General features: G+C 53.3%; 3 protein-coding genes across 4 annotated transcripts; 2 read left to right on the top strand and 1 right to left on the bottom strand.

Moving 5' to 3' along the window:
- Positions 1-37,505: 37,505 nt before the first annotated feature.
- On the top strand, positions 37,506-60,172 carry TMEM41B (transmembrane protein 41B). Its single transcript, XM_069740382.1, has 7 exons — positions 37,506-37,827; positions 55,270-55,387; positions 55,474-55,602; positions 56,728-56,821; positions 57,204-57,308; positions 57,504-57,642; positions 59,292-60,172. The coding sequence occupies exons 1-7, from the start codon at positions 37,746-37,748 to the stop codon at positions 59,459-59,461; spliced, it is 837 nt and encodes a 278-aa protein (XP_069596483.1). The 5' UTR covers positions 37,506-37,745; the 3' UTR covers positions 59,462-60,172.
- A 778-nt stretch (positions 60,173-60,950) lies between these two features.
- Positions 60,951-63,291, bottom strand: LOC138649502 (basic proline-rich protein-like). The gene is made up of 2 exons (XM_069739976.1): positions 63,175-63,291; positions 60,951-63,020 (listed from the first exon to the last, which is right to left on the bottom strand). Exons 1-2 carry the CDS (start codon positions 63,289-63,291, stop codon positions 60,951-60,953), a joined length of 2,187 nt encoding a protein of 728 aa, XP_069596077.1.
- On the top strand, positions 63,239-117,736 carry DENND5A (DENN domain containing 5A). Of its 2 annotated transcripts, XM_069739715.1 has the most exons (23): positions 63,239-63,441; positions 73,016-73,087; positions 81,947-82,056; positions 82,894-83,545; positions 85,774-85,961; positions 91,869-92,186; positions 92,352-92,567; positions 92,852-93,086; positions 94,399-94,549; positions 95,142-95,235; positions 97,620-97,751; positions 97,936-98,088; positions 98,163-98,244; positions 98,500-98,584; positions 98,978-99,106; positions 105,027-105,148; positions 107,574-107,719; positions 112,723-112,841; positions 113,204-113,385; positions 113,485-113,567; positions 113,661-113,784; positions 113,861-114,029; positions 117,107-117,736. In XM_069739715.1, the coding sequence occupies exons 1-23, from the start codon at positions 63,336-63,338 to the stop codon at positions 117,288-117,290; spliced, it is 3,852 nt and encodes a 1,283-aa protein (XP_069595816.1). In that variant the 5' UTR covers positions 63,239-63,335; the 3' UTR covers positions 117,291-117,736. The 2 variants fall into 2 exon arrangements, with proteins under 2 accessions (XP_069595816.1, XP_069595817.1); XM_069739716.1 differs by lacking the exon at positions 73,016-73,087 and having other exon boundaries at positions 63,254-63,441.
- Positions 117,737-130,068: the final 12,332 nt, after the last annotated feature.

Raw genomic sequence — 130,068 nt, 5'->3', positions numbered from 1 at the left:
TCTCCACACTCCTGCCCCTTATTCTCCACACTCCTGCCCCTTATTCTCCGCACTCCTGCCCCTTATTCTCCGCACTCCTGCCCCTTATTCTCCGCACTCCTGCCCCTTATTCTCCGCACTCCTGCCCCTTATTCTCCGCACTCCTGCCCCTTATCATCCGCACTCCTGCCCCTTATTCTCCGCACTCCTGCCCCTTATTCTCCACACTCCTGCCCCTTATTCTCCGCACTCCTGCCCCTTATTCTCCGCACTCCTGCCCCTTATTCTCCGCACTCCTGCCCCTTATTCTCCGCACTCCTGCCCCTTATTCTCCGCACTCCTGCCCCTTATTCTCCGCACTCCTGCCCCTTATTCCCCAGACTCCTGCCCCTTATTCTCCGCACTCCTGCCCCTTATTCTCCGCACTCCTGCCCCTTATTCCCCACACTCCTGCCCCTTATTCTCCACACTCCTGCCCCTTATTCTCCGCACTCCTGCCCCTTATTCTCCAGACTCCTGCCCCTTATTCCCCGCACTCCTGCCCCTTATTCTCCGCACTCCTGCCCCTTATTCTCCGCACTCCTGCCCCTTATTCTCCGCACTCCTGCCCCTTATTCTCCGCACTCCTGCCCCTTATTCTCCGCACTCCTGCCCCTTATTCTCCACACTCCTGCCCCTTATTCTCCACACTCCTGCCCCTTATTCTCCGCACTCCTGCCCCTTATTCTCCACACTCCTGCCCCTTATTCTCCAGACTCCTGCCCCTTATTCTCCACACTCCTGCCCCTTATTCTCCGCACTCCTGCCCCTTATTCTCCGCACTCCTGCCCCTTATTCTCCGCACTCCTGCCCCTTATTCTCCGCACTCCTGCCCCTTATCATCCGCACTCCTGCCCCTTATTCTCCGCACTCCTGCCCCTTATTCTCCACACTCCTGCCCCTTATCATCCGCACTCCTGCCCCTTATTCTCCACACTCCTGCCCCTTATTCTCCACACTCCTGCCCCTTATTCTCCGCACTCCTGCCCCTTATTCTCCGCACTCCTGCCCCTTATTCTCCGCACTCCTGCCCCTTATTCTCCGCACTCCTGCCCCTTATTCTCCGCACTCCTGCCCCTTATCATCCGCACTCCTGCCCCTTATTCTCCGCACTCCTGCCCCTTATTCTCCACACTCCTGCCCCTTATTCTCCGCACTCCTGCCCCTTATTCTCCGCACTCCTGCCCCTTATTCTCCGCACTCCTGCCCCTTATTCTCCGCACTCCTGCCCCTTATTCTCCGCACTCCTGCCCCTTATTCTCCGCACTCCTGCCCCTTATTCCCCAGACTCCTGCCCCTTATTCTCCGCACTCCTGCCCCTTATTCTCCGCACTCCTGCCCCTTATTCCCCACACTCCTGCCCCTTATTCTCCACACTCCTGCCCCTTATTCTCCGCACTCCTGCCCCTTATTCTCCAGACTCCTGCCCCTTATTCCCCGCACTCCTGCCCCTTATTCTCCGCACTCCTGCCCCTTATTCTCCGCACTCCTGCCCCTTATTCTCCGCACTCCTGCCCCTTATTCTCCGCACTCCTGCCCCTTATTCTCCGCACTCCTGCCCCTTATTCTCCACACTCCTGCCCCTTATTCTCCACACTCCTGCCCCTTATTCTCCGCACTCCTGCCCCTTATTCTCCACACTCCTGCCCCTTATTCTCCAGACTCCTGCCCCTTATTCTCCACACTCCTGCCCCTTATTCTCCGCACTCCTGCCCCTTATTCTCCGCACTCCTGCCCCTTATTCTCCGCACTCCTGCCCCTTATTCTCCGCACTCCTGCCCCTTATCATCCGCACTCCTGCCCCTTATTCTCCGCACTCCTGCCCCTTATTCTCCACACTCCTGCCCCTTATTCTCCGCACTCCTGCCCCTTATTCTCCGCACTCCTGCCCCTTATTCTCCGCACTCCTGCCCCTTATTCTCCGCACTCCTGCCCCTTATTCTCCGCACTCCTGCCCCTTATTCTCCGCACTCCTGCCCCTTATTCCCCAGACTCCTGCCCCTTATTCTCCGCACTCCTGCCCCTTATTCTCCGCACTCCTGCCCCTTATTCCCCACACTCCTGCCCCTTATTCTCCACACTCCTGCCCCTTATTCTCCGCACTCCTGCCCCTTATTCTCCAGACTCCTGCCCCTTATTCCCCGCACTCCTGCCCCTTATTCTCCGCACTCCTGCCCCTTATTCTCCGCACTCCTGCCCCTTATTCTCCGCACTCCTGCCCCTTATTCTCCGCACTCCTGCCCCTTATTCTCCGCACTCCTGCCCCTTATTCTCCACACTCCTGCCCCTTATTCTCCACACTCCTGCCCCTTATTCTCCGCACTCCTGCCCCTTATTCTCCACACTCCTGCCCCTTATTCTCCACACTCCTGCCCCTTATTCTCCACACTCCTGCCCCTTATTCTCCGCACTCCTGCCCCTTATTCTCCGCACTCCTGCCCCTTATTCCCCACACTCCTGCCCCTTATTCTCCACACTCCTGCCCCTTATTCTCCGCACTCCTGCCCCTTATTCTCCAGACTCCTGCCCCTTATTCCCCGCACTCCTGCCCCTTATTCTCCGCACTCCTGCCCCTTATTCTCCGCACTCCTACCCCTTATTCTCCGCACTCCTGCCCCTTATTCTCCGCACTCCTGCCCCTTATTCTCCACACTCCTGCCCCTTATTCTCCGCACTCCTGCCCCTTATTCTCCGCACTCCTGCCCCTTATTCTCCGCACTCCTGCCCCTTATTCTCCGCACTCCTGCCCCTTATTCTCCGCACTCCTGCCCCTTATTCTCCGCACTCCTGCCCCTTATTCTCCAGACTCCTGCCCCTTATTCTCCACACTCCTGCCCCTTATTCTCCGCACTCCTGCCCCTTATTCTCCGCACTCCTGCCCCTTATTCTCCGCACTCCTGCCCCTTATTCTCCGCACTCCTGCCCCTTATCATCCGCACTCCTGCCCCTTATTCTCCGCACTCCTGCCCCTTATTCTCCACACTCCTGCCCCTTATTCTCCGCACTCCTGCCCCTTATTCTCCGCACTCCTGCCCCTTATTCTCCGCACTCCTGCCCCTTATTCTCCGCACTCCTGCCCCTTATTCTCCGCACTCCTGCCCCTTATTCTCCGCACTCCTGCCCCTTATTCCCCAGACTCCTGCCCCTTATTCTCCGCACTCCTGCCCCTTATTCTCCGCACTCCTGCCCCTTATTCCCCACACTCCTGCCCCTTATTCTCCACACTCCTGCCCCTTATTCTCCGCACTCCTGCCCCTTATTCTCCAGACTCCTGCCCCTTATTCCCCGCACTCCTGCCCCTTATTCTCCGCACTCCTGCCCCTTATTCTCCGCACTCCTGCCCCTTATTCTCCGCACTCCTGCCCCTTATTCTCCGCACTCCTGCCCCTTATTCTCCACACTCCTGCCCCTTATTCTCCACACTCCTGCCCCTTATTCTCCGCACTCCTGCCCCTTATTCTCCACACTCCTGCCCCTTATTCTCCACACTCCTGCCCCTTATTCTCCACACTCCTGCCCCTTATTCTCCGCACTCCTGCCCCTTATTCTCCGCACTCCTGCCCCTTATTCCCCACACTCCTGCCCCTTATTCTCCACACTCCTGCCCCTTATTCTCCGCACTCCTGCCCCTTATTCTCCAGACTCCTGCCCCTTATTCCCCGCACTCCTGCCCCTTATTCTCCACACTCCTGCCCCTTATTCTCCGCACTCCTGCCCCTTATTCTCCGCACTCCTGCCCCTTATTCTCCGCACTCCTGCCCCTTATTCTCCACACTCCTGCCCCTTATTCTCCACACTCCTGCCCCTTATTCTCCGCACTCCTGCCCCTTATTCTCCCCACTCCTGCCCCTTATTCTCCGCACTCCTGCCCCTTATTCTCCACACTCCTGCCCCTTATTCTCCGCACTCCTGCCCCTTATTCTCCGCACTCCTGCCCCTTATTCTCCGCACTCCTGCCCCTTATTCTCCGCACTCCTGCCCCTTATTCTCCGCACTCCTGCCCCTTATTCTCCGCACTCCTGCCCCTTATTCTCCGCACTCCTGCCCCTTATTCTCCGCACTCCTGCCCCTTATCATCCGCACTCCTGCCCCTTATTCTCCGCACTCCTGCCCCTTATTCTCCACACTCCTGCCCCTTATTCTCCGCACTCCTGCCCCTTATTCTCCGCACTCCTGCCCCTTATTCTCCAGACTCCTGCCCCTTATTCCCCGCACTCCTGCCCCTTATTCTCCGCACTCCTGCCCCTTATTCTCCGCACTCCTGCCCCTTATTCTCCGCACTCCTGCCCCTTATTCTCCGCACTCCTGCCCCTTATTCTCCGCACTCCTGCCCCTTATCATCCGCACTCCTGCCCCTTATTCTCCGCACTCCTGCCCCTTATTCTCCACACTCCTGCCCCTTATTCTCCGCACTCCTGCCCCTTATTCTCCGCACTCCTGCCCCTTATTCTCCACACTCCTGCCCCTTATTCTCCGCACTCCTGCCCCTTATTCTCCACACTCCTGCCCCTTATTCTCCGCACTCCTGCCCCTTATTCTCCGCACTCCTGCCCCTTATTCTCCGCACTCCTGCCCCTTATTCTCCGCACTCCTGCCCCTTATTCTCCGCACTCCTGCCCCTTATTCTCTGCACTCCTGCCCCTTATTCTCCGCACTCCTGCCCCTTATTCTCCGCACTCCTGCCCCTTATCATCCGCACTCCTGCCCCTTATTCTCCGCACTCCTGCCCCTTATTCTCCACACTCCTGCCCCTTATTCTCCGCACTCCTGCCCCTTATTCTCCGCACTCCTGCCCCTTATTCTCCAGACTCCTGCCCCTTATTCCCCGCACTCCTGCCCCTTATTCTCCGCACTCCTGCCCCTTATTCTCCGCACTCCTGCCCCTTATTCTCCGCACTCCTGCCCCTTATTCTCCGCACTCCTGCCCCTTATTCTCCGCACTCCTGCCCCTTATCATCCGCACTCCTGCCCCTTATTCTCCGCACTCCTGCCCCTTATTCTCCACACTCCTGCCCCTTATTCTCCGCACTCCTGCCCCTTATTCTCCGCACTCCTGCCCCTTATTCTCCACACTCCTGCCCCTTATTCCCCGCACTCCTGCCCCTTATTCTCCGCACTCCTGCCCCTTATTCTCCGCACTCCTGCCCCTTATTCTCCGCACTCCTGCCCCTTATTCTCCGCACTCCTGCCCCTTATTCTCCGCACTCCTGCCCCTTATCATCCGCACTCCTGCCCCTTATTCTCCGCACTCCGGCCCCTTATTCTCCACACTCCTGCCCCTTATTCTCCACACTCCGGCCCCTTATTCTCCACACTCCTGCCCCTTATTCTCCGCACTCCTGCCCCTTATTCTCCGCACTCCTGCCCCTTATTCTCCACACTCCTGCCCCTTATTCTCCACACTCCTGCCCCTTATTCTCCGCACTCCTGCCCCTTATTCTCCGCACTCCTGCCCCTTATTCTCCGCACTCCTGCCCCTTATTCTCCGCACTCCTGCCCCTTATTCTCCGCACTCCGGCCCCTTATTCTCCACACTCCTGCCCCTTATTCTCCACACTCCTGCCCCTTATTCTCCGCACTCCTGCCCCTTATTCTCCACACTCCTGCCCCTTATTCTCCGCACTCCGGCCCCTTATTCTCCACACTCCTGCCCCTTATTCTCCGCACTCCTGCCCCTTATTCTCCGCACTCCTGCCCCTTATTCTCCGCACTCCTGCCCCTTATTCTCCGCACTCCTGCCCCTTATTCTCCGCACTCCTGCCCCTTATTCTCCGCACTCCTGCCCCTTATTCTCCGCACTCCGGCCCCTTATTCTCCGCACTCCTGCCCCTTATTCTCCACACTCCTGCCCCTTATTCTCCGCACTCCTGCCCCTTATTCTCCACACTCCTGCCCCTTATTCTCCGCACTCCTGCCCCTTATTCTCCACACTCCTGCCCCTTATTCTCCGCACTCCTGCCCCTTATTCTCCGCACTCCGGCCCCTTATTCTCCGCACTCCTGCCCCTTATTCTCCGCACTCCTGCCCCTTATTCTCCAGACTCCTGCCCCTTATTCTCCGCACTCCTGCCCCTTATTCTCCAGACTCCTGCCCCTTATTCTCCGCACTCCTGCCCCTTATTCTCCGCACTCCTGCCCCTTATTCTCCGCACTCCTGCCCCTTATTCTCCGCACTCCTGCCCCTTATTCTCCAGACTCCTGCCCTTTATTCTCCACACTCCTGCCCCTTATTCTCCGCACTCCTGCCCCTTATTCTCCAGACTCCTGCCCCTTATTCTCCGCACTCCTGCCCCTTATTCTCCGCACTCCTGCCCCTTATTCTCCGCACTCCTGCCCCTTATTCTCCGCACTCCTGCCCCTTATTCTCCGCACTCCTGCCCCTTATTCTCCAGACTCCTGCCCCTTATTCTCCGCACTCCTGCCCCTTATTCTCCGCACTCCTGCCCCTTATTCTCCACACTCCTGCCCCTTATTCTCCACACTCCTGCCCCTTATTCTCCGCACTCCTGCCCCTTATTCTCCACACTCCTGCCCCTTATTCTCCGCACTCCGGCCCCTTATTCTCCGCACTCCTGCCCCTTATTCTCCACACTCCTGCCCCTTATTCTCCGCACTCCTGCCCCTTATTCTCCACACTCCTGCCCCTTATTCTCCGCACTCCGGCCCCTTATTCTCCACACTCCTGCCCCTTATTCTCCGCACTCCTGCCCCTTATTCTCCACACTCCTGCCCCTTATTCTCCGCACTCCGGCCCCTTATTCTCCGCACTCCTGCCCCTTATTCTCCACAATCCTGCCCCTTATTCTCCGCACTCCTGCCCCTTATTCTCTACACTCCTGCCCCTTATTCTCCACACTCCTGCCCCTTATTCTCCGCACTCCTGCCCCTTATTCTCTACACTCCTGCCCCTTATTCTCCGCACTCCTGCCCCTTATTCTCCGCACTCCTGCCCCTTATTCTCCACACTCCTGCCCCTTATTCTCCACACTCCTGCCCCTTATTCTCCGCACTCCTGCCCCTTATTCTCCGCACTCCTGCCCCTTATTCTCTACACTGCTGCCCCTTATTCTCCGCACTCCTGCCCCTTATTCTCCGCACTCCTGCCCCTTATTCTCTACACTCCTGCCCCTTATTCTCCACACTCCTGCCCCTTATTCTCCAGACTCCTGCCCCTTATTCTCCACACTCCTGCCCCTTATTCTCCGCACTCCTGCCCCTTATTCTCTACACTCCTGCCCCTTATTCTCCACACTCCTGCCCCTTATTCTCCACACTCCAGCCCCTTATTCTCCAGACTCCTGCCCCTTATTCTCCACGCTCCTGCCCCTTATTCTCCGCACTCCTGCCCCTTATTCTCCGCACTCCTGCCCCTTATTCTCCGCACTCCTGCCCCTTATTCCCCGCACTCCTGCCCCTTATTCTCCACACTTCTGCCCCTTATTCTCCAGACTCCTGCCCCTTATTCTCCACACTCCTGCCCCTTATTTTCCGCACTCCTGCCCCTTATTCTCCTCACTCCTGCCTCTTATTCTCCACACTCCTGCCCCTTATTCTCCAGACTCCTACCCCTTATTCTCCACACTCCTGCCCCTTATTCTCTACACTCCCGCCCCTTATTCTCTACACTCCTGCCCCTTATTCTCCACACTCCTGCCTCTTATTCTCCACACTCCTGCCTCTTATTCTCTACACTCCCGCCCCTTATTCTCTACACTCCTGCCCCTTATTCTCCACACTCCTGCCTCTTATCTTCCACACTCCTGCCTCTTATTCTCCACACTCCTGCCCCTTATTCCCCACACTCCTGCCCCATATTCTCCGCACTCCTGCCCCTTATTCTCTACACTCCTGCCCCTTATTCTCCGCACTCCTGCCCCTTATTCTCCACACTCCTGCCCCTTATTCTCCGCACTCCTGCCCCTTATTCTCCACACTCCTGCCCCTTATTCTCCACACTCCTGCCCCTTATTCTCCGCACTCCTGCCCCTTATTCTCCAGACTCCCGCCCCTTATTCTCCACACTCCTGCCCCTTATTCTCCGCACTCCCGCCCCTTATTCTCTACACTCCTGCCCCTTATTCTCCGCACTCCTGCCCCTTATTCTCCACACTCCTGCCCCTTATTCTCCGCACTCCTGCCCCTTATTCTCCAGACTCCGGCCCCTTATTCTCCACACTCCTGCCTCTTATTCTCCACACTCCCGCCCCTTATTCTCTACACTCCTGCCCCTTATTCTCCGCACTCCTGCCCCTTATTCTCCACACTCCTGCCCCTTATTCTCCGCACTCCTGCCCCTTATTCTCCAGACTCCTGCCCCTTATTCTCCGCACTCCTGCCCCTTATTCTCCGCACTCCTGCCCCTTATTCTCCACACTCCTGCCCCTTATTCTCCACACTCCTGCCTCTTATTCTCCACACTCCTGCCCCTTATCATCCGCACTCCTGCCCCTTATTCTCCGCACTCCTGCCCCTTATTCTCCACACTCCTGCCTCTTATTCTCCACACTCCTGCCCCTTATCATCCGCACTCCTGCCCCTTATTCTCCACACTCCTGCCCCTTATTCCCCACACTCCTGCCCCTTATTCTCCACACTCCTGCCCCTTATTCTCCGCACTCCTGCCCCTTATTCTCCGCACTCCTGCCCCTTATTCTCCACACTCCTGCCCCTTATTCACCACACTCCTGCCCCTTATTCTCCACACTCCTGCCCCTTATTCTCCGCACTCCTGCCCCTTATTCTCCGCACTCCTGCCCCTTATTCTCCACACTCCTGCCCCTTATTCTCCACACTCCTGCCCCTTATTCTCCGCACTCCTGCCCCTTATTCCCCGCACTCCTGTCCCTTATTCTCCACACTCCTGCCCCTTATTCCCCGCACTCCTGTCCCTTATTCTCCGCACTCCTGCCCCTTATTCTCCACACTCCTGCCCCTTATTCTCCACACTCCTGCCCCTTATTCTCCGCACTCCTGCCCCTTATTCCCCGCACTCCTGTCCCTTATTCTCCACACTCCTGCCCCTTATTCCCCGCACTCCTGCCCCTTATTCTCCGCACTCCTGCCCCTTATTCTCCACACTCCTGCCCCTTATTCTCCACACTCCTGCCCCTTATTCTCCGCACTCCTGCCCCTTATTCCCCGCACTCCTGTCCCTTATTCTCCACACTCCTGCCCCTTATTCCCCGCACTCCTGCCCCTTATTCCCCGCACTCCTGCCCCTTATTCTCCAGACTCCTGCCCCTTATTCTCCAGACTCCTGCCCCTTATTCTCCGCACTCCTGCCCCTTATTCTCCACACTCCTGTCCCTTATTCTCCACACTCCTGCCCCTTATTCCCCACACTCCTGCCCCTTATTCTCCGCACTCCTGCCCCTTATTCTCCACACTCCTGCCCCTTATTCCCCGCACTCCGGCCCCTTATTCTCCAGACTCCTACCCCTTATTCTCCACACTCCTGCCCCTTATTCTCCGCACTCCTGCCCCTTATTCTCCGCACTCCTGCCCTTATTCTCCGCACTCCTGCCCCTTATTCCCCGCACTCCTGCCCCTTATTCTCCACACTCCTGCCCCTTATCATCCGCACTCCTGCCCCTTATTCTCCACACTCCTGCCCCTTATTCTCCACACTCCTGCCCCTTATTCTCTACACTCCTGACCCTTATTCTCCACACTCCTGCCTCTTATTCTCCACACTCCTGCCCCTTATCATCCGCACTCCTGCCCCTTATTCTCCGCACTCCTGCCCCTTATTCTCCGCACTCCTGCCCCTTATTCTCCACACTCCTGCCCCTTATTCCCCACACTCCTGCCCCTTATTCTCCACACTCCTGCCCCTTATTCTCCACACTCCTGCCCCTTATTCTCCGCACTCCTGCCCCTTATTCTCCACACTCCTGCCCCTTATTCTCCACACTCCTGCCCCTTATTCTCCGCACTCCTGCCCCTTATCATCCGCACTCCTGCCCCTTATTCTCCGCACTCCTGCCCCTTATTCTCCACACTCCTGCCCCTTATTCTCCGCACTCCTGCCCCTTATTCTCCGCACTCCTGCCCCTTATTCTCCAGACTCCTGCCCCTTATTCCCCGCACTCCTGCCCCTTATTCTCCGCACTCCTGCCCCTTATTCTCCGCACTCCTGCCCCTTATTCTCCGCACTCCTGCCCCTTATTCTCCGCACTCCTGCCCCTTATTCTCCGCACTCCTGCCCCTTATCATCCGCACTCCTGCCCCTTATTCTCCGCACTCCTGCCCCTTATTCTCCACACTCCTGCCCCTTATTCTCCGCACTCCTGCCCCTTATTCTCCGCACTCCTGCCCCTTATTCTCCACACTCCTGCCCCTTATTCTCCGCACTCCTGCCCCTTATTCTCCGCACTCCTGCCCCTTATTCTCCGCACTCCTGCCCCTTATTCTCCGCACTCCTGCCCCTTATTCTCCGCACTCCTGCCCCTTATTCTCCGCACTCCTGCCCCTTATTCTCCGCACTCCTGCCCCTTATTCTCCGCACTCCTGCCCCTTATTCTCCGCACTCCTGCCCCTTATTCTCCGCACTCCTGCCCCTTATCATCCGCACTCCTGCCCCTTATTCTCCGCACTCCTGCCCCTTATTCTCCACACTCCTGCCCCTTATTCTCCGCACTCCTGCCCCTTATTCTCCGCACTCCTGCCCCTTATTCTCCAGACTCCTGCCCCTTATTCCCCGCACTCCTGCCCCTTATTCTCCGCACTCCCGCCCCTTATTCTCTACACTCCTGCCCCTTATTCTCCGCACTCCTGCCCCTTATTCTCCGCACTCCTGCCCCTTATTCTCCAGACTCCCGCCCCTTATTCTCCACACTCCTGCCCCTTATTCTCCGCACTCCCGCCCCTTATTCTCTACACTCCTGCCCCTTATTCTCCGCACTCCTGCCCCTTATTCTCCACACTCCTGCCCCTTATTCTCCGCACTCCTGCCCCTTATTCTCCAGACTCCGGCCCCTTATTCTCCACACTCCTGCCTCTTATTCTCCACACTCCCGCCCCTTATTCTCTACACTCCTGCCCCTTATTCTCCGCACTCCTGCCCCTTATTCCCCGCACTCCTGCCCCTTATTCTCCGCACTCCTGCCCCTTATTCTCCACACTCCTGCCCCTTATTCTCCACACTCCTGCCCCTTATTCTCCGCACTCCTGCCCCTTATTCCCCGCACTCCTGTCCCTTATTCTCCACACTCCTGCCCCTTATTCCCCGCACTCCTGCCCCTTATTCCCCGCACTCCTGCCCCTTATTCTCCAGACTCCTGCCCCTTATTCTCCAGACTCCTGCCCCTTATTCTCCGCACTCCTGCCCCTTATTCTCCACACTCCTGTCCCTTATTCTCCACACTCCTGCCCCTTATTCCCCACACTCCTGCCCCTTATTCTCCGCACTCCTGCCCCTTATTCTCCACACTCCTGCCCCTTATTCCCCGCACTCCGGCCCCTTATTCTCCAGACTCCTACCCCTTATTCTCCACACTCCTGCCCCTTATTCTCCGCACTCCTGCCCCTTATTCTCCGCACTCCTGCCCTTATTCTCCGCACTCCTGCCCCTTATTCCCCGCACTCCTGCCCCTTATTCTCCACACTCCTGCCCCTTATCATCCGCACTCCTGCCCCTTATTCTCCACACTCCTGCCCCTTATTCTCCACACTCCTGCCCCTTATTCTCTACACTCCTGACCCTTATTCTCCACACTCCTGCCTCTTATTCTCCACACTCCTGCCCCTTATCATCCGCACTCCTGCCCCTTATTCTCCGCACTCCTGCCCCTTATTCTCCGCACTCCTGCCCCTTATTCTCCACACTCCTGCCCCTTATTCCCCACACTCCTGCCCCTTATTCTCCACACTCCTGCCCCTTATTCTCCACACTCCTGCCCCTTATTCTCCGCACTCCTGCCCCTTATTCTCCACACTCCTGCCCCTTATTCTCCACACTCCTGCCCCTTATTCTCCGCACTCCTGCCCCTTATCATCCGCACTCCTGCCCCTTATTCTCCGCACTCCTGCCCCTTATTCTCCACACTCCTGCCCCTTATTCTCCGCACTCCTGCCCCTTATTCTCCGCACTCCTGCCCCTTATTCTCCAGACTCCTGCCCCTTATTCCCCGCACTCCTGCCCCTTATTCTCCGCACTCCTGCCCCTTATTCTCCGCACTCCTGCCCCTTATTCTCCGCACTCCTGCCCCTTATTCTCCGCACTCCTGCCCCTTATTCTCCGCACTCCTGCCCCTTATCATCCGCACTCCTGCCCCTTATTCTCCGCACTCCTGCCCCTTATTCTCCACACTCCTGCCCCTTATCATCCGCACTCCTGCCCCTTATTCTCCGCACTCCTGCCCCTTATCATCCGCACTCCTGCCCCTTATTCTCCGCACTCCTGCCCCTTATTCTCCACACTCCTGCCCCTTATCATCCGCACTCCTGCCCCTTATTCTCCACACTCCTGCCCCTTATTCTCCACACTCCTGCCTCTTATTCTCCACACTCCTGCCCCTTATCATCCGCACTCCTGCCCCTTATTCTCCGCACTCCTGCCCCTTATTCTCCACACTCCTGCCTCTTATTCTCCACACTCCTGCCCCTTATCATCCGCACTCCTGCCCCTTATTCTCCACACTCCTGCCCCTTATTCCCCACACTCCTGCCCCTTATTCTCCACACTCCTGCCCCTTATTCTCCGCACTCCTGCCCCTTATTCTCCGCACTCCTGCCCCTTATTCTCCACACTCCTGCCCCTTATTCACCACACTCCTGCCCCTTATTCTCCACACTCCTGCCCCTTATTCTCCGCACTCCTGCCCCTTATTCTCCGCACTCCTGCCCCTTATTCTCCACACTCCTGCCCCTTATTCTCCACACTCCTGCCCCTTATTCTCCGCACTCCTGCCCCTTATTCCCCGCACTCCTGCCCCTTATTCCCCGCACTCCTGTCCCTTATTCTCCACACTCCTGCCCCTTATTCCCCGCACTCCTGCCCCTTATTCCCCGCACTCCTGCCCCTTATTCTCCAGACTCCTGCCCCTTATTCTCCAGACTCCTGCCCCTTATTCTCCGCACTCCTGCCCCTTATTCTCCACACTCCTGTCCCTTATTCTCCACACTCCTGCCCCTTATTCCCCACACTCCTGCCCCTTATTCTCCGCACTCCTGCCCCTTATTCTCCGCACTCCTGCCCCTTATTCTCCACACTCCTGCCTCTTATTCTCCACACTCCTGCCCCTTATCATCCGCACTCCTGCCCCTTATTCTCCACACTCCTGCCCCTTATTCCCCACACTCCTGCCCCTTATTCTCCACACTCCTGCCCCTTATTCTCCGCACTCCTGCCCCTTATTCTCCGCACTCCTGCCCCTTATTCTCCACACTCCTGCCCCTTATTCACCACACTCCTGCCCCTTATTCTCCACACTCCTGCCCCTTATTCTCCGCACTCCTGCCCCTTATTCTCCGCACTCCTGCCCCTTATTCTCCACACTCCTGCCCCTTATTCTCCACACTCCTGCCCCTTATTCTCCGCACTCCTGCCCCTTATTCCCCGCACTCCTGCCCCTTATTCCCCGCACTCCTGTCCCTTATTCTCCACACTCCTGCCCCTTATTCCCCGCACTCCTGCCCCTTATTCCCCGCACTCCTGCCCCTTATTCTCCAGACTCCTGCCCCTTATTCTCCAGACTCCTGCCCCTTATTCTCCGCACTCCTGCCCCTTATTCTCCACACTCCTGTCCCTTATTCTCCACACTCCTGCCCCTTATTCCCCACACTCCTGCCCCTTATTCTCCGCACTCCTGCCCCTTATTCTCCACACTCCTGCCCCTTATTCCCCGCACTCCGGCCCCTTATTCTCCAGACTCCTACCCCTTATTCTCCACACTCCTGCCCCTTATTCTCCGCACTCCTGCCCCTTATTCTCCGCACTCCTGCCCTTATTCTCCGCACTCCTGCCCCTTATTCCCCGCACTCCTGCCCCTTATTCTCCACACTCCTGCCCCTTATCATCCGCACTCCTGCCCCTTATTCTCCACACTCCTGCCCCTTATTCTCCACACTCCTGCCCCTTATTCTCCACACTCCTGCCCCTTATTCTCCACACTCCTGCCCCTTATTCTCCACACTCCTGCCCCTTATTCTCCGCACTCCTGCCCCTTATTCTCCACACTCCTGCCCCTTATTCTCCACACTCCTGCCCCTTATTCTCCGCACTCCTGCCCCTTATCATCCGCACTCCTGCCCCTTATTCTCCGCACTCCTGCCCCTTATTCTCCACACTCCTGCCCCTTATTCTCCGCACTCCTGCCCCTTATTCTCCGCACTCCTGCCCCTTATTCTCCAGACTCCTGCCCCTTATTCCCCGCACTCCTGCCCCTTATTCTCCGCACTCCTGCCCCTTATTCTCCGCACTCCTGCCCCTTATTCTCCGCACTCCTGCCCCTTATTCTCCGCACTCCTGCCCCTTATTCTCCGCACTCCTGCCCCTTATCATCCGCACTCCTGCCCCTTATTCTCCGCACTCCTGCCCCTTATTCTCCACACTCCTGCCCCTTATTCTCCGCACTCCTGCCCCTTATTCTCCGCACTCCTGCCCCTTATTCTCCACACTCCTGCCCCTTATTCTCCGCACTCCTGCCCCTTATTCTCCGCACTCCTGCCCCTTATTCTCCGCACTCCTGCCCCTTATTCTCCGCACTCCTGCCCCTTATTCTCCGCACTCCTGCCCCTTATTCTCCGCACTCCTGCCCCTTATTCTCCGCACTCCTGCCCCTTATTCTCCGCACTCCTGCCCCTTATTCTCCGCACTCCTGCCCCTTATTCTCCGCACTCCTGCCCCTTATCATCCGCACTCCTGCCCCTTATTCTCCGCACTCCTGCCCCTTATTCTCCACACTCCTGCCCCTTATTCTCCGCACTCCTGCCCCTTATTCTCCGCACTCCTGCCCCTTATTCTCCAGACTCCTGCCCCTTATTCCCCGCACTCCTGCCCCTTATTCTCCGCACTCCCGCCCCTTATTCTCTACACTCCTGCCCCTTATTCTCCGCACTCCTGCCCCTTATTCTCCGCACTCCTGCCCCTTATTCTCCAGACTCCCGCCCCTTATTCTCCACACTCCTGCCCCTTATTCTCCGCACTCCCGCCCCTTATTCTCTACACTCCTGCCCCTTATTCTCCGCACTCCTGCCCCTTATTCTCCACACTCCTGCCCCTTATTCTCCGCACTCCTGCCCCTTATTCTCCAGACTCCGGCCCCTTATTCTCCACACTCCTGCCTCTTATTCTCCACACTCCCGCCCCTTATTCTCTACACTCCTGCCCCTTATTCTCCGCACTCCTGCCCCTTATTCCCCGCACTCCTGCCCCTTATTCTCCGCACTCCTGCCCCTTATTCTCCACACTCCTGCCCCTTATTCTCCACACTCCTGCCCCTTATTCTCCGCACTCCTGCCCCTTATTCCCCGCACTCCTGCCCCTTATTCCCCACACTCCTGCCCCTTATTCTCCACACTCCTGCCCCTTATTCTCCACACTCCTGCCCCTTATTCTCCGCACTCCTGCCCCTTATTCTCCACACTCCTGCCCCTTATTCTCCACACTCCTGCCCCTTATTCTCCGCACTCCTGCCCCTTATCATCCGCACTCCTGCCCCTTATTCTCCGCACTCCTGCCCCTTATTCTCCACACTCCTGCCCCTTATTCTCCGCACTCCTGCCCCTTATTCTCCGCACTCCTGCCCCTTATTCTCCAGACTCCTGCCCCTTATTCCCCGCACTCCTGCCCCTTATTCTCCGCACTCCTGCCCCTTATTCTCCGCACTCCTGCCCCTTATTCTCCGCACTCCTGCCCCTTATTCTCCGCACTCCTGCCCCTTATCATCCGCACTCCTGCCCCTTATTCTCCGCACTCCTGCCCCTTATTCTCCACACTCCTGCCCCTTATTCTCCGCACTCCTGCCCCTTATTCTCCGCACTCCTGCCCCTTATTCTCCACACTCCTGCCCCTTATTCTCCGCACTCCTGCCCCTTATTCTCCGCACTCCTGCCCCTTATTCTCCGCACTCCTGCCCCTTATTCTCCGCACTCCTGCCCCTTATTCTCCGCACTCCTGCCCCTTATTCTCCGCACTCCTGCCCCTTATTCTCCGCACTCCTGCCCCTTATTCTCCGCACTCCTGCCCCTTATTCTCCGCACTCCTGCCCCTTATTCTCCGCACTCCTGCCCCTTATCATCCGCACTCCTGCCCCTTATTCTCCGCACTCCTGCCCCTTATTCTCCACACTCCTGCCCCTTATTCTCCGCACTCCTGCCCCTTATTCTCCGCACTCCTGCCCCTTATTCTCCAGACTCCTGCCCCTTATTCCCCGCACTCCTGCCCCTTATTCTCCGCACTCCTGCCCCTTATTCTCCGCACTCCTGCCCCTTATTCTCCGCACTCCTGCCCCTTATTCTCCGCACTCCTGCCCCTTATCATCCGCACTCCTGCCCCTTATTCTCCGCACTCCTGCCCCTTATTCTCCACACTCCTGCCCCTTATTCTCCGCACTCCTGCCCCTTATTCTCCGCACTCCTGCCCCTTATTCTCCAGACTCCTGCCCCTTATTCCCCGCACTCCTGCCCCTTATTCTCCGCACTCCTGCCCCTTATTCTCCGCACTCCTGCCCCTTATTCTCCGCACTCCTGCCCCTTATTCTCCGCACTCCTGCCCCTTATCATCCGCACTCCTGCCCCTTATTCTCCGCACTCCTGCCCCTTATTCTCCACACTCCTGCCCCTTATTCTCCGCACTCCTGCCCCTTATTCTCCGCACTCCTGCCCCTTATTCTCCACACTCCTGCCCCTTATTCCCCGCACTCCTGCCCCTTATTCTCCGCACTCCTGCCCCTTATTCTCCGCACTCCTGCCCCTTATTCTCCGCACTCCTGCCCCTTATTCTCCGCACTCCTGCCCCTTATTCTCCGCACTCCTGCCCCTTATCATCCGCACTCCTGCCCCTTATTCTCCGCACTCCGGCCCCTTATTCTCCACACTCCTGCCCCTTATTCTCCACACTCCGGCCCCTTATTCTCCACACTCCTGCCCCTTATTCTCCGCACTCCTGCCCCTTATTCTCCGCACTCCTGCCCCTTATTCTCCACACTCCTGCCCCTTATTCTCCACACTCCTGCCCCTTATTCTCCGCACTCCTGCCCCTTATTCTCCGCACTCCTGCCCCTTATTCTCCGCACTCCTGCCCCTTATTCTCCGCACTCCTGCCCCTTATTCTCCGCACTCCGGCCCCTTATTCTCCACACTCCTGCCCCTTATTCTCCACACTCCTGCCCCTTATTCTCCGCACTCCTGCCCCTTATTCTCCACACTCCTGCCCCTTATTCTCCGCACTCCGGCCCCTTATTCTCCACACTCCTGCCCCTTATTCTCCGCACTCCTGCCCCTTATTCTCCGCACTCCTGCCCCTTATTCTCCGCACTCCTGCCCCTTATTCTCCGCACTCCTGCCCCTTATTCTCCGCACTCCTGCCCCTTATTCTCCGCACTCCTGCCCCTTATTCTCCGCACTCCGGCCCCTTATTCTCCGCACTCCTGCCCCTTATTCTCCACACTCCTGCCCCTTATTCTCCGCACTCCTGCCCCTTATTCTCCACACTCCTGCCCCTTATTCTCCGCACTCCTGCCCCTTATTCTCCACACTCCTGCCCCTTATTCTCCGCACTCCTGCCCCTTATTCTCCGCACTCCGGCCCCTTATTCTCCGCACTCCTGCCCCTTATTCTCCGCACTCCTGCCCCTTATTCTCCAGACTCCTGCCCCTTATTCTCCGCACTCCTGCCCCTTATTCTCCAGACTCCTGCCCCTTATTCTCCGCACTCCTGCCCCTTATTCTCCGCACTCCTGCCCCTTATTCTCCGCACTCCTGCCCCTTATTCTCCGCACTCCTGCCCCTTATTCTCCAGACTCCTGCCCTTTATTCTCCACACTCCTGCCCCTTATTCTCCGGACTCCTGCCCCTTATTCTCCAGACTCCTGCCCCTTATTCTCCGCACTCCTGCCCCTTATTCTCCGCACTCCTGCCCCTTATTCTCCGCACTCCTGCCCCTTATTCTCCGCACTCCTGCCCCTTATTCTCCGCACTCCTGCCCCTTATTCTCCAGACTCCTGCCCCTTATTCTCCGCACTCCTGCCCCTTATTCTCCGCACTCCTGCCCCTTATTCTCCACACTCCTGGCCCTTATTCTCCACACTCCTGCCCCTTATTCTCCGCACTCCTGCCCCTTATTCTCCACACTCCTGCCCCTTATTCTCCGCACTCCGGCCCCTTATTCTCCGCACTCCTGCCCCTTATTCTCCGCACTCCTGCCCCTTATTCTCCACACTCCTGCCCCTTATTCTCCGCACTCCGGCCCCTTATTCTCCGCACTCCTGCCCCTTATTCTCCACACTCCTGCCCCTTATTCTCCGCACTCCTGCCCCTTATTCTCTACACTCCTGCCCCTTATTCTCCACACTCCTGCCCCTTATTCTCCGCACTCCTGCCCCTTATTCTCCACACTCCTGCCCCTTATTCTCCGCACTCCTGCCCCTTATTCTCCGCACTCCTGCCCCTTATTCTCCACACTCCTGCCCCTTATTCTCCACACTCCTGCCCCTTATTCTCCGCACTCCTGCCCCTTATTCTCCGCACTCCTGCCCCTTATTCTCTACACTGCTGCCCCTTATTCTCCGCACTCCTGCCCCTTATTCTCCGCACTCCTGCCCCTTATTCTCTACACTCCTGCCCCTTATTCTCCACACTCCTGCCCCTTATTCTCCAGACTCCTGCCCCTTATTCTCCACACTCCTGCCCCTTATTCTCCGCACTCCTGCCCCTTATTCTCTACACTCCTGCCCCTTATTCTCCACACTCCTGCCCCTTATTCTCCACACTCCAGCCCCTTATTCTCCAGACTCCTGCCCCTTATTCTCCACGCTCCTGCCCCTTATTCTCCGCACTCCTGCCCCTTATTCTCCGCACTCCTGCCCCTTATTCTCCGCACTCCTGCCCCTTATTCCCCGCACTCCTGCCCCTTATTCTCCACACTTCTGCCCCTTATTCTCCAGACTCCTGCCCCTTATTCTCCACACTCCTGCCCCTTATTTTCCGCACTCCTGCCCCTTATTCTCCTCACTCCTGCCTCTTATTCTCCACACTCCTGCCCCTTATTCTCCAGACTCCTACCCCTTATTCTCCACACTCCTGCCCCTTATTCTCTACACTCCCGCCCCTTATTCTCTACACTCCTGCCCCTTATTCTCCACACTCCTGCCTCTTATTCTCCACACTCCTGCCTCTTATTCTCTACACTCCCGCCCCTTATTCTCTACACTCCTGCCCCTTATTCTCCACACTCCTGCCTCTTATCTTCCACACTCCTGCCTCTTATTCTCCACACTCCTGCCCCTTATTCCCCACACTCCTGCCCCATATTCTCCGCACTCCTGCCCCTTATTCTCTACACTCCTGCCCCTTATTCTCCGCACTCCTGCCCCTTATTCTCCACACTCCTGCCCCTTATTCTCCGCACTCCTGCCCCTTAATCTCCACACTCCTGCCCCTTATTCTCCACACTCCTGCCCCTTATTCTCCGCACTCCTGCCCCTTATTCTCCAGACTCCCGCCCCTTATTCTCCACACTCCTGCCCCTTATTCTCCGCACTCCCGCCCCTTATTCTCTACACTCCTGCCCCTTATTCTCCGCACTCCTGCCCCTTATTCTCCACACTCCTGCCTCTTATTCTCCGCACTCCTGCCCCTTATTCTCCAGACTCCGGCCCCTTATTCTCCACACTCCTGCCTCTTATTCTCCACACTCCCGCCCCTTATTCTCTACACTCCTGCCCCTTATTCTCCGCACTCCTGCCCCTTATTCTCCACACTCCTGCCCCTTATTCTCCGCACTCCTGCCCCTTATTCTCCAGACTCCTGCCCCTTATTCTCCGCACTCCTGCCCCTTATTCTCCGCACTCCTGCCCCTTATTCTCCACACTCCTGCCCCTTATTCTCCACACTCCTGCCTCTTATTCTCCACACTCCTGCCCCTTATCATCCGCACTCCTGCCCCTTATTCTCCGCACTCCTGCCCCTTATTCTCCACACTCCTGCCTCTTATTCTCCACACTCCTGCCCCTTATCATCCGCACTCCTGCCCCTTATTCTCCACACTCCTGCCCCTTATTCCCCACACTCCTGCCCCTTATTCTCCACACTCCTGCCCCTTATTCTCCGCACTCCTGCCCCTTATTCTCCGCACTCCTGCCCCTTATTCTCCACACTCCTGCCCCTTATTCACCACACTCCTGCCCCTTATTCTCCACACTCCTGCCCCTTATTCTCCGCACTCCTGCCCCTTATTCTCCGCACTCCTGCCCCTTATTCTCCACACTCCTGCCCCTTATTCTCCACACTCCTGCCCCTTATTCTCCGCACTCCTGCCCCTTATTCCCCGCACTCCTGCCCCTTATTCCCCGCACTCCTGTCCCTTATTCTCCACACTCCTGCCCCTTATTCCCCGCACTCCTGCCCCTTATTCCCCGCACTCCTGCCCCTTATTCTCCAGACTCCTGCCCCTTATTCTCCAGACTCCTGCCCCTTATTCTCCGCACTCCTGCCCCTTATTCTCCACACTCCTGTCCCTTATTCTCCACACTCCTGCCCCTTATTCCCCACACTCCTGCCCCTTATTCTCCGCACTCCTGCCCCTTATTCTCCACACTCCTGCCCCTTATTCCCCGCACTCCGGCCCCTTATTCTCCAGACTCCTACCCCTTATTCTCCACACTCCTGCCCCTTATTCTCCGCACTCCTGCCCCTTATTCTCCGCACTCCTGCCCTTATTCTCCGCACTCCTGCCCCTTATTCCCCGCACTCCTGCCCCTTATTCTCCACACTCCTGCCCCTTATCATCCGCACTCCTGCCCCTTATTCTCCACACTCCTGCCCCTTATTCTCCACACTCCTGCCCCTTATTCTCTACACTCCTGACCCTTATTCTCCACACTCCTGCCTCTTATTCTCCACACTCCTGCCCCTTATCATCCGCACTCCTGCCCCTTATTCTCCGCACTCCTGCCCCTTATTCTCCGCACTCCTGCCCCTTATTCTCCACACTCCTGCCCCTTATTCCCCACACTCCTGCCCCTTATTCTCCACACTCCTGCCCCTTATTCTCCACACTCCTGCCCCTTATTCTCCGCACTCCTGCCCCTTATTCTCCACACTCCTGCCCCTTATTCTCCACACTCCTGCCCCTTATTCTCCGCACTCCTGCCCCTTTTTCCCCGCACTCCTGCCCCTTATTCCCCGCACTCCTGTCCCTTATTCTCCACACTCCTGCCCCTTATTCCCCGCACTCCTGCCCCTTATTCTCCAGACTCCTGCCCCTTATTCTCCAGACTCCTGCCCCTTATTCTCCGCACTCCTGCCCCTTATTCTCCACACTCCTGTCCCTTTTTCTCCACACTCCTGCCCCTTATTCCCCACACTCCTGCCCCTTATTCCCCACACTCCTGCCCCTTATTCTCCGCACTCCTGCCCCTTATTCTCCAGACTCCTGCCCCTTATTCTCCGCACTCCTGCCCCTTATTCTCCACACTCCTGTCTCTTATTCTCCACACTCCTGCCCCTTATTCCCCACACTCCTGCCCCTTATTCCCCACACTCCTGCCCCTTATTCTCCGCACTCCTGCCCCTTATTCCCCACACTCCTGCCCCTTATTCTCCAGACTCCTGCCCCTTATTCTCCACACTCCTGCCGCTTATTCTCCGCACTCCTGCCCCTTATTCCCCGCACTCCGGCCCCTTATTCTCCGCACTCCTGCCCCTTATTCTCCACACTCCTGCCCCTTATTCTCCGCACTCCTGCCCCTTATTCTCTACACTCCTGCCCCTTATTCTCCGCACTCCTGCCCCTTATTCTCTACACTCCTGCCCCTTATTCTCCGCACTCCTGCCCCTTATTCTCCACACTCCTGCCCCTTATTCTCCACACTCCTGCCCCTTATTCTCCGCACTCCTGCCCCTTATTCTCCGCACTCCTGCCCCTTATTCTCTACACTCCTGCCCCTTATTCTCCGCACTCCTGCCCCTTATTCTCCGCACTCCTGCCCCTTATTCTCTACACTCCTGCCCCTTATTCTCCACACTCCTGCCCCTTATTCTCCACACTCCTGCCCCTTATTCTCCGCACTCCTGCCCCTTATTCTCCAGACTCCCGCCCCTTATTCTCCACACTCCTGCCCCTTATTCTCCGCACTCCCGCCCCTTATTCTCTACACTCCTGCCCCTTATTCTCCGCACTCCTGCCCCTTATTCTCCACACTCCTGCCCCTTATTCTCCGCACTCCTGCCCCTTATTCTCCAGACTCCGGCCCCTTATTCTCCACACTCCTGCCTCTTATTCTCCACACTCCCGCCCCTTATTCTCCACACTCCCGCCCCTTATTCTCTACACTCCTGCCCCTTATTCTCCGCACTCCTGCCCCTTATTCTCCACACTCCTGCCCCTTATTCTCCGCACTCCTGCCCCTTATTCTCCAGACTCCTGCCCCTTATTCTCCACACTCCTGCCCCTTATTCTCCGTACTCCTGCCCCTTATTCTCCACACTCCTGCCCCTTATTCTCCACACTCCTGCCTCTTATTCTCCACACTCCTGCCCCTTATCATCCGCACTCCTGCCCCTTATTCTCCGCACTCCTGCCCCTTATTCTCCACACTCCTGCCTCTTATTCTCCACACTCCTGCCCCTTATCATCCGCACTCCTGCCCCTTATTCTCCACACTCCTGCCCCTTATTCCCCACACTCCTGCCCCTTATTCTCCACACTCCTGCCCCTTATTCTCCGCACTCCTGCCCCTTATTCTCCGCACTCCTGCCCCTTATTCTCCACACTCCTGCCCCTTATTCTCCACACTCCTGCCCCTTATTCTCCACACTCCTGCCCCTTATTCTCCGCACTCCTGCCCCTTATTCTCCACACTCCTGCCCCTTATTCTCCACACTCCTGCCCCTTATTCTCCACACTCCTGCCCCTTATTCTCCGCACTCCTGCCCCTTATTCCCCGCACTCCTGCCCCTTATTCCCCGCACTCCTGTCCCTTATTCTCCACACTCCTGCCCCTTATTCCCCGCACTCCTGCCCCTTATTCCCCGCACTCCTGCCCCTTATTCTCCAGACTCCTGCCCCTTATTCTCCAGACTCCTGCCCCTTATTCTCCGCACTCCTGCCCCTTATTCTCCACACTCCTGTCCCTTATTCTCCACACTCCTGCCCCTTATTCCCCACACTCCTGCCCCTTATTCTCCACACTCCTGCCCCTTATTCTCCACACTCCTGCCCCTTATTCCCCGCACTCCGGCCCCTTATTCTCCAGACTCCTACCCCTTATTCTCCACACTCCTGCCCCTTATTCTCCGCACTCCTGCCCCTTATTCTCCGCACTCCTGCCCTTATTCTCCGCACTCCTGCCCCTTATTCCCCGCACTCCTGCCCCTTATTCTCCACACTCCTGCCCCTTATCATCCGCACTCCTGCCCCTTATTCTCCACACTCCTGCCCCTTATTCTCCACACTCCTGCCCCTTATTCTCTACACTCCTGACCCTTATTCTCCACACTCCTGCCTCTTATTCTCCACACTCCTGCCCCTTATCATCCGCACTCCTGCCCCTTATTCTCCGCACTCCTGCCCCTTATTCTCCGCACTCCTGCCCCTTATTCTCCACACTCCTGCCCCTTATTCCCCACACTCCTGCCCCTTATTCTCCACACTCCTGCCCCTTATTCTCCACACTCCTGCCCCTTATTCTCCGCACTCCTGCCCCTTATTCTTCACACTCCTGCCCCTTATTCTCCACACTCCTGCCCCTTATTCTCCGCACTCCTGCCCCTTATTCCCCGCACTCCTGCCCCTTATTCCCCGCACTCCTGTCCCTTATTCTCCACACTCCTGCCCCTTATTCCCCGCACTCCTGCCCCTTATTCCCCGCACTCCTGCCCCTTATTCTCCAGACTCCTGCCCCTTATTCTCCAGACTCCTGCCCCTTATTCTCCGCACTCCCGCCCCTTATTCCCCGCACTCCCGCCCCTTATTCCCCGCACTCCCGCCCCTTATTCTCCGCACTCCTGTCCCTTATTCTCCACACTCCCGCCCCTTATTCTCCTCACTCCTGCCCCTTATTCTCCAGACTCCTGCCCTTTATTCTCCACACTCCTGCCCTTTATTCTCCGCACTCCTGCCCTTTATTCTCCGCACTCCTGCCCCTTATTCTTCGCACTCCTGCCCCTTATTCTCCAGACTCCTGCCCCTTATTCTCCAGACTCCTGCCCTTTATTCTCCACACTCCTGTCCCTTATTCTCCACACTCCTGCCCCTTATTCTCCTCACTCCTGCCCCTTATTCTCCAGACTCCTGCCCCTTATTCTCCAGACTCCTGCCCCTTATTCTCCAGACTCCTGCCCCTTATTCCCCACACTCCTGCCCCTTATTCTCCACACTCCTGCCCCTTATTCTCCGCACTCCTGCTCCTTATTCTCCAGACTCCTGCCCCTTATTCTCCGCACTCCTGCCTTTTATTCTCCAGACTCCTGCCCCTTATTCTCCGCACTCCTGCCTCTTATTCTCCACACTCCTGCCCCTTATTCTCCGCACTCCTGCCCCTTATTCTCCGCACTCCTGCCCCTTATTCTCCGCACTCCTGCCCCTTATTCTCCGCACTCCTGCCCCTTATCCTCCGCACTCCTGCCCCTTATTCTCCACACTCGTGCCCCTTATTCCCCACACTCCTGCCCCTTATTCTCCACACTCCTGCCCCTTATTCTCCGCACTCCTGCCCCTTATTCTCCGCACTCCTGCCCCTTATCCTCCGCACTCCTGCCCCTTATTCTCCACACTCGTGCCCCTTATTCCCCACACTCCTGCCCCTTATTCCCCGCACTCCTGCCCCTTATCCTCCGCACTCCTGCCCCTTATTCTCCGCGCTCCTGCCCCTTATTCTCCACGCTCCTGCCCTTTATTCTCCGCCCTCCTGCCCCTTATCCTCCGCACTCGTGCCCCTTATTCTCCACACTCCTGCCCCTTATTCTCCACACTCCTGCCCCTTATTCTCCACACTCCTGCCCCTTATTCTCCAGACTCCTGCCCCTTATCCTCCGCACTCCTGACCCTTATCCTCCGCACTCCTGCCCCTTATTCTCCACACTCGTGCCCCTTATTCTCCACACTCCTGCCCCTTATTCTCCACACTCCTGCCCCTTATTCTCCAGACTCCTGCCCCTTATCATCCGCACTCCTGCCCCTTATTCTCCGCACTCCTGCCCCTTATTCCCCACACTCCTGCCCCTTATCCTCCAGATTCCTGCCCCTTCTTCTCCATACTCCTGCCCCTTATCCTCCGCACTCCTGCCCCTTATTCTCCACACTCGTGCCCCTTATTCTCCACACTCGTGCCCCTTATTCTCTCCACTCGTGCCCCTTATTCTCCGCACTCCTGCCCCTTATTCTCCACACTCCTGCCCCTTATTCTCCGCACTCCTGCCCCTTATTCTCCACACTCCTGCCCCTTATCCTCCGCACTCCTGCCCCTTATTCTCCGCACTCCTGCCCCTTATTCTCCACACTCCTGCCCCTTATCCTCCGCACTCCTGCCCCTTATCCTCTGCACTCCTGCCCCTTATTCTCCACACTCGTGCCCCTTATTCTCCACACTCCTGCCCCTTATTCTCCACACTCCTGCCCCTTATTCTCAAGACTCCTGCCCCTTATCATCCGCACTCCTGCCCCTTATTCTCCGCACTCCTGCCCCTTATTCCCCACACTCCTGCCCCTTATCCTCCAGATTCCTGCCCCTTCTTCTCCACACTCCTGCCCCTTATCCTCCGCACTCCTGCCCCTTAGCCTCCGCACTCCTGCCCCTTAGCCTCCGCACTCCTGCCCCTTAGCCTCCGCACTCCTGCCCCTTAGCCTCCGCACTCCTGCCCCTTATTCTCCGCACTCCTGCCCCTTATTCTCCACACTCCTGCCCCTTATTCTCCACACTCGTGCCCCTTATTCTCCACACTCCTGCCCCTTATTCTCCACACTCCTGCCCCTTATCCTCCACACTCCTGCCCCTTATTCTCCACACCCCTGCCCCTTATTCTCCACACCCCTGCCCCTTATCCTCCACACTCGTGCCCCTTATTCTCCACACTCCTGCCCCTTATTCTCCACACTCCTGCCCCTTATTCTCCACGCTCCTGCCCCTTATTCTCCACGCTCCTGCCCCTTATTCTCCACACTCCTGCCCCTTATTCACCAAGCACTCCTGCCCCTTATTCTCCACACTCCTGCCCCTTATTCTCCGCACTCCTGCCCCTTATTCTCCAGACTCCTGCCCCTTATCATCCGCACTCCTGCCCCTTATTCTCCACACTCCTGCCCCTTATTCTCCGCACTCCTGCCCCTTATTCTCCACACTCCGGCCCCTTATTCTCCAGACTCCGGACCCTTATTCTCCACACTTCTGCCTCTTATTCTCCACACTCCTGCCCCTTATTCTCCACACTTCTGCCTCTTATTCTCCACACTCCTGCCCCTTATTCTCCAGACTCCTGCCCCTTATTCTCCAGACTCCTGCCCCTTATTCTCCGCACTCCCGCCCCTTATTCTCCGCACTCCCGCCCCTTATTCTCCAGACTCCTGCCCCTTATTCTCCACACTCCTGCCCCTTATTCTCTGCACTCTGTTGTGAATTCTGTTGTCGAACTCCCTCCTGTGGTCGTGAATGGTACTTCGGCGCGTTCTGTCCATGGGCTCCCTCTGGTGGCTGTGAGTGGAGCTGCTGCTTCTGAGGTTCCTTACACAGGTGATGTGGTTTGTCCTTTGGTTGGCTGCTCTATTTAAGTCCACTCAGATCGTTACTCCATGCCAGCTGTCAATGTTCCTGCATTAGTTCAGTTCGCTCTTGGATCTTTCTGGTGACCTGTCTTCTCCAGCAGAAGCTAAGTTCCTGATAGTTATTATTTTTTCATTGTTTCTTTGTCCAGCTGGTTATCATGATTTTGCCTTGCTAGCTGGAAGCTCTGGGATGCAGAGTGGCATCTCCGCACCGTTAGTTGGTGCGGAGGTCTTTTTGCACACTCTGCGTGGTCTTTTGTAGTTTTTTGTGCTGACCACAAAGATTCCTTTCCTATCCTCTGTCTGTTTAGTAAGTCTGGCCTCCCTTTGCTGAAACCTGTTTCATTTCTATGTTTGTGACTTCATCTTAACTCACAGTCAATATATGTGGGGGGCTGCCTTTTGTCTCCGCACTCCTGCCCCTTATTCTCCACACTCCGGCCCCATCCAGATAGATAACCACAAATCTGCCAACCAGGTGACTAAAGATGTAATTTACAAAGTGCTTAAAGATGGCTGGCATGTTCATCAACCCAAATGGCATCACAGGGTTCTCATGGTGACCCTCAGGTGTATTGAAAGCTGTTTTCCACTCATCCCCCTCTTTAATGCAAATGAGATTATATGTTTCCCCCTGAGGTCCAGTTTTGAAAACCATTTTGCTCCTACAATCTAATTAAAGAGCAGAGCATAAACATCCATAACAACATAGTTATGTATAAAAAGGTATAACGTTTATTATATAATTCCATCGAAATAACACCAATATTAACACTGCAATAAGTGCTGTAGACACTCTGCACACACAAAGAGGTCATAAGAAGGAGACATGGTGATAGCCAAACACAAAGAGGGATGAACACAGTATATTATATCTTTATCACATCCTTTTAACTAGCGTTTGTAAACCACTGATCAGTAAATATAAGGTCCTACCGGTATCCCCTTAGCATAGGTGACAAAAGTATGGTGCCTATAATGCACCGTATACTGGATCAGGCTTACCCATAGTAGTTGCTAGAAAAGGTGCCCCCTCCTGGTCTGGCTCCCCTGGACGCGCGTTTTGTGTATTCGTTTTCTCAGCAGGGTTCATATGTGGCCAGTCTCATGCAGTTTAAAGGGAACCTGTCACCCCGTTTTTTGAGATTGAGCTATAAATACTGTTAAATAGGGCCTGCGCTGTGTGTTCCTATAGTGTATGTAGTGTACCCCGATTCCCTATGTATGCTGAGAAATAACTTACCAAAGTCGCCGTTTTCGCCTGTCAATCAGGCTGGTCAGGTCGGGAGGGCGTGGTGACATCGGTGGTTCTTCCTCAGCTTTACGTTGGTGGCGTAGTGGTGTAGTGGTGAAGACACAGCGCGCGATCTGCGCTGTAATCCCTTGCATCGGTGGGGGCGGCCATCTTCCTGGGGCCGCGCGTGCGCAGATCGAGTGCTCTGCTGCACGGGGCTTCAGGAAAATGGCCGCGGGATGCCGCGCGTGCGCATTAGAGATCGCGGCGGCCATTTTCCCAAAGCCGAGATGCAAACTCGGCTTTGGGAAAATGGCCGCCGCGATCTCTAATGCGCACGCGCGGCATCCCGCGGCCATTTTCCTGAAGCCCCGTGCAGCAGAGCACTCGATCTGCGCACGCGCGGCCCCAGGAAGATGGCCGCCCCCACCGATGCAAGGGATTACAGCGCAGATCGCGCGCTGTGTCTTCACCACTACACCACCAACGTAAAGCTGAGGAAGAACCACCGATGTCACCACGCCCTTCCGACCTGACCAGCCTGATTGACAGGCGAAAACGGCGACTTTGGTAAGTTATTTCTCAGCATACATAGGGAATCGGGGTACACTACATACACTATAGGAACACACAGCGCAGGCCCTATTTAACAGTATTTATAGCTCAATCTCAAAAAACGGGGTGACAGGTTCCCTTTAAATACACATAAAAGCGGAAGTGGTACCGGGACGGCGGCGCATGCGCAGTGGTGTCCGAGGCGCGTCATCGCCTAAGCCGTCACAGCAGGGCAGACTTAAGGCGGAAGTCCGCCGAAAGACGTCATGTGACGCGCGCCCTGCTGAAACAGACGGCCGCAGACGGACGCTCCGGGCGACAGCGGGCATGCGCACACCCGGCAGCCATTTTTAAGAAGACCACGGCGGTGGCCATATTTAGGAAGATCGTGGAGCTGCATACTCCAACCCACCATATAAGTGAGAACACCGGTGAATAGACGGCACTAATGTAGTGTGATAAATGTGGTGCACGGGGGAAAATCTCACACTACGTCCACAATACTGACACTGTGGTAATAGCATTCAACTAGATCATATAGAGGTACAGGTCATACACCGGTACGCACATAAAGTGACGTGCTGACAATATTATTAATAATAAAATATATATATAGTGCATGTAAACAAACAGACATAAAAACGAAAAAAAAAAAAAATAATAATAATAATAATAATAATTGGGACTTCATTCTTCTTTTTTTCTTTTTGTCCATTTTTCCTTCATGTTTCATTGTGATATTCGTGCATGGGGGAAAGGAATACAATACAGCCCAAATATCGTCTAAAGCCATGGTCATATTTAAAGGATAGACTACAATAAAAACATACACAAGACAAATTAGTACAAAAATATTTAAAACCGAATGGTGAATTGACACAAAATAGAGAGAGAAGATATACCCAATATCTTAAGTATTCACTGTCACACAGGCGTAACAAGATAAAAAGTAATACCTCACAATGGCTCTAATGTGGGTCAATGGGACCAAGACATTCAGAGGAACGGGGCGAAACTTAGTTTCTCATTCAATCCCCTCTGAGGTAGGGTATCAAGGGTGACAATCCACCTGCATTCACGTTGTGCAAGTGTTTTAACCATGTTGCCACCCCTGATCCCTCCCTGTATCCTCTCAATGCCTCTTACTTTCAGGCCTCTGGGGTCCGATCCATGACACATCCGAAAATGTCTTGGTAAGGTCTTCAAACCTGACACATCCACCGCCTCTTTCGCGGCTAGAATGTCGCGTACATGCTCGCGCGTCCGAATTTTTAATTCCCTAGATGTGAGACCGACATAGATTAGGGAGCAGGGACAGGTGGCATAATAGATGACAAAAGTCGTACTACACGAAATAAAGTCTCTTATTTTAAATTCTCTGCTCCCATCTGAAGTTTTGAAGGTCCCACATCTAAGGATATTCGGACACGCGACGCATGAGCCAGGATAGCATCCCTGCCTTGGACTGCCCACATCCAGGAAATTTGTATTCTTGTTTTTAACTACATAATGGCTCCTCACCAAATTATCTTTTAAGTTCTTACCCCTACGTTGAGTCATTACGGGAAATTTTGTCAAATGTGAGGCCAGTATGGCATCAGTCTGCAATACAGACCAGTGCCTATTAAGTATTACCCGGATGCGGTTCCACTGACAGTTGGAGATCGAAATGAATCTGACCTCAGACCCATCATCTGATTTGGACCTTTTCCCCTATAATAACAAGTCCTCCCTTCGTGTGGATTTTGCCCTTCCATACCCTGCCCTGATGCTCCGGCGACTGTACCCTTGTGCCCGGAAACGTTCTGATAGAATGGCGGACTGCCTCTCGAAGCGGGCCTCTGTGGAGCATACCCATCTGTTCCTCAAAAAGCTATACTCCTCCGCCGGCCGGTTTCCCTGCTGGATTTGACGCAGTGTGGACTCAGCCAGGGAGACGCGGTCGGAATCATCTACTATATAAAGCTGAATGTGTGTGTGTGTGTGTGTGTATGTCCAGGATTGGCATCTGCACCGTCGCAGCTACAGCCACAAAATTTTGCACAGTCACACGTCTGGACCCCGAGAGCGTCATAGGCTATGTTGTGAGGTGAAATTTTAACTCCGCGCTTTCCAATTCACCAAACTAATTTTCCCCTATCGGAAAAAGTGAAAGTGAAAGTGTTGGACACAAATTGACAGCTGCCAGATGTGAACAAGGGGGACTTAAAGAATGAGAGCGATGGCGCCAAAGAGTATATACCGTACAGTTGCTAAGGTGGGACCCCGACATGGGATACTCACCACACACGGGGATATGAACACACACACAAAATGCGCCACACACTACCACGTGCTTGAACACATATACCACCCTCAGCACACATTTCACCACACATACACCAACCTCGCCACATAAAAGTCAAAACACAAAAGTCGCCGCTCAAAACTCGCCACGCGCAAAACTCGCCACATGCAAAAACTAGGCTCACGCAAAACTCGCCACAAGTGCAAAACTCACCTCATGGAAAACTCGCAACACGCAAAACTTGCACACGCGGAAAAATTGCCACATGCACAAAAGTTGCAACACACGCAAAAGTTGCCTCACACAAAACTTGCACATACTCAAAAGGCACCAGACATAAAACTCGCCACGCGCAAAACTCGCCATGCGCAAAACTTGCTGCACACAACTTGCTACACTAACCTGTTACATGCAACTTGACACACAAAAAATTGCTACACGCATGTTGCCACACAAAACTCATCTCACAAAAGTCGCTACATGCATGTCGCCACACAAAACTCAACACACACAACTTGACAAACGAAACTCGCCCTAAAACACACACAAGTCTCGTATTAGCCTTCAAAAATAAAAATCTGATTAATAAGCAGACAAACTACAAGAGCAACAAATGTACCATATAGGAAATACGGCAGCTGTCAGTCACATGACCTGTCTATTATGTGTATGTGCGCTAATATATACTGCCAGGGGGAGGGCTTCCTGTTGGCTGGGGATTTATCAGGCTGCCAATTTAGCTTACAAATACTGAGGTAAAAATACTGAGCAAATAACGTGTTAACGAGGTCTAATACAGGAGGAGATGACACACAGGTATATACTATATACAGGGGAGATGACACACAGATATATACTATATACAGGAGAGATGACACACAGGTATATACTATATAGAGGAGGAGATGACATATAGGTACATATATATACAGGAGGAGATGACATACAGGTATATACTATATACAGGAGGAGATGACATACAGGTATATGCTATATATAGAAGATGACATACAGGTATATACTATATACAGGAGGAGATGACACACAGATATATACTATATACAGGGGAGATGACACACAGGTATATACTATATACAGGAGGAGATGACATACAGGTATATACTATATATAGGAGGAGATGACATACAGGTATATACTATATATAGGAGGAGATGACATACAGGTATATACTAAATACTGGAGGAGATGACACACAGGTATATACTATATACAGGAGCAGATTACCTACAGGTATATACTATATACAGGAGGAGATGACATACAGGTATATGCTATATATAGAAGATGACATACAGGTATATACTATATACAGGAGGAGATGACACACAGATATATACTATATACAGGGGAGATGACACACAGGTATATACTATATACAGGAGGAGATGACATACAGGTATATACTATATATAGAAGGAGATAACATACAGGTATATACTATATATAGGAGGAGATGACATACAGGTATATACTATATATAGGAGGAGATGACATACAGGTATATACTATATATAGGAGATGACATACAGGTATATACTATATACAGGGGAGATGAGACACAGAAGGTATATACTATATACAGGGGAGATGACATACAGGTATATACTATATACAGGAGATGACATACAGGTGTATACTATATATAAGGGAGATGACAAACATGTATATACTGAGGTGAAAATGAGAGGTGTGAGGTGAAAATGAAAAGGTGTGAGTGCAAAATGAGAGGAGTGAGGGAAAATAGTGGAGTGATCGGAAAATGACAGATGTGAGGTCGAAATGACAAGTGTTAGGGGGGAATGAGAGGAGTGAGGGAGAAAATGAGAGGAGTGAGGGAGAAAATGAGAGATGTGAGGGGGAAAATGAGAGGCATGATGGGAAAATAAGAGAAGTGAGGTGCTATAACTAACCACAGATATTTACTATGCCCAGGCAACACCGGGCTCTTCACCTAGTTGTATATAAGACTTAGCGCCAGAAAAAATTCCAGAATTATTTTTCACCACGGAAAAAAATGAAAAACGTCAGGAGTCCAATCCAGTGAATCTCATCATCGGGTCATTTATCACCACACAATGAGCGCTGTGGAAAAAGAACAAACAACCAACGCCGGGGACGGAGTATTCACCATTTTTCATTACAGTTGACAGTAAAGTGAATGGTGTTATTCACCGTATTTTCTGGACTATAAGATGCACTTGTCCCCAAAAATGTCAGAGAAAAATGGGGGAGCGCCTAGTCTGAATATAGCTTACCGGGGAAGGTGTTGTGCGTGTTTGTGGGGGGGGTCACAGAAGGCAGGGACAACGCTGCAGGAAGCCGGCAGTGAAAGGAGTGGGCAGGGTACAAGGGGTGTTCTGGCAGTGCGAGGCAGGAGTCATTAGTTTACCAGTGGTGAGATTCAGGAAAATGAAGCCGGCGCATGCGCAGATTTAGATCTCAACTTAATGATATGACTTTTTGTCAATCTGCGTATGCGCAACCCCCCACGGTGCCATTTTCCTGCAGCCACCACCAGATCAATGTGCACAGCTGGGAAGCCGCTCCTGCCTCGCACCGCCAACATTTTCCTGAAACCCACCACTGGGAAATCAATGGCACCTGCCTCACAGGGCCGGGACACCCCGTCCTCGCAGCCCAGGGCCCACAGTATCACTTCAATCCTGCTGCCGCCGGCTTCCTGCAATGTTGACCCTGCTTCATCCCCTGTAAGCTAAATTCGAACTATAAGATGGACCCCCATTTTCACATTAAAAAAAAATTCCTGCTCAAAATTTGGGTTGCGTCTTATGGTCCAAAAAAGGGGTAAAACTGCAAAATACAAGTCCTCACACAGCGACGGGACGGGAGGAAGAAGAAAGTTATGGATCTGGGAACAAACTGAAAAAAATAGCAAAAACAAAAATTAACCATGGTAGGAAGGGGTTAAAGCAGCGTCTGCTCATGGATGTTGCTGAACTACAACTGAAAGTATTTTTTGGGATTTATAAAAAAATTTTTTTTTTCTGTTGCCACAAATCTTGCTCAGAGGTCACAGGTACCACCCCTGACCAGAGCTGAGGTCACAGGTACCACCCCTGACCAGAGCTGAGGTCACAGGTACCGCCCCTGCCCAGAGCTGAGGCTGCAGGTACCGCCCCTGCCCAGAGCTGAGGTCACAGGTACCATCCCTGACCAGAGCTGAGGTCACAGGTACCGCCCCAGAGCAGAGCTGAGGTCACAGGTACCGCCCCTGACCAGAGCTGAGGTCACAGGTACCGCCCTGCCCAGAGCTGAGGCCGCAGGTACCGCCCCTGCCCAGAGCTGAGGCCGCAGGTACCGCCCCAGAGCAGAGCTGAGGTCGCAGGTACCGCCCCTGCCCAGAGCTGAGGCCGCAGGTACCGCCCCAGAGCAGAGCTGAGGTCGCAGGTACCACCCCTGCCCAGAGCTGAGGTCACAGGTACCGCCCCGGAGCAGAGCTGAGGTCACAGGTACCGCCCCTGCCCAGAGCTGAGGTCACAGGTACCGCCCCTGCCCAGAGCTGAGGTCACAGGTCCCGCCCCGGAGCAGAGCTGAGGTCACAGTTACCGCCCCTGCCCAGAGCTGAGGCCTCAGGTACCGCCCCTGCCCAAAGCTGAGGCCACAGGTACCGCCCTTGCCCAGAGCTGAGGTCACAGGTACCGCCCCTGCGCAGAGCTGAGGCCTCAGGTACCGCCCCTGCGCAGAGCTGAGGCCTCAGGTACCGCCCTTGACCAGAGCTGAGGTCACAGGTACCGCCCCTGCCCAGAGCTGAGGTCACAGGTACCGCCCCTGCCCAGAGCTGAGGTCACAGGTACCGCCCCTGCCCAGAGCTGAGGCCGCAGGTACCGCCCCTGCCCAGAGCTGAGGCCGCAGGTTCTGCCTCTGCCCAGAGCTGAGGTCACAGGTACCGCCCCTGAGCAGAGCTGAGGCCGCAGGTACCGCCCCTGCCCAGAGCTGAGGCCGCAGGTACCGCCCCTGCCCAGAGCTGAGGTCACAGGTACCGCCCCTGAGCAGAGCTGAGGTCACAGGTACCGCCCCTGCCCAGAGCTGAGGCCGCAGGTACCGCCCCTGCCCAGAGCTGAGGTCACAGGTACCGCCCCTGAGCAGAGCTGAGGTCACAGGTACCGCCCCTGAGCAGAGCTGAGGTCACAGGTACCGCCCCTGCCCAGAGCTGAGGTCACAGGTACCGCCCCTGCCCAGAGCTGAGGTCGCAGGTACCGCCCCAGAGCAGAGCTGAGGTCGCAGGTACCGCCCCTGCCCAGAGCTGAGGCCGCAGGTACCGCCCCAGAGCAGAGCTGAGGTCGCAGGAACCACCCCTGCCCAGAGCTGAGGTCACAGGTACCGCCCCGGAGCAGAGCTGAGGTCACAGGTACCGCCCCTGCCCAGAGCTGAGGTCACAGGTACCGCCCCTGCCCAGAGCTGAGGTCACAGGTCCCGCCCCGGAGCAGAGCTGAGGTCACAGTTACCGCCCCTGCCCAGAGCTGAGGCCTCAGGTACCGCCCCTGCCCAAAGCTGAGGCCACAGGTACCGCCCTTGCCCAGAGCTGAGGTCACAGGTACCGCCCCTGCGCAGAGCTGAGGCCTCAGGTACCGCCCTTGACCAGAGCTGAGGTCACAGGTACCGCCCCTGCCCAGAGCTGAGGCCTCAGGTACCGCCCCGGAGCAGAGCTGAAGTGACAGGTACCACCCCTGACCAGAGCTGAGGCCTCAGGTACCGCCCCTGAGCAGAGCTGAGGCCTCAGGTACCGCCCCGGAGCAGAGCTGAGGTCACAGGTACCACCCCTGACCAGAGCTGAGGCCTCAGGTACCACCCCTGACCAGAGCTGAGGTCACAGGTCTCGCCCCTGAGCAGAGCTGAGGTCACAGGTACCGCCCCTGCCCAGAGCTGAGGTCACAGGTACCGCCCCTGCCCAGAGCTGAGGTCACAGGTACCGCCCCTGAGCAGAGCTGAGGCCGCAGGTACCGCCCCTGCCCAGAGCTGAGGCCGCAGGTACCGCCCCTGCCCAGAGCTGAGGTCACAGGTACCGCCCCTGAGCAGAGCTGAGGTCACAGGTACCGCCCCTGCCCAGAGCTGAGGCCGCAGGTACCGCCCCTGCCCAGAGCTGAGGTCACAGGTACCGCCCCTGAGCAGAGCTGAGGTCACAGGTACCGCCCCTGAGCAGAGCTGAGGTCACAGGTACCGCCCCTGCCCAGAGCTGAGGTCACAGGTACCGCCCCTGCCCAGAGCTGAGGTCGCAGGTACCGCCCCTGCCCAGAGCTGAGGCCGCAGGTACCGCCCCTGCCCAGAGCTGAGGCCGCAGGTACCGCCCCTGCCCAGAGCTGAGGCCGCAGGTACCGCCCCTGCCCAGAGCTGAGGCCGCAGGTACCGCCCCTGCCCAGAGCTGAGGCCGCAGGTACCGCCCCTGCCCAGAGCTGAGGCCGCAGGTTCTGCCCCTGCCCAGAGCTGAGATCACAGGTACCGCCCCTGACCAGAGCTGAGGTCACAGGTACCGCCCCTGAGCAGAGCTGAGGCCGCAGGTACCGCCCCTGCCCAGAGCTGAGGTCACAGGTACCGCCCCTGAGCAGAGCTGAGGCCGCAGGTACCGCCCCTGACCAGAGCTGAGGTCACAGGTACCACCCCTGCCCAGAGCTGAGGTCACAGGTACCGCCCCTGAGCAGAGCTGAGGTCACAGGTACCGCCCCTGCCCAGAGCTGAGGTCACAGGTACCGCCCCTGCCCAGAGCTGAGGTCACAGGTACCGCCCCTGCCCAGAGCTGAGGCCGCAGGTACCGCCCCTGCCCAGAGCTGAGGCCGCAGGTACCGCCCCTGCCCAGAGCTGAGGCCGCAGGTACCGCCCCTGCCCAGAGCTGAGGCCGCAGGTACCGCCCCTGCCCAGAGCTGAGGCCGCAGGTTCTGCCCCTGCCCAGAGCTGAGGTCACAGGTACCGCCCCTGAGCAGAGCTGAGGCCGCAGGTACCGCCCCTGCCCAGAGCTGAGGTCACAGGTACCGCCCCTGAGCAGAGCTGAGGCCGCAGGTACCGCCCCTGACCAGAGCTGAGGCCGCAGGTACCGCCCCTGACCAGAGCTGAGGTCACAGGTACCACCCCTGAGCAGAGCTGAGGCCGCAGGTACCGCCCCTGCCCAGAGCTGAGGTCACAGGTACCGCCCCTGAGCAGAGCTGAGGTCACAGGTACCGCCCCTGCCCAGAGCTGAGGCCGCTGGTTCTGCCCTTGCCCAGAGCTGAGGTCACAGGTACCGCCCCTGACCAGAGCTGAGGCCGCTGGTTCTGCCCTTGCCCAGAGCTGAGGTCACAGGTACCGCTCCTGAGCAGAGCTGAGGCCGCAGGTACCGCCCCTGCCCAGAGCTGAGGTCACAGGTACCGCCCCTGAGCAGAGCTGAGGCCGCAGGTACCGCCCCTGACCAGAGCTGAGGTCACAGGTACCGCCCCTGAGCAGAGCTGACGTCACAGGTCTCGCCCACGTCCCGCTGCTCCACGAGATACTTGGTGACTCACTGCACCATAGAGGAGCTTCAGCACACAGAGCGGCGCCCTCATAACCATAGAGAAGGGGTGTGGTCACAGAGTGGCTTCAGGACGTCCGGGTTGTTCCCTGTTGCTATGGTGATGGCCGCGCATGCCTTGTTCCGCCGCCCGGCGCTGTGAGTTGTTCTGGCGGAGGCGGAAGTGGCGGTTGTCAGTGTGTGGACGCCTCTCCGGGAGCCTCGTCTGTTGTCATGGCCAGAGCCCGGAGCGCGGGAGCCGCCACCGCGGCGGAGCAGAGAGCGGACAGCGGCCGCCAGGAGAAGCTGATCCAGGGTGAGAGGAGCGCGCCGTGCTCGGTGTGACGTCACAGGGAGAACGTGACGTCACAGGTGTGGTGTAATAATGCGGCTGCAGTGAGTGATTGTGGGGGCTCCGCCACTATGGGCGTGTGAGTGACAGCTGGTGACCAGCCCCCACTGTGCGGACTACAAATCCCAGGAGGTGACGAGCTCCGACCTCACTGTTCCTGCTGAACTGGAAATAATATGTGGATTATAGGAGGCGGGGATTATAGGAGGCGGAGCCAGTGAGTGTGGATTATAGGAGGCGGAGCCAGTGAGCGGGGATTATAGGAGGCGGAGCCAGTGAGCGGGGATTATAGGAGGCGGAGCCAGTGAGCGGGGATTATAGGAGGCGGAGCCAGTGAGCGGGGATTATAGGAGGCGGAGCCAGTGAGCGTGGATTATAGGAGGCGGAGCCAGTGAGCGTGGATTATAGGAGGCGGAGCCAGTGAGCGGGGATTATAGGAGGCGGAGCCAGTGAGCGGGGATTATAGGAGGCGGAGCCAGTGAGCGGGGATTATAGGAGGCGGAGCCAGTGACCGTGGATTATAGGAGGCGGAGCCAGTGACCGGGGATTATAGGAGGCGGAGCCAGTGAGCGGGGATTATAGGAGGCGGAGCCAGTGAGCGGGGGTTATAGGAGGCGGAGCCAGTGAGCAGGGATTAAAGGAGGCGGAGCCAGTGAGTGTGGATTATAGGAGGCGGAGCCAGTGAGCAGGGATTATAGGAGGCGGAGCCAGTGAGTGTGGATTATAGGAGGCGGAGCCAGTGAGTGTGGATTATAGGAGGCGGAGCCAGTGAGCGGGGATTATAGGAGGCGGAGCCAGTGAGCGTGGATTATAGGAGGCGGAGCCAGTGAGCGGGGATTATAGGAGGCGGAGCCAGTGAGCGGGGATTATAGGAGGCGGAGCCAGTGAGCGGGGATTATAGGAGGCGGAGCCAGTGAGCGGGGATTATAGGAGGCGGAGCCAGTGAGCGGGGATTATAGGAGGCGGAGCCAGTGAGCGGGGATTATAGGAGGCGGAGCCAGTGAGCGGGGATTATAGGAGGCGGAGCCAGTGAGCGGGGATTATAGGAGGCGGAGCCAGTGAGCGGGGATTATAGGAGGCGGAGCCAGTGACCGGGAATTATAGGAGGCGGAGCCAGTGACCGGGGATTATAGGAAGCGGAGCCAGTGAGCGTGGATTATAGGAGGCGGAGCCAGTGAGCGTGGATTATAGGAGGCGGAGCCAGTGAGCGGGGGTTATAGGAGGCGGAGCCAGTGAGCGGGGGTTATAGGAGGCTGAGCCAGTGAGCGGGGGTTATAGGAGGCGGAGCCAGTGAGCGTGGATTATAGGAGGCGGAGCCAGTGAGCGTGGATTATAGGAGGCGGAGCCAGTGAGCGGGGATTATAGGAGGCGGAGCCAGTGAGCGGGGATTATAGGAAGCGGAGCCAGTGAGCGTGGATTATAGGAGGCGGAGCCAGTGAGCGTGGATTATAGGAGGCGGAGCCAGTGAGCGGGGGTTATAGGAGGCGGAGCCAGTGAGCGGGGGTTATAGGAGGCGGAGCCAGTGAGCGGGGATTATAGGAGGCGGAGCCAGTGAGCGTGGATTATAGGAGGCGGAGCCAGTGAGCGTGGATTATAGGAGGCGGAGCCAGTGAGCGTGGATTATAGGAGGCGGAGCCAGTGAGCGTGGATTATAGGAGGCGGAGCCAGTGAGCGGGGATTATAGAAGGCGGAGCCAGTGAGCGGGGATTATAGGAGGCGGAGCCAGTGAGCGGGGGTTATAGGAGGCGGAGCCAGTGAGCGGGGGTTATAGGAGGCGGAGCCAGTGAGCGGGGATTATAGGAGGCGGAGCCAGTGAGCGTGGATTATAGGAGGCGGAGCCAGTGAGCGTGGATTATAGGAGGCGGAGCCAGTGAGCGTGGATTATAGGAGGCGGAGCCAGTGAGCGGGGATTATAGGAGGCGGAGCCAGTGAGCGGGGATTATAGGAGGCGGAGCCAGTGAGCGGGGATTATAGGAGGCGGAGCCAGTGACCGTGGATTATAGGAGGCGGAGCCAGTGACCGGGGATTATAGGAGGCGGAGCCAGTGAGCGGGGGTTATAGGAGGCGGAGCCAGTGAGCGGGGGTTATAGGAGGCGGAGCCAGTGAGCGGGGATTATAGGAGGCGGAGCCAGTGAGCGGGGATTATATGAGGCGGAGCCAGTGAGCGGGGGTTATAGGAGGCGGAGCCAGTGACCGTGGATTATAGGAGGCGGAGCCAGTGAGCGGGGGTTATAGGAGGCGGAGCCAGTGAGCGGGGATTATAGGAGGCGGAGCCAGTGAGCGGGGATTATAGGAGGCGGAGCCAGTGAGCGGGGATTATAGGAGGCGGAGCCAGTGAGCGGGGATTATAGGAGGCGGAGCCAGTGACCGGGGATTATAGGAGGCGGAGCCAGTGAGCGGGGGTTATAGGAGGCGGAGCCAGTGAGCGGGGATTATAGGAGACGGGGCCAGTGAGCGTGGATTATAGGAGGCGGAGCCAGTGAGCGTGGATTATAGAAGGCGGAGCCAGTGAGCGGGGGTTATAGGAGGCGGAGCCAGTGAGCGGGGGTTATAGGAGGCGGAGCCAGTGAGCGGGGATTATAGGAGGCGGGGCCAGTGAGCGGGGATTATAGGAGGCGGGGCCAGTGAGTGGGGATTATAGGAGGCGGGGCCAGTGAGTGGGGATTATAGGAGGCGGAGCCAGTGAGTGGGGATTATAGGAGGCGGAGCCAGTGATCGGGGAGCTCCGCAGGGGACGTCACCGGGTTCGGTCACAGGAGCGCCCCAGTACCACAGCGAGGGGGCCGGGGTGAGGGGACACTGTAAACCTGTGCGTGTGTATATATATATATATATATATATGTATATTATACCTGTGTGTGTGTGTATATATATATATATAGGCGCACACACACAGGTATAATATATATATATAGGCACACACACACAGGTATAATATATATATATATAGGCACACACACAGGTATAATATATATATATATATATATATATATATATATATATATATATATATAGGCACACACACAGGTATAATATATATATATAGGCACACACACAGGTATAATATATATATATAGGCACACACAGGTATAATATATATATATATATATAGGCACACACACAGGTATAATATATATATATAGGCACACACAGGTATAATATATATATATATAGGCACACACACAGGTATAATATATATATATATATATATATATATATAAATATATATATATATATATATAGGCACACACACAGGTATAATATATATATATATATATATATATATATATATATATATATATATATATATATATAGGCACACACACAGGTATAATATATATATATAGGCACACACAGGTATAATATATATATATATATATATATATATATATATATATATATATATAGGCACACACACAGGTATAATATATATATATAGGCACACACAGGTATAATATATATATATATATATAGGCACACACACAGGTATAATATATATATATATATATATATATATATATATATATATATATAGGCACACACACACAGGTATAATATATATATATATAGGCACACACACAGGTATAATATATATATATATAGGCACACACAGGTATAATATATATATATATATATATATATATATATATATAGGCACACACACAGGTATAATATATATATATATAGGCACACACACAGGTATAATATATATATATATATAGGCACACACACAGGTATAATATATATATATAGGCACACACACAGGTATAATATATATATATATATATATATATATATATATATATATATATATATATAGGCACACACACAGGTATAATATATATATATATATATAGGCACACACACAGGTATAATATATATATATATAGGCACACACACAGGTATAATATATATATATATATATATATATATAGGCACACACACAGGTATAATATATATATATATAGGCACACACACAGGTATAATATATATATATATATAGGCACACACACAGGTATAATATATATATATATAGGCACACACACAGGTATAATGTATATATATATATAGGCACACACACAGGTATAATATATATATATATAGGCACACACACAGGTATAATATATATAAATATAGGCACACACACAGGTATAATATATATATATATAGGCACACACACAGGTATAATATATATATATATAGGCACACACACAGGTATAATATATATATATATATAGGCACACACACAGGTATAATATATATATATATATATAGGCACACACACAGGTATAATATATATATATATAGGCACACACACAGGTATAATATATATATATATATATATATATATATATATATATATATAGGCACACACAGGTATAATATATATATATATAGGCACACACACAGGTATAATATATATATATATAGGCACACACACAGGTATAATATATATATATATATAGGCACACACACAGGTATAATATATATATATATAGGCACACACACAGGTATAATATATATATATATAGGCACACACACAGGTATAATATATATATATATATATAGGCACACACACAGGTATAATATATATATATATATAGGCACACACACAGGTATAATATATATATATATAGGCACACACACAGGTATAATATATATATATATATAGGCACACACACAGGTATAATATATATATATATAGGCACACACACAGGTATAATATATATATATATAGGCACACACACAGGTATAATATATATATATATATATATATATATATATATATATAGGCACACACACAGGTATAATATATATATATATAGGCACACACACAGGTATAATATATATATATATATATATATATATATATATATATATATAGGCACACACACAGGTATAATATATATATATATAGGCACACACACAGGTATAATATATATATATATAGGCACACACACAGGTATAATATATATATATATATAGGCACACACACAGGTATAATATATATATATATAGGCACACACACAGGTATAATATATATAAATATAGGCACACACACAGGTATAATATATATATATATATAGGCACACACACAGGTATAATATATATATATATAGGCACACACACAGGTATAATATATATATATAGGCACACACACAGGTATAATATATATATATATAGGCACACACACAGGTATAATATATATATATAGGCACACACACAGGTATAATATATATATATATAGGCACACACACAGGTATAATATATATATATAGGCACACACACAGGTATAATATATATATATAGGCACACACACAGGTATAATATATATATATATAGGCACACACACAGGTATAATATATATATATATAGGCACACACACAGGTATAATATATATATATATATATATAGGCACACACACAGGTATAATATATATATATATATAGGCACACACACAGGTATAATATATATATATATAGGCACACACACAGGTATAATATATATATATATATAGGCACACACACAGGTATAATATATATATATATAGGCACACACACAGGTATAATATATATATATATAGGCACACACACAGGTATAATATATATATATATATAGGCACACACACAGGTATAATATATATATATATATAGGCACACACACAGGTATAATATATATATATATATATATATATATATATATATATATATATATATATATATATATATAGGCACACACACAGGTATAATATATATATATATAGGCACACACACAGGTATAATATATATATATATATATATAGGCACACACACAGGTATAATATATATATATATATATAGGCACACACACAGGTATAATATATATATATATAGGCACACACACAGGTATAATATATATATATATATATATATATATATATATAGGCACACACACAGGTATAATATATATATATATAGGCACACACACAGGTATAATATATATATATATAGGCACACACACAGGTATAATATATATATATATATATATATAGGCACACACACAGGTATAATATATATATATATATATATATATATATATATATATATATATATATATATATATATATATATATATATATATATATATATATATATATAGGCACACACACGGGTATAATATATATATATATGGGTCCTACTCTACCGTACATGTCCCTCTGGGCTAAACCTACAGTTTCTGGGCAGGGAGAGCTGATTACGCCCCTCCTCCCAGTGACCTTGCCGGTGGTGTAATCCCCCCTCCCTGCCCATATATTGTAGGTTTAGTTCACAGTGACCTGTTTTCTCCAGAGTTGTTGGCTGGTGGCCCAGGGTGGCATGTACAGTAGGGTAGGACCCATCAGAGGGAGGTCACCTTGCCGTGGTTGATGGGTACACATGAATTGGCCAATTCCTGCGCTAATAATCTTCATTTCATCTATTGCTGTAAGTTTAATGAAGAATCTTTCTGATTAGTATAATTCCTATTGAATATTTGTCTGTCTCCATGGCCCGGACTCATGCCTTGTGCTGCTGGGCTCGTTTTTATCTCTATGATGCAGTGTTCCCATTAGGAGCTGATAATATTAATATTGCACAAGACGAGGTTTTATTGTTTCCGTGTTTCACAAGATTTCGTCACGATCTGCACCGACGGCTTCTAGAAGATTCCTCTGCGGACAGTTCTGCGCTCTCTGAATTTCCGTGCTCCCCATCTGTCAGATCTTTACTTGCTGTCAGTGAATTGATGTTTCTTGTTTGTATCCAGAGGCCGTGCACCTGTCTCCCCAGTGCTGAGGGTTTGTTACATTTGTATCCAGTGTGTGATACATTCACAACCCAAGATCAAATCCTCATAACCAAATCCCCTGCAGTAGATGGTGCATGACAATGACAGGGGGGCTCAGATAACAAAAGCCGTCCCACCGCGCCAAGGGGAGAAGGAGCGGGAGCCGGCTATGGACGCCGAGCCACGGGGAACTACGTAAGTGTAACTTCCCTGAAAGGAGGCAAACTGGAGAAAAGCAGCTCGTCCGCAAACAGAACGACGGCTCCAGAGCAGGAAATGTGCAGAACTTTATTACAAAACCAATTTATGTAAATAAAATCTTGAAAATGGCGGCAAATGAAGAGTTTCTAAACTGCCGTAGGAAGGGTGGCGACACCAGGTGCCAGGACGGAGCGCGCTGCTAATATAGTTCTATAGACGCCGCGAGTGAGCGACGCAAAGGTCAAAGTATCTCATCTGTAATAAAGCAGTGAAATGGCAGCAGCCGTATATATAATGCATCAGTCAGGGAGAACCCCCCATAGGAGAAGGAGATGAGATACAGCTCCCCCCGAAGAGGCACATCACCAGCTGCGCATTGGGGTCTGCTCTCCCGCGGCCATTGCTGGTTCTCCTGTGTAGCCGTAGTATTGGGGTAAGTTTCCACGTTCAGGAAACGCTGCGTGTTTGACGCTCCGTAGAGCCGCAGCGTCCCGATGTTACGGCATAGTGGAGGGGATTTCATGAAAACATGCAGGCGGCAGACCCGCGGAAACGGACATGCGGCGCGTCTTTTCAGAACACAGCATGTCTGTTTACAAAGTGGCGACGCTCCGTCGCCTCGCCATAAATTTACCATAGACTATCATTAGATGCGATAAAATCGCATCTAACGATTAGTCACATGCGTAGAAAGTGCGTACACGCAGCTTACCACGCATGTCTGCCGGCTCACCTGTCCCGCCGACAGAAGCCCCTCGTCCACTGCACTTCTCACGAAAACTTATGTTACCGCGAAAACTGCCGTGCACGTGACCGGGACTTATCTCCGGTCACCAGTCTGGTTCTCACAAACAGCTGATTGTGAGAACGCTGCAGTGTAGGTGAGTTATCTCTGGTGATCATCTACCGGCTCTGCTACATCTAGATGTCAGGCATCCAGATGTAGCAGAGCTGGACTCATCTACACTGTGTGCACATGCACCATACAACACACGACAACATGCGGCAACATACAACATGCACCATACAACACATACATACAGTACATACATATAGACATACAGTACATATAACATAGATTACATACTCACCATCACTTGTCACTTTGTTCCCCGAAGCCAGTGTCATCTGTAAAAAATATTAAAATAATAAACAAACACTATACTCCCTGATCCACTGAAATCCAATTGAAACGAGTGTCCCACGACGTTCTCCCCTGGAAAGCAGCAGCATCAGCTGATACGACTTCTCTCCAGGGGCTCCAGGAATACAATGATGGATGGTATCCTTCCGCATTGTATTCCTCCGTCACTGTAAAAAATAGTCCCTAGTCTCACTTTTGGCATTGCTGTGTGAGAAAGTTCCCACGCAGCAATGCCATAAAGTTAGACCCTGAACTCAGGTAACCTCAGTGATGCACTGCAGCAGTCATTGTCTCCGGTCAGTGTGTCACTGGAGGTCCTATAGAGCAGTGACATCGCCCGATGTCACTGTTCTATAGGGGAGATCGTCGTGGGACACTCGTTATTAATTGGACTACGGCGGACAGGTAGTATACGGTTTATTTTACGTTTTTTGCAGGCGCTGAAGTATGGTTAAATGAAGAATATTAAAATACTTTTTTCTGGCTGTGTCTTTATTTATTTTTTAACTCTTTCACTACTCTAGGATTAATAATGGATAGGCGTCTTATTGACACCTCTCCATTATTAACCCGGCTTAATGTCACCTTACAATAGCAAGGTGACATTAACCCCTTATTACCCCATATCCCACCGCTACACGGAAGAGAGGGGTTAAGTGCCGGAATTGGCACATCTTACAGATGCGCCATTTCTGGGATGGCTGGGGGCTGGTATTTGTAAAATATAGGGGACCCCACGTCTTTTTTTTTTTTTTTTGGATCCCCCTATCTTTATAGCCAGTAAAGGCTATGCAGACAGCTGCGCGCTGATATTCATAGCCTGGGAGGGGCCATGGGTATTACCCCCTTCCCAGGCTACAAATATTGGCCCCTGGCCGTCGGCTTTCCCCCTCTGGCACGGAAAATTGCGTGGGAGCCCTCGCCATTGTTTTTCCCTTTTTTTTTTTTTTTTAAATTAAAGGTTCATTCATAAACATCGGCCTTGCTATTACATATCTACTAGATGGTGGCCCGATTCTAACGCATCGGGTATTCTAGAATATGAATGTAGTTTATTTACAAAGTGGTGTTGAAATCCCGCTGCAATATCGCTGATTGGTCGCGAAGCGTGGTTTAAATCCCGCGCCATTTCACGGCCGGACTGCACCTGTCGCTGACTGGGTGCGCTAGCCGCCCGTGACCAATGAGCGACGCGGGATTTCCGTTACAAACAGATCCTTAGACGATTATATATATATATATATACACTAGATGGTGGCTTGATTCTAACGCATTGGGTATTCTAGAATATGGTTGTATGTATGTACGTCGCGCTGTGAGTGGGGGTATATAGCACAGCCCACGTAGTATTAGTATATAGCACAGCCTACGTAGTATATAGCACAACCAACACAGTGGTATGTAGCACAGCCACATGGTATATAGCACAGCCAACACGGAATATAGCACAGCCAACACAGTATATAGCACAGCCACGAAGTATATAGCACAGCCAACACAGTATAAACCACAGCCCACGTAGTAAATAACACAGCCCACAAAAAGAATTAAAATAAAAAATAGTTATATACTCACCTTCCGTCGCCTCCGCAGCTTTCCCGCTCCTCGCGATGCAGCCGCCATCTTCCGTTCCCAGAGATGCATTGCGAAATTACCCAGATGACTTATCGGTCTCGGCTAGAGACCGCTGTGTAATTTCACAATGCATCTCTGGGAACGGAAGCTGCGAGAGCATCGGGAGGAGCGGGAAAGCTGCGGAGGCGACAGAAGGTCAGAATAGCATGATTTTTTATTACTTTTACCACTATATCTTTTTACTATTGATGCTGCATGGCCAGCATTAATGGTAAAAAAGTTGGTCCGGGACGGGGAGTAGGGAGGGGCCAATTCGCGGCAGGTTCGGGATTTCCGTTACAGACAGACAGACAAAGAGACATAAATGACCCTTAGATGATTATATAGATAGATGGATAATCTATCTATAGATATATTTATAGAGAGATATATCTATAGATACATAGATCTACTAAACATCGGGCTTGGTATTATCTATCTATGTGTCGTATCTTTCTATTTATCTATCATCTATCTATTATCTATCTATCGATACATCTATCTAGCTATCTATAGATATTTCTATTGATAGATATATTTATAGATAGATAATAGATACGATAGATAAATCTATCATATCTATTATCTGTCTGTCTGTGTAAACATTACACAGGTCTGCAAAAAAATTGCTTTCAAGAGCTGTTTTGGGTATTCCACGTAATCTTTATGTTTTTAAGTGCGCTGAATCCAAAAATGACCTCCGTTTTGTCATAGGACATCACGTTTTCTGACAATTTAAGTAACTATGTTAAATAAGACAATACCTCAAAATAAATGAGAATAGACTCATAAAATACATTTTTTATTCCGAATGTTTCATGAAAATCATTTTTTACCTGCAATGATCTCCCTAACACGCAGTAACATTGCTGCTTCTTCCCTGTGAGGCTTCCCCTGGTCCATTTCCGCTTGTGAGGAGCATCTGGATGTCTCTCTGAAGCCTCCAGCAGTCGTCCGCCATCATTGTGATGCTCCATCTTCCCTGGTATCTTCTGTCCATCATTGTGATGCTCCATCTTCCCTGGTATCTTCTTGCCATCATTGTGATGCTCCATCTTCCCTGGTATCTTCTTTCCATCATTGTGATGCTCCATCTTCCCTGGTATCTTCTTTCCATCATTGTGATGCTCCATCTTCCCTGGTATCTTCTTGCCATCATTGTAATGCTCCATCTTCCCTGGTATCTTCTTTCCATCATTGTGATGCTCCATCTTCCCTGGTATTTTCTTGCCATCATTGTGATGCTCCATCTTCCCTGGTATCTTCTTGCCATCATTGTGATGCTCCATCTTCCCTGGTACCTTCTGGCCATCATTGTGATGCTCCATCTTCCCTGGTATCTTCTTTCCATCATTGTAATGCTCCATCTTCCCTGGTATCTTCTGGCCATCATTGTGATGCTCCATCTTCCCTGGTATCTTCTTTCCATCATTGTAATGCTCCATCTTCCCTGGTAGCTTCTGTCCATCATTGTGATGCTCCATCTTCCCTGGTATCTTCTGGCCATCATTGTGATGCTCCATCTTCCCTGTTATCTTCTGGCCATCATTGTGATGCTCCATCTTCCCTGGTAGCTTCTTGCTATCATTGTAATGCTCCATCTTCCCTGGTATCTTCTTTCCATCATTGTAATGCTCCATCTTCCCTGGTAGCTTCTGTCCATCATTGTGATGCTCCATCTTCCCTGGTATCTTCTGGCCATCATTGTGATGCTCCATCTTCCCTGTTATCTTCTGGCCATCATTGTGATGCTCCATCTTCCCTGGTAGCTTCTTGCCATCATTGTGATGCTCCATCTTCCCTGGTAGCTTCTGTCCATCATTGTAATGCTCCATCTTCCCTGGTATCTTCTGTCCATCATTGTAATGCTCCATCTTCCCTGGTATCTTCTTTCCATCATTGTGATGCTCCATCTTCCCTGGTATCTTCTGGCCATCATTGTGATGCTCCATCTTCCCTGGTATCTTCTGGCCATCATTGTGATGCTCCATCTTCCCTGGTATCTTCTGTCCATCATTGTGATGCTCCATCTTCCCTGGTAGCTTCTGGCCATCATTGTAATGCTCCATCTTCCCTGGCAGCTTCTGTCCATCATTGTGATGCTCCATCTTCCCTGGTATCTTCTGGCCATCATTGTAATGCTCCATCTTCCCTGGTAGCTTCTTGCTATCATTGTAATGCTCCATCTTCCCTGGTATCTTCTTGCCATCATTGTGATGCTCCATCTTCCCTGGTATCTTCTTGCCATCATTGTGATGCTCCATCTTCCCTGGTAGCTTCTGTCCATCATTGTGATGCTCCATCTTCCCTGGTAGCTTCTGTCCATCATTGTGATGCTCCATCTTCCCTGGTATCTTCTGGCCATCATTGTGATGCTCCATCTTCCCTGGTATCTTCTGGCCATCATTGTGATGCTCCATCTTCCCTGGTATCTTCTGGCCATCATTGTAATGCTCCATCTTCCCTGGTATCTTCTGGCCATCATTGTAATGCTCCATCTTCCCTGGTATCTTCTGGCCATCATTGTAATGCTCCATCTTCCCTGGTATCTTCTTTCCATCATTGTAATGCTCCATCTTCCCTGGTAGCTTCTGTCCATCATTGTGATGCTCCATCTTCCCTGGTATCTTCTGTCCATCATTGTGATGCTCCATCTTCCCTGGTATCTTCTGGCCATCATTGTGATGCTCCATCTTCCCTGGTATCTTCTGGCCATCATTGTGATGCTCCATCTTCCCTGGTATCTTCTGGCCATCATTGTGATGCTCCATCTTCCCTGGTATCTTCTGGCCATCATTGTGATGCTCCATCTTCCCTGGTATCTTCTGGCCATCATTGTGATGCTCCATCTTCCCTGGTATCTTCTGGCCATCATTGTGATGCTCCATCTTCCCTGGTATCTTCTGGCCATCATTGTGATGCTCCATCTTCCCTGGTATCTTCTGGCCATCATTGTGATGCTCCATCTTCCCTGGTATCTTCTGGCCATCATTGTGATGCTCCATCTTCCCTGGTATCTTCTGGCCATCATTGTGATGCTCCATCTTCCCTGGTATCTTCTGGCCATCATTGTGATGCTCCATCTTCCCTGGTATCTTCTGGCCATCATTGTGATGCTCCATCTTCCCTGGTATCTTCTGGCCATCATTGTGATGCTCCATCTTCCCTGGTATCTTCTTTCCATCTCTTTAATGTCCTGGTGGAATCGTTCATCTTGCTCTTCACTCACAGCTCCCACATTCTCAGGAAAGTTGTCACAGTGGGAATGGAGGAACGTTCAGACTCATCAGGCGACATAAAGCTTGAAATGCTTTTAGCATATTGTAGTCGGGGTCTTTATTGCCTAAACATTTCTCTATCACCTCTAAATGCAAACCACCCTTCTTTTTTGGGATGCGTCATGGTATTGATAAGCTCTTGATCAGCTATACGCCTTCTAATGTCTGGGCCGACGAACACACCTTCCTTCAGTTTTGCCTCCGAGAGGCTGGAAACTTGGTGACCGAGTATTTGAAGCATTCTCCATCTTTTGGAAGTGATTTTACGAATTACTTCATCAATGCTAATTTTATGCGGAGAGGTGGTAGAAGAACTTTATGGGGAGGAACCAAAGTTTCTCGGAGGACATTTTTGTCACCAACTGTGAGCCCCCTCGGATGCCAGTTCTTGGTCCAGTGATTTTGTCGGTCTCGACTGTCCCAGCGTGTGGCCCGAGCAGCATGCACAAGACTTTCCAATCCCCGCACACTTACCAACCGTGGTCTTCATATTTAAGTTTCCGAAGAACCAATTCCAAGTTCTCGTAGGTTTCCTTGAGGTACAGAATGACCTGCAGGGATGGAAGATTAAAAACCGCCGTTGTGGAGTGAAACTGCTTTGAGACTTCTTTTTATAGATTCTTCAAAAAGACGCCATTGCGCTGAATCATATTGGATTTTGAATTGACCCATCAAACCTTCAACATCGATGCAATAAACCAACTTATCTTCCTGGGCAAAGTAAGGCTCCTTTCACACTAGCGTCGGAATCTCCCCGTCGCAATGCGTCGGGAAGAGATTCCGACGCTAGCGTTTGCTTCATAGCACAATGGAGGCAGCGGATGCATTTTTCCGGCGCATCCGCTGCCCCATTGTAAGGTGCGGGGAGGTGGGGGCGGAGTTCCGGCCGTGCATGCGCGGTCAGAAAAAGCAGTCCGTCGGGAGAAAAAAACGTTACATGTAGGGTTTTTTTCTCCCGACGGTCCGCCAAAGCACGACGCATCCGTCGCAAGACGGATGCGAAGTGTGCCAATCCGTCGCAAATGCGTCGTCAATAGAAGTCTATGGGGAAAAAAACGCATCCTGCAAGCACTTTTGCAGGATGCGTTTTTTCTGCAAAACGACGCATTGTGACGGATTTAAAAAAACGCTAGTGTGAAAGTAGCCTAAGGAACAAACTCGTCTTCACGATATCTGAACCATGAAAAAGACTCCTGGCAACAATCTATTCTTACTTTTGAGCCTTGATCCGAGTAACTCAGCGGCATCTTTGGGAAGATTCTCTTACAAATCCTTCATCTCCTCCTGGGAAAACAATGTCGGTCTTGTGTCATCTCCAAAGTCAGAACTTGATTCATCATCTGGTTCAGGTATGACCCCACCTTCATGCATGAAAAAATGCGTCAAAAAACGCATGAAAAGCGCAGGTGACCTGCCAGTGACCTCAGGTGCAGATTTTACCCTTAGTGGTCTCCTGTACACCGGGGTCAGTCATTACCTTTGCGTCGCTCACTCTAGGCGTCTATAGACCTATATGACCAACGTGCTCTGACGAGGCTCCTAGGTGTCGCCAGCATTTTATAAACGATTTGTCTATTTTTGGTTGATTTTTTTTTTGTAATAAAGTTCTATCCATTTTTCTGGGTTCTGCTCTGGGTCCATCTCTTCTTGGTTGCTTGCATAAATGTAATGTCCAGCTTAGGGAAAGGGAGGCCACGCCTGAGCAAATAAACAAGAATTCTACCGATTACCGTCACCTTGGCGCGGTTAGGCGGCTTTTACATCACCCCATGTTATTTTCATGCACTATTGCTCTTTATTTACTGCAGGGTTTTAGCTTATGCTTTTATCTTGGGTTTTGTCTGTTTAGTGGCCAGTGTGAACATGCGCAACAACTTATGTTCCAGTTTATTTGTTTTTTAGAGCCGGATATATTGTAACAAACTGTCAGCTGAGCAGAGGATTGCTCCATACTATGGAAGTGTGATGAGCACGTGGTCAGGAGCGGTTATCACAGATCTAATGATTGACATCAGCCGCTGCTCCAGACCAGAGAGGGCTCGTGTATTGTGGAGCGCTGCCACTGGTGGAGGGGGGGCGCTGCACTTACTGGGGTAGAGGGGGGGGGGGGGCACTGCACTTACTGGGGTAGAGGGGGGGGGGGCGCTGCACTTACTGGGGTAGAGGAGGGGGGGGCGCTGCACTTGTCGGGGTAGAGGAGGGGGGCGCTGCACTTACTGGGGTAGAGGGGGGAGGGGGGCGCTGCACTTACTGGGGTAGAGGGGGGGGGGGCGCTGCACTTACTGGGGTAGAGGGGGGGGGCACTGCACTTACTGGGGTAGAGGAGGGGGCGCTGCACTTGTCGGGGTAGAGGAGGGGGGCGCTGCACTTACTGGGGTAGAGGGGGGGGGCACTGCACTTACTGGGGTAGAGGGGGGGGGCACTGCACTTACTGGGGTAGAGGGGGGGGCACTGCACTTACTGGGGTAGAGGAGGGGGGGGGCGCTGCACTTGTCGGGGTAGAGGAGGGGGGCGCTGCACTTACTGGGGTAGAGGAGGGGGGCGCTGCACTTACTGGGGTAGAGGGGGGGGCACTGCACTTACTGGGGTAGAGGGGGGGGGCACTGCACTTACTGGGGTAGAGGAGGGGGGGGCGCTGCACTTGTCGGGGTAGAGGAGGGGGGCGCTGCACTTACTGGGGTAGAGGAGGGGGGGCGCTGCACTTACTGGGGTAGAGGAGGGGGGGGCGCTGCACTTGTCGGGGTAGAGGAGGGGGGCGCTGCACTTACTGGGGTAGAGGGGGGGGGCACTGCACTTACTGGGGTAGAGGAGGGGGGGGCGCTGCACTTACTGGGGTAGGGGGGGGGCGCTGCACTTACTGGGGTAGAGGAGGGGGGCGCTGCACTTACTGGGGTAGAGGAGGGGGGCACTGCACTTACTGGGGTAGAGGGGGGGCTGCACTTACTGGGGTAGAGGAGGGGGGCGCTGCACTTACTGGGGTAGAGGGGGGGCACTGCACTTACTGGGGTAGAGGGGGGGCTGCACTTACTGGGGTAGAGGGGGGGGCTGCACTTACTGGGGTAGAGGGGGGGGCGCTGCACTTACTGGGGTAGAGGAGGGGGGAGGCACTGCACTTGCCGGGGTAGAGGAGGGGGGGGGGGGCACTGCACTTGCCGGGGTAGAGGAGGGGGGGGGCACTGCACTTACTGGGGTAGAGGAGGGGGGGCACTGCACTTGCCGGGGTAGAGGAGGGGGGCACTGCACTTGCCGGGGTAGAGGAGGGGGGGGGGGCACTGCACTTGCCGGGGTAGAGGAGGGGGGGGGGGCACTGCACTTGCTGGGGTAGAGGAGGGGGGGGCACTGCACTTGCTGGGGTAGAGGAGGGGGGGGCACTGCACTTGCCGGGGTAGAGGAGGGGGGCACTGCACTTGCCGGGGTAGAGGAGGGGGGGGGGCACTGCACTTGCCGGGGTATAGGAGGGGGGCACTGCACTTACTGGGGTAGAGGAGGGGGGGGCGCTGCACTTGCCGGGGTAGAGGAGGGGGGGCGCTGCACTTGCCGGGGTAGAGGAGGGGGGGGCGCTGCACTTGCCGGGGTAGAGGAGGGGGGGGCGCTGCACTTGCCGGGGTAGAGGAGGGGGGGCGCTGCACTTGTCGGGGTAGAGGAGGGGGGGGCGCTGCACTTGCCGGGGTACAGGAGGGGGGGGCGCTGCACTTGCCGGGGTAGAGGAGGGGGGGGCGCTGCACTTGCCGGGGTACAGGAGGGGGGGGCGCTGCACTTGCCGGGGTAGAGGAGGTGGGAGGCGCTGCACTTGTCGGGGTACAGGAGGGGGGGGCGCTGCACTTGCCGGGGTACAGGAGGGGGGAGGCGCTGCACTTGCCGGGGTAGAGGAGGGGGGGCACTGCACTTGTCGGGGTAGAGGAGGGGGGGGCACTGCACTTGCCGGGGTAGAGGAGGGGGGCACTGCACTTGCCGGGGTAGAGGAGGGGGGGCACTGCACTTGCCGGGGTACAGGAGGGGGGGGGCGCTGCACTTGCCGGGGTAGAGGAGGGGGGGCGCTGCACTTGTCGGGGTAGAGGAGGGGGGGCGCTGCACTTGCCGGGGTACAGGAGGGGGGGGGCGCTGCACTTGCCGGGGTAGAGGAGGTGGGAGGCGCTGCACTTGCCGGGGTAGAGGAGGTGGGAGGCGCTGCACTTGCCGGGGTACAGGAGGGGGGGGCGCTGCACTTGCCGGGGTACAGGAGGGGGGGGGCGCTGCACTTGCCGGGGTACAGGAGGGGAGGCACTGCACTTGCAGTGAGTGGAGAGGGGGCTGCACTCTCTGTTGCCAGCCTTGGGGGGCGCTCCACACCCCGTGACTGATGGTGACTTTCCCCTGTTGCAGGGAAGGCTCGCTCGGAGGGCGGCTCCGCCCGCACGTCGCTCCTCATCCTCACCTCCATATTCCTCTCCGCCGCTTTCGTCATGTTCCTGGTCTACAAGCATTTCCCACAGCTGAGCGAGTGAGTATCGGCCCCACAGACGGACCTGCGCCAGATCTAGGAACCTTTCCTGCCGCCATCTTTAACGCTAAACTTTTAATTTACAGGGAAGAGATTGAAAAGATCAAGATCCCGCGGGACATGGAGGACGCGAAGGCGCTGGGGAAGGTGCTCTCCAAATACAAGGACACCTTCTACGTGGAGGTGTTGGTGGCGTACTTCACCACCTACATCTTGTATCCTTCACAAACGCGCCAGCTCCCCTCCCCCACTCTTCGTCAGCTTGGGTGACAACCTGTGATAACTGCCTTCATTATTATAGTTGTCGCTGCTCTTTAGTGCCCTCCGGCTGTCGCTGCTCTTTAGTGCCCTCCGGCTGTCGCTGCTCTTTAGTGCCCTCCGGCTGTCGCTGCTCTTTAGTGCCCTCCGGCTGTCGCTGCTCTTTAGTGCCCTCCGGCTGTCGCTGCTCTTTAGTGCCCTCCGGCTGTCGCTGCTCTTTAGTGCCCTCCGGCTGTCGCTGCTCTTTAGTGCCCTCCGGCTGTCGCTGCTCTTTAGTGCCCTCCGGCTGTCGCTGCTCTTTAGTGCCCTCCCGCTGTCGCTGCTCTTTAGTGCCCTCCGGCTGTCGCTGCTCTTTAGTGCCCTCCCGCTGTCGCTGCTCTTTAGTGCCCTCCCGCTGTCGCTGCTCTTTAGTGCCCTCCCGCTGTCGCTGCTCTTTAGTGCCCTCCGGCTGTCGCTGCTCTTTAGTGCCCTCCCGCTGTCGCTGCTCTTCAGTGCCCTCCCGCTGTCGCTGCTCTTCAGTGCCCTCCCGCTGTCTCTGCTCTTCAGTGCCCTCCCGCTGTCGCTGCTCTTTAGTGCCCTCCCGCTGTCGCTGCTCTTTAGTGCCCTCCCTCTGTCGCTGCTCTTTAGTGCCCTCCCGCTGTCGCTGCTCTTTAGTGCCCTCCCGCTGTCGCTGCTCTTTAGTGCCCTCCCTCTGTCGCTGCTCTTTAGTGCCCTCCGGCTGTCGCTGCTCTTTAGTGCCCTCCGGCTGTCGCTGCTCTTTACTGCCCTCCCGCTGTCGCTGCTCTTTAGTGCCCTCCCGCTGTCGCTGCTCTTTAGTACCCTCCCGCTGTCGCTGCTCTTTAGTGCCCTCCCGCTGTCGCTGCTCTTTAGTACCCTCCCGCTGTCGCTGCTCTTTACTGCCCTCCCGCTGTCGCTGCTCTTTAGTGCCCTCCCGCTGTCGCTGCTCTTTAGTGCCCTCCCGCTGTCGCTGCTCTTTAATGCCCTCCCGCTGTCGCTGCTCTTTAGTGCCCTCCCGCTGTCGCTGCTCTTTAGTGTTGGCGGCGGTGTGCGATCACATGACTTCTCCTTAATGACCCATGCAGCCTGCAGACATTCGCCATCCCTGGCTCCATATTCCTTAGCATCCTCTCCGGATTCCTCTACCCTTTCCCTCTCGCCCTGTTCCTCGTGTGTTTGGTGAGTACTGTGCGGGGGAGGGGAGGTGACCGCCTGCTTCTAGGAGATCCCTATGTGACTGGGGGTCCCGTGTCCTATGTCGGCGTGAAGCAGTCGTCACATGTGCGCTGCTGCCCGTTAATGTCAGTGGGACCATCGCTCCATTGATCCAGGGAACACACGACCCCCAGGACCAGCGACGGCACGGCAGCTCAGTGTCCCCTCTAATTCATATCCATATATCACAATAGGTACGATTTACAATTGTGAGTTCCTGTCTAATCCTCCACTCACCTCCAGAGCTGCAGTTACATCATGTCTTATCCTCCAGTGATGATGAGGATTATTGCACACTTCATATGATGGGGGGGCACTTACTTTCCCTTTTCTCTCCCGGGTGCAGTGCTCCGGCCTGGGCGCCTCGTTCTGCTACCTGCTGTCGTACCTGGTCGGCCGGCCGGTGGTTTACAAGTATCTGACGGAGAAGGCGGTGAAGTGGTCGCAGCAGGTGAGTGTCGCACACTGGAGCGTCTCTGCTCCGGCAGAAAGTTTCTATTCACTGATTGTAAACATGTTGTGACCTAAGTTGTGCGCCGGCTCCCTGTGCCGCTCTGCCAGGCTGATCCCGCCATAAGATTACCACTAATGTGATCCCGAACCTGATCCCTGATGATCCAACTCTTCCTGTTATTTCTGCCACCAGGTTGACCGGCACCGGGATCATCTCATCAATTACATCATCTTCCTGCGGATCACACCGTTCCTGCCCAACTGGTTCATCAACATCACATCCCCCGTCATCAACGTCCCCCTCAAAGTGTTCTTCCTGGGAACATTTCTAGGTGAGAGCTACAACGAGAGCGCCCCCCTGTGGTGAGGAAGATTGTATGGCCTCTAATCACTGTGGTGCAGGATGACTGCACAGAGTGACTGCACCAGCAGAATAGTGAGTGCAGCTCTGGAGTATAAGACAGGAGGTAACTCAGGATCAGTAATGTAATGTATGTACACAGTGACTGCACCAGCAGAATAGTGAGTGCAGCTCTGGGGTATAATACAGGATGTAACTCAGGATCAGTAATGTAATGTATGTACACAGTGACTGCACCAGCAGAATAGTGAGTGCAGCTCTGAGGTATAATACAGGATGTAACTCAGGATCAGTAATGTAATGTATGTACACAGTGACTGCACCAGCAGAATAGTGAGTGCAGCTCTGGAGTATAATACAGGATGTAACTCAGGATCAGTAATGTAATTCATGTACACAGTGACTGCACCAGCAGAATAGTGAGTGCAGCTCTGGAGTATAATACAGGATGTAACTCAGGATCAGTAATGTAATGTATGTACACAGTGACTGCACCAGCAGAATAGTGAGTGCAGCTCTGAGGTATAATACAGGATGTAACTCAGGATCAGTAATGTAATGTATGTACACAGTGACTGCACCAGCAGAATAGTGAGTGCAGCTCTGGAGTATAATACAGGATGTAACTCAGGATCAGTAATGTAATTCATGTACACAGTGACTGCACCAGCAGAATAGTGAGTGCAGCTCTGGAGTATAATACAGGATGTAACTCAGGATCAGTAATGTAATGTATGTACACAGTGACTGCACCAGCAGAATAGTGAGTGCAGCTCTGAGGTATAATACAGGATGTAACTCAGGATCAGTAATGTAATGTATGTGCACAGTGACTGCACCAGCAGAATAGTGAGTGCAGCTCTGGGGTATAATACAGGATGTAACTCAGGATCAGTAATGTAATGTATGTACACAGTGACTGCACCAGCAGAATAGTGAGTGCAGCTCTGAGGTATAATACAGGATATAACTCAGGATCAGTAATGTAATATATGTACACAGTGACTGCACCAGCAGAATAGTGAGTGCAGCTCTGGGGTATAATACAGGAGGTAACTCAGGATCAGTAATGTATGTACACAGTGACTGCACCAGCAGAATAGTGAGTGCAGCTCTGGAGTATAATGCAGAATATACGTTTGGGTCAGTTCTGTTGTACAGATGTGCTGCGGTCGCTGTGTGGCGTCCTGTAATATTAATCCTCTACGAGAGCACAGCTGACCGCACCACCGCTGCAGCTGACTACCTCCGCTTCAGGCTAATTAGCCTCAGCTGATCCCCCGATATCGGGTGCTATAGCCAGAAAACCAGATAGCGTGGATATGAAGAAAAATAAAGTGGCAGCACTCACCGATCTTCTTATGCAGGTGTATTTATTTGGTAAAAGTCTTCACGGCACAGGGGTGTGTAACATAGGGATGCGGGAGCAGAACGACGGCCGTTTCGCACCGGTCTGGCGCGAAACGGCCGTCGTTCTGCTCCCGCATCCCTATGTTACACACCCCTGTGCCGTGAAGACTTTTACCAAATAAATACACCTGCATAAGAAGATCGGTGAGTGCTGCCACTTTATTTTTCTTCATGTCCTGTAATATTAACCTTCGCCTCTCTATGTTCCAGGTGTGGCTCCGCCGTCATTTGTCGCCATTAAGGCCGGCACCACGCTTTACCAGCTGACCACGGCGGGGGAGGCCGTGTCCTGGAACTCTGTCATCGTCCTCATGGTCCTCGCCGTCGTCTCCATCTTACCAGCCATTTTCCAGAGCAGATTGAAAAAGAAATTTGAGTGATTTCTCCGCAGCTTCGCCGGCCGCCATCTCAGGACGCTCCCGGAGGGGGAGACATTATTTAATTTTATGGATTTAAAGACTTCTGGACTTTATAGTGAATGGAGCGATTTTATTTCCTGTCGTCCCTCCGGCGCCCCCCGGTGCTGGGGGAGGGGAAACAGACATTTGTTAATGAGAGATATATATATTTTTAATTTAAAGGCAGGTTAAGTGTTAATCTTGATTATTTATTCGTCCGGAGTCGTCCTCGCCCGTCACATGGAGGCAGCGGATGAGGCCGGCGCTGTCTGCTCCTGGATAGACTGATGGCTGCAGACTAATTGCTCCTAATATGCTGTGATGGGCGCGGGTGCTGCTCCTGCCGAGGCTCCGCGGGCGCGGTGCCGCCTCCTCTGGGCACGGAGTCTGGTGCCAAATCCTCTGTCTCCCTCCAGCAATAATGTCCTGTATAGAGGAGTCTCGGCCTCGTCTCCAGGCTGCCCCACATTGACGCTCGGTGGCGCCCTCTAGAGTCCTCTTATGACCGTGCAGCGAGTCGGTGGCGGCCCCCACTGCCTGGTATCTCCACCTCCCTGTGTATGCGGGGGTCTCGGGTCTCCGCCGGGTTCTCTCGGACTCGTCAGTGTTCTCCCCGCGTCTCCTCCTCATTTACTGTCCCCTTTTCCTTTCTTTGTGTCTGTGATAAATCCTATAAAGCTCCTTCACTCCGCACCTTGTCGTGTTCCTTGTGTGCAGAGGCATGTGGACGAAGGTGGTCTCGCCGTGCCCTCCGTTACCATGGAGGAACAGTTATAGTGTTTTGATTTTGTTTTAGGACCGATCACAAAACAAACAGTCATATAAAAGTGACGCGACCCGTCTGCTCCGATCCGAACAATGTGCCGCGTCCTAGAAGCTGCAGCCACAGAGCCGCAATCCGGCGTCATCTGTCCGCAGGGGCTGGAGCTTTATTTGTGTTTTTCCCCTCCCCCTACAGGACCTGAGCCTGCGTCTGCACCCGGCGGCCGTACGTCTGTACTGCAGTCTGATGGTGGTCGCACTGCTGAGACACGTCCCCGTCTGACCCATGGTGGGGGGCTGCAGGGTGGTATAGACTGTGAACAGCAGGGGGTGCTGCCCTCACGGTGGTGATGTGGGGCCGAGGCTGAGACCCCAATGTCAGAGGTAATGATGAAGCCTGATTCTGAGTGGCAGCAGCTGAAAACAAGGGGTCGCCCGGACCCCGATCTGTGTCACCAGCTCACATTGATGTGTGCCTGAGAGGGCTGGTGTCCTGACTAACGGAAACATAAGGAGCAGCCCCCAACTTTTATGTTGTAATTTCTCCCCACTTAATTATCATCCGCTGAGCAGAAACCAAGCGCCCAGTGTGTGAGCGGACCCCCTCCTGAGCACAGGGCCACATACACTGGGGGGTCTCGTACTGAGGGAGCGTGGCCCGGGTGGGGGTCTCGTACTGAGGGAGAGTGGCCCGGGTGGGGGTCTCATACTAGGGGAGAGTGGCCCGGGTGGGGGTCTCATACTGGGGGAGAGTGGCCCGGGTGGGGGTCTCATACTGGGGGAGAGTGGCCCGGGTGGGGGTCTCGTACTGAGGGAGAGTGGCCCGGGTGGGGGTCTCATACTGGGGGAGAGTGGCCCGGGTGGGGGTCTCGTACTGGGGGAGAGTGGCCCGGGTGGGGGTCTCGTGTGCTGAGGGAGAGTGGCCCGGGTGGGGGTCTCGTGTACTGTGGGAGAGTGGCCCGGGTGGGGGTCTCGTGTACTGGGGGAGAGTGGCCCGGGTGGGGGTCTCGTGCGCTGGGGGAGAGTGGCCCGGGTGGGGGTCTCGTGTACTGGGGGAGAGTGGCCCGGGTGGGGGTCTCGTACTGAGGGAGAGTGGCCCGGGTGGGGGTCTCATACTGAGGGAGAGTGGCCCGGGTGGGGGTCTCATACTGAGGGAGAGTGGCCCGGGTGGGGGTCTCATACTGGGGGAGAGTGGCCCGGGTGGGGGTCTCGTACTGGGGGAGAGTGGCCCGGGTGGGGGTCTCGTGTGCTGAGGGAGAGTGGCCCGGGTGGGGGTCTCGTGTACTGGGGGAGAGTGGCCCGGGTGGGGGTCTCGTGTGCTGAGGGAGAGTGGCCCGGGTGGGGGTCTCGTGTACTGGGGGAGAGTGGCCCGGGTGGGGGTCTCGTGCAGTGAGGGAGAGTGGCCCGGGTGGGGGTCTCGTACTGGGGGAGAGTGGCCCGGGTGGGGGTCTCGTGTACTGGGGGAGAGTGGCCCGGGTGGGGGTCTCGTGTACTGGGGGAGAGTGGCCCGGGTGGGGGTCTCGTGTACTGGGGGAGAGTGGCCCGGGTGGGGGTCTCGTGTACTGGGGGAGAGTGGCCCGGGTGGGGGTCTCGTGTACTGGGGGAGAGTGGCCCGGGTGGGGGTCTCGTGTACTGGGGGAGAGTGGCCCGGGTGGGGGTCTCGTGTACTGGGGGAGAGTGGCCCGGGTGGGGGTCTCGTGTACTGAAGGAGAGTGGCCCGGGTGGGGGTCTCGTGTACTGGGGGAGAGTGGCCCGGGTGGGGGTCTCGTACTGGGGGAGAGTGGCCCGGGTGGGGGTCTCGTGCACTGGGGGAGAGTGGCCCGGGTGGGGGTCTCGTGCACTGGGGGAGAGTGGCCCGGGTGGGGGTCTCGTGCGCTGAAGGAGAGTGGCCCGGGTGGGGGTCTCGTGCAGTGGGGGAGAGTGGCCCGGGTGGGGGTCTCGTGTGCTGAGGGAGAGTGGCCCGGGTGGGGGTCTCGTGTACTGGGGGAGAGTGGCCCGGGTGGGGGTCTCGTGCAGTGAGGGAGAGTGGCCCGGGTGGGGGTCTCGTACTGGGGGAGAGTGGCCCGGGTGGGGGTCTCGTGTACTGGGGGAGAGTGGCCCGGGTGGGGGTCTCGTGCAGTGAGGGAGAGTGGCCCGGGTGGGGGTCTCGTACTGGGGGAGAGTGGCCCGGGTGGGGGTCTCGTGTACTGGGGGAGAGTGGCCCGGGTGGGGGTCTCGTGTACTGGGGGAGAGTGGCCCGGGTGGGGGTCTCGTGTACTGGGGGAGAGTGGCCCGGGTGGGGGTCTCGTGTACTGGGGGAGAGTGGCCCGGGTGGGGGTCTCGTGTACTGGGGGAGAGTGGCCCGGGTGGGGGTCTCGTGTACTGGGGGAGAGTGGCCCGGGTGGGGGTCTCGTGTACTGAAGGAGAGTGGCCCGGGTGGGGGTCTCGTGTACTGGGGGAGAGTGGCCCGGGTGGGGGTCTCGTACTGGGGGAGAGTGGCCCGGGTGGGGGTCTCGTGCACTGGGGGAGAGTGGCCCGGGTGGGGGTCTCGTGCACTGGGGGAGAGTGGCCCGGGTGGGGGTCTCGTGCGCTGAAGGAGAGTGGCCCGGGTGGGGGTCTCGTGCAGTGGGGGAGAGTGGCCCGGGTGGGGGTCTCGTGTGCTGAGGGAGAGTGGCCCGGGTGGGGGTCTCGTGTACTGGGGGAGAGTGGCCCGGGTGGGGGTCTCGTGTACTGGGGGAGAGTGGCCCGGGTGGGGGTCTCGTGTGCTGGGGGAGAGTGGCCCGGGTGGGGGTCTCGTGTACTGGGGGAGAGTGGCCCGGGTGGGGGTCTCGTGCACAGGGGGGATATTATTTCTGGCTGGGGGTCTCGTGCAGTGAGGGCGGTATTCTGAGTGGGGTTTCTGTGCGGTCAGTGGGTGGGGGGTCTTCCTTTTGAGTTGGGAGATTCTCTGTCACGATCTGACTATTGAATACAATGACATCACCCTGTCGGCGCAGTGCGCTTGCGCACTCAGACTCCACCCCCTGTGCAGTAGGCTCCGCCTCGTTGTCGGTGCTCAGCTGTCCGGACATCCCGTGATGCAGTGGGGGGCACCGGGCCGCAGCTGACCGGCGACATGAGCGGGGGAGGGGGGAACAGCTCTGCGCCCGGACGCTTCGCCGACTACTTCGTTATCTGCGGTCTGGACACCGACACCGGACTGGAACCGGACGAGCTCTCCGGTAAGTGACAGAGAAGAGGGAGAACCAGGGGGAGGCGGAGGAGGATGAACCGGGAGGAGGAGGGAGGCCACATAGCGGGAGCTGCAAATAACGGTACCGGCGCATCCTGTGTACACTGCATATGTACGCTGCCCCCCGTATACAGCTCTCGTGTACGCTGCCCCCCGTATACAGCTCTCGTGTACGCTGCCCCCCGTATACAGCTCTCGTGTACGCTGCCCCCCGTATACAGCTCTCGTGTACGCTGCCCCCCGTATACGGCTCCCGTGTACGCTGCCCCCCGTATACGGCTCTCGTGTACGCTGCCCCCCGTATACGGCTCCCGTGTACGCTGCCCCCCGTATACGGCTCTCGTGTACGCTGCCCCCCGTATACGGCTCTCGTGTACGCTGCCCCCCGTATACGGCTCCCGTGTACGCTGCCCCCCGTATACAGCTCTCGTGTACGCTGCCCCCCGTATACGGCTCTCGTGTACGCTGCCCCCCGTATACGGCTCCCGTGTACGCTGCCCCCCGTATACGGCTCTCGTGTACGCTGCCCCCCGTATACAGCTCTCGTGTACGCTGCCCCCCGTATACGGCTCTCGTGTATGCTGCCCCCCGTATACAGCTCTCGTGTACGCTGCCCCCCGTATACAGCTCTCGTGTACGCTGCCCCCCGTATACGGCTCTCGTGTATGCTGCCCCCGTATACGGCTCTCGTCTACGCTGCCCCCCGTATACGGCTCTCGTGTACGCTGCCCCCCGTATACGGCTCTCGTGTACGCTGCCCCCCGTATACGGCTCTCGTGTACGCTTCCCCCCGTATACGGCTCTCGTGTACGCTGCCCCCCGTATACGGCTCTCGTGTACGCTGCCCCCGTATACGGCTCTCGTGTACGCTGCCCCCGTATACGGCTCTCGTGTACGCTGCCCCCCGTATACAGCTCTCGTGTACGCTGCCCCCCGTATACGGCTCTCGTGTACGCTGCCCCCCGTATACGGCTCTCGTGTACGCTGCCCCCCCGTATACAGCTCTCGTGTACGCTGCCCCCCGTATACGGCTCTCGTGTACGCTGCCCCCCGTATACAGCTCTCGTGTACGCTGCCCCCCGTATACGGCTCTCGTGTACGCTGCCCCCCCGTATACAGCTCCCGTGTACGCTGCCCCCCGTATACAGCTCTCGTGTACGCTGCCCCCGTATACGGCTCTCGTGTACGCTGCCCCCCGTATACAGCTCCCGTGTACGCTGCCCCCCCCCGTATACGGCTCTCGTGTATGCTGCCCCCCGTATACGGCTCTCGTGTATGCTGCCCCCCGTATACGGCTCTCGTGTACGCTGCCCCCCGTATACAGCTCTCGTGTACGCTGCCCCCCGTATACGGCTCTCGTGTACGCTGCCCCCCGTATACAGCTCTCGTGTACACTGCCCGCTGTGTACAGAGTAATCCGCAGTGAGACCCTATATATACACATGGGGGTCACAGATCGGGGGGCTTCCTTCCCGGAGAGCTGGTGACGGCGCCATCTCTGGGCATCTGAACTCGTGATTGGCCCGCGATGAAGTCGCCGCTCTGTGTCTGTCGCTGCCGTGATGTCAGGTAGTGGCCGCACCAATCGCATGTGATGTGTATCCCCCCATTATTGCCGGGGTCCGCCATGTGCACAGTCCGTCCGCCGGGTCTCTGTGGGCCGGTGATGTCAGATAGTGGCCGCACCAATCGCATGTGATGTGTATCCCCCCATTATTGCCGGGGGTCCGCCATGTGCACAGTCCGTCCGCCGGGTCTCTGTGGGCCGGTGATGTCAGATAGTGGCCGCACCAATCGCATGTGATGTGTATCCCCCCATTATTGCCGGGGGTCCGCCATGTGCACAGTCCGTCCGCCGGGTCTCTGTGGGCCGGTGATGTCATGTAGTGGCCGCACCAATCGCATATGATGTGTATCCCCCCATTATTGCCGGGGGTCCGCCATGTGCACAGTCCGTCCGCCGGGTCTCTGTGGGCCGGTGATGTCATGTAGTGGCCGCACCAATCGCATATGATGTGTATCCCCCCATTATTGCCGGGGGTCCGCCATGTGCACAGTCCGTCCGCTGGGTCTCTGTGGGCCGGTGATGTCATGTAGTGGCCGCACCAATCGCATATGATGTGTATCCCCCCCATTATTGCCGGGGGTCCGCCATGTGCACAGTCCGTCCGCTGGGTCTCTGTGGGCCGGTGATGTCATGTAGTGGCCGCACCAATCGCATGTGATGTGTATCCCCCCCATTATTGCCGGGGGTCCGCCATGTGCACAGTCCGTCCGCCGGGTCTCTGTGGGCCAGTGATGTCACGGCTGCTGATGACATCACACAGTAAGATCTTCTTGGTTACGGCGGTTTGTATCTGTAGTCACAGCCGCGCCCTGCGTTTTACCCCCGGGGTCCGGTGCCCGCGGGGACGTCAGCGTGTAATGTATCCGCCTGTCGTACACCCGCCCGCCGGGTTTATCCCCTCTCTTCCCGTGCCGCCATCAGTGGTGAATGGTTCGGCGCCCACGATGCCGTATTGCTGAGTCCATTTCTGCTGCGCCATTTTCCCTCCATTTTCTCTTGGTTTCCGTTCTTTTTCGGCGGTGGGTTCTTGCACCCCTGACACACTGTGACGGATGATGACGCTCAGGGTGGATCCGACTTTGTAGCTTTGTATAAACTGGTGTTCCGCAGCATGTAAGCGCCTGTTCACACCGGCCACTGTCAGAAACATAATGATTATATACCCTGCAGTAGATAAACGGCACGGTGCGACCGCCATCTCACCGCTCCACGGTGACTGCCATCCCACCACTCCACGGTGACCGCCATCCCACCGCTCCACGGTGACCGCCATCCCACCGCTCCACGGTGACCGCCATCCCACCGCTCCACGGTGACCGCCATCCCACCGCTCCACGGGGACAGTCGTCCCACCGCTCCACGGTGACCGCCGTCCCACCGCTCCACGGTGACCGCCGTCCCACCGCTCCACGGTGACCGCCGTCCCACCGCTCCACGGTGACCGCCATCCCACCGCTCCACGGTGACCGCCATCCCACCGCTCCACGGTGACCGCCATCCCACCGCTCCACGGTGACCGCCATCCCACCGCTCCACGGTGACCGCCATCCCACCGCTCCACGGTGACCGCCATCCCACCGCTCCACGGTGACCGCCATCCCACCGCTCCACGGTGACCGCCATCCCACCGCTCCACGGTGACCGCCATCCCACCGCTCCACGGTGACCGCCATCCCACCGCTCCACGGTGACCGCCATCCCACCGCTCCACGGTGACCGCCATCCCACCGCTCCACGGTGACCGCCATCCCACCGCTCCACGGTGACCGCCATCCCACCGCTCCACGGTGACCGCCATCCCACCGCTCCACGGTGACCGCCATCCCACCGCTCCACGGTGACCGCCATCCCACCGCTCCACGGTGACCGCCATCCCACCGCTCCACGGTGCGACCGCCATCCCACCGCTCCACGGTGCGACCGTCATCCCACCGCTCCACGGCGACTGCCACTCCACGGTGCGACCGCCATCCCACCACTCCACGGTGACAGTACCCACCACTCCACGGTGCGACCGCCATCCCACCACTCCACGGTGACAGTACCCACCACTCCACGGTGTGACCGCCATCCCACCGCTCCACGGTGACCGCCATCCCACCGCTCCACGGTGACCGCCATCCCACCGCTCCACGGTGCGACTGCCATCCCACCGCTCCACGGTGACCGCCATCCCACCGCTCCACGGTGCGACTGCCATCCCACCGCTCCACGGTGCGACCGCCATCCCACCGCTCCACGGTGACCGCCATCCCACCACTCCAGGGTGCGACCGTCATCCCACCACTCCACGGTGACCGCCACTCCACGGTGCGACCGCCATCCCACCACTCCACGGTGCGACCGCCATCCAACCACTCCACGGCGACCGCCATCCCACCACTCAACGGTGCGACCATCATCCCACCACTCCACGGCGACCGCCACTCCATGGTGCGACCGCCATCCCACCACTTCGCGGTGACCGTACCCACCACTCCACGGTGACAGTACCCACCACTCCACGGTGCGACCGCCATCCAACCACTCCACGGCGACCGCCATCCCACCACTCGACGGTGCGACCGTCATCCCACCACTCCACGGCGACCGCCACTCCATGGTGCGACCGCCATCCCACCACTCCACGGTGCGACCGCCATCCCACCACTCCACGGTGACAGTACCCACCACTCCACGGTGCGACCGCCATCCCACCACTCCACGGCGACCGCCATCCCACCACTCCACGGTGACAGTACCCACCACTCCACGGTGCGACCGTCATCCCACCACTCCACGGCGACCGCCACTCCATGGTGTGACCGCCATCCCACCACTCCACGGTGCGACCGCCATCCCACCACTCCACGGTGACAGTACCCACCACTCCACGGTGCGACCGCCATCCCACCACTCCACGGCGACCGCCATCCCACCACTCGACGGTGCGACCGTCATCCCACCACTCCACGGCGACCGCCACTCCATGGTGCGACCGCCATCCCACCACTTCGCGGTGACCGTACCCACCACTCCACGGTGCGACCGCCATCCCACCGCTCCACGGTGACCGCCATCCCACCGCTCCACGGTGACCGCCATCCTACCAATCCACGGTGCGACCGCCATCCCACCACTCCACGGTGCGACCGCCATCCCACCACTGCAAGGTGACCGTAACTGGGACAGTCCTGACTCTTCCCTCCTCTATAAACGTCTGCTTGCTGTCAGTGAATTAGCTGTATACATGGCTGACTAGGAGAAAGTCCTGCTCTACAGGTGAGGGTTTGTTACAGTTGTGTCTAGTCTTGTATCAGTGCTGCCTTCTGCTTCTAGAGGAATGGACACAATTGTAACAAACATCAGCTGTGAGTCCAGGTGCATCTGGGTGTAAGGAATGAATGGTTCTGCTCACTGACAGCAAGCAGAGGTTGTGACCAGCAGATGAGGTCGGCCCAAAGGCTGCCGCTGCCTCCTGAAGTCTCCAGTTACCTGGTGTCATTATCTCGGTCTACCGGGACCCGGACAAAACCCCGGAGCCTCCCGGTGCGCAGGTGTCATGGCCTCCGTGACTAACAATAGTGGATGAGCGCACCGCGAAGATTGAGGGTTGGTCCGATGGAAAGACTGATGGAGAGCTCAGATCTGGAATAATCGTGTATCTGGCGCACACATGGAAGGAAGCAGAGCTGCGGTGTAAAGCATGGGGCAGCAGGTGGCCTTAGACCACCTCTGGCTCCACTGGACATGGCTCCTGACCTGGAGTCACTGAGATGAGCAGCAGGTGAGTGTCCCGATTAGTGTGCACCACTGCCCCCACCTGGAGGGGTTTATACCGCCACCAATTGGTTTCTGTGCTTGTGTCTGGCGGTTTTGGATACAGATCGTCATTCTGCACATACGTAACTGATCTTCTCCTCCAGTCACAGCCAGATCTGCATCCAGGATAATGCTAGCGGATGCCCCCAACCCCGTTCACTTTAGCATGTCACCCATAATCCCCGCACATCTCCCAGAATGAAACACAGCAGCATTGTTGTGAAACTACAACTCCCAGCATTCTTTGATGAGAGCTGATGGGGAATCCCTGGTCTATACTCTAATAAGAGAATCTGCAGCCTAAGCAAACAGGAAAGTGGCAGAATTGTGAATGGAGGGGGTCGTGTGATCCCCATGGTCTGGAGGGGGTCGTGTGATCCCCATGGTCTGGAGGGGGTCGTGTGATCCCGATGGTCTGGAGGGGGTCGTGTGATCCCCAGGGTCTGGAGGGGGTCGTGTGATCCCCACGGTCTGGAGGGGGTCGTGTGGTCCCCACGGTCTGGAGGGGGTCGTGTGGTCCCCACGGCCTGGAGGGGGTCGTGTGATCCCCATGGTCTGGAGGGGGTCGTGTGATCCCCATGGTCTGGAGGGGGTCGTGTGATCCCCATGGTCTGGAGGGGGTCGTGTGATCCCCATGGTCTGGAGGGGGTCGTGTGATCCCCATGGTCTGGAGGGGGTCGTGTAATCCCAATGGTCTGGAGGGGGTCGTGTGGTCCCCACGGTCTGGAGGGGGTCGTGTGGTCCCCACGGCCTGGAGGGGGTCGTGTGGTCCCCACGGCCTGGAGGGGGTCGTGTGGTCCCCACGGCCTGGAGGGGGACATGTGAGTCTGGGGGTCTGGCGGCAGTAGTGTGATCTTGGGTTCTGGGGGGTATCGTGTAATCCCGGGTGTCGTGTGGTCTTGGAGGGGGGGAGGCGTTGGGTGATCCCAGCTTCTGGGGGGGTGCCGTGCGATCCCGGCTTTCTGGGGTTGTTTTGCCACAAGTACTTAAAGGACTCGGCTACGGCTTTAAAGAAGGCGATTAATTTTATTACAATAATTAAATGATTACAGAAAACAGGAAATAGTGTGATACTGCGTACACTTTTGCATAATATAAATCACAAAGGTAAAGTTCTTACACTGCACACTACATAAGCAAAAAGCAAAACTTCACCAGGAATAGCAGCATCATCTGTCTGGAAACATCAACCGTGAGAAGCAAACGGCGAAGACAGAAATTCCTGGGAAATCCACGCTGTGCAGCCACACGGGCGTCCCCTCCGATCCACAGGTTGACAGGCTTCTGTCTTCGCTGACATCTTCTCCAGCTTATGTATTGTTTATGAAAAAACAAATTCTTGCGTAACCAAGTGTTACATAAACTCTAACAAATTCTGTTTGTCCAATACAATATCTGTCTTCTGATGTCAAATTACACCGGACCAATACATCACCGGATATGACGTCCCCAAATTCTCCTGATACCGGGTATCGCACCATTCTATGAACGCGACATTTCACCAAACATTAATAGCGAAACGATGCAGTAATTGGATGCGTACACGTTCCCACTGAAGAGCCGCGCGGTATTATAAACATGCACCGTTCTCACCGGTGATAATTGGGTGAATATTATACACATGCTCCGTTCTCATCGGTGATAATTGGGTGAATATTATAAACATGCACCGCTCTCACCGGTGATAATTGGGTGAATATTATACACATGCTCCGTTCTCATCGGTGATAATTGGGTGAATATTATAAACATGCGCCGTTCTCATCGGTGATAATTGGGTGAATATTATAAACATGCACCGCTCTCACCGGTGATAATTGGGTGAATATTATACACATGCGCCGTTCTCACCGGTGATAATTGGGTGAATATTATACACATGCGCCGCTCTCACCGGTGATAATTGGGTGAATATTATACACATGCACCGCTCTCACCGGTGATAATTGGGTGAATATTATACACATGCGCCGTTCTCACCGGTGATAATTGGGTGAATATTATACACATGCACCGCTCTCACCGGTGATAATTGGGTGAATATTATAAACATGCACCGCTCTCACCGGTGATAATTGGGTGAATATTATAAACATGCACCGCTCTCACCGGTGATAATTGGGTGAATATTATAAACATGCACCGCTCTCACCGGTGATAATTGGGTGAATATTATAAACATGCGCCGTTCTCACCGGTGATAATTGGGTGAATATTATAAACATGCGCCGTTCTCACCGGTGATAATTGGGTGAATATTATAAACATGCGCCGCTCTTACCGGTGATAATTGGGTGAATATTATAAACATGCGCCGCTCTTACCGGTGATAATTGGGTGAATATTATAAACATGCGCCGCTCTTACCGGTGATAATTGGGTGAATATTATACACATGCGCCGCTCTTACCGGTGATAATTGGGTGAATATTATACACATGCGCCGTTCTTACCGGTGATAATTGGGTGAATATTATACACATGCGCCGCTCTCACCGGTGATAATTGGGTGAATATTATACACATGCGCCGCTCTCACCGGTGATAATTGGGTGAATATTATACACATGCTCCGTTCTCACCGGTGATAATTGGGTGAATATTATAAACATGCGCCGCTCTCACCGGTGATAATTTGGTGAATATTATACACATGCGCCGCTCTCACCGGTGATAATTGGGTGAATATTATACACATGCGCCGCTCTCACCGGTGATAATTGGGTGAATATTATACACATGCTCCGTTCTCACCGGTGATAATTGGGTGAATATTATAAACATGCGCCGCTCTCACCGGTGATAATTGGGTGAATATTATACACATGCGCCGTTCTTACCGGTGATAATTGGGTGAATATTATACACATGCTCCGTTCTCACCGGTGATAATTGGGTGAATATTATAAACATGCGCCGCTCTTACCGGTGATAATTGGGTGAATATTATACACATGCGCCGTTCTTACCGGTGATAATTGGGTGAATATTATACACATGCGCCGTTCTTACCGGTGATAATTGGGTGAATATTATACACATGCGCCGTTCTTACCGGTGATAATTGGGTGAATATTATACACATGCTCCGTTCTCACCGGTGATAATTGGGTGAATATTATAAACATGCGCCGCTCTCACCGGTGATAATTGGGTGAATATTATAAACATGCGCCGTTCTCACCGGTGATAATTGGGTGAATATTATAAACATGCGCCGCTCTTACCGGTGATAATTGGGTGAATATTATACACATGCGCCGTTCTTACCGGTGATAATTGGGTGAATATTATACACATGCTCCGTTCTCACCGGTGATAATTGGGTGAATATTATACACATGCTCCGTTCTCACCGGTGATAATTGGGTGAATATTATAAACATGCGCCGCTCTTACCGGTGATAATTGGGTGAATATTATACACATGCGCCGTTCTTACCGGTGATAATTGGGTGAATATTATACACATGCGCCGTTCTTACCGGTGATAATTGGGTGAATATTATACACATGCGCCGCTCTTACCGGTGATAATTGGGTGAATATTATACACATGCTCCGTTCTCACCGGTGATAATTGGGTGAATATTATAAACATGCGCCGCTCTCACCGGTGATAATTGGGTGAATATTATAAACATGCGCCGCTCTTACCGGTGATAATTGGGTGAATATTATACACATGCGCCGTTCTTACCGGTGATAATTGGGTGAATATTATACACATGCTCCGTTCTCACCGGTGATAATTGGGTGAATATTATAAACATGCTCCGTTCTCACCGGTGATAATTGGGTGAATATTATACACATGCGCCGTTCTTACCGGTGATAATTGGGTGAATATTATACACATGCGCCGCTCTTACCGGTGATAATTGGGTGAATATTATACACATGCGCCGTTCTTACCGGTGATAATTGGGTGAATATTATACACATGCGCCGCTCTCGGTAAATACTGATGGAGTTATCGAGTCTCCGGGTGTTTAGGAAGATTACAGAAGATACAAAGCGAATATGAGCTGAGCTGTTATTGATTAATATCTTGAAGGTTCCTTAAAGGCAGGTACCAATATGGATTCCTGATGGTCATTAATATCTTGGCACTGCAGGGGTGTCGTGCGATCCCGGCTTCCGGGGGTCCTGCCGTTGCTGTGTGCTGATAATCCTGTTATTTCGTTACATCTAGCCCTGTGTGAGTACATTCACGCCTCTAGAGACAGAGATGGCCCCGGACGGTTCCAGTCCTGTGCGCCGGAAGGTAATCGGAGGAGCTGGAGCCGCACCCGTCACACTAAAACCGCTGGAGAGCCGTGACCTCCGCGGGCAGCGGCTGCGGGTGACTGTCCAGCTGCCGTGGGTGACTGTCCAGCTGCCATGCAGAGTTCTGCAAAAGCCGGTGGTAAGATGTAGCCCCAGGTGGTAAGACTGTCATTAATGGGGCAGCGTAGCATCCTGCGCAGCTGCCGCGTGGCCGACACCTCAGATCTGTCTGTGCTCTTCACAGAGCGAGTCCTGCCGCCATCTAGGATATTTTGACTCTGGTCATCATTTTAAGATCTCCGTCTTCTGTCAGTGAATGGTAACATTAGGGGTGACGGCACAGCGGAGCCTGTGGGGATTTTATTTTTACTTAAAGATAATTTGTACAGTTGGATTTATTTAGCACTATTCGGCTTTTATAGGCCGTTTGTTCCGCTGTTGGCTGCAGAATGAGTTAACGTGCAGCCTGTCAGTGAGCTGTGTTACCATCACACACCATAGGAATGGAGAGCTGAACTGTGAACCTACAAACTGCAGCTCGCTGATGGATTCTTACATAACTCAACCATTTAAGTGAGAAAAAAAAGCCCCAAAGGTGTCCATGACCTTTACAAGGTATCCTGGGAGATTTCTGCAATGGTTTCCATTTACTGTCAGCAAGCAGAGATTGCGAAATGGTGAAAAGCTAAAACCGGTGACCGCGGACATCCAAGATGGAGGCTGAGACGTGGCCTGTGAGCAGCAGCGCTGGGCGTGATCACCGCGGTATTGTGGCCCCTCGTCTGCTCCTGGGCTACATCTGTGGAGTCAGTGACCGCCGCCGCTGCCGGAGGTCCCAGAGCTGCCCGGCCTCTTACTGACCGGGAGCGCGCTCGCTCTCTTTTTTTTGTTTTTTCTCTTTCTCTTTTTTTTTCTCGCCCCTGCTCTTTCTTTCTCTTTCTCTCTCTTACTCTGTTTCATTCTTTGTTTCCTTCTCTTTCTCTCGCCCCCAGCTCATTTTTTTGCCCCCCAGCTCTTTCTTTCTCTTTCTCTCTCGCCCCCCGCTCTCTTTCTCTCTCCCCCCCCGCTCTTTTTCTTTCTCCCTCTGTCTCTCTTTTTTTTTTCTCTTTTTCTCTCGCCCCCAGCTCTCTTTTTCTCTCGCCCCAGCTCTCTTTTTCTCTCGCCCCAGCTCTCTTTTTCTCTCGCCCCAGCTCTCTTTTTCTCTCGCCCTCTGCTCTCTTTTTCTCTCGCCCTCTGCTCTCTTTTTCTCTCGCCCTCTGCTCTCTTTTTCTCTCGCCCTCTGCTCTCTTTTTCTCTCGCCCTCTGCTCTCTTTTTCTCTCGCCCTCTGCTCTTTTTCTCTCGCCCTCTGCTCTCTTTTTCTCTCGCCCTCTGCTCTCTTTTTCTCTCGCCCTCTGCTCTCTTTTTCTCTCGCCCTCTGCTCTCTTTTTCTCTCGCCCTCTGCTCTCTTTTTCTCTCGCCCTCTGCTCTTTTTCTCTCGCCCTCTGCTCTTTTTCTCTCGCCCTCTGCTCTTTTTCTCTCGCCCTCTGCTCTTTTTCTCTCGCCCTCTGCTCTTTTTCTCTCGCCCTCTGCTCTTTTTCTCTCGCCCTCTGCCCTTTTTCTCTCGCCCTCTGCCCTTTTTCTCTCGCCCCCGCCCTTTTTCTCTCGCCCCCGCCCTTTTTCTCTCGCCCCCGCCCTTTTTCTCTCGCCCCCGCCCTTTTTCTCTCGCCCCCGCCCTTTTTCTCTCGCCCCCGCCCTTTTTCTCTCGCCCCCGCCCTTTTTCTCTCGCCCCCGCCCTTTTTCTCTCGCCCCCGCCCTTTTTCTCTCGCCCCCGCCCTTTTTCTCTCGCCCCCGCCCTTTTTCTCTCGCCCCCGCCCTTTTTCTCTCGCCCCCGCCCTTTTTCTCTCGCCCCCGCCCTTTTTCTCTCGCCCCCGCCCTTTTTCTCTCGCCCCCGCCCTTTTTCTCTCGCCCCCGCCCTTTTTCTCTCGCCCCCGCCCTTTTTCTCTCGCCCCCGCCCTTTTTCTCTCGCCCCCGCCCTTTTTCTCTCGCCCCCGCCCTTTTTCTCTCGCCCCCGCCCTTTTTCTCTCGCCCCCGCCCTTTTTCTCTCGCCCCCGCCCTTTTTCTCTCGCCCCCGCCCTTTTTCTCTCGCCCCCGCCCTTTTTCTCTCGCCCCCGCCCTTTTTCTCTCGCCCCCGCCCTTTTTCTCTCGCCCCCGCCCTTTTTCTCTCGCCCCCGCCCTTTTTCTCTCGCCCCCGCCCTTTTTCTCTCGCCCCCGCCCTTTTTCTCTCGCCCCCGCCCTTTTTCTCTCGCCCCCGCCCTTTTTCTCTCGCCCCCGCCCTTTTTCTCTCGCCCCCGCCCTTTTTCTCTCGCCCCCGCCCTTTTTCTCTCGCCCCTCCCATTCTCTTTCTCTCGCCCCTCCCATTCTCTTTCTCTCGCCCCTCCCATTCTCTTTCTCTCGCCCCTCCCATTCTCTTTCTCTCGCCCCTCCCATTCTCTTTCTCTCGCCCCTCCCATTCTCTTTCTCTCGCCCCTCCCATTCTCTTTCTCTCGCCCCTCCCATTCTCTTTCTCTCGCCCCTCCCATTCTCTTTCTCTCGCCCCTCCCATTCTCTTTCTCTCGCCCCTCCCATTCTCTTTCTCTCGCCCCTCCCATTCTCTTTCTCTCGCCCCTCCCATTCTCTTTCTCTCGCCCCTCCCATTCTCTTTCTCTCGCCCCTCCCATTCTCTTTCTCTCGCCCCTCCCATTCTCTTTCTCTCGCCCCTCCCATTCTCTTTCTCTCGCCCCTCCCATTCTCTTTCTCTCGCCCCTCCCATTCTCTTTCTCTCGCCCCTCCCATTCTCTTTCTCTCGCCCCTCCCATTCTCTTTCTCTCGCCCCTCCCATTCTCTTTCTCTCGCCCCTCCCATTCTCTTTCTCTCGCCCCTCCCATTCTCTTTCTCTCGCCCCTCCCATTCTCTTTCTCTCGCCCCTCCCATTCTCTTTCTCTCGCCCCTCCCATTCTCTTTCTCTCGCCCCTCCCATTCTCTTTCTCTCGCCCCTCCCATTCTCTTTCTCTCGCCCCTCCCATTCTCTTTCTCTCGCCCCTCCCATTCTCTTTCTCTCGCCCCTCCCATTCTCTTTCTCTCGCCCCTCCCATTCTCTTTCTCTCGCCCCTCCCATTCTCTTTCTCTCGCCCCTCCCATTCTCTTTCTCTCGCCCCTCCCATTCTCTTTCTCTCGCCCCTCCCATTCTCTTTCTCTCGCCCCTCCCATTCTCTTTCTCTCGCCCCTCCCATTCTCTTTCTCTCGCCCCTCCCATTCTCTTTCTCTCGCCCCTCCCATTCTCTTTCTCTCGCCCCTCCCATTCTCTTTCTCTCGCCCCTCCCATTCTCTTTCTCTCGCCCCTCCCATTCTCTTTCTCTCGCCCCTCCCATTCTCTTTCTCTCGCCCCTCCCATTCTCTTTCTCTCGCCCCTCCCATTCTCTTTCTCTCGCCCCTCCCATTCTCTTTCTCTCGCCCCTCTGCTCTTTTTCTTTTTCTCTCGCCCCTCCCACTCTCTCTTTCTCTCGCCCCCGCTCTCTTTTTCTCTCGCCCTCTGCTCTTTTTCTCTCGCCCCTCCCATTCTCTCTTTCTCTCGCCCTCTGCTCTTTTTCTTTTTCTCTCGCCCCTCCCACTCTCTCTTTCTCTCGCCCCCGCTCTCTCTTTTTCTCTCGCCCCTCCCACTCTCTCTTTCTCTCGCCCTCTGCTCTTTCTTTTTCTCTCGCCCCTCCCACTCTCTTTCTCTCGCCCTCTGCTCTCTCTTTTTCTCTTGCATTCCCCCGCTCTCTTTTTCTCTCGCCCTCTGCTCTCTTTTTCTTTTTCTCTCGCCCCTCCCACTCTCTCTCTTTCTCTCGCCCTCTGCTCTCTTTCTCTCGCCCCCTGCGTTGCTATCTCCGGCCCCCGGCGATGTTGCGATGCTCGCACTCGTCTCACTTTGTTCTTGCGCTCTGGACTTTCCGTCTTCTGCTTTTTCTAGTCTCTTCCTGTGTGTTTGTCCTGATTTTGGCTTTTTAGCTTTCTAATCCGTCTGTACTTTCGCTGCTAATGATATCAGTGAATGAAGTGGGCGACGTTGTAGACCGTTAGTCCCCGGACCCCCGACCCAGAGATCATGCTCCTTATTGAATTGCCCCAGAGCTCTCATCCTGCCCATAATATGGCTGCAGGCAATGATGTGGGATCGGGGGGGTCTCCATCCCTCTCTCTTTTTCTCTCGCATTCCCCCGCTCTTTCTCTCGCCCCAGCTCTCTTTCTCTCTCGCCCCCAGCTCTCTTTTTCTCTCGCCCTCTGCTCTCTTTTTCTCTCGCCCTCTGCTCTCTTTTTCTCTCGCCCTCTGCTCTTTTTCTCTCGCCCCCAGCTCTCTTTTTCTTTTGCCCCCAGCTCTTTTTCTCTCGCCCCAGCTCTTTTTCTCTCGCCCCAGCTCTTTTTCTCTCGCCCACCGCTCTTTTTCTCTCGCCCACCGCTCTTTTTCTCTCGCCCACCGCTCTTTTTCTCTCGCCCACCGCTCTTTTTCTCTCGCCCACCGCTCTTTTTCTCTCGCCCACCGCTCTTTTTCTCTCGCCCACCGCTCTTTTTCTCTCGCCCACCGCTCTTTTTCTCTCGCCCACCGCTCTTTTTCTCTCGCCCACCGCTCTTTTTCTCTCGCCCACCGCTCTTTTTCTCTCGCCCCCAGCTTTCTCTCGCCCCGCTCTTTTTTTCTCGCATTCCCCCGCTCTTTTTCTCTCGCCCTCTGCTCTCTTTTTCTCTCGCGCTCTGCTCTCTTTTTCTCTCGCCCTCTGCTCTCTTTTTCTCTCGCCCTCTGCTCTCTTTTTCTCTCGCCCTCTGCTCTCTTTTTTTCTCGCGCTCTGCTCTTTTTCTCTCGCCCTCTGCTCTCTTTTTCTCTCGCCCTCTGCTCTCTTTTTCTCTCGCCCTCTGCTCTTTTTCTCTCGCCCTCTGCTTTCTTTTTCTCTCGCCCTCTGCTCTCTTTTTCTCTCGCCCTCTGCTCTCTTTTTCTCTCGCCCTCTGCTCTCTTTTTCTCTCGCCCACTGCTCTCTTTTTCTCTCGCCCCCGCTCTCTTTTTCTCTCGCCCTCTGCTCTCTTTTTCTCTCGCCCCCGCTCTCTTTTTCTCTCGCCCCCGCTGTTTTTCTCTCGCCCCCGCTGTTTTTCTCTCGCCCCCGCTGTTTTTCTCTCGCCCCCAGCTCTTTCTCTCGCCCCGCTCTCTCTTTTTCTCTCGCATTCCCCCGCTCTCTTTCTCTCGCCCCAGCTCTTTCTCTCACCCCCAGCTCTCTTTTTCTCTCGCCCTCTGCTCTTTTTCTCTCGCCCTCTGCTCTCTTTTTCACTCGCCCCCAGCTCTCTTTTTCTCTCGCCCCAGCTCTTTTTCTCTCGCCCTCTGCTCTCTTTTTCTCTCGCCCACCGCTCTTTTTCTCTCGCCCACCGCTCTTTCTCTCGCCCCGCTCTCTTTTTCTCTCGCCCCCAGCTTTCTCTCGCCCCGCTCTCTTTTTTCTCGCATTCCCCCGCTCTTTCTCTCGCCCCCAGCTCTTTCTTTCTCTCTCGCCTCCGCTCTCTCTTTTTCTCTCGCATTCCCCCGCTCTCTTTTTCTCTCGCCCTCTGCTCTCTTTTTCTTTTTCTCTCGCCCCTCCCACTCTCTCTTTTTCTCTCGCCCCACCGCGCTCTCTTTTTCTCTCGCCCTCTGCTCTCTTTTTCTTTTTCTCTCGCCCCTCCCATTCTCTTTCTCTCGCCCTCTGCTCTTTCTCTCGCCCTCTGCTCTCTTTTTCTTTTTCTCTCGCCCCTCCCACTCTCTCTTTCTCTCGCCCCCGCTCTTTTTCTCTCGCCCCCAGCTTTCTCTCTCGCCCCCAGCTCTCTCTTTCTCTCTCGCATTCCCCCGCTCTCTTTTTCTCTCGCCCTCTGCTCTCTTTTTCTTTTTCTCTTGCCCCTCCCATTCTCTTTCTCTCGCCCTCTGCTCTTTTTCTCTCGCCCTCTGCTCTTTTTCTTTTTCTCTCGCCCCTCCCACTCTCTTTCTCTCGCCCCCGCTCTCTCTTTTTCTCTCGCATTCCCCCGCTCTCTTTTTCTCTCGCCCTCTGCTCTTTTTCTTTTTCTCTCGCCCCTCCCACTCTCTCTCTTTCTCTCGCCCTCTGCTCTCTTTTTCTTTTCCTCTCGCCCCTCCCACTCTCTCTCTTTCTCTCGCCCCGCTCTCTTTTTCTCTCGCCCCCAGCTTTCTCTCTCGCCCCCAGCTCTTTCTCTCTCGCATTCCCCCGCTCTTTTTCTCTCGCCCTCTGCTCTTTTTCTCTCGCCCCTCCCATTCTCTTTCTCTCGCCCTCTGCTCTTTTTCTCTCGCCCTCTGCTCTTTTTCTCTCGCCCTCTGCTCTTTTTCTCTCGCCCTCTGCTCTTTTTCTCTCGCCCTCTGCTCTTTTTCTCTCGCCCTCTGCTCTTTTTCTCTCGCCCTCTGCTCTCTTTTTCTCTCGCCCTCTGCTCTCTTTTTCTCTCGCCCTCTGCTCTCTTTTTCTCTCGCCCTCTGCTCTCTTTTTCTCTCGCCCTCTGCTCTTTTTCTCTCGCCCTCTGCTCTTTTTCTCTCGCCCTCTGCTCTTTTTCTCTCGCCCTCTGCTCTTTTTCTCTCGCCCTCTGCTCTTTTTCTCTCGCCCTCTGCGCTCTTTTTCTCTCGCCCTCTGCGCTCTTTTTCTCTCGCCCTCTGCTCTTTTTCTCTCGCCCTCTGCTCTCTTTTTCTCTCGCCCCCAGCTCTTTCTCTCGCATTCCCCAGCTCTTTCTCTCTCGCCCCCAGCTCTCTTTTTCTCGCCCTCTGCTCTTTTTCTCTCGCCCTCTGCTCTTTTTCTCTCGCCCTCTGCTCTTTTTCTCTCGCCCTCTGCTCTTTTTCTCTCGCCCTCTGCTCTTTTTCTCTCGCCCTCTGCTCTTTTTCTCTCGCCCTCTGCTCTTTTTCTCTCGCCCTCTGCTCTTTTTCTCTCGCCCCCCGCTCTTTTTCTCTCGCCCCCCGCTCTTTTTCTCTCGCCCCCGCTCTATTTTTCTCTCGCCCCCAGCTCTTTCTCTCGCCCCGATCTCTCTTTTTCTCTCGCATTCCCCCGCTCTCTTTCTCTCGCCCCAGCTCTCTTTTTCTCTCGCCCTCTGCTCTTTTTCTCTCGCCCTCTGCTCTTTTTCACTCGCCCCCAGCTCTCTTTTTCTCTCGCCCCAGCTCTTTTTCTCTCGCTCTCTGCTCTCTTTTTCTCTCGCCCACCGCTCTTTTTCTCTCGCCCACCGCTCTTTCTCTCGCCCCGCTCTCTTTTTCTCTCGCCCCCAGCTTTCTCTCGCCCGCTCTCTTTTTTCTCGCATTCCCCCGCTCTTTTTCTCTCGCCCCCAGCTCTTTCTTTCTCTCTCGCCTCCGCTCTCTCTTTTTCTCTCGCATTCCCCCGCTCTTTTTCTCTCGCCCCAGCTCTCTTTTTCTCTCGCCCCACCGCGCTCTCTTTTTCTCTCGCCCTCTGCTCTTTTTCTTTTTCTCTCGCCCCTCCCATTCTCTTTCTCTCGCCCTCTGCTCTTTCTCTCGCCCTCTGCTCTCTTTTTCTTTTTCTCTCGCCCCTCCCACTCTTTCTCTCGCCCCCGCTCTCTTTTTCTCTCGCCCCCAGCTTTCTCTCTCGCATTCCCCTGCTCTCTCTTTCTCTCTCGCATTCCCCTGCTCTCTTTTTCTCTCGCCCTCTGCTCTCTTTTTCTTTTTCTCTTGCCCCTCCCATTCTCTCTTTCTCTCGCCCTCTGCTCTTTTTCTCTCGCCCTCTGCTCTTTTTCTTTTTCTCTCGCCCCTCCCACTCTCTCTCTTTCTCTCGCCCTCTGCTCTCTTTTTCTTTTCCTCTCGCCCCTCCCACTCTCTCTTTCTCTCGCCCCGCTCTTTTTCTCTCGCCCCCAGCTTTCTCTCTCGCCCCCAGCTCTCTTTCTCTCTCGCATTCCCCCGCTCTCTTTTTCTCTCGCCCTCTGCTCTTTTTCTCTCGCCCCTCCCATTCTCTCTTTCTCTCGCCCTCTGCTCTTTTTCTCTCACCCTCTGCTCTCTTTTTTTCTTTTTCTCTCGCCCCTCCCACTCTCTCTTTCTCTCGCCCCCGCTCTCTCTTTTTCTCTCGCCCCTCCCACTCTCTCTTTCTCTCGCCCTCTGCTCTTTTTCTTTTTCTCTCGCCCCTCCCACTCTCTCTTTCTCTCGCCCTCTGCTCTCTCTTTTTCTCTCGCATTCCCCCGCTCTCTTTTTCTCTCGCCCTCTGCTCTCTTTTTCTTTTTCTCTCACCCCTCCCACTCTCTCTCTTTCTCTCGCCCTCTGCTCTCTTTCTCTCGCCCCCTGCGTTGCTATCTCCGGCCCCCGGCGATGTTGCGATGCTCGCACTCGTCTCACTTTGTTCTTGCGCTCTGGACTTTCCGTCTTCTGCTTTTTCTAGTCTCTTCCTGTGTGTTTGTCCTGATTTTGGCTTTTTAGCTTTCTAATCCGTCTGTACTTTCGCTGCTGATGATATCAGTGAATGAAGTGGGCGACGTTGTAGACCGTTAGTCCCCGGACCCCCGACCCAGAGATCATGCTCCTTATTGAATTGCCCCAGAGCTCTCATCCTGCCCATAATATGAATGCAGGCAATGATGTGGGGTCGGGGGTCTCCATCCCTATATATAATATAATATGAATGGTTTTTAACCCCTCCAGTTACCAGTGATGAGGACCCCCCGGGCTGTCCGTCATCCACTCCCCCATTTCTGTGCTGGTATCATGGCGGTGCTGCCGCCGTCTGCTTGGAGAACTCTCCACTAACGCACTTTCCTCTGTGAGCAGGTGGCGCTCTGCCCTCTCCTGTGTCGCTGATCGCTGCCCCCTCTCCCTCACGGAGAACCTGCGGCTTCTCTAACCTGTCGGCTTCTTTCATGGTTTCCTTCCAGGAGAAAATTTCGAGCAGACCCCCCTCCGGCGCACTTTTAAGTCGAAGGTTTTAGCCCGGTATCCGGAAAATGTGGAGTGGAACGCGTTTGACCAGGATGCGGTGGGCATGGTATGTGTGCTGTGCCCCTGGGGGAAGGGTGTGGCCCTGGAGGATGGGTGTGGCCCTGGGAGGAGGGTGTGGTCCTGGCGGAAGGGTGTGGCCCTGGCGGAAGGGTGTGGCCCTGGGAGGAGGGTGTGGCCCTGGGGGAAGGGTGTGGCCCTGGGGGAAGGGTGTGGCCCTGGGGGAAGGGTGTGGCCCTGGGAGGAGGGTGTGGCCCTGGGAGGAGGGTTTGCCCCTCCCAGCTGGGAGGAGGGTGTGGCCCTGGGGGGAAGGGTCTGGCCCTGGGGGGAAGGGTGTGGCCCTGGGGGGAAGGGTGTGGCCCTGGGGGGAAGGGTGTGGCCCTGGGAGGAAGGGTGTGGCCCTGGGGGGAAGGGTGTGGCCCTGGGGGAAGGTTCTGCAGCTTTTACCTTATTCCTTATCCTGATCTTGCATGATATTAAACTCTAATCACATCCGGAGCTTCGAACATCGACCAGAGCTGCAGTCACACATCCTCTCTTTACATTTTAATGCACAAGTCACACCCAGAGCTGCAGTCACACATTCTCTCTTTACTTTCTAATGCACAAGTCACACCCAGAGCTGCAGTCACACGTCGTCTCTTAACTTTCTAGTACACAAGTCACTTCCAGAGCTGCATTCACTATCCACTGATGGGCAGCCAACAACATATCTGAGCAGCTGCAGTGTTGTGGCTGCCTCCAGGAGACAGGGGTGCGCTTATTTGTACATTTTAGCTGTTTGGAGCACTACATCTCCCACCATGCAGCCCAGTAGGGCATGCTCTTCACACAGAGTTTTGGCTGCTGCTTTGGGTGTGACTGGAGACGTTGTGGTGTCTTGCAGCTGTGTATGCCCAAGGGCTTATCATTCAGGACTCAGGCCGACTGCCGGGACCCTCAGTTTCATTCCTTCATCATCACCCGGGAGGACGGATCCAGGACGTTCGGTTTTGCGCTCACCTTCTTCGAGGAAGTCACCAGCAAGCAGATCTGTAGCGCCATGCAGACGCTGTACCACATGCACAACGCGGAGTATGACATCATCCACATGTCGGCCACCAACGGCTCGCACCGAGCGGAGGACGACAACGACTCCTCTGTCGCCAAACTGCAGAGGTTCAACTCCTACGACATCACCCGCGACACCCTGTACGTCTCCAAGTGCATCTGTCTCATCGCCCCCATGTCCTTCATGACGGCGTGTAAGAAGGTCCTGGAGCAGCTGCACCAGGCCGTCACCTCCCCGCAGCCGCCGCCGCTGCCACTGGAGAGCTACATCTACAACCTCCTCTACGAGGTTCCTCTGCCGCCCACTGGGAGGTCCCTGAAGTTCTCCGGGGTCTACGGCCCGATTATATGTCAGCGGCCGAGCACCAACGAGTTACCCCTGTTTGACTTTCCTGTAAACGAGGTGTTCGAGTTACTGGGCGTAGAAAACGTCGTGCAGCTCTTCACCTGCGCCCTCCTGGAGTTCCAGATCCTCCTCTACTCTCAGCGTGAGTCGCCGTAAGGTCACGTGTCATTATAGCCACGTGTTCCTGTACATAGGGGCGGTATTATAACAGTTATATCCCTGTACATAGGGGCGGTATTATAACAGTTATATCCCTGTACATAGGGGCGGTATTATAGCAGTTATATCCCTGTACATAGGGGCGGTATTATAGTAGTTATATTCTTGTACATAGGAGCAGTATTATAGTAGTTATATTCTTGTACATAGGAGCAGTATTATAGTAGTTATATTCTTGTATATAGGAGCAGTATTATAGTATATTCTTGTACATAGGAGCAGTATTATAGTAGTTATATTCTTGTACATAGGGGCAGTATTATAGTAGTTATATTCTTGTACATAGGGGCAGTATTATAGTAGTTATATTCTTGTACATAGGAGCAGTATTATAGTAGTTATATTCTTGTACATAGGGGCAGTATTATAGTAGTTATATTCTTGTACATAGGTGGCAGTATTATAGTAATTATATTCTTGTACATAGGAGCAGTATTATAGTAGTTATATTCTTGTACATAGGAGCAGTATTATAGTAGTTATATTCTTGTACATAGGGGCAGTATTATAGTAGTTATATTCTTGTACATAGGGGGCAGTATTATAGTAGTTATATTCTTGTACATAGGAGCAGTATTATAGTAGTTATATTCTTGTACATAGGGGCAGTATTATAGTAGTTATATTCTTGTACATAGGGGCAGTATTATAGTAGTTATATTCTTGTACATAGGGACAGTATTATAGTAGTTATATTCTTGTACATAGGGGCAGTATTATAGTAGTTATATTCTTGTACATAGGAGCAGTATTATAGTAGTTATATTCTTGTACATAGGAGCAATATTATAGTAGTTATATTCTTGTACATAGGAGCAGTATTATAGTAGTTATATTCTTGTATATAGGAGCAGTGTTATAGTAGTTATATTCTTGTACATAGGGGCAGTGTTATAGTAGTTATATTCTTGTACATAGGAGCAGTATTATAGTAGTTATATTCTTGTACATAGGAGCAGTATTATAGTAGTTATATTCTTGTATATAGGGAGCAGTATTATAGTAGTTATATTCTTGCACATAGGAGCAGTATTATAATAGTTATACTCTTGTACATAGGAGCAGTAATATAGTAGTTATATTCTTGTACATAGGGACAGTATTATAGTAGTTATATTCTTGTATATAGGGAGCAGTATTATAGTAGTTATATTCTTGTACATAGGAGCAGTATTATAGTAGTTATATTCTTGTACATAGGGGCAGTATTATAGTAGTTACATTCTTGTACATAGGGGCAGTATTATAGTAGTTATATTCTTGTACATAGGAGCAGTATTATAGTAGTTATATTCTTGTACATAGGAGCAGTATTATAGTAGTTATGTTCTTGTACATAGGAGCAGTATTATAGTAGTTATGTTCTTCTACATAGGAGCAGTACTATAGTAGTTATGTTCTTCTACATAGGAGCAGTATTATAGTAGTTATATTCTTGCACATAGGGGCAGTATTATAGTAGTTATATTCTTGTACATAGGAGCAGTATTATAGTAGTTATATTCTTGTACATAGGAGCAGTACTATAGTAGTTATATTCTTGTACATAGGAGCAGTATTATAGTAGTTATATTCTTGTACATAGGAGCAGTATTATAGTAGTTATATTCTTGTACATAGGAGCAGTATTATAGTAGTTATATTCTTGCACATAGGGGCAGTATTATAGTAGTTATATTCTTGTACATAGGAGCTGTATTATAGTAGTTATATTCTTGTACATAGGAGCAGTATTATAGTAGTTATATTCTTGTACATAGGGGCAGTATTATAGTAGTTATATCCTTGTACATAGGGGGCAGTATTATAGTAGTTATATTCTTGTACATAGGAGCAGTATTATAGTAGTTATATTCTTGTACATAGGAGCAGTATTATAGTAGTTATATTCTTGTACATAGGAGCAGTATTATAGTAGTTATATTCTTGTACATAGGAGCAGTATTATAGTAGTTATATTCCTGTACATAGGAGCAGTATTATAGTAGTTATATTCTTGTACATAGGAGCAGTATTATAGTAGTTATGTTCTTGTACATAGGGGGCAGTATTGTAGTAGTTTTTGTATTGTATGTTTGGGGCAGGATATGCTGTCCTCCTCCTTCTTGGACCCTCTCCTCAGCTGATTGACGGCTCTCTCTTGATTTTCAGATTACCAGAGATTAATGACGGTGGCGGAGACCATCACCGGCCTCATGTTTCCGTTCCAGTGGCAGCACGTCTACGTCCCCATCCTGCCGGCTTCCCTCCTGCACTTTCTCGATGCCCCGGTGCCATATTTGATGGGTTTACACTCCAATGGTTTGGATGACAGGTCGAAGCTGGAGCTGCCGCAGGAGGTAGGACCTACGGCCGGGTGGGGAGATGTCGGGCAGCCGTCATGGTTTCATGTGTTTTATTCTTTGACACCAAAAATCTCTGAGCGCTCTCCATACCGGTACAGGACAGCTTGTAGTTGTGCAGCTGACACTTCTGTATTCGGAGGAACTGGCTCCACTGATCCTCAGTGATCGGCAGATACAACATTGGACGGTGAATGTGCGCTGTAAAGGCGACGTCCTAGAATGTTCTAGAGAAGCCGCTGATGACTCTGAACAAGCAGAGCGAGAATCTAGAATCCCGATTGTTATGGACCTTTCAATGGATTCTTGTCCGCGGTGAATACAAAAGATGGTTTTTATAAAGGAATCTGATGACACCGCTGATCTCTGGTGATGGATAGGAGGCATTCTCAGTGATGTCACCGCTGATCTCTGGTGATGGATAGGAAACATTCTCAGTGATGTCACCGCTGATCTCTGGTGATGGATAGGAGGCATTCTCAGTGATGTCACCTCTGGTGATGGATAGGAGACATTCTCAGTGATGTCACCTCTGATCTCTGGTGATTGATAGGAGGCATTCTCAGTGATGTCACCGCTGATCTCTGGTGATGGATAGGAGGCATTCTCAGTGATGTCACCTCTGATCTCTGGTGATTGATAGGAGGCATTCTCAGTGATGACACCTCTAGTGATGGATAGGAGGCATTCTCAGTGATGTCACCTGATCTCTGGTGATGGATAGGAGGCATTCTCAGTGATGTCACCTCTGATCTCTGGTGATGGATAGGAGGCATTCTCAGTGATGTCACCTCTGATCTCTGGTGATGGATAGGAGGCATTCTCAGTGATGTCACTGCTGATCTCTGGTGATGGATAGGAGGCATTCTCAGTGATGTCACCTCTGATCTCTGGTGATGGATAGGAGGCATTCTCAGTGATGTCACCGCTGATCTCTGGTGATGGATAGGAGGCATTCTCAGTGATGTCACCTCTGATCTCCGGTGATGGATAGGAGGCATTCTCAGTGATGACACCTCTAGTGATGGATAGGAGGCATTCTCAGTGATGTCACCTCTGATCTCTGGTGATGGATAGGAGGCATTCTCAGTGATGTCACCGCTGATCTCTGGTGATGGATAGGAGGCATTCTCAGTGATGTCACCTCTGATCTCTGGTGATTGATAGGAGGCATTCTCAGTGATGACACCTCTAGTGATGGATAGGAGGCATTCTCAGTGATGTCACCTGATCTCTGGTGATGGATAGGAGGCATTCTCAGTGATGTCACCTCTGATCTCTGGTGATGGATAGGAGGCATTCTCAGTGATGTCACCTCTGATCTCTGGTGATGGATAGGAGGCATTCTCAGTGATGTCACCGCTGATCTCTGGTGATGGATAGGAGGCATTCTCAGTGATGTCACCTCTGATCTCCGGTGATGGATAGGAGGCATTCTCAGTGATGACACCTCTAGTGATGGATAGGAGGCATTCTCAGTGATGTCACCTCTGATCTCTGGTGATGGATAGGAGACATTCTCAATGATGTCACCGCTGATCTCTAGTGATGGATAGGAGACATTCTCAGTGATGTCACCGCTGATCTCTGGTGATGGATAGGAGACATTCTCAATGATGTCACCGCTGATCTCTGGTGATGGATAGGAGACATTCTCAGTGATGTCACCTCTGATCTCTGATGATGGATAGGAGGCATTCTCAGTGATGTCACCTCTGGTGATGGATAGGAGACATTCTCAGTGATGTCACCTCTGATCTCTGGTGATTGATAGGAGGCATTCTCAGTGATGTCACCTCTGATCTCTGGTGATTGATAGGAGGCATTCTCAGTGATGACACCTCTAGTGATGGATAGGAGGCATTCTCAGTGATGTCACCTGATCTCTGGTGATGGATAGGAGGCATTCTCAGTGATGTCACCTCTGATCTCTGGTGATGGATAGGAGGCATTCTCAGTGATGTCACCTCTGATCTCTGGTGATGGATAGGAGGCATTCTCAGTGATGTCACTGCTGATCTCTGGTGATGGATAGGAGGCATTCTCAGTGATGTCACCTCTGATCTCTGGTGATGGATAGGAGGCATTCTCAGTGATGTCACCGCTGATCTCTGGTGATGGATAGGAGGCATTCTCAGTGATGTCACCTCTGATCTCCGGTGATGGATAGGAGGCATTCTCAGTGATGACACCTCTAGTGATGGATAGGAGGCATTCTCAGTGATGTCACCTCTGATCTCTGGTGATGGATAGGAGGCATTCTCAGTGATGTCACCGCTGATCTCTGGTGATGGATAGGAGGCATTCTCAGTGATGTCACCTCTGATCTCTGGTGATTGATAGGAGGCATTCTCAGTGATGACACCTCTAGTGATGGATAGGAGGCATTCTCAGTGATGTCACCTGATCTCTGGTGATGGATAGGAGGCATTCTCAGTGATGTCACCTCTGATCTCTGGTGATGGATAGGAGGCATTCTCAGTGATGTCACCTCTGATCTCTGGTGATGGATAGGAGGCATTCTCAGTGATGTCACCGCTGATCTCTGGTGATGGATAGGAGGCATTCTCAGTGATGTCACCTCTGATCTCCGGTGATGGATAGGAGGCATTCTCAGTGATGACACCTCTAGTGATGGATAGGAGGCATTCTCAGTGATGTCACCTCTGATCTCTGGTGATGGATAGGAGGCATTCTCAGTGATGTCACCGCTGATCTCTGGTGATGGATAGGAGGCATTCTCAGTGATGTCAACTCTGATCTCTGGTGATGGATAGGAGGCATTCTCAGTGATGTCACCTCTGATCTCTGGTGATGGATAGGAGGCATTCTCAGTGATGTCACCTCTGATCTCTAGTGATGGATAGGAGACATTCTCAGTGATGTCACCGCTGATCTCTGGTGATGGATAGGAGGCATTCTCAGTGATGTCACCTCTGATCTCTGGTGATGGATAGGAGGCATTCTCAGTGATGTCACCTCTGATCTCCGGTGATGGATAGGAGGCATTCTCAGTGATGTCACCGCTGATCTCCGGTGATGGATAGGAGCCATTCTCAGTGATGTCACCGCTGATCTCCGGTGATGGATAGGAGGCATTCTCAGTGATGTCACCGCTGATCTCTGGTGATGGATAGGAGGCATTCTCAGTGATGTCACCTCTAATCTCCGGTGATGGATAGGAGGCATTCTCAGTGATGTCACCGCTGATCTCCGGTGATGGATAGGAGCCATTCTCAGTGATGTCACCGCTGATCTCTGGTGATGGATAGGAGCCATTCTCAGTGATGTCACCGCTGATCTCTGGTGATGGATAGGAGGCATTCTCAGTGATGTCACCTCTGATCTCCGGTGATGGATAGGAGGCATTCTCAGTGATGTCACCTCTGATCTCTGGTGATGGATAGGAGGCATTCTCAGTGATGTCACCTCTGGTGATGGATAGGAGGCATTCTCAGTGATGTCACCTCTGATCTCTGCTGATGGATAGGAGACATTCTCAGTGATGTCACCTCTGATCTCTGGTGATGGATAGGAGACATTCTCAGTGATGTCACCTCTGATCTCTGGTGATGGATAGGAGGCATTCTCAGTGATGTCACCTCTGATCTCTGGTGATGGATAGGAGGCATTCTCAGTGATGTCACCTCTGATCTCTGGTGATGGATAGGAGACATTCTCAGTGATGACACCTCTGGTGATGGATAGGAGGCATTCTCAGTGATGACACCTCTAGTGATGGATAGGAGGCATTCTCAGTGATGACACCTCTAGTGATGGATAGGAGACATTCTCAGTGATGTCACCTCTGATCTCTGGTGATGGATAGGAGACATTCTCAGTGATGTTACCGCTGATCTCTGGTGATGGATAGGAGGCATTCTCAGTGATGTCACCGCTGATCTCTGGTGATGGATAGGAGACATTCTCAATGATGTCACCGCTGATCTCTGGTGATGGATAGGAGACATTCTCAGTGATGTCACCGCTGATCTCTGGTGATGGATAGGAGGCATTCTCAGTGATGTCACCTCTGATCTCTGGTGATGGATAGGAGGCATTCTCAGTGATGACACCTCTGGTGATGGATAGGAGGCATTCTCAGTGATGTCACCTCTGATCTCTGGTGATGGATAGGAGACATTCTCAGTGATGTCACCTCTGATCTCTGGTGATGGATAGGAGCCATTCTCAGTGATGTCACCGCTGATCTCTAGTGATGGATAGGAGGCATTCTCAGTGATGACACCTCTGGTGATGGATAGGAGGCATTCTCAGTGATGTCACCGCTGATCTCTGGTGATGGATAGGAGACATTCTCAGTGATGTCACCGCTGATCTCTGGTGACGGATAGGAGGCATTCTCAGTGATGTCACCGCTGATCTCTAGTGATGGATAGGAGGCATTCTCAGTGATGACACCTCTGGTGATGGATAGGAGGCATTCTCAGTGATGTCACCTCTGATCTCTGGTGATGGATAGGAGGCATTCTCAGTGATGTCACCGCTGATCTCTAGTGATGGATAGGAGACATTCTCAGTGATGTCACCGCTGATCTCTAGTGATGGATAGGAGGCATTCTCAGTGATGTCACCTCTGATCTCTGGTGATGGATAGGAGACATTCTCAGTGATGTCACCTCTGATCTCTGGTGATGGATAGGAGACATTCTCAGTGATGTCACCGCTGATCTCTGGTGATGGATAGGAGGCATTCTCAGTGATGTCACCTCTGATCTCTAGTGATGGATAGGAGACATTCTCAGTGATGTCACCGCTGATCTCTGGTGATGTATAGGAGACATTCTCAGTGATGTCACTGCTGATCTCTGGTGATGGATAGGAGGCATTCTCAGTGATGTCACCTCTGATCTCTGGTGATGGATAGGAGGCATTCTCGGTGATGACACCGCTGATCTCTGGTGATGGATAGGAGGCATTCTCGGTGATGTCACCGCTGATCTCTGGTGATGGATAGGAGGCATTCTCAGTGATGTCACCGCTGATCTCTGGTGATGGATAGGAGACATTCTCAGTGATGTCACTGCTGATCTCTGGTGATGGATAGGAGGCATTCTCAGTGATGTCACCTCTGATCTCTGGTGATGGATAGGAGGCATTCTCGGTGATGACACCGCTGATCTCTGGTGATGGATAGGAGGCATTCTCGGTGATGTCACCGCTGATCTCTGGTGATGGATAGGAGGCATTCTCAGTGATGTCACCGCTGATCTCTGGTGATGGATAGGAGACATTCTCAGTGATGTCACCGCTGATCTCTGGTGATGGATAGGAGGCATTCTCAGTGATGTCACCGCTGATCTCTGGTGATGGATAGGAGACATTCTCAGTGATGTCACCGCTGATCTCTGGTGATGGATAGGAGGCATTCTCAGTGATGTCACCGCTGATCTCTGGTGATGGATAGGAGGCATTCTCAGTGATGTCACCTCTGATCTCTGGTGATGGATAGGAGACATTCTCAGTGATGTCACCGCTGATCTCTGGTGATGGATAGGAGGCATTCTCAGTGATGTCACCGCTGATCTCTGGTGATGGATAGGAGGCATTATCAGTGATGTCACCGCTGATCTCTGGTGATGGATAGGAGGCATTCTCAGTGATGTCACCGCTGATCTCTAGTGATGGATAGGAGGCATTCTCAGTGATGTCACCGCTGATCTCTGGTGATGGATAGGAGGCATTCTCAGTGATGTCACCGCTGATCTCTGGTGATGGATAGGAGACATTCTCGGTGATGTCACCGCTGATCTCTGGTGATGGATAGGAGGCATTCTCAGTGATGTTTGTATGTTGAGAACCTTTTCTCTTTGCTCTTGTTACCTTGTTGTGCCCGGTTTGTCTTACTGGGCCTCTGAGCCGTCATGTCCTCCCTTTCTTTAGGCCAACCTGTGCTTCGTGGACATTGATAACCATTTCATCGAGCTGCCAGAAGATCTTCCCCAGTTTCCCAATAAGCTGGAGTTCATCCAGGAGGTCTCGGAGGTCCTCATGTCTTTTGGGATTCCCCCTGAAGGAAATCTGCACTGCAGCGAGAGCGTCTCCAAACTGAAGAACATCAAGACAGTTGACCTGGTGTCCGACAAGAAGAACGGGAATCTGGCGGGGTCGCCGCTGCGCTCCCTCGAACTCCTGAGAGAGAATGAGACCCTGGCCCGGATACAGGCGCTGGTGAAGAGGACGGGGGTGAGCCTGGAGAAGGTGAGGGAGATCAGGGGGAGCAATAGAGTAACAATCTCTGCTTGCTGTCAGTACATGAGAAGATTACCTGTAGGTCTTAAGCTAAATGCTGGGACCTTTCTGCGTTTTTTCTTTGTCTACAGTATATCAGTATTCAGCCTGATTTTCGCTTTTCTTTCCTTGTAGGTGGATGTTAAAGAAGAGACCACCAGTAAGAAAGACGCGAAATTCCAGTGTGATGAGGAGGAGCTCCGCGTCCACCAGCTGAACATTCACATCCGGGAAGTGTTCGCCAACCGTTTCACCCAGATGTTTGCCGACTACGAGGTGTTTGTCATCCAGCCGAGCCAAGACAAGGAGTCCTGGTTCACGAACCGCGAGCAGATGCAGAACTACGACAAGGTGTGCAATGTTTCACATGTTTCAAGACCTCTGCTGGCTGTCAGTGTAGAGTTCAGTTCTCCTCCTGAGCGCTAATCAGGCTGAATACAACTGTAACAAATGCTCAGCTGTGTGAGCAGGTCTAGGTCAGGATGGGATGTCAGCCTCAGGTTGCCATTCACTGATGGCAAGTGGAGATTTTGTAAATGGTGAGAAATTGAAGCACAAAGTTTTTTTAAAATGTTGTAAAACTTCTTTATTTACAAGGATTGCCCTTTTTCTCATGGCCGTCTCTTTCCGTGCAGGCGTCCTTCCTCTCGGACCAGCCCGAGCCGTACTTGCCTTTCCTCTCACGTTTCTTGGAAACGCAGATGTTTGCCTCCTTCATTGACAATAAGATCTTGTGCCACGATGACGATGACAAAGACCCCATTTTACGAGTCTTCGATGTCAGAGTGGACAAGATCCGACTGTTAAACGTCCGGACGCCGACCCTGCGCACATCCATGTATCAGAAGTGCACGGCGTTCGAGGAAGCAGGTCGGGGCATTTACTTATGGGGTCAGCGGGAGTGTCTGGAAGTGCAGTGTGTTGCCAGGCGTGGATAGATGGCGGCAAGATAGGCAGGGGATGAGAGAGCGAGCGGGAGGGGGGGATGAGAGAGCGAGCGGGGGAGGGGGGATAAGAGAGCGAGGGGGATGAGAGAGCGAGCGGGAGGGGGGATGAGAGAGCGAGCGGGAGGGGGGATGAGAGAGCGAGCGGGAGGGGGGATGAGAGAGCGGGAGGGGGGATGAGAGAGCGAGTGGGATGAGAGAGCGAGCAGGAGGGTGGATGAGAGAGCGAGCGGGAGGGGGGATGAGAGAGCGAGCGGGAGGGGGGGATGAGAGAGCGGGAGGGGGGATGAGAGAGCGAGTGGGATGAGAGAGCGAGCGGGAGGGGGGGATGAGAGAGCGAGCGGGGGAGGGGGGATAAGAGAGCGAGTGGGATGAGAGAGCGAGCGGGAGGGTGGATGAGAGAGCGAGCGGGAGGGGGGATGAGAGAGCGAGCGGGAGGGGGGATGAGAGAGCGAGCGGGGGGGGGATGAGAGAGCGGGAGGGGGGATGAGAGAGCGAGTGGGATGAGAGCGAGCGGGACGGGGGAATGAGAGAGCGAGTGGGATGAGAGCGAGTGGGAGGGGGGATGAGAGAGCGAGCGGGAGGGGGGATGAGAGAGCGAGCGGGAGGGGGGATGAGAGAGCGAGCGGGAGGGGGGATGAGAGAGCGGGAGGGGGGATGAGAGAGCGAGTGGGAGGGGGGATGAGAGAGCGAGTGGGATGAGAGCGAGCGGGACGGGGGGGATGAGAGAGCGAGTGGGATGAGAGCGAGTGGGAGGGGGGATGAGAGAGCGAGCGGGGGAGGGGGGATAAGAGCGAGTGGGATGAGAGCGAGCGGGAGGGTGGATGAGAGAGCGAGCGGGAGGGGGGATGAGAGAGCGAGCGGGAGGGGGGGATGAGAGAGCGGGAGGGGGGATGAGAGAGCGAGTGGGAGGGGGATGAGAGAGCGAGTGGGATGAGAGCGAGCGGGACGGGGGGATGAGAGAGCGAGTGGGATGAGAGCGAGTGGGAGGGGGGATGAGAGAGCGAGTGGGATGAGAGCGAGCGGGAGCGGGGATGAGAGAGGTAGAGGGGATGAGAGAGCGAGAGGGAGGGGGGTGAAAGAGCGGGGGGGATGAGAGAGCGAGGGGGGGGATGAGAGAGCGAGCGGGGGGGATGAGAGAGCGAGCAGGGGGGGATGAGAGAGCGAATGAGCGTGGAGGGGAGATGAGAGAACATGATCGGCACTGCACAGATATTACTTGTTTGATTGTCCTGTAGTGAAGGCCATTGAGCTACGACTCGCCAAGATCGATCACACCGCCATCCACCCGCATCTGCTGGATATGAAGATCGGCCAAGGGAAATATGAGCCGGGGTTCTTCCCTAGGCTGCAGTCTGATGTCTTGTCTTCAGGACCAGCAACAAACAAGTGAGAACCATCCTGGTGATGAGGGTGCTAATCCTGCTAGCTTTAGGGTCTGTGCACACGTTGCAGAGACGCAGCGATTTATTTTCCGCAGCGTGTCAATTTTTTTTTGTGCGGATTCCGCAGCGGTTTACACCTGCTCCATAATTGGAATCCGCAGGTGTAAAACTGAAGGTGGAATCGACACAAAATCCGCCAAAAAAATCGCGGTAATCCGCAGTGCGGTTTACCTGCGAATTTACCAAAATCAGTCCAGAAAAATCCGCAGGACTTTGGGCAACGTGTGCACGTAGCCTTATTCTCCGACAGGCGGCTGTGAGCTCAGGGGGATTGTGGCCCCTGTGTGGTCCTGGGGTAGAATCTTCTCATCTGATTACATGGTCGGGTCGGACGGACATTATAGTCTTTCTCTCCCTTCCGGGGTCCAAATGTAAAAGCCCCAAAATAACTTATAGTATCGGTCTATTCTACCTGATGGACACATTGTATCACACACCAATATTCGCCTTCAGATCTCCCCCTGCGCTTCTCAAAGGGGTTCTGCAGCAGCTGAGCCAAGGGACCTAATGCTCATTTTTTTCATGATCTGTTATAGATGGACAAAAAGGAACGCGCCGGCACAATGGAGACGGAAAGACAGACAGAAGCAGCACACGGAGCACCTCCGACTGGACAATGACCAGAGGGAGGTGAGGGTACAGCAACGAGCGCTCCGCCTGTACATTCATTCTATTCTCCTCTGTTATCAGCCATGTAACTAGGGAGAAGCAAATTGTGGTGATAATTGAGTGACCGGATGTGTAGAATCATCCCTGACCTCCATCATCTCTACCCTATATCACATATCTCCAGGGCTGAGACCCTCCTACGTGTCACTGTATCAGCCCCTCTTATAATGCTCCAGTACTGATATACTTTGGTTTGTGAAAGTATTCACCCCCTCTGGCTTTATACCTATTGTGTTACATTACAACCGGTGTGTAAATATTTGTATAATCCGCATTGTGTGTGATGTATCAGCACCGAATAGTCTACACTAACGAAGGGAGAAAAATATCGGCATAAATTACATGTATGGGATCAAATAACTAAATATTGGCATGTGCAAATGTATTCACCCCTTTTGCTTTGAAGTCTCTTGCTTAGTGACAGGACGTCCCCCTGTGTGCAATCTAAGTGTCACATTATTGTGTCAGTATATACACTTCACCTTATCAGAAAGGTCACAGAGGCTGCGGCACCACTAAACAAACACCACGATCATCAAGGAGATCTCCAAACGCCATGATCATCAAGGAGATCTCCAAACAGCACCACGAAGAGCAAGGAGATCTCCAAACAGCACCACGAAGAGCAAGGAGATCTTCAAACAGCACCACGAAGAGCAAGGAGATCTCCAAACAGCACCACGAAGAGCAAGGAGGATCTGTTTATACCAAGAAAGGTGACGGGCACAAGGGGGCATTCTTTGCGTCTGGAGGAGAGAAGGTTTTTCCACCAACATAGAAGAGGATTCTTTACTGTTAGGGCAGTGAGAATCTGGAATTGCTTGCCTGAGGAGGTGGTGATGGCGAACTCAGTCGAGGGGTTCAAGAGAGGCCTGGATGTCTTCCTGGAGCAGAACAATATTGTATCATACAATTATTAGGTTCTGTAGAAGGACGTAGATCTGGGGATTTATTATGATGGAATATAGGCTGAACTGGATGGACAAATGTCTTTTTTTGGCCTTACTAACTATGTTACTATGAGATCTCCAAACACCACCGTCAGGAACAAAGTTATTGAGAATCACAACTCGGGGTTGGGTTATTTAAAAAAAAAATAAACAAAAATCTCCCGTTTTCTGTTGATGCCTGAGACAACCATCAAATCCATTATCCTGACATGGGAAGAACACAGTACCACATAAACCCTGCCTAGAGAGGACGCCCACCAACACTGTCTGCCTGGGCAAGGAGAGCATTAATCGGAGAGGCCACACCGAGACCAAAGGTAAGCCTGAAGGAGTGGCAGAGTTCCCACGCAGAGACTGGAGTATCTGATCTGTCCATGCGACCACAATATGCTGTATACTCCATAGAAGTGACCTTTATGTGGACAGAAAATAGCCGTTACTGACACAAAAATTGTAAGGTTCGTTTTGAGTTTGCCAAAAGACATGTGAGAAACTCCACAAACATATGGAGGAAGGTGCTGTGGTCAGATGAGACAAAAATTGAACTTTTTCCCCACTAAGGTAAATGTTATGTCTGGCACCAGACTAACACAGCTCAAGAACACCATCCCCACAGTGAAACATGGTGGTGGCAGCATCATGCTGTGGGGATTTTTTTCAGCAGCAGGGACAGGGAAAATGGTGCGAGTCGAGGGGAAGATGGGTGGGGAGAAATACAGAATATTTTCACACAAAACCTGTTTGTCTGTCAGTGATTTGAGACTGGGACGGAGGTTCACCTTTCCAACAAGACAATGACCCAAAGCATACGGCTAAAGCAGAGGTGGGGAACCTTTTTTTATGCCAAGGACTGTTTGGATATTTATACAATCCTTTGGGGGCCATACAAATTGTTCTAATTCCGCACTCAGATGCTGGCACTGGTGTCGGGGTGTAATCCTCCATTGCATGCGCCCCAGCGTCCATTACTGAAAACTGCGTATGTGTGCTCACCGAGCAAGAAGAAATGAATCTACCTAGGGCCCAGATAAAAGGCCACTGAGGGCTGTGTACGACCCGCGGGACTCCGTGTCTGCACGCCTGCGCTAAAGCAACACTGGGCGGTGTAAGGGGAAACGTGGAAATGTCCCGGAGCGGCCGAGTCACAGCCCCGACCTTCATCAAATGGACAATCTGTGGTCAGACGAGAAGATGGCTGCTCACAGAGGAAACATCTGACCTGGAGGAGCTGGAGCAGTATTATCTTGAGGAATAAGCAAAAATCTCACAAGCCGCTGTAACCTCCAGACATTACACCGTATGTGACTGATATCAGCCCCTCTTATAACGCTCCAGTACTGATATAACCCCCAGATATTACATCATATGTGACTGATGTCTCCCCTTTTCTTACAGAAGTACATCCAGGAGGCGAGGAATATGGGCAGCGGTATTCGGCAGCCTAAACTCTCCAACCTTTCTCCCTCTGTTATTGCTCAGACCAATTGGAAGTTTGTGGAAGGCTTGCTGAAGGAGTGCCGTAATAAGGTGCGTGAAGGAGTGCCGTAATAAGGTGCGTGAGGGAGTGCCGTAATAAGGTGCGCAGCCGTTATACACCCATTTGTTAAGAATCTTGTGACGCTCCCATTATCTTCCGTGAGGTCCGGTTGTCGTCCATCTCCAGACTGGGGCTGTGGTTGAGCAGGTGGCGGACATTTCTTTATTCTTGCAGACTAAGAGGATGCTGGTGGAGAAGATGGGCCGGGAGGCGGTGGAGTTGGGCCACGGTGAGGTCAGTATAACGGGCGTGGAGGAGAACACGCTGATCGCCAGCCTCTGCGACCTCCTGGAGCGGATCTGGAGCCACGGCCTCCTGGTGAAGCAGGTAGGGTCTCACTTGTAGGGTCTGTGGCTCCCGATGACGGAGGCCTCACACCCTGTCCTGTGTTTGTGCCGCAGGGGAAGTCGGCCTTGTGGTCTCACCTGTTACATTATCAGGACAGCAGGAGGAGACTGAATGCCGGGAGCTTCGGCCACACGGGTTAGTAGGTCTTCTACCCTGTGCCCCCCGACCTGTGTCTGTCCGTCACCGCCGTAGTCATGACCTGGTGATGACCTTAGGAAGTGACCGATCCGAGCCCTGGATCCCTCCTCTGCTGAGTGACAGTGCACTTGTGTAATGTGCTACATATGACCTGTAGAGATCGTGGGGTGCGGGGTCACCTCTCTATTATGTGACCTGTAGAGATCGTGGGGTGCGGGGTCACCTCTCTATTATATGTTTGTTCTCTTCCAGAATTGTTTTTCGATTCGGAGAGACGGAGATCCGATCCTAACCCGGTGATGGCTCCGATGAAGATCTCACTGGTCCAAGACATGGTGTGAGTTTTATGGATGAGCTTCCAGCTGCCTTCTCATCAGTGACGTCGGGGGTGAATCTGGGGGTCTCGGGAGGAGCTGATCTGGGATGTGCTGTGGAGTCTAGGTGTACCATAAGTAGAGGGGGGTGCAGGGAGGTGTGTTTGGAGGGGTCGGTAGTTTGGGGGGATGCAGGGAGGTGTGTTTGGAGGGGTCGGTAGTTTGGGGGGATGCAGGGAGGTGTGTTTGTATGGTCGGTAGTTTGGGGGGATGCAGGGAGGTGTGTTTGGAGGGGTCGGTAGTTTGGTGGGATGCAGGGAGGTGTGTTTGTATGGTCGGTAGTTTGGGGGGATGCAGGGAGGTACATTTGGAGGGGGCTTCTGCTGTACTGGTTCCTTGTCACTTCTTGTTTCCAGGCACATACAGAACATTGGAGAGATCAAGACTGATGTGGGGAAGGCGCGAGCCTGGGTCCGATTATCCATGGAGAAGAAACTTCTATCCAGACACTTAAAACAACTTCTCCATAATCATGAATTAACCAAGTACGTCCCCAGCGTCCTGTACCCCAGGTGTCTCCATTATGTGCGTCACACGTTATGTCCCCCCAGTGCCTTGTCCCAGGGGTCTGTAGTGAGGACGTTCACACTTCTCTGATTCTCTGTTACTATTTAGCATTTTTTTTTTTTTGTTTAAATAGTTTTTTATTGAAAGCAAACATGCACAATACAATTTATGCACTGTCCAGTATTTTACAAAAATTTTAACATTTTCCAAACCCCCAACAATCCCAACCATACCCAAACCTCCCCCTCCCCTGACAGCTCCTTCCCAGTTATACTTTTGTTACCAGTATTGATGGTTCTTTGAGCCATTTGAATCACTTATGTCCGCTTGTCCCTTTAGCACTCTCTTCCTTTCAGAGGCCCTCATCCTCCCATTTCCCATAACTATTCATCCCAGCTCGAGCCACGGAGACCACATTTTGTCAAACGTTTCTATTTTCCCACGTCTTTTATAGACCCCCTTTTCCAGATTGAGACCATGTTTAACATAATTCAGGAATTCACCCCTCGTAGGCGGCTCCTCCTTGATCCAGTTCCTTGCTATTACCTTCCTTGCCATGTATAATAGCCTAGCTATTGCTATCTTCCAGATGTTATCCACTCTAATTTCCTCTACATGTCCCAGTATACACACTATCGGATCTCTCGGCACTCTGCATTTATACGCCCCTTCCACACGGCTCATTACCACCAACCAGAAAGCAACCAGTCTTGGACATGTCCACATCATGTGGTATATTCCTGCATTCCCATTCTTACATCTCGGGCATTCAGAGTCAGCACGCAACCCCGCTCTGCACAACACTTCCGGTGATTTATAGACTCTGTGCAAGATGTACAGCTGCGATAGTCTATACGGCTCGCTCAGCGACACTCGTGGGACCCACTCCAACACCGACTCCCAGGTTTCATCCTCCATTGGGCCTAAATCTCTTTCCCATTTCGCTCTCGCTTTTAAAGGGAAGTCTAACAAATATGCATGTAGAAGGTCCTTATAAAGGGTGGTAATGACTCCCCTTGTGGACCCTTCCCCACACACGTATTCCAGAACTATGTCCTCTTGGATCTCAACACCACCGCCCCTGTTTTGAGCTTTAAAAGCATGTTTCATCTGAGCATATTGATACTCCCCAGTCGGTCTCAGTCCAAACTCCCCTTGCAGCTGCGAAAAGGACTTTAATCCTCGTTGTTGAACTATCTGAGCCACCAAGTGGATTCCTTTAGCCTGCCACTCCGCCAGCACTCCAAGGGCCGCAAACTCAACCAAATTATTATTAAACCATATCGGTGTAAATTTAGTCAGCCCCGTAACCCCCCGAATCTGCCGCAGTCTGGTCCATAATTTATATATCAAAAACATAGTTGGGTATAATTTCCCCAATACTCCCAAGGAACCATCCTCCAGACACTGCGCTACCGGTCGTCGGTCTGTCACCCTCTCCATCAAGTGCTGCACCGCACTGGCAGACGCCTCCCGCGCCCAGCCCTTCAAATGCTGGCTCTGGGCTGCAAGAAAGTATAACTCAGGATTGGGTAAAGCCAATCCTCCATCTTCCTTGGGTCGCTGAAGCGTCTCCAGGCGAATACGTGGGTACCGCCTCCCCCATATCAGACTTCTAAATAGAGCATTAATCTGCCGGAATTTCCCACGTGGAATCCAAACTGGCGCGTTATGTAGGACGTAGAGTAATTTGGGCATCAGAACCATTTTAATTAGATTAACCCTCCCCACCACCGATAAGTGCAATTTATTCCATGCATCCACTTTTGCTTTAAGGGCGCCCACGAGAGGTGTCAAATTCCTATACAGAAACTCTGTAACTGGCATCGAGATCCATATTCCCAGGTATCTGAAAAGGGATACTACCCTAAGCCGCCCCTCTCCCAATGGCTCACTTCTGCTCTCCTCCACCCCATCCACCTCAAAGAGGACCGATTTATCCCAGTTTATCCTCAATCCCGATAAGTCTCCAAATTTCCCAACGATCTCGATAGCCCCATTCAAGGCTTCATCCGGGTCCGCTAGGAACAGTAGGATGTCGTCTGCATATAACGCAATCTTCTCCTCAACACTCCCATAACTGAACCCAGGGACTTCATCCGACTGTCGGATCTTGGCGGCCAATGGCTCCACAGCTAAGGCAAACAGAAGGGGCGACAGTGGGCAACCCTGCCTCGTACCTCTGGCCAACTTTATAGGCTGAGAAAGTTCCCCATTCACTCTAATTCTAGCTGTTGGTAGTGAATATAACAGTTGAGTCCACGCCACAAATTGCGGGCCAATACCCATACATTTCAACACCCGCCAGAGATATCCCCACTCCACACTGTCAAACGCCTTATGGGCGTCCAAGGATGCAATAACCCTTCGGCCACAATTGTCAGACTTCAGCTACAGGTTCATATGCAGCCTCCGCAGATTAACCGCTGTAGATCTGTCAGGCATAAAACCAGATTGATCCGGATGTACAAGGTTAGCAATGACGCTGGACAAACGGGTAGCTAACACCTTGGCCAAGAGCTTGACATCTATGGTCAACAGAGAGATTGGCCGATATGACTCAGGCTTCCCCAGATCCTTATCCTCCTTCGGAATAACCACTATAATAGCCTCCCTCATAGATGCTGGGAGATACCCTTTACATCCAGCCTCCTCCAGTACTAACTTTAATCTGGGAATCAGCACTTCCTCCAAACTTTTATAGATTTCGGCTGGTAACCCATCAACCCCAGGTGCCTTCCCATTGGCCATAGACTTCAGCGCCCGACTCAGTTCCTCCTCGGTGATAGGGGCATCGAGGCTCACCCTATCCTCCTCACTCAATTTCGGAAGACCCAGACTCTCAAGGAAAGTCTCCGTATCTCCGGCTGACTCATTGACCCTGGAGGAATATAAGTCCGCGTAAAAGTCCGCAAAGACCTTTATAATATCAGGTGTTTCAGATACCCTGCTCCCCCCATCCGAAACCAACGAGTGTACATATGAGGTACTACGCTGAGCCGCGGCTACCACCGATAGCATGTGTCCCACTGTTTCTCCCCCCTGAAAATAAGCCACCCTCTGAAACTCCCGCTTCCTTTCAGCTTTTCCCAGCAGAATCTTTTCCATACAATTTTGCGCTGTTCTCAATCTTTTCTCTGCCTCGGAAGTCCCCAGCACAACCATCTCGTCCTCCGCGGCTTTCAGCTCCTCCAACGCCACTCTCTCCGCTTCCCTTGTCCTCCTCTTACACCTACTAATGTCTCTAAAAAGTAGCCCTCTCAGGTACGCTTTCATTGCATCCCAAACAGTCAGAGCATCAGTACTCCCATCATTTAACGCAAAGAATTCCGTCACCTCCTTCCCTATACCGTCCAAGTCAATACTCTGTAACCAGTTAGGATGGATCTTCCATTCTCTCCCGCTTGTAGTCCGTGTCCCCAACAACCTAACCTCCACCTCAATTGGACTATGATCCGAAAGGGCCCTCGGCAGATAACGCACCTCCCCCACCATTGTGTCCAACAGGCGGTTACCCAGTGCCATATCAATTCTGGATAGCGTAGCATGAGCCGGCGAATAGCACGAGTATCCTCTCTCCCCAACATGTCTGACTCTCCATAGATCAATCATGCCTAATTCACGCACATAGGTTCCAAATGTTGTAGTGTGCCCCTCCGACCTATTCTGGGCGTTCTTATTTTTATCCCAAAAGTCATCGCATATATTGTTCAAATCCCCAATAATTAAGAGTGGCAGTGGTTCCCATCGTTCCACCCTCTCCAATACCTCCCTGATCTTCTTACTTGAATATGGAGGTGGAATATACATTGCCGCCACACACAATCTCACTCCATACAATATACATTGTATCACCACATACTGACCCTCAGCATCCACGCATACTTTCACCTCTTCATACTGCACTCCCACCGGCACCAACACTGACACACCTCTTGAGTACGTCGAGAAGGTAGAATGATACCCTTTCTGTATCCAACGTCTATTTAGTACGTCCACTTTCTCCTGTATCAAGTGCGTCTCTAACAAGCATATCATAGAAGCCCGTTGATCCTTCGCATACTGCAAGCTCGCAGCTCTCCTAGACTTATCCGCCAGGCCTCTCACATTCCAGCTCAATATCTTAAAGCGGTCCCCTATTATGTGACTCATCATCTTTAGTTATGTCGTTACTCCCGGTTCTGAGCTGTCTAACTTCCCTCCCCACCCTCACCCCTCCCCCCCCCTCCCCCACACCCCCCAATATTATACATTCTGCCTCTTATCAAGAGTGGGGCACCATCACCCGTTGCAAACACTCTTGCTAAACCTTCTCTTTCCGCCTCCCGCTACCGTTTATAACAGAATTCGGCGCAATTCTTAGAAGAACAGTATAATTAAACCTGTATTATATTACAACTGCAAGAAACTAAATAAACTTTTTAGTACGCTGCACACCCTTCCTCCCTCATATTTCACCGCCGCACCAGCTCTCCCAGTGCGTTCCCTGAGTAATACCCAACTCCACCCTTCAACCTTCACATTTCAATTACCAGTGTACTGTCAGTCAATCTCTTTTTTTCCCCTTTTTGAAAGAATTAAGATACCTCCCGACCAACCCGCCCCACATTTTCAATCTCCTTTCCCTTTAAGTTTTTTAGCGTTAAGATCTATCCACTGGGTAGCGTCCTCCGGCGTCTGGAAAAAGTGAATCTTATCCATCGCTACCACTCTCAGTCGTGCCGGAAACATCATGGAGTATTGCACTCCCAGTTCTCTCAGCCGTCTCTTGATACCCGTGAACATCATCCGTTGTTTCTGGACCAGGGCGGAATAGTCGGGGTAAATAGCGATTCTTTGACCTCCAATTGTCAGATCCGTCATGTCTCTAGCCTTCCTCAGGATAATGTCTCTGTCTCTGTAGTTTAGGATTTTGGCAAGCACGGTACGGGGATTCGCTCCAGGGACAGGTGGTTTCGGTGGGACCCTGTGGGCTCTCTCTACCGCAAATACTTTTGTCAGTGCTGCATCACCAAAAGTCTCAAGGAGCCAGCTTTCAATATACTCCGTGGGATTCCTCCCCTCAGTTTTTTCAGGGACACCCACTATGCGAATGTTATTTCTTCTGGACCTATTCTCCAGATCCTCATTTTTTGCAGCTAGCTCCGATATTGTTTGAGCAAACTTCCTCTCCGCTTTCTGCAGCTGCACTATATGGTCTTCTGCCGTGCTCACTCTTTCCTCCACAGCCCCCACACGTTTGTCAATCTTCTGCAGGGCTGCATTTATCTGGGCTGTATCCCCTTTAACCTCCTGTATCTGCTGGGTCAGGGATTGTTTGCAGGATGATACCAGTGCAAAGACATCTCTAAGGGTGGGCTCTGCTCCTGACTCCTTATCTTCAGGTCCCCCTACTACCACCGCCATGTCACCATCCCTGCTCCCCTGTTGTACCTCCTGCTCCTCTGCTGGGCTTTCCTCCTCTCCTTCTGTGTCTGTGTCCACTCCGGCGTCCTCCTCTGCTTTTCCTGTGTTCCCTGCGGCTTCCACTCTAGCAAACTGCTGGAGCTTTGCCGCCGCCGCCATTCTCTTCTGGCATGCCGCGTTGTCCTTCTCAGCCTTCTCCCTGGCGTCGGCGCCATCTTGGCCGGTCCCTGCCTCGCCGGCTCCGGCGTCTCTTTGTCTCCTCCTGGTCATACTCATTGACCTCGGGGCCGCCGCTATACACCGCCGCACTCCCGGGACTCTCCTGCAGCCGGTAAGCGCTGTGAATCGCCGCTCAGCTGCGGCTTATAAGGATAATATTAACTTTGGCAGCGGGAGCGCTCTGTCACGCGTCCGCTCACATGAACGTTCAGGCCACGCCCCTACTATTTAGCATTTTTAATGATATTTGAAAAACTTTTGCTTTTTCTGTAGAAAATTGTACAAGCGCTATGCCTTCCTGCGATGTGATGATGAGAAGGAGCAATTCTTGTATCATCTCCTGTCCTTCAACGCCGTGGATTACTTCTGCTTCACCAATGTCTTCACAACGATAAGTAAGTACACGACCGACACTCTAAATATAGAGACTGAATCTGCAGAGCTGCACTCACTATTCTGCTGGTGCAGTCACTGTGTACATACATTACATTACTGATCCTGAGTTACGTCCTGTATTATTCCCCAGAGCTGCACTCACTATTCTGCTGGTGCAGTCACTGTGTACATACATTACTGATCCTGAGTTACATCCTGTATTATACTCCAGAGCTGCACTCACTATTCTGCTGGTGCAGTCACTGTGTACATACATTACTGATCCTGAGTTACATCCTGTATTATACCCCAGAGCTGCACTCACTATTCTGCTGGTGCAGTCACTGTGTACATACATTACATTACTGATCCTGAGTTACATCCTGCATTATACTCCAGAGCTGCACTCACTATTCTGCTGGTGCAGTCACTGTGTACATACATTACATTACTGATCCTGAGTTACTTCCTGTATTATACTCCAGAGCTGCACTCACTATTCTGCTGGTGCAGTCACTGTGTACATACATTACATTACTGATCCTGAGTTACATCCTGTATTATACTCCAGAGCTGCACTCACTATTCTGCTGGTGCAGTCACTGTGTACATACATTACATTACTGATCCTGAGTTACATCCTGTATTATACCCCAGAGCTGCACTTACTATTCTGCTGGTGCAGTCACTGTGTACATACATTACATTACTGATCCTGAGTTACCTCCTGTATTAGGTAGGCAGCACGGTGGCGCAGTGGTTAGCACTACAGCCTTGCAGCGCTGGAGTCCTGGGTTCTAATCCCACCCAGGACAACATCTGCAAAGAGTTTGTATGTTCTCTCCGTGTTTGCGTGGGTTTCCTCCGGGCACTCCGGTTTCCTCCCACATTCCAAAGACATACTGATAGGAATTCTAGATTGTGAGCCCAATCGGGGACAGTGATGATAATGTGTGCAAAAACTGTAAAGCGCTGCGGAATATGTTAGCGCTATATAAAAATAAAGATTATTATTATTATTATTATTATACTCCAGAGCTGCACTCACTATTCTGCTGGTGCAGTCACTGTGTACATACATTACATTACTGATCCTGAGTTACCTCCTGTATTATACTCCAGAGCTGCACTCACTATTCTGCTGGTGCAGTCACTGTGTACATACATTACATTACTGATCCTGAGTTACATCCTGTATTATACTCCAGAGCTGCACTCACTATTCTGCTGGTGCAGTCACTGTGTACATACATTACATTACTGATCCTGAGTTACCTCCTGTATTATACTCCAGAGCTGCACTCACTATTCTGCTGGTGCAGTCACTGTGTACATACATTACATTACTGATCCTGAGTTACATCCTGTATTATGCCCCAGAGCTGCACTCACTATTCTGTGTCAGACTGCATATCACAAGGGCAGATGCTGACCTCGGAGTGTATGCTAGGTGTCATGTGCCTGCTCTCACACGTGACTGGGTGCTGCTCCTGCAAGGGTTAATCTATCTCCCCTCTCTGTCCAGCATTCAACCTCTGTCCTATGCTGTAATGGGAGGATAAATCATACACCGGCCCACGCCACACACCCGTTCATACACGCTGCCACCACTCACCGATCACACGGGCGATGAGTCCTGGAAATATCACTACTACTGTCTGCCAATCTCCAGGGTCACACACTCTAAGGCTTTGGATTCTTTTAGAGCATACAAGGTTCAGACTTAATGTTTTAAACTTTAATAGAAAAGGTGCAGTGCTTACAATAAAAAGTATATAAAAATACTGGAATAAAAAGTGACATGCAAATATGCAAAAACAGTGATAAAATTAAGGGATAAAACTTACAGAAATATCGAACTTTGCATTCTGATTCTCTGTCCCTGAGGGAGGGAGAAATATGGAATTGCTCACATCAGCTTCCCAGGCTGCCCTCTCATGTGAACAGCTTTCTTTCTGTGTAGGCCTAATTTATAGAGCCAACCTGGAGGTCAGATTTCTAGACCAGCCTCTCAGGTTAATATTATAATTGCTGGTTTGTGACAGAACCATGGCCGCTCCACCAATGAATATATTATTTTCTCTGAAACGCTTTGTGTAACGTTTCTCATATATAAATAGTGTCAGGCTGTAATTGACATCTCTCTTCAAAAGAGCCGAAGGTGTGAAACGTTTCCCCTTCCTGGTTCTTAGCGAGGCCCCCTGGCGAGATTGGAGACAGGAGACTGCCTTCTCAGGATAACTTATGTTGTGACCCCTGTAGTTTCAGGACAGATGTTATATTACTGCTAGTCACACATATAAACCTATACATATTTCACTACACTAGGAGGTTCTTGCACTGAAGTTAGCAGCATTGTGGGTTCAGCTCTGTAGTATAATGCAGCTGCTCCTCGGTGATACGTGGTCTCGGTGGATGATTTGTCTCATGTTCTTCTCTCCTCAGTGATCCCTTATCACATCCTCATCATTCCCAGTAAGAAGCTCGGAGGCTCCATGTTCACTGCCAACCCCTGGATCTGTATCTCGGGGGAGATGGGCGAGACGGGTGTGTTGCAGGTTCCCCGGAATATCCTGGAGATGACCCATGAGGTGCGTTGGATATTTGTGCTGCTGATGTTGCGGAGGGTGTCGCTGGTATCTGGGCACTGTAAGCGGTCTCACACGCTCGTCTCTGCAGAGTCTGGCTCATTGATGAATGCCTGGCCGCTGTATTATAGTATTATAGTGCCTGGCCGCCGTGTCGCCCTCTTCCCCTGGCCGCCGTGTCGCCCTCTTCCCCTGGCCGCCGTGTCGCCCTCTTCCCCTGGCCGCCGTGTCGCCCTCTTCCCCTGGCCGCCGTGTCGCCCTCTTCCCCTGGCCGCCGTGTCGCCCTCTTCCCCTGGCCGCCGTGTCGCCCCCTTCCCCTGGCCGCCGTGTCGCCCCCTTCCCCTGGCCGCCGTGTCGCCCCCTTCCCCTGGCCGCCGTGTCGCCCCCTTCCCCTGGCCGCCGTGTCGCCCCCTTCCCCTGGCCGCCGTGTCGCCCCCTTCCCCTGGCCGCCGTGTCGCCCCCTTCCCCTGGCCGCCGTGTCGCCCCCTTCCCCTGGCCGCCGTGTCGCCCCCTTCCCCTGGCCGCCGTGTCGCCCCCTTCCCCTGGCCGCCGTGTCGCCCCCTTCCCCTGGCCGCCGTGTCGCCCCCTTCCCCTGGCCGCCGTGTCGCCCCCTTCCCCTGGCCGCCGTGTCGCCCCCTTCCCCTGGCCGCCGTGTCGCCCCCTTCCCCTGGCCGCCGTGTCGCCCCCTTCCCCTGGCCGCCGTGTCGCCCCCTTCCCCTGGCCGCCGTGTCGCCCCCTTCCCCTGGCCGCCGTGTCGCCCCCTTCCCCTGGCCGCCGTGTCGCCCCCTTCCCCTGGCCGCCGTGTCGCCCCCTTCCCCTGGCCGCCGTGTCGCCCCCTTCCCCTGGCCGCCGTGTCGCCCCCTTCCCCTGGCCGCCGTGTCGCCCCCTTCCCCTGGCCGCCGTGTCGCCCCCTTCCCCTGGCCGCCGTGTCGCCCCCTTCCCCTGGCCGCCGTGTCGCCCCCTTCCCCTGGCCGCCGTGTCGCCCCCTTCCCCTGGCCGCCGTGTCGCCCCCTTCCCCTGGCCGCCGTGTCGCCCCCTTCCCCTGGCCGCCGTGTCGCCCCCTTCCCCTGGCCGCCGTGTCGCCCCCTTCCCCTGGCCGCCGTGTCGCCCCCTTCCCCTGGCCGCCGTGTCGCCCCCTTCCCCTGGCCGCCGTGTCGCCCCCTTCCCCTGGCCGCCGTGTCGCCCCCTTCCTCTGGCCGCCGTGTCGCCCCCTTCCTCTGGCCGCCGTGTCGCCCCCTTCCTCTGGCCGCCGTGTCGCCCCCTTCCTCTGGCCGCCGTGTCGCCCCCTTCCTCTGGCCGCCGTGTCGCCCCCTTCCTCTGGCCGCCGTGTCGCCCCCTTCCTCTGGCCGCCGTGTCGCCCCCTTCCTCTGGCCGCCGTGTCGCCCCCTTCCTCTGGCCGCCGTGTCGCCCCCTTCCTCTGGCCGCCGTGTCGCCCCCTTCCTCTGGCCGCCGTGTCGCCCCCTTCCTCTGGCCGCCGTGTCGCCCCCTTCCTCTGGCCGCCGTGTCGCCCCCTTCCTCTGGCCGCCGTGTCGCCCCCTTCCTCTGGCCGCCGTGTCGCCCCCTTCCTCTGGCCGCCGTGTCGCCCCCTTCCTCTGGCCGCCGTGTCGCCCCCTTCCTCTGGCCGCCGTGTCGCCCCCTTCCTCTGGCCGCCGTGTCGCCCCCTTCCTCTGGCCGCCGTGTCGCCCCCTTCCTCTGGCCGCCGTGTCGCCCCCTTCCTCTGGCCGCCGTGTCGCCCCCTTCCTCTGGCCGCCGTGTCGCCCCCTTCCTCTGGCCGCCGTGTCGCCCCCTTCCTCTGGCCGCCGTGTCGCCCCCTTCCTCTGGCCGCCGTGTCGCCCCCTTCCTCTGGCCGCCGTGTCGCCCCCTTCCTCTGGCCGCCGTGTCGCCCCCTTCCTCTGGCCGCCGTGTCGCCCCCTTCCTCTGGCCGCCGTGTCGCCCCCTTCCTCTGGCCGCCGTGTCGCCCCCTTCCCCTGGCCGCCGTGTCGCCCCCTTCCCCTGGCCGCCGTGTCGCCCCCTTCCCCTGGCCGCCGTGTCGCCCCCTTCCCCTGGCCGCCGTGTCGCCCCCTTCCCCTGGCCGCCGTGTCGCCCCCTTCCCCTGGCCGCCGTGTCGCCCCCTTCCCCTGGCCGCCGTGTCGCCCCCTTCCCCTGGCCGCCGTGTCGCCCCCTTCCCCTGGCCGCCGTGTCGCCCCCTTCCCCTGGCCGCCGTGTCGCCCCCTTCCCCTGGCCGCCGTGTCGCCCCCTTCCCCTGGCCGCCGTGTCGCCCCCTTCCCCTGGCCGCCGTGTCGCCCCCTTCCCCTGGCCGCCGTGTCGCCCCCTTCCCCTGGCCGCCGTGTCGCCCCCTTCCCCTGGCCGCCGTGTCGCCCCCTTCCCCTGGCCGCCGTGTCGCCCCCTTCCCCTGGCCGCCGTGTCGCCCCCTTCCCCTGGCCGCCGTGTCGCCCCCTTCCCCTGGCCGCCGTGTCGCCCCCTTCCCCTGGCCGCCGTGTCGCCCCCTTCCCCTGGCCGCCGTGTCGCCCCCTTCCCCTGGCCGCCGTGTCGCCCCCTTCCCCTGGCCGCCGTGTCGCCCCCTTCCCCTGGCCGCCGTGTCGCCCCCTTCCCCTGGCCGCCGTGTCGCCCCCTTCCCCTGGCCGCCGTGTCGCCCCCTTCCCCTGGCCGCCGTGTCGCCCCCTTCCCCTGGCCGCCGTGTCGCCCCCTTCCCCTGGCCGCCGTGTCGCCCCCTTCCCCTGGCCGCCGTGTCGCCCCCTTCCCCTGGCCGCCGTGTCGCCCCCTTCCCCTGGCCGCCGTGTCGCCCCCTTCCCCTGGCCGCCGTGTCGCCCCCTTCCCCTGGCCGCCGTGTCGCCCCCTTCCCCTGGCCGCCGTGTCGCCCCCTTCCCCTGGCCGCCGTGTCGCCCCCTTCCCCTGGCCGCCGTGTCGCCCCCTTCCCCTGGCCGCCGTGTCGCCCCCTTCCCCTGGCCGCCGTGTCGCCCCCTTCCCCTGGCCGCCGTGTCGCCCCCTTCCCCTGGCCGCCGTGTCGCCCCCTTCCCCTGGCCGCCGTGTCGCCCCCTTCCCCTGGCCGCCGTGTCGCCCCCTTCCCCTGGCCGCCGTGTCGCCCCCTTCCCCTGGCCGCCGTGTCGCCCCCTTCCCCTGGCCGCCGTGTCGCCCCCTTCCCCTGGCCGCCGTGTCGCCCCCTTCCCCTGGCCGCCGTGTCGCCCCCTTCCCCTGGCCGCCGTGTCGCCCCCTTCCCCTGGCCGCCGTGTCGCCCCCTTCCCCTGGCCGCCGTGTCGCCCCCTTCCCCTGGCCGCCGTGTCGCCCCCTTCCCCTGGCCGCCGTGTCGCCCCCTTCCTCTGGCCGCCGTGTCGCCCCCTTCCTCTGGCCGCCGTGTCGCCCCCTTCCTCTGGCCGCCGTGTCGCCCCCTTCCTCTGGCCGCCGTGTCGCCCCCTTCCTCTGGCCGCCGTGTCGCCCCCTTCCTCTGGCCGCCGTGTCGCCCCCTTCCTCTGGCCGCCGTGTCGCCCCCTTCCTCTGGCCGCCGTGTCGCCCCCTTCCTCTGGCCGCCGTGTCGCCCCCTTCCTCTGGCCGCCGTGTCGCCCCCTTCCTCTGGCCGCCGTGTCGCCCCCTTCCTCTGGCCGCCGTGTCGCCCCCTTCCTCTGGCCGCCGTGTCGCCCCCTTCCTCTGGCCGCCGTGTCGCCCCCTTCCTCTGGCCGCCGTGTCGCCCCCTTCCTCTGGCCGCCGTGTCGCCCCCTTCCTCTGGCCGCCGTGTCGCCCCCTTCCTCTGGCCGCCGTGTCGCCCCCTTCCTCTGGCCGCCGTGTCGCCCCCTTCCTCTGGCCGCCGTGTCGCCCCCTTCCTCTGGCCGCCGTGTCGCCCCCTTCCTCTGGCCGCCGTGTCGCCCCCTTCCCCTGGCCGCCGTGTCGCCCCCTTCCCCTGGCCGCCGTGTCGCCCCCTTCCCCTGGCCGCCGTGTCGCCCCCTTCCCCTGGCCGCCGTGTCGCCCCCTTCCCCTGGCCGCCGTGTCGCCCCCTTCCCCTGGCCGCCGTGTCGCCCCCTTCCCCTGGCCGCCGTGTCGCCCCCTTCCCCTGGCCGCCGTGTCGCCCCCTTCCCCTGGCCGCCGTGTCGCCCCCTTCCCCTGGCCGCCGTGTCGCCCCCTTCCCCTGGCCGCCGTGTCGCCCCCTTCCCCTGGCCGCCGTGTCGCCCCCTTCCCCTGGCCGCCGTGTCGCCCCCTTCCCCTGGCCGCCGTGTCGCCCCCTTCCCCTGGCCGCCGTGTCGCCCCCTTCCCCTGGCCGCCGTGTCGCCCCCTTCCCCTGGCCGCCGTGTCGCCCCCTTCCCCTGGCCGCCGTGTCGCCCCCTTCCCCTGGCCGCCGTGTCGCCCCCTTCCCCTGGCCGCCGTGTCGCCCCCTTCCCCTGGCCGCCGTGTCGCCCCCTTCCCCTGGCCGCCGTGTCGCCCCCTTCCCCTGGCCGCCGTGTCGCCCCCTTCCTCTGGCCGCCGTGTCGCCCCCTTCCTCTGGCCGCCGTGTCGCCCCCTTCCTCTGGCCGCCGTGTCGCCCCCTTCCTCTGGCCGCCGTGTCGCCCCCTTCCTCTGGCCGCCGTGTCGCCCCCTTCCTCTGGCCGCCGTGTCGCCCCCTTCCTCTGGCCGCCGTGTCGCCCCCTTCCTCTGGCCGCCGTGTCGCCCCCTTCCTCTGGCCGCCGTGTCGCCCCCTTCCTCTGGCCGCCGTGTCGCCCCCTTCCTCTGGCCGCCGTGTCGCCCCCTTCCTCTGGCCGCCGTGTCGCCCCCTTCCTCTGGCCGCCGTGTCGCCCCCTTCCTCTGGCCGCCGTGTCGCCCCCTTCCTCTGGCCGCCGTGTCGCCCCCTTCCTCTGGCCGCCGTGTCGCCCCCTTCCTCTGGCCGCCGTGTCGCCCCCTTCCTCTGGCCGCCGTGTCGCCCCCTTCCTCTGGCCGCCGTGTCGCCCCCTTCCTCTGGCCGCCGTGTCGCCTTCTGCCCGCTGTCCTCTACCTTCCATATCACAGCGATGATGTGACCCTGCGCCTCTTGTCTCCCCGCACAGTGCCAAAACCTGGGCAAGCTGACGACCGTGCAGATCGGACACGACAACTCGGGGCTGTACGCCAAGTGGCTGGTGGAGCACGTCATGGTCCGGAACGAGATCACGGGCCACGCGTACAAGTGAGGGCCGGCGGCCAGTACTGATCGCACGTTACCTTGTGCCCGGCACGTCCAGAGCTGCATTCTGTGCCTTATTGCTGCCCCCTGGAGGTCAGCACTGAGAGGTGCAGCTGAGCGCTCGTGCTCTGACGCATCACTTTGTGGGAAATGTCATTTTTACTGTGGTGCGTATTGTAGACACATCTCCCACCATGCATTACCTCACTAGACCAGCAGGGGCAGCAGAGAGATGCCAGCCTCTGTAGCCTTGACTCTTATCAGGAAGCCTGCAGAATTTTGAATGCAGCTCTAGATGTGAGTAGAGTATAATCTAGCTAAAGAGCAGCCATTTTTTCTCTTCTAGCATTTTTTTCTTCTTCCAGGTTCCCGTGCGGTCGATGGCTGGGGAAAGGGATGGATGATGGGAGTCTGGAGAGGGTTCTGGTTGGAGATCTTCTGACGTCCACACCAGATACTGAAGAAAGACCCTGCCGGACGCCTCCTCTGCAGCACTCCCCGGGCATGATCCGGAGACTTGTGGCCATATCCCCCAATAGCAGACCCAGTAAGCACCCCTTATTATTATTAGAGCGCCCCCTGCTGGTGATGCCAATCTTTCTGCACTCTGTTATTTCATGGCGCTCATCCACTGTTTTCCTTGTAGAACTGAACACGGGGCAGATCCAGGAGGCCATAGGAGAGGCAGTGAACGGCATCGTCAAGCATTTCCACAAGCCGGAGAAGGAGGTACGATGGATTTGTGACGTCCCCCTGGTACTAACACGACATGGCTGATCGTGTGATGACGGGCGCCGGTATTTCTGTATTCCTGTCTTGTAGAGGGGCAGCCTGACGCTGTTGCTGTGCGGAGAGTGTGGTTTGGTCGCGGCGTTGGAGCAAGTCTTCCAGCACGGATTCAAGTCCCCGCGACTCTTTAAGAGCATCTTCATATGGGACTTTTTAGGTAGGAGCACGACTTGGGCTCCGGCAGGTTCGCATCTTTCCCGGTGACTACTGACATCTGATCATGTTATCCGTAGAAAAAGCACAAGCACATTACGATGCGCTGGACGCGAGTGACACGGCGGCGGGGGAGGACTGGCAGAAACGGGTCTGCAACTTCAGCCGCTTCATCACCGCCATAAACGGCACGCCCAGGAACATTGGCAAAGACGGAAAGTTCCAGATGTTTGTGTGTCTAGGGGCCCGGTGAGTGCACGCTGCCTTAAAGTACTAGTCATACGTTTGTAGAGAAGGTACACATAGGCGGCCATAGCTCGGACAGCTTCCCTTACCGTGATGGTGCAGACACAGGAGCTGGACGCAACATCATTACTTATTGGGGTCTACTGGGGCCAAAATCTGCTATAATTGGGGTCATAACTAGTTTTTAATAACCCCTTTGATGCGATCACTGAATGTCATAGCCTTCTGGCTTTCCCCGGACTGAGCCCATTGTATTCTGCCAGATACATGATGAACTGCAAAGTTCTGAAGAAGGGAGTCTCCTAATAGGACTAGATAAGTTTGTAAAAAAAATTAAATTGCTGCTTTTCTGTTTATTTCACTTCCCTAAAAAAAACTAAATAATAAGAGCTCAAGAAAATAATTTGCATCCTATAAATAGAACCTTCCATCCATCCCTCTTCTTCTGATGAGCGAGGACCCATCTCTGCCCATGAAAAAGTAATGATTAAATGGCGCCTAGACGTCAACGATATGAAAACATTCACTTTAATGCTGAACAGAGAGGCCCCGATGCATCAAGGGGGGTAAGAGTCTGACGCTCCTGATTTATTGAGGCGCTCACCTCTTAAGGAATCAGGAGTGTCTCGTGCACCTCCGGCAGAAATATTACTCCAGTCAGTGACTGGGCTCAATCTCTATCCTAAGGAACCACACCGCTCATCTAAGTCCTGATGAGAGATCTGTGGAAGACAGAGGTTCACACCACTCACCGGACGTCTCGCCCCATCCCGCCACAGCTGTGCCCTTTTGGGTAGGGGTGGGCCAAACCGGAGCGCAACCTTTCAAAGCAATTTACGCCATAAATCCGGAAAAAATTGGTGTGCTGAATTGAGGCAGAAATCTCTAACTTTGGTTTTGCTGAGATTCTAACAACCTGCAAAATTATGTGGAGATGCCCCATAGTCCGTTGGATGGTGAATAATGTGGAGATGCCCCATAGTCCGTTGGATGGTGAATAATGTGGAGATGCCCCATAGTCCGTTGGATGGTGAATAATGGGGAGATGCCCCATAGTCTGTTGGATGGTGAATAATGGGGAGATGCCCCATAGTCCGTTGGATGGTGAATAATGGGGAGATGCCCCATAGTCCGTTGGATGGTGAATAATGGGGAGATGCCCCATAGTCCGTTGGATGGTGAATAATGGGGAGACGCCCCATAGTCCGTTGGATGGTGAATAATGGGGAGACGCCCCATAGTCCGTTGGATGGTGAATAATGGGGAGATGCCCCATAGTCCGTTGGATGGTGAATAATGTGGAGATGCCCCATAGTCCGTTGGATGGTGAATAATGGGGAGATGCCCCATAGTCTGTTGTCTGTTGGATGGTGAATAATGGGGAGACGCCCCATAGTCCGTTGGATGGTGAATAATGGGGAGATGCCCCATAGTCCGTTGGATGGTGAATAATGGGGAGATGCCCCATAGTCCGTTGGATGGTGAATAATGGGGAGATGCCCCATAGTCCGTTGGATGGTGAATAATGGGGAGATGCCCCATAGTCCGTTGGATGGTGAATAATGGGGAGATGCCCCATAGTCCGTTGGATGGTGAATAATGGGGAGATGCCCCATAGTCTGTTGGATGGTGAATAATGGGGAGATGCCCCATAGTCCGTTGGATGGTGAATAATGGGGAGATGCCCCATAGTCCGTTGGATGGTGAATAATGTGGAGATGCCCCATAGTCCGTTGGATGGTGAATAATGGGGAGATGCCCCATAGTCTGTTGTCTGTTGGATGGTGAATAATGGGGAGATGCCCCATAGTCCGTTGGATGGTGAATAATGGGGAGATGCCCCATAGTCTGTTGGATGGTGAATAATGTGGAGATGCCCCATAGTCCGTTGGATGGTGAATAATGGGGAGATGCCCCATAGTCCGTTGGATGGTGAATAATGGGGAGATGCCCCATAGTCCGTTGGATGGTGAATAATGTGGAGATGCCCCATAGTCCGTTGGATGGTGAATAATGGGGAGATGCCCCATAGTCTGTTGGATGGTGAATAATGGGGAGATGCCCCATAGTCCGTTGGATGGTGAATAATGGGGAGATGCCCCATAGTCCGTTGGATGGTGAATAATGGGGAGATGCCCCATAGTCCGTTGGATGGTGAATAATGTGGAGATGCCCTATAGTCTGTTGGATGGTGAATAATGGGGAGATGCCCCATAGTCCGTTGGATGGTGAATAATGGGGAGATGCCCCATAGTCTGTTGGATGGTGAATAATGGGGAGATGCCCCATAGTCTGTTGGATGGTGAATAATGGGGAGATGCCCCATAGTCCGTTGGATGGTGAATAATGGGGAGATGCCCCATAGTCTGTTGGATGGTGAATAATGTGGAGATGCCCCATAGTCCGTTGGATGGTGAATAATGGGGAGATGCCCCATAGTCCGTTGGATGGTGAATAATGGGGAGATGCCCCATAGTCCGTTGGATGGTGAATAATGGGGAGATGCCCCATAGTCCGTTGGATGGTGAATAATGGGGAGATGCCCCATAGTCTGTTGGATGGTGAATAATGGGGAGATGCCCCATAGTCCGTTGGATGGTGAATAATGGGGAGATGCCCCATAGTCTGTTGGATGGTGTCTCTTCTGAATATCTGCGTATTCTTGGCGTTATTAACTATACTATTTAGTGCCCGGCTTTGCTTCCTGCGCTGGAGAAGAGTCAAGTAAACATTTTAACATTGTGGGAAAGTTCAGAGTTTTGCAGATTCCGTGTGCGCAGTTTTGTGGGGACTCCGTCAGTGGGATGTAGACAGCATAGTGTGGTAACTGGCAGCCGTGACTGAGATACAAGACCTCTGCTTGCTGTAAGTGAAAGGGAATCTGTCTTGCTTATGTGCTGCTGGCAGAGCTGAACGCCTGGCTACAGAAATGCTGCGTGATGCCTGCGGACTGTGAAGGAAAGATCCTTGAGGCCTTTCCATTCTGTGACAATGTATGAAGTCCTGTATGAAGTCGGTCATGTATCATTTGTCTATATAGCGATCTGTGTTCTTCTCATCTCTCCTGCCACTTTCTGCAGGGATCATCACTTGCACCACTGGATCGCCCTCCTGGCCGACTGCCCCATCATAGCACAGATGTACGAGGACACGGCGTTAATAAAGGACCACACCCTCGTCAACTCGCTAATCCGCGTCCTGCAGACGCTGCAAGAGTTCAATATCACCCTGGAGAGCTCTCTGATCAAAGGGATCACCATCTGAGCGGGATCACCATCTGAGCCCGATCCCAGCCACGAAGCCCAGAGATCGACCACAACTGTGCACGGAGCGGCGCCCCTGATCTCCGCCGGCTGATGTATTAGAGTATCTCTATTTCTGTAAATGCTATAGACTCGTTACATCCTTTCATATGAGAGAGGTGTCGGTGAATATCGCACGGCTTATTGTCAAGCTGTCCTATTGACTTGCCATGGATCCCGGGGAGAGTCGTCGCCGTTTCTCCGTCTGTTACATTTTCCGAGCATTTGCTTTCTCACTGCCTCGTCCTTTATTTGCTGATACAGGACAGATAAAAGCAGATTCTATATTTTTAACTCTTCTTGTGCTCGGCCGCAGTGTTATGGAGTCGTGTGGGGTTTTCCTCGTCAGTATTACCTTGTGACATTCGGAGAGTGTTTATATATGGCGACATAAATGCACACATCGTGTGTTTGTTTGTTTTTTTATTATTGATATGCATTATTTTATTTATTTAACTCTTCATGTTCTCCTGCCCGTGTCACTTTCCCTCCCCGGCATGGAGGGCACATGAAGACGGGGAGGACATTCTCTTTTGGATCGCCCTCTTGCCGCCCGTGATCTGACATTTCCTATATATTCTGTCTGAGATGAGTTATTTATGCTGCTTCGTGTTCCTCCGACATGCAATAATCAGGCGGCCGCACATCGTCTCTTGCCCTCACCTCCGGACGTCCGCTTCTGGTGCAGGAGGCATTTTGCACAGATCAGGTTATAAAATAAATACATTTACACAATGGTCGCTTTCTGCGTTCTTTTATAGGATGGGTCAGGTGAGCAGACCAAGCTTCCGGATCCCCATTGTGGCCCCTTTACAGACCGGCACTAATTGGTATAACGAAGTCTTAGTTTGTGTCGCAATCTTAAAATTCTCAGCACAGATTTCCATTTTTTTCCTTTGTAAAATAGGCAGATTGTGATTGTGGATTACCTGAATGCCAGAGGGACAAAATATTTCTCCATTTTAGCCTCATACCTATCAGACTTCTACTTCCACAGTGGTGTGTGGAAAAACACGGGCTTTTACAATAAGCGGCCACCAGAGGGCGCAGTGCACCAAGTTCTCCACTTTTCCCATCATGGCCGAGTGACGGGAGCAGAGGAAATACTGGGGGACATTTACTAATATGTTCCTGTCCGATATCAAGACGGCAAAGTCTGAAGATACATGATAAATGTGGCGCACCTTTATACACTTCTGGTTAATTTTACGCATCTTTGCAGCACATTTTTGCACCTAAGTTTTGGAGTAATGTCATTTAGTAAACTACGCCCCCTTGTCAACTAAAGTGTGACAAGATTTCCAGTTCCATCGTGCACTAGGTATAGTGGCCACTACTCTGGGAACCCAGTGTTCAATTTAATTTTCGGGGGATCGTTGAGTCCTATCAGTGGCCACCACCTAATGAGCCAAGTGCTGGAGGACACACACGCTCAGTCACCTCCACCTAATGAGCCGAGTGCTGGAGGACACGCACGCTCAGTCCCCTCCACCTAATGAGCCGAGTGCTGGAGGACACACACGCTCAGTCACCTCCACCTAATGAGCCGAGTGCTGGAGGACACACACGCTCAGTCACCTCCACCTAATGAGCCGAGTGCTGGAGGACACACACGCCCAGTCCCCTCCACCTAATGAGCCGAGTGCTGGAGGACACACACGCTCACTTCCTTCCACCTAATGAGCCGAGTGCTGGAGGACACACACGCTCAGTCACCTCCACCTAATGAGCCGAGTGCTGGAGGACACATGCGCCCAGTCCCCTCCACCTAATGAGCCGAGTGCTGGAGGACACACACGCTCAGTTCCTTCCACCTAATGAGCCGAGTGCTGGAGGACACACACGCTCAGTCACCTCCACCTAATGAGCCGAGTGCTGGAGGACACACACGCTCAGTCCCCTCCACCTAATGAGCCGAGTGCTGGAGGACACACACGCTCAGTCACCTCCACCTAATGAACCGAGTGCTGGAGGACACACACGCCCAGTCCCCTCCACCTAATGAGCCGAGTGCTGGAGGACACACACGCTCAGTTCCTTCCACCTAATGAGCCGAGTGCTGGAGGACACACACGCCCAGTCCCCTCCACCTAATGAGCCGAGTGCTGGAGGACACACGCTCAGTTCCTTCCACCTAATGAGCCGAGTGCTGGAGGACACACACGCTCAGTCACCTCCACCTAATGAGCCGAGTGCTGGAGGACACACACGCTCAGTTCCTTCCACCTAATGAGCCGAGTGCTGGAGGACACACACGCTCAGTCACCTCCACCTAATGAGCCGAGTGCTGGAGGACACACACGCTCAGTTCCTTCCACCTAATGAGCCAAGTGCTGGAGGACACACACGCTCAGTCAATAGAAATATCTTTCTGCCTGCTTGTCAGCGATGTAGCAGACTGGCAGTACAGGGCTGTATAGCTGTGGAGACGACTCCTGCAAGGAAACCAAGAAGGGACTATACTGTCCGCTGCCAGAAGGGGATGGAGACTGATAATGTGGCAGAAAGTTTGTTTTAGTTACAGGAGAGTTGAGAATATCCTCATGGCTGCTAATAAGGTTACTAGGTTACAGATATTTCCTAATTCGTGACTGCCCTTGGTGTGTTCTTCCCCAGGCTTTGCTGCTCCACTGGCACTGGTCTCTCTCCCTAGAGAACTATGACCTTGTGATGCTTCACATCTGCTAGAAGAATTGTCCATCACTATCCCACGTCCACCTTTGGATCAGCCTGGGAAAGTCACAGTCCAGCTCCATGACGGAGGAGCTGTGTGTGATCCTGGGAGCCAAAATTAAAAGGCCAACCTTCATACTTATTAAAAGAATGTCTGCATTGAGCAAGTTTTTCCTTATCAAATATAAAATGTAACTTTTTCATATCAAAACAAACTTAAAGGAGCCTTTTCCCAAACAAAGTACATTCTAATGAATACATCTTGGCATATTGGAATAATATAATATGTTCTGTAACAGCAGTAAAAGCAGATGGCCTAATATAAATATGTAATAACAAAGAATAAAAAAAATGTGAATAATACAGATGATAAAGTATGATGCCAATAAAAGTGACCCCAAACAGTGTGATACCCTCACAGTGAATTCCTCCACAAAACCCTCCTCGCGCATTGCATGATGACCCCACTGTACCCACCTCCCTCAATCCTACCGACAATGGTGACCTCATCATAGTATGATTCTCCAACTGTAATCCCCACACAGCCCTCCATTCAGTGTAATGGGCCCACATAATGCTCCATACAGTATAATGGGCCCAAATAAGGCTCCATACAGTATCATGGGCCCCACATAGTTCTCCATACAGTATAATGGCCAAAAAAGTGCTCAGTACTGCATATTGGGCCCCCACATATTGCTCCATACAGTATAATGGCCAGAAAAGCACTCCATACAGTATAATGGGCCCACATAGTCCTCCATACCGTATTATGGGCACCACATAATCCTCCATGCAGTATCATGGGCCCCACATATTGCTCCATACAGTATAATGACCAGAAAAGCACTCCATACAGTATAAAAGGCCCACATAGTCCACCATACCGTATTATGGGCCCCACATAGTGCTCTATACAGTATAATGGGCCCAAATAAGGCTCCATACAGTATCATGGGTCCCACATAGTCCTCCATACAGTATAATGGGCCCCACATAGTGCTCTATACAGTATAATGGGCCCAAATAAGGCTCCATACAGTATAATGGGCCCCACATAGTCCTCCATACAGTGTAATGGGCCCCACATAGTCCTCCATACAGTGTAATGGGCCCCACATAATGCTCCATACAGTATAATGGCCAAAAAAGTGCTCAGTACTGCATATTGGGCCCCCACATATTGCTCCATACAGTATAATGGCCAGAAAAGCACTCCATACAGTATAATGGGCCCACATAGTCCTCCATACCGTATTATGGGCACCACATAATCCTCCATACAGTATTATGGGCAGCACATAGTCCTCCATACAGTATTATGGGCAGCACATAGTCCTCCATACAGTATAATGGCCACAAAAAGTGCTCCATACAGTATAATGGGCCCCACATAGTGCTCCATGCACTATAATGGGGCCCTGCATTACCTTCCATACTGTATAATGGCCACAAAAAGTGCTCCATACAATATAATGGCCTCTCATAGTGCTCCATAAAGTATAATTGGCCCGGCATAATGCTCCATACAGTATAATGGCCCCACATAATGCTCCATACATAGTAAGGCCGAAAAAAGACATTTGTCCATCCAGTTCAGCCTATATTCCATCATAATAAATCCCCAGATCTACGTCCTTCTACAGAACCTAATAGTTGTATGATACAATATTGTTCTGCTCCAGGAAGACATCCAGGCCTCTCTTGAACCCCTCGACTGAGTTCGCCATCACCACCTCCTCAGGCAAGCAATTCCAGATTCTCACTGCCCTAACAGTAAAGAATCCTCTTCTATGTTGGTGGAAAAACCTTCTCTCCTCCAGACGCAAAGAATGCCCCCTTGTGCCCGTCACCTTCCTTGGTATAAACAGATCCTCAGCGAGATATTTGTATTGTCCCCTTATATACTTATACATGGTTATTAGATCGCCCCTCAGTCGTCTTTTTTCTAGACTAAATAATCCTAATTTCGCTAATCTATCTGGGTATTGTAGTTCTCCCATCCCCTTTATTAATTTTGTTGCCCTCCTTTGTACTCTCTCTAGTTACATTGTATCCATTATGTACTTCCATACAGTATAATAGGACCAACGTAGTGCTCCTTACAGTATAATGGCCCCACATAAAATAACAAAAATACCTCTAGCCGGTCTCTCGTTGCTCCAGTCTCTTTGTGGTGTGTTCAGATCCTCTATACATCTCAGTACAGCGGATATGTAATGATGTCATCTCTCCTGCTACGCTCTACTACCTGTAATATGATTTTGCCTGAGGCAATAGAACCTGTAATGGGATGAGGTATGTGGCTCTAGAGCCTGTAATAGAACAAGGTCTGAGGCTCCAGAACCTGTAATATAGGGTCTGAGGCTCTACAGCATTTAATATGATGAGGTCTGTGGCTCTAGAATCTGTAATATGACAATGACTGAGGTTCTAGAATCGGTAATATTACAGAGGTCTGTGACTCGAGAACCTGTAATATGACTGAGGTCTGTATCTCTAAAACCTGTAAGGCTGCGTGTCCACGTTCAGGATGGCCAGCGGTATCATCGGAGCGGAAAACCCGCTCTGCGGTAAGCCCCGCCCCCTTTCTGGGACGCGATGATGCCGGATGTGTTCACAGCACACATCCGGGATCATCGCACTCCACCATAGGGCCCTGTGCTATATCTTGCGGCGACGCAGCGTCGCCGCAAGATATACGGACATGCTGCGATCTGAAAAGACACTCAGCATGTCCGGAGTCGCAGGGCCGCCGCCGCGTGCGTGTTACCACGCATAGTGGAGACGGGATTTCATTCAATCCCCTCCACTATGCTGTAACATCTGGACGCTGCGTGTCTGACGCTACGGCTCTATGCAGCGTCAGACACGCAGCGTTTCCTGCACTTTGAAACATACCCTCATATGACAAACTATGAGGCTCTAGTACCTAGGTGTAGGCTCTAGTGATCATATGATAAAGGCATGTGGTTCTATAATCTAATATTATCGAGGTGTGTAGCTCTAGATTCTAGAGTTTAGAACATGTAAAATAACCGAGGTCTGAGGCTCTAGTACCTGTAATATGATGAGGTCTGAGGCTCTAGTACCTGTGATATGATGAGGTCTTGGATATATATATATATAGTTTTTTTAGGGGGTCATCTTTGCACAAACCTGTAAGCGATTCCTACTTTGACAGAGACTTCTTGACTCATTTTCCCTGGAAACATTTTCAGATGAGTTAAAACCGCAGCCAAGACTTTCAGAGCCAGAGATTTATAACGGCCATAAAATGGACAAAGGTGGATTTACAAACCGCTGCGAATTGATGAAAACACTGCGTCCACTTCACGATGCACCGGTCACTGCTGTGGAGGCCGCAATGATGGATTCAACATTATTTTTACCTTTTTTTTTTAGAGCACAAAATATAGAAACTTAACTTTCTTGAAACCAAAAAGTATTTTCTTCTGTTCTTCCAGATATGTTCACGGTTTGCAGGATGTGATTTGCGTCACATTCTTGAATTTATTCCGGAATGTTTTTACCCCGAAGCCCCCACATAGGTGGTGAGCTGTGAGCGGATGGGGCCCGGTCAGATCGGCTCCGCGGTGTCACCATATGGTCGCTGCGTCATGAACGGATGGGTCCCGGTCAGATCAGCTCCGCAGAGTCACCATGTGGCCGCTGCAGTGTGAGCAGATGGGGCCCGATCAGATCGGCTCCGCAGAGTCACCATGTGGCCGCTGCTGTGTGAGCAGATGGGGCCCAGTCAGGTCGGCTCCGCGGAGTGACCATGTGGCCGCTGCGGTGTGAGCAAATGGGGCCCGGTCAGATCGGCTCCGCGGAGTCACAATCTGGCCGCTCTGGTATGAGCAGATGGGGCCCTGTCAGATCGGCTCCGCAGAGTCACCATGTGGCCGCTGCGGTGTGAGCAGATGGGGCCCGGTCAGATCGGCTCCACGGAGTCACCATGTAGCCGCTGCGGTGTGAGCAGATGGGGCCCAGTCAGATCGAATCCGGAGAGTCACCATGTAGCCGCTGCGTCATGAACGGATGGGTCCAGGTCAGATCGGCTCCGCGGTGTCACCATGTGGCCGCTGCAGTGTGAGCAAATGGGGCCCGGTCAGATCGGCTCCGCGGAGTCACCTGTTGTGAATTCTGTTATCGAGCTCCCTCCTGTGGTCATGAATGGTACTTCGGCAAGTTCTGTCCATGGACTCCCTCTGGTGGCTGTGAGTGGAGCTGCTGCTTCTGAGGTTCCTTCCACAGGTGACGTAGGTTATTCTTTGGCTGGCTGCTCTATTTAACTCCACTCAGATCGTTACTCCATGCCAGCTGTCAATGTTCTTGTACTGGTTCAGTTCGCTCTTGGATCTTTCTGGTGACCTGTCTACTCCAGCAGAAGCTAAGTCCCTGCTAAGTTAATTATTTGTTCATTGTTTCCTTGTCCAGCTGGCTATCATGATTTTGCCTTGCTAGTTGGAAGCTCTGGGATGCAGAGTGGCACCTCCGCACCGTGAGTCGGTGCGGAGATCTTTTTGCACACTCTGCGTGGTCTTTTGGTAGTTTTTTGTGCTGACCGCAAAGATACCTTTCCTATCCTCAGTCTGTTTAGTAAGTCTGGCCTCCCTTTGCTGAAACCTGTTTCATTTCTGTGTTTGTGACTTTCATCTTAACTCACAGTCAATATATGTGGGGGGCTGCCTTTTTCTTTGGGGAATTTCTCTGAGGCAAGGTAGGCTTTATTTTCTATCTTTAGGGCTAGTTAGCTCTTAGGCTGTGAAGAGGCGTCTAGGTCGAGTTAGGTACGCTCCACGGCTATTTCTAGTTGTGTGATAGGATTAGGGGTTGCGGTCAGCAGAGCTCCCACTTCCCAGAGCTTGTCCTGTGTGAATTTAACCATCAGGTCGTTTCGGGTGCTCCTAACCACCAGGTCCATAACAGTACAGCTGGCCAAAAGTATTAATGCATCTCAATAGAGGGATAAGAGAAGTTCTGAGACCATTTTTTTTTCTCTGCAGTGTTTTTTGTCTTTCTTTTCCCCTAAACCTCTGGGTGGTTCAGGACACAGGTGTAGATATGGACATTCAAGGTCTGTCCTCTTGTGTGGATCATCTCACTGCAAGGGTACAAAACATTCAAGATTTTGTGGTTCAGATTCCGATGTTAGAGCCTAGAATTCCAATTCCTGATTTGTTTTCTGGGGATAGATCTAAGTTCCTGAATTTCAAAAATAATTGTAAACTGTTTCTAGCTTTGAAACCCCGCTCCTCTGGTGACCCCGTTCAACAAGTAAAAATCATTATTTCTTTGTTGCGTGGTGACCCTCATGACTGGGCATTTTCCCTTGCGCCAGGAGATCCTGCATTGCGTGATGTAGATGGCGCTTGGATTGCTTTATGATGAACCAAATTCAGTGGATCAGGCAGAGAAAATCTTGCTGGCTTTGTGTCAGGGTCAGGATGAAACGGAGGTGTACTGTCAGAAGTTTAGAAAGTGGTCTGTGCTTACTCAGTGGAATGAGTGTGCCCTGGCGGCAATTTTCAGAAAGGGTCTTTCTGAAGCCCTTAAAGGGACTCTGTCACCTGAATTTGGTGGGACTGGTTTTGGGTCATATGGGCGGAGTTTTCGGGTGTTTGATTCACCCTTTCCTTACCCGCTGGCTGCATGCTGGCTGCAATATTGGATTGAAGTTCATTCTCTGTCCTCCATAGTACACGCCTGTGCAAAGCAATCTTGCCTTGTGCAGGCGTGTACTATGGAGGACAGAGAATGAACTTCAATCCAATATTGCAGCCAGCATGCAGCCAGCGGGTAAGGAAAGGGTGAATCAAACACCCAAAAACTCCGCCCATATGACATAAAACCAGTCCCGCCAAATTCAGGTGACAGGTTCCCTTTAAGGATGTCATGGTGGGATTTCCCACGCCTGCTGGTCTGAATGAGTCTATGTCCTTGGCCATTCAGATCGATTGGCGCTTGCGTGAGCGCAAAGCTGTGCACCATTTGGCGGTATTCTCTGAGCATAGGCCTGAGCCTATGCAATGTGATAGGACGTTGACCAGAGCTGAACGGCAAGAACACAGACGTCGGAATGGGCTGTGTTTTTACTGTGGTGATTCCACTCATGCTATCTCCGATTGTCCTAAGCGCACTAAGCGGTTCGCTAGGTCTGCCACCATTGGTACGGTACAGTCTAAATTTCTTTTGTCCGTTACTCTGATTTGCTCTTTGTCGTCCTATTCTGTTATGGCATTTGTGGATTCAGGCGCTGCCCTGAATTTGATGGACTTGGAGTTTGCCAGGCGCTGTGGTTTTTTCTTGGAGCCCTTGCAGTATCCTATTCCATTGAGAGGAATTGATGCTACGCCTTTGGCCAAGAATAAGCCTCAGTACTGGACCCAGCTGACCATGTGCATGGCTCCTGCACATCAGGAGGATATTCGCTTTTTGGTGTTGCATAATCTGCATGATGTGGTCGTTTTGGGGTTGCCATGGCTACAGGTCCATAATCCAGTATTGGATTGGAAATCTATGTCTGTGTCCGGCTGGGGTTGTCAGGGGGTACATGGTGATGCTCCATTGCTGTCAATTTCGCCTTCCACTCCTTCTGAAGTCCCTGAGTTTTTGTCAGATTACCGGGATGTATTTGAAGAGCCCAAATCCGGTGCCTTACCTCCTCATAGGGATTGCGATTGTGCTATTAATTTGATTCCTGGTAGTAAGTTTCCTAAGGGCCGACTGTTTAATTTATCTGTGCCAGAGCACGCCGCTATGCGGAGTTATATAAAGGAATCCTTGGAGAAAAGTCATATTCGCCCGTCGTCATCACCGTTGGGAGCAGGGGTTTTTTTTGTGGCCAAGAAGGATGGCTCTTTGAGACCTTGTATTGATTACCGCCTTCTTAATAAGATCACAGTCAAATTTCAGTACCCTTTGCCGCTGCTGTCTGATTTGTTTGCTCGGATTAAGGGGGCTAGTTGGTTCACCAAGATAGATCTTCGAGGGGCGTATAATCTTGTGCGAATTAAACAGGGCGATGAATGGAAAACAGCATTTAATACGCCTGAGGGCCATTTTGAGTACCTGGTTATGCCATTCGGGCTTTCTAATGCTCCATCTGTATTTCAGTCCTTTATGCATGACATCTTCCGAAAGTACCTGGATAGATTCATGATTGTATATTTAGATGATATTTTGGTCTTTTCGGATGATTGGGAGTCTCATGTGAAGCAGGTCAGAATGGTGTTCCAGGTCCTTCGTGCGAATTCCTTGTTTGTGAAGGGGTCGAAATGTCTCTTTGAGGTTCAGAAGGTTTCATTTTTGGGTTTCATTTTTTCCCCTTCTACTATCGAGATGGACCCTGTTAAAGTTCAGGCCATTCATGATTGGACTCAGCCGACATCTGTGAAGAGCCTACAGAAGTTCCTGGGCTTTGCTAATTTTTACCGTCGCTTCATCGCTAATTTTTCTACTGTTGCTAAACCGTTGACTGATTTGACCAAGAAGGGTGCTGATGTGGTCAATTGGTCCTCTGCGGCTGTAGAGGCTTTTCAGGAGTTGAAGCGTCGTTTTTCTTCTGCCCCTGTGTTGTGCCAGCCAGATGTTTCGCTCCCGTTTCAGGTCGAGGTTGATGCTTCTGAGATTGGAGCAGGGGCTGTTTTGTCGCAAAGAAGTTCTGATGGCTCGGTGATGAAATCATGTGTCTTCTTTTCTAGAAAATTCTCGCCTGCTGAACGCAATTATGATGTTGGCAATCGAGAGTTGTTGGCCATGAAGTTGGCATTCGAGGAGTGGCGACATTGGCTTGAAGGAGCCAAGCATCGCGTGGTGGTCTTGACGGATCACAAGAATTTGACTTATCTCGAGTCTGCCAAACGGTTGAATCCTAGACAGGCTCGATGGTCGCTGTTTTTCTCCCGTTTTGAATTTGTGGTTTCGTACCTTCCGGGCTCTAAGAATGTGAAGGCTGATGCCCTGTCAAGGAGTTTTGTCCCTAACTCTCCGGGTGTTCCGGAGCCGGCGGGTATTCTCAAAGAGGGGGTAATTTTGTCTGCCATCTCCCCTGATTTGCGGCGCGTGCTTCAGAAGTTTCAGGCTGATAGACCTGACCGTTGTCCAGCGGAGAAACTGTTTGTCCCTGATAGATGGACTAGTAGAGTTATCTCTGAGGTTCATTGTTCGGTGTTGGCGGGTCATCCTGGAATCTTTGGTACCAGAGATTTGGTGGCTAGATCCTTTTGGTGGCCTTCTTTGTCACGGGATGTGCTTTCTTTTGTGCAGTCCTGTGGGACTTGTGCTCGGGCTAAGCCCTGCTGTTCTCGTGCCAGTGGGTTGCTTTTGCCCTTGCCGGTTCCGAAGAGGCCCTGCACGCATATTTCCATGGATTTTATTTCGGATCTCCCTGTCTGTCAAAGGATGTCGGTCATTTGGATGGTTTGTGATCGCTTCTCTAAGATGGTCCATTTGGTACCCTTGTCTAAATTGCCTTCCTCCTTTGATTTGGTGCCATTGTTTTTCCAGCATGTGGTTCGTTTGCATGGCATTCCGGAGAACATAGTCTCGGACAGCGGTTCCCAGTTTGTTTCGAGGTTTTGGCGGTCCTTTTGTGCTAAGATGGGCATTGATTTGTCTTTTTCTTCGGCTTTCCATCCTCAGACAAATGGCCAAACCGAAGAACTAATCAGACTTTGGAAACATATCTGAGATGCTTTGTTTCTGCTGATCAGGATGATTGGGTGTCCTTCTTGCCTTTGGCTGAGTTCGCCCTTAATAATCGGGCCAGCTCGGCTACTTTGGTTTCGCCTTTTTTCTGTAATTCTGGTTTCCATCCTCGTTTCTCTTCAGGGCAGGTTGAGCCTTCGGACTGTCCTGGTGTGGATACGGTGGTGGACAGGTTGCAGCAGATTTGGACTCATGTGGTGGACAATTTGACATTGTCCCATGAGAAGGCTCAACGTTTCGCTAACCGCCGGCGCTGTGTTGGTCCCCGACTTCGTGTTGGGGATTTGGTTTGGTTGTCATCTCGTCATGTTCCTATGAAGGTTTCCTCTCCCAAGTTTAAGCCTCGTTTCATTGGTCCGTATAAGATTTCTGAAGTTCTCAATCCTGTGTCATTTCGTTTGGCCCTTCCAGCTTATTTTGCCATCCATAATGTGTTCCATAGGTCGTTATTGCGGAGATACGTGGCGCCTATGGTTCCCTCCGTTGATCCTCCTGCCCCGGTGTTGGTCGAGGGGGAGTTGCAGTATGTGGTGGAGAAGATTTTGGATTCTCGTATTTCGAGACGGAGACTCCAGTACCTGGTCAAGTGGAAGGGTTATGGTCAGGAAGATAATTCCTGGGTTTTTGCCTCTGATGTTCATGCTGCCGATCTAGTTCGTGCCTTTCATTTGGCTCGTCCTGATCGGCCTGGGGGCTCTGGTGGGGGTTCGGTGACCCCTCCTCAAGGGGGGGGTACTGTTGTGAATTCTGTTATCGAGCTCCCTCCTGTGGTCATGAATGGTACTTCGCCGAGTTCTGTCCATGGACTCCCTCTGGTGGCTGTGAGTGGAGCTGCTGCTTCTGAGGTTCCTTCCACAGGTGACGTAGGTTATTCTTTGGCTGGCTGCTCTATTTAACTCCACTCAGATCGTTACTCCATGCCAGCTGTCAATGTTCTTGTACTGGTTCAGTTCGCTCTTGGATCTTTCTGGTGACCTGTCTACTCCAGCAGAAGCTAAGTCCCTGCTAAGTTAATTATTTGTTCATTGTTTCCTTGTCCAGCTGGCTATCATGATTTTGCCTTGCTAGTTGGAAGCTCTGGGATGCAGAGTGGCACCTCCGCACCGTGAGTCGGTGCGGAGGTCTTTTTGCACACTCTGCGTGGTCTTTTGTAGTTTTTTGTGCTGACTGCAAAGATACCTTTCCTATCCTCAGTCTGTTTAGTAAGTCTGGCCTCCCTTTGCTGAAACCTGTTTCATTTCTGTGTTTGTGACTTCCATCTTAACTCACAGTCAATATATGTGGGGGGCTGCCTTTTTCTTTGGGGAATTTCTCTGAGGCAAGGTAGGCTTTATTTTCTATCTTTAGGGCTAGTT

This window comes from Ranitomeya imitator, chromosome 9 (genome assembly GCF_032444005.1).
Source record: "Ranitomeya imitator isolate aRanImi1 chromosome 9, aRanImi1.pri, whole genome shotgun sequence".
In the NCBI taxonomy this organism is placed as follows: Eukaryota; Metazoa; Chordata; class Amphibia; order Anura; family Dendrobatidae; genus Ranitomeya; species Ranitomeya imitator.
Note: the sequence above shows the minus strand (reverse complement) of the source record. Positions and strands in the feature narration are given on the sequence as shown.

Excerpts from the sequence above, each read along its gene's own strand:
- TMEM41B (XM_069740382.1), top strand. The coding sequence starts at position 37,746 with ATGGCCAGAGCCCGGAGCGCGGGAGCCGCCACCGCGGCGGAGCAGAGA. Across the intron at positions 37,828-55,269 it reads CCAGGAGAAGCTGATCCAGG|GGAAGGCTCGCTCGGAGGGC; the intron begins GTGAGAGGAGCG and ends CCCCTGTTGCAG. Across the intron at positions 57,309-57,503 it reads CGGTGAAGTGGTCGCAGCAG|GTTGACCGGCACCGGGATCA; the intron begins GTGAGTGTCGCA and ends TTCTGCCACCAG.
- LOC138649502 (XM_069739976.1), bottom strand. The coding sequence starts at position 63,291 with ATGTCCGGACAGCTGAGCACCGACAACGAGGCGGAGCCTACTGCACAG. Across the intron at positions 63,021-63,174 it reads TTGTATTCAATAGTCAGATC|TACACGAGACCCCCACCCGG; the intron begins GTGACAGAGAAT and ends ACTCTCCCCCAG.
- DENND5A (XM_069739715.1), top strand. The coding sequence starts at position 63,336 with ATGAGCGGGGGAGGGGGGAACAGCTCTGCGCCCGGACGCTTCGCCGAC. Across the intron at positions 98,089-98,162 it reads ACGGCCTCCTGGTGAAGCAG|GGGAAGTCGGCCTTGTGGTC; the intron begins GTAGGGTCTCAC and ends TTTGTGCCGCAG. Across the intron at positions 99,107-105,026 it reads CATAATCATGAATTAACCAA|AAAATTGTACAAGCGCTATG; the intron begins GTACGTCCCCAG and ends CTTTTTCTGTAG.